This window comes from Lepidochelys olivacea, assembly GCF_965140295.1.
Source record: "Lepidochelys olivacea isolate rLepOli2 genome assembly, chromosome: 10".
Taxonomy (NCBI): domain Eukaryota; kingdom Metazoa; phylum Chordata; order Testudines; family Cheloniidae; genus Lepidochelys; species Lepidochelys olivacea.
Genome location: NC_140420.1, coordinates 51,004,714 through 51,130,560, shown reverse-complemented (window position 1 = coordinate 51,130,560; position 125,847 = coordinate 51,004,714). Strand labels below are relative to the sequence as shown.

The 125,847-nt window shown below is 42.8% G+C and overlaps 3 protein-coding genes across 6 annotated transcripts; all 3 read left to right on the top strand.

The window, feature by feature from the left end:
* Positions 1-21,714: 21,714 nt before the first annotated feature.
* Positions 21,715-63,811, top strand: IREB2 (iron responsive element binding protein 2; the record flags this gene model as incomplete). Its single annotated transcript, XM_084641331.1, has 22 exons — positions 21,715-21,820; positions 24,208-24,297; positions 29,782-29,947; positions 31,375-31,512; positions 34,609-34,830; positions 36,986-37,055; positions 41,818-42,001; positions 43,624-43,763; positions 46,253-46,424; positions 47,909-48,009; positions 48,877-48,993; positions 51,253-51,412; positions 52,271-52,406; positions 53,076-53,160; positions 54,000-54,156; positions 54,605-54,729; positions 55,028-55,132; positions 55,413-55,555; positions 57,607-57,754; positions 57,843-57,965; positions 59,496-59,681; positions 60,307-63,811. 22 exons carry the CDS (start codon positions 21,715-21,717, stop codon positions 60,415-60,417), a joined length of 2,985 nt encoding a protein of 994 aa, XP_084497457.1. The 3' UTR covers positions 60,418-63,811.
* A 15,739-nt stretch (positions 63,812-79,550) lies between these two features.
* On the top strand, positions 79,551-100,362 carry HYKK (hydroxylysine kinase). Of its 3 annotated transcripts, none has more exons than XM_084640560.1 (5): positions 79,551-79,907; positions 81,583-81,935; positions 84,373-84,515; positions 95,872-96,055; positions 98,551-100,362. In XM_084640560.1, the coding sequence occupies exons 1-5, from the start codon at positions 79,822-79,824 to the stop codon at positions 99,009-99,011; spliced, it is 1,227 nt and encodes a 408-aa protein (XP_084496686.1). In that variant the 5' UTR covers positions 79,551-79,821; the 3' UTR covers positions 99,012-100,362. The 3 variants fall into 3 exon arrangements, with proteins under 3 accessions (XP_084496686.1, XP_084496687.1, XP_084496688.1); XM_084640561.1 differs by having other exon boundaries at positions 79,553-79,720; XM_084640562.1 differs by lacking the exon at positions 79,551-79,907 and adding an exon at positions 80,402-80,554.
* Positions 100,363-104,548: 4,186 nt separating this feature from the next.
* Positions 104,549-115,572, top strand: PSMA4 (proteasome 20S subunit alpha 4; the record flags this gene model as incomplete). 2 transcript variants are annotated; one of them, XM_084642424.1, is made up of 9 exons in its annotated part: positions 104,549-104,700; positions 105,464-105,483; positions 105,944-105,986; positions 108,278-108,440; positions 110,354-110,431; positions 112,513-112,601; positions 113,518-113,648; positions 113,896-114,019; positions 115,160-115,572. In XM_084642424.1, the coding sequence occupies 8 exons, from the start codon at positions 105,481-105,483 to the stop codon at positions 115,312-115,314; spliced, it is 786 nt and encodes a 261-aa protein (XP_084498550.1). In that variant the 3' UTR covers positions 115,315-115,572. The 2 variants fall into 2 exon arrangements, with proteins under 2 accessions (XP_084498550.1, XP_084498549.1); XM_084642423.1 differs by lacking the exons at positions 104,549-104,700; positions 105,464-105,483 and having other exon boundaries at positions 105,929-105,986.
* Between the last annotated feature and the right edge of the window lie 10,275 nt (positions 115,573-125,847).

Genomic DNA, 125,847 nt, shown 5'->3' with positions numbered 1-125,847 from the left:
TGAGCTGTAGCTCACGAAAGCTTATGCTCAAATAAATTGGTTAGTCTCTAAGGTGCCAGAAGTACTCCTTTTCTTTTTATAATCTGAGGCTCTTTCTATATATGTTTTTTCCCCACCATATCATCATCAAGTAACCCAAAGGAAGAGACTAATGCATGTATCTTGTATTCTGCATGGTTGGTTTATTATTGACTATATGTCATTCCACACAGAATATGTGGTTGGATTGGCATATTGGTTAGCATAGTAAAACTGGGGTACATAGTAATTGCTGAGGCATGATTAACAATCTATGTAATGTTTTTGCAGGTATTTGTGATTTTTATTTTCTACTTGCAGGTTCAATATTTATGTTTTAAAATTCTGGAAATCTGGAAGAGCCATGTATACATCTATGGCTCTGCAGCCAGTGGCAGATATGATCTTGGAGAAAGAAAGGACCTATGAATATTATGGCTCATCTCCACGATTTCTGCCTTGCATATGAGTCTGTCTCTAAGAACAAGTAACTAGTTGTCTGTTCAAAGACAGACACACATGCAAGGCAGAAATAGAATCACTCATGCACAGATCAAGGAGCTGGGGGATGAGTGGAAACTAAGGTCAATCTGGCCACAGGTTAGGCTCTAGATTAGTTTCTGCTGAAATGTCATGAGAAACCATTTGCTAATAATATTATGGGAACACAATCTAGGTCACAGCCAGGGAGGGAGTCTATTTGAGGGAGAAACTGAAGGCAAAAGGGAATACATCAGACATGTTTGGAGAGAGAGTAGGGTTCACAGTCTAAGCATCAGGCTTGAAACACTTAGACTCCCTGGGAGTCTAAGTTTGTACTCCAGTAGAGCTGACTCAGCCCTTCATCATTCTTTGACTGATGAGTAACTGAGTTGAAGGAAAGGTGACCAGATAAACCCAAATGTGCATGTGTCTAAACAATAACCTTGCAGTTGCACAGATAAAATATGTGCTGGTACCAGAAGATCTACACTTCAGCTCATGCAGTTTCAATACTGGCAAATATCTGGAAAAATGAGACTCATACAACAACCAAAATAAAGTTTCACAATATTATTGAGATCCCCACTTTGTTAGATGCTTCTGAAACTTGGCCAATGCTAGACACCCATAATAGGAAATGTAACACACTAATGCTGATGCGTTAGGACTGGCCAACAGACTGTAGGGATAATTATCTGAAAAAGAAGGCTGAAGTCGTTTGGGCATTTTGTACGCATGTCAAAAAAGTATTCCTAGACAAGCCTTAACTGGGTATCAATTGGTGGAAAATGGAAAAGAGGACAACAGATGACACATAAGAAAACTATTGAGAGAGATGTCACTGTCATGTTCACAGACACAGTGGAGCAAGAAATGTGGCACTAGACAGAGGTGGAAAAACTGGGTTGCTTCATGTCACCAGGCAGGAGAGCATCTAATAAAAAGTGTATTGTAATTAGAGGTATGTGCTTTACTGAATATCATAGCTCACTCTTGTTTTTATGCTTTTTTTTTCCAGTTTCAACAGTGTGGAACATTTAACTCCTCCCTTCATTTGAAACAAGCAAAGATCCTCTGAAACCATGACTGTGAGCCAAAAGACGATACACAGTAATGCTATTAGAGTTTACAAATCTGGGAAAGTAGAATAATTCAGCACAATAAATACTTGGAGCTACATTTGCCTAAAAACCATTTGTTTGCTAGCTGTGACACAGATGCACTGGAAATAGAGTGAGCCATGAAGCTGCAAAAGAAAAAAAAAACTCACATCAGGGTAAACAGATTCAGAATCCTAATTCTACAAAGCTCCCAATGATATCAGATTGAACTGAGGGCTCTTGGCATTTCAGTAAATGAAAGGGTAGGCTCTGGATTTGCGTAAAGCCAAGTATTCATGTGGGAAGGTGCCTCAAAAACCCATGCATAAAAACAAGCACTTTAATGTACCTTCCAAAAATTATTCCAGATATGGCAGCAGATAAGAGCCAGACTCTTTCCAGAAAATGTCAAGAAAATAATGAAGAACCAAAAGAGCCTGAAAATGAACTAAGCCTAGAATTCATCTCAAATGTAGATGACGATTGCAACAAGGATAATAGCATAATAGGAGGCAGAAGTGCACAATATATACAGGGGCAAAGTCATTTAAGATTACTTTGCCATCCTTGTCTCTCTTGTACTTAGATCACAATCATAGTTGTAGTAGTGATAACACAAAGAGAATGTGCTGAGTTACTACAGGAAATTGGGACTTATTTTCCTTTGCATGCAGGGGGTGTGAGGGGCATCTTTAGTGCCCTCTCCAAAATGAGAGTTCTCTCCAACTAGCATTTGATGCAAAACAATATGAAGCTCAGTGTCTAAGCACAAGCTGCTACCCAAGCAGAGAGGAGAGCGGATTTGACATTTCCAGCAGAGAGATGTCAGTGCTGGGCAGTCTCAGAGTTGATCTCAACCTTTCCTGGAGTTCCTGGGACTGTCTTTCAATGTTCAGGAGTTTGGATCAATCCAATTCTTAGGAAGTGGGGATTGTGAAGCCTCTAAAGAAAAATGACCAAGGTGGAATTGTCCCTTGCTCTTTTATTTGAATTCATCAGAGTGAAATTTTATAATGGTATTTCCAGAGCCATGTGGTTCTTCCTTCTTACACAGAAGAGCAGTGCCACCTGCTGAAATGAGATGTGTATGTAATAATGACTTGTGACTCCAGAGACCAAACACTCAGGGCCTGATTCTCCACAGCCTTACACCTTGTACAATAGTGAGGGTGAAACACTACGAAATCAGAGTAATAGCACTTTACACCTCCACAAAGTGAGTGTAAGGGACAACCCAAAGTGCAGAGACTTACACCCTAGATTATTGTCCTATGAACAACAAGATCCCCACCCCCACCTCAGTGATCACCTTCAGAAGAGGATATATGTGCAGTTCATGATATCAAGACAGTTTGCCGCTGTCCCATTGTAGCTGACCCTGGGTTTTTATATAATTGAGATGGTCATTTAAGTTCTAGTTGAATTTATTAAAACTGGAGATGGGTCTGAATTACAAGGCTGAGACTGATTCAGCCTGTCCCACGCTCTTGTGTAGAGAGATGAAGGTTTGGCTACACACAGAACTGGGCAGCAAGATGTCTTCCTCCCCCAACCCCTCCATCAAAGGCTGATTAAAATTCAGTCATTGTAGAACCTTGGAATATAAGAAGCCCTCTTGAGAGAATGATCAATTTTGGTCTTGGTCCAACATCTCCCTGAAGGTTTCTCTACATAAACATGCTGGTTGAGAGTGGGACAGAAGGATTGCTTTGCCCTTTTCCATGATGGGGTCTTCTGCTACTGAGGAATGGGTCTCTGCCTTTAAGGTTTTCCAGAGATTTTTTCTGGTTTATTAATTACTCTTCTTTGGAAATTCTAGAATTCAGGGGTTCTCTCACTTTAGTATTTATAAATACCAGCCCCCCCAGATAAATTGCCTTCCCCACCTCACAGTCCCAAGAGTGCAGCAGTGATGTCATACTGGGGCTAACCCATTTACCTACCTTTGTCTTACACCTGAATGGAAGGCCAGAAAGCCTCTAGCTTGCCCTGTGCTTGCTAGGAGGTGGGGGTATGAGCGGTACTTGGTTGCTTTTGAGCAACCTGAGACATTTGGAAAGGTTTGCCAGATTCTCTTGTATATACAAAAATCTATCAATACTCTCTATAGTACTTGTAGTCTTCTAAACAGTCTAGTGCATCTGGACTGGCTACTGTTTTATTACTGACAATATCTGCATTGTTCCTTGTCATACTGACAAAGTGAGTGAAATTCTAAAACTATGGAGAGAGAGTGAAGGCATTTCATGTTAGTGATTAAATGTGAAACTTTCTTGAGAGGCTGTGTGAATCAGCTGGCATCCTCTCCAACAGGGGGCAGGGTAAGTGAAGCTGTGATCCCTTCTCTTCTGCTTCCTTGGCTTTCTCAGTTCTCCCTTTGCCCATCTCATACCTTCCTCCTTCCTGGCTGGTCTGTCGCCTTCCCCACTCCCTTGATGTTTTGTTACAATCTGTTGTGGAATGTCACTGCTCCAGAATGACTAGTTAAAAGGTGGTTGCATTTGCATGGAAGGCAAAAGATCCCACTGCCACAGAATCATGGACGTTGGAGATTTGGTCCATTTCCATGACATCTGGGCTGCAATGCAATGCAATTCTTTGTGGAATATTCTTGAGTATTTCATCCATTCTGAATGTAAATTCTGGACATCCTGTATCAGATTGTTCAGGCCCCTGCGGGTCCTCCAGGATGAAAGGTACCATATTTAAGGTACATGATAATTAAATGATAACACATGGCCTGAGCTCTTTGTATTTAACATGTTTGGGGGCCGGTTCCAGGGACCGTTCTTTTCTCTTACAAAAACATTTGGGATTAAAATTCAACATACCTAGTGCTGAGGGATTAATTTCTCCAGGAAGACCAAGTGGAGAACTAACCTCGTGTTGAGGCATCTTAGAGAGCTGAGGAGGGAGCTCAGGGGCTCCTTAGTTGAGATCAGCCAGGCCACTTCTGTATCCTGAGACGAGAGATTTAGAATGCCCCAAAATAAGTTCCACCTTCCAGAGAGGAAGGTGTCCTCTTCCTTGCTTTTGCTGCACTAAAGAACTCCCCTTCCACCTGGCAATGTTCCTCACTGAGACCCTGTGTCTTGGCTTCAGTCTTTCTGACCATGAATGGGAGCCATAGTCATCAGCAGTGGATATTTCATCTGCTTGTCCTTAAATGGCAGGGCTGATATTCTTCTTTACTAAGGTTTAACTCATAAAACTGTCATCTTCTACAGATTGACTGACTGCTGCTCTTGGCTGCCATTGTGTTGTTTGCTCTTGGCTTACTCCTAGGGAACATATTTGTCTGATCAGTAACACACTAATTACAGGTGAGAATTCATCTGGTTTTATCTTAATTCTGTAATGTAGTTGCCAACAGCCCCCATAATCTCCAGTATCCCAGAAGAGAACAGTCTCTCCATCCCAGCCAGCTTTGCTTTTATATGCTAACCCTTCCATTCTATGTTTTACAAAGACACCCATGTGTGCTGGGACAGTTTTAATACTGTCATCTCTAGCCTCTGTAAAATATCATGTACGCTTGCTGAACGAAGGGTCACCATCAGGACAGGGTAGAATATGCTTTACAGAATTTTCCTCCAAACAACACCTTGGATATTTTTGTTCAAAAAGATAACTAGAAAGGTTATTAGTAAACCAGGTACTAAACTTGAACCCAAAGCAATAAAGCCTGGAACAGATATCTGAGATAGAGGATGAGAAAGCTCTTGGGGCAGGGACCATCTTTTTATTCTGTTTGTATAGCACCCAGTGCAATGGAGTCCTGATCTATGACTAGGTCCCCAAGCACTATGTTAATAAAACTAATCAATAATAAGAACACTACAGAATTGTCATAAATGTTATTTCTAACTGGGGTCTTAATTCCCTCTTTTACATATTGGTTACAGGAAGAGGGACATCTAGATTCCAAGTGTTCTTTTCTCCTGGATATTACTTAGCAAACAGTTTTGAAGGGTCTGCTTGTGTTCATTTTAAACAAAATGTGATTTAGAAGGTACTTAAGCATAAAAAGCATGATGTGGCTCACCACCCTAGGAACATTCTAGAAAAGGCCAAAGGGAGGGGTTCAACATGTGGAGTGGAGAAGTATAAGCATGTGATGAACAAATCCTATATAGAAAGGTTAAATATGATTGGTTAGAGGTTTGTGTTATGTAACTTGTTATGCAACTGCCACATGCTATAAAATAGCAATGGGAGGGGCTGCTTGCTGGAGAGACTCTGGCTGATTTTTGTACCGGGGCTCTCCGTTTGTGCACATTGAATAAAGTCTTGTTGAATTGAATCGAAGACCCTTGATTCTGCTGAGCATCTGACTCATTTGGTTGTTATTGGGAACCACAAAATCCCAACAGTTTCAATATGCTTTTTCTTTCCAGAAACACATTTAGCCCCCTGTATCTTTCACTCCTGGCTAATCTTCCCCCCTCCCCCACAACAGAGAAAGAAAGCATGTGACAAGCTATACAACCTGGAGCAGGGGGGAAGGGCTCAAATCAACCTCTCTGAAGTCTTCCTGATGGCACTGGGAATGTTAAACCTGTGTAGCTGCCCTCACACTAGATAATACATACAATAGTGTCAAAGAGAACATTCATATTCATTTTCTTTAATTCTTCCTACTATTGTCCAATGACATGAGTCTTAAAACTCTTGATCATCTTACTGATGGCTAACTGTCACTGTCAAATCGGCTCTTCCTTCTTTTTTAAACTAGCATGTCTTTGAGCAATGTCTGTGTCATTGTTTCTCTAAACACACATTACTGGTCCTGCCTGTCTCTGTAGATTTGCTCATGTGCCTTAGATGGACCATTGCTAGATTAGACTGACCTTAATTTCTTACATAAATGTTCTACAGAAGGTTTTTAAAGCTGTGTCATCCTTTATTCTCAGACTTCACTTGTGAGTGGAAAAAAGGTCAGTTGCTTTATTTCTGTACTGTCGCTAAAGAATAGAAATAGAAGAGAGTGATTCGGTCCCATCTTGTCCTTATGCAGGGAACTATTGGCGGATAGGTTTCTATAGCATGTTCTCCAGTTCTTTGTCCAGTCTTGTTTTATGGGGCTCAAGCACTGGAGCTTTTGCCATTTCCCAAGAGTGACTATCGATAATCTTCTGGATACACAGATACTACTACTATTTGTATTTTCGTAGTGCCTAGAAACCCCACTCAGGGACCAGGACCCCACTGTGCTACATGGTTTCCTTTAAAATACAGCTCAACTTGAGGGAATCTTTCCCAATGTTTATTAGTAATACTTTGCACTTCCTACAGCACATTCCATTCATGGATCTCAAAACACTTAAACATGCTTGAAATACCTCTCCCAATGACCCCTGTGTGAATAATAATACTTACCTATTGCCCCCATTTTATAGATGAGGAAACTGAGGTACACAGAGATAAGGGCTCAATTCTGCAAGCACTCCACACTTAGATATCCCAGTGACTCAAATGGGATAGCTGTAAAAGGAGGGAGTGCTGGATTGGAGACCTAAGCACCCCAAGATCACACAAGGAGTCTCTGCAGTCCAGATTAGAACATGGACTTCAACTCACAGTCCTATGCTTTAAGCCCTAGGCCATGCTTTCTCTCAGAAGACTATAAGGGGAGGATGTGGTTTTATGGGGGGATTGGTTGGTAACACCATACTCTTTCATCAGCCAGAGCAAATAGGCAACAGTTAAAAAGTCTCACATACTGCCCTGCTGTCCCTTCCCCCGTTATTTACAGTGTAAGCTCTTTGGAGCAGAGACCTGAGGGCGTAATGTGGCCCAATCTTATCCAGTAATAACTGTGCTTCTTGTTTGGGACTTAGAAACTATGGTGAATGGTACTCTTAAAATCCCTTAGATTGATTTAGATACAGTAATAGCCTTACTCAGACTTTTGCACAAGCACCCTGGAGTGCCTGCCTTTGCTTTCTGTGTTTCACCGAGACACTTCAGTGGGCTTCTGTCAGTTCTGATTACAAAGCAGAAGCAACTGACCTTGTTTTTTCTTCATGGTAAACTCTCCCTTGAATTTAACTTCCTCTAGGATACTGGACTCTAGCTGGGAAGCTAGGAAGAACTCTGAAGGCAGCAAACCATGCTCAGACTGTTATACAGACATACTATAGGTATCCATTAATTTATTTCTAAGGTTCCTTTCAGATTCTGATAGAACCATTGAAAACCACAGGGCAGAACTACGGAATAGGAGGAAACTACTATGCAAACCAATAGAAAGGTTTTCAACCTGAGTTAACATCAAGAGCCCATACGCCTTATCCTGCCCAAACAGCTTGTTAAAAATGTGGATGTTTGTGGTTTTAAAAACTGCCTGTTTGTTTAGGTGATGGGTATTAGAAAACCAGAGGTCCTGTGACACTGGAAAAACATTTAAATAAGTGGCCTAAAAAGATTTAAAATAAACATATACAAATTCCTCTGACTCATTTTGCCTCATCCACCACAGCCAGCCTTCAGCCAACCGGAGATGATCACCAGAAGTCACGTTGACATTGTCCTTCTGGAGGCCCCTTAGGCCGCCTTCAGAAAAGAAAAACAAAACAAAAGGGTCAGCAAGAACCTCCTAGGAGTGAAAAGAAAAGGAGTGCTTGTGGCACCTTAGAGACTAACAAATTTATTTGAGCATAAGCTTTCGTGAGCTACAGCTCCCTTCATCGGATGCATCCGATGAAGGGAGATGTAGCTCACGAAAGCTTATGCTCAAATAAATTTGTTCGTCTGTAAGGTGCCACAAGTACTCCTTTTCTTTTTGTGAATACAGACTAACACGGCTGCTACTCTGAAACCTAGGAGTGAAAGGAAAGGATGTCTCTGAAGACACATCTCACCTGTCACTTAGAAAGAATGTCCGCAACTACCTCTGTAACATCCACCAGCCAAGCATTTACACAGCACTTCATCAACACTGGGATCTCCTTCTAGACACTTCCTGGAGCAAATTGCTTCTAGCTGGCATGTGTCACATTGCCCTGTGTGATGGAGGGAGCAGAAGGCGATAACCTACCCTCTGCCGCAGGTTATTTGGCTGCAGCACACAATGCTCGGAGGAGGCTTATTAGAAAAAGCTACCACAGTGAGCCAGTCAGTGTGAAGGCAATGGCCAGGACACTGCATACAGCCAATATATACAAAAAAGAGACATGGCTTTGACCAGTCTGACATGTGGGCAGCCTAGATCTCTCTGGGCACATCGACACAGGAATTAAAAAACCTGCGGCTGGCCCATGTCAGCTGACCTGGGATTGTGTTTGAGAGCAGGTTGGGAATGGTACCTGCTCACCTGAGCATTTTGCTGTAAGGTGTCAGTTTGAATCCTGCCCACAATTACAGTGATTGCAAATGGCTACTCTTAGGGGTTTGGAGGCCTTGGTGAAATGAATTTCTGGTCTCAATTCAGCTTCTCATGGGCAGGTGTCCATACTTCAAAAACCAGCATCACAACCAGCACTCTCAGCAGAGAATTGAAGAATGGCTCCTTCAAACCACAGTTGAGGCACATTGTTTCATCTACACTACCCTGTCAATCTTAAATGATATATAAACATTGCTGTAGGAGCAGCAGTGATCTGTATGCTCTGTATAACCTGTATGTTCAAAAGATCTGTTACACCTCCTCCCACCCCCCTTTTGTCTCCTCTCCCTCTTTGAATACCTGTGAAGTGGCTTTCCCCCTCCTTCCTGGAATGCTTGTGGAATGAATGGGCTGCTTGAGTAGCTGGAAGATCAGAAGAGCTCCCAGGTAGACCAGGTGTCTGGAACGCTAATTAGGCAGTGATCACACACCCAATGCATGGACACTGTCGGAGGTGGAGTGTGACCAACCTGATGCGGCCAAGTCATCTCTAGTTGCAGGCCATGAGGAGCAGGTCCTTAAAAGGGGAAGGGGCCATGTGCTCGGCAGTGCACTCACAAGACTGTACCTCCCGTGAAGGCCCTTCGCCCAGACTGCCTGGCCAGTGGTTTGTCGCATTGCATTCCATCGTGCCTCAGGAAGACTTACCTTCATTGCACCGTCCATCGCTGCGCTGTGGGACACTTACCTTGAAGGATCCTGACACCTCCAGTGCCATGCCTGTTCTGGGAGCACGAGTATATGAGTGTGACCCCTTCCCCCTTTCTTTTGAGCTTAGCTATCAGTATAATAAACATGCTGCTTTCTGCCAAACGCTGGTAGGTCATTAGATCTCCCTAAGCTTACTAGCTGGCCCAGTTTCAGGTAACAAACATAATGGTAAAATCCTGGCCTCAGTGAAGTCACTGGGAGTTATGCTATTGCCTTCAGTGGAGCCAGGATATCACCCAATATGTTTCAGAATATTCATTGATTGTCCAATAGAACTGATGACAAAAATAGATCCCTATATAATATATTATGTATGATAAACTTTCCCTCTTTGTACATGCTTAATTAATGACTTTCTTATACTTGGTTGTTCCTGTTTTGAGGACAAAAAAAGGTCATCAGTCTCAGGGCTGTCAGTACAGCATCTTCCACTGGAACTAAACTCACTTAAAAGATGTCAACAGCTCTGATGAATGATGAGGATGAGTGCAAATCTTTCTTCCCAACAGCAATGACACTAGAGGATGAACTGTGAAACATGCGATCTAACCATTTGTATAGCTAATGCTTACTCCGCATGCCCCCATTCTGAAAGCCACATCAGAAATTGTCTCTGAGGCTTTTTCAGCACTCTGCCTCCCAAAGAGGTTTGCCATTACATGACCCTCTCCCTAGATGCTATTGTTTACCAGTGAGAGCCATGGCGGTGACAATAGACAAGTGTAGAAAGAACACTGAGAATCACTGCATGCAGCACTGAAGGTAAGGGGAATTCCAGGGTGCTGTGCTAAAGGAGCCACACATTAGCTGGGCACTCTCACAGACAGGCTCTGGAGTGGTTTCTCTATGGGAAAGGGGTATACTTACTTCCATTTATTGTTTTGCTGGATTGGAGGAGTGGTGGTTTGGTTAACTAATGTAGGTTTGCTGGAAACACACTGGATATTTTTACCGCTCGTACTGTATACATGTCTAGAGACTGGATAAATCTCACCTCGGTGCAATTTTTAAACCCTATGTTAAGCACTTATGTATCGTAATCAGTCCTTATGATTGAATACAACCCAACTCTGACATTACATATAACAAACTAATTTCAAAGCTGTGCAAGTTTCTGGACAAAAATTTAGCCAGTTTTCTTTCCTTCTACTAGTGCTTTTATTTGAAGAAACATAAGAGAATCAATTATTTATGATTTCTGTACACATAGATATGAAGTTTCTTACGAACTAGAGAAAGCACTTTGAAGTCTCTGAAACTTAGCGATGTTTCAGCATTCATTTATGCTGGTCATTGTCTATTATTTGATCACTGTCAGTTTGCTTATAGAGACAAGGTGGGTGAGGTAAAATCTTTTATTGGACCAACTTAGAAGTTACCTTACCCAGCCTGTGTCTCTAAACGGCTACAACATCCCACCATCAACCTCAGCCGGGACCAGTCCACACAAGAGATCCACTTCCTGGACACTACAGTGCTAATAAGCGATGGTCATATAAACACCACCCTATACTGGAAACCTACTGACTGCTATACTTACCTACATGCCTCCAGCTTTCATCCAGACCACATCACATGATCCATTGTCTACAGCCAAGCTTTACAATACAACCGCATTTGCTCCAACCCCTCAGACAGAGACAAACACCTACAAGATCTCTATCAAGCATTCTTACAACTACAATACCCACCTGCTGAAGTGAAGAAACAGACTGACAGAGCCAGAAGAGTACCCAGAAGTTACCTACTACAGGACAGGCCCAACAAAGAAAATAACAGAACGCCACTAGCCATCACCTTCAGCCCCCAACTAAAACCGCTCAAGCGCATCATCAAGGATCTACAACCTATCCTGAAGGACGACCCATCACTCTCTCAGATCTTGGGAGACAGGCCAGTCCTTGCTTACAGACAACCCCCCAACCTGAAGCAAATACTCACCAGCAACCACACACCAAGCAACAAGAACACGAACCCAGGAACCTATCCTTGCAACAAAGCCCGTTGCCAACTGTGTCCACATATCTATTCAGGGGACACCATCATAGGGCCTAATCACATCAGCCAACTATCAGAGGCTCGTTCACCTGCACATCTACCAATGTGATATATGCTATCATGTGCCAGCAATGCCCCTCTGTCATGTACATTGGCCAAACCAGACTCTATGTAAAAGAATAAATGGACACAAATCAGATGTCAAGAATTATAACATTCAAAAACCAGTCAGAGAACACTTCAATCTCTCTGGTCACTCGATTTCAGACCTAAAGGTCGCAATATTACAACAAAAAGACTTCAGAACCAGACTCCAGCAAGAGACTACTGAATTGGAATTAATTTGCAAACTGGATACAATTAACTTAGCCTTGAATAGAGACTGGGAGTGGATGGGCCATTACACAAAGTAAAACTATTTCCCCATGTTTATTCTCCCTCCTCCCCCTCCCGCCCAGTGTTCCTCAGACGTTCTTGTCAACTGCTGGAAATGGCCCACCTTGATTATCACTACAAAAGGTTTTTTTCTCTCCTGCTGGTAATAGCTCACCTTACCTGATCACTCTCGTTATAGTGTGCATGGTAACACCCATTGGTTCATGTTCTCGGTGTATATAAAATCTCCCCACTGTATTTTCCACTGCATGCATTCGATGAAGTGAGCTGTAGCTCATGAAAGCTTATGCTCAAATAAATTTGTTAGTCTCTAAGGTGCCACTAGTACTCCTTTTCTTTTTGCGAATACAGACTAACACGGCTGTTACTCTGAAACCTAACATTACTTATATTCGCAAAAAGAAAAGGAGTACTTGTGGCACCTTAGAGACTAACCAATTTATTTGAGCATGAGCTTTCGTGAGCTACAGCTCACTTCATCAGATGCATGCCGTGGAAACTGCAGCAGACTTTATATATACACAGAGAAAAATTTTTCATATTCTCTGTGTATATATAAAGTCTGCTGCAGTTTCCACGGCATGCATCTGATGAAGTGAGCTGTAGCTCACGAAAGCTCATGCTCAAATAAATTGGTTAGTCTCTAAGGTGCCACAAGTACTCCTTTTCTTTTTGCGAATACAGACTAACACGGCTGCTACTCTGAAACCTGTCATTACTTATATTATAGTCACAGAACTCCCTCTTGTGGCCAGCTTAATACGGTTAGACCCTTACTAATTTACACTTTGCTACTCCACAAATCCTATAATTCAAGTAAAACCCTGCCACTTCAACAACCTTTCAGCAAAGATGGCTGAGCCAAGTGCTGTGCCTGTTCACGAGTATACTACAAAGTGCGTGCATAAAGAACAGAAACTATTGAATTTTCATGCCTTCTCGCTGCTTTTTGTCCATTTGATTTTCAACAGTCAGGGACAAGTATTACAGCCAGGGAGTCATCCTGAAACCATTTTCTAACAGATATTCTGCAAGGGTTATTGTAGTCCTGTGGGCTTACCATGGGGACAGAGGGAGACCAAGCCCAGCAGAGAACAACTCAAAGGAGCAGAATGCCTCCAGCACTTAGCACCTGTGGGTCCCACCGATGTGGAGAAGAAGAGCTCCTCTACAATTCCTTTGATCCTGGTGACAGATGGGCCACTTTTAATGAGTCAGGGAAATAACCAGTTTGCACAGGAGGAATTAATGTGCTCTTGTCAAGGTTCCTCCCCCACTCTGAACTCTAGGGTACAGATGTGGGGACCTGCATGAAAAACCTCCTAAGCTTATCTTTACCAGCTTAGGTCAAAACTTCCCCAAGGTACAAAATATTCCACCCGTTGTCCTTGGATTGGCCGCTACCACCACCAAACTAATACTGGTTACTGGGGAAGAGCTGTTTGGGCGCGTCTTTCCCCCCAAAATACTTCCCAAAACCTTGCACCCCACTTCCTGGACAAGGTTTGGTAAAAAGCCTCACCAATTTGCCTAGGTGACTACAGACCCAAACCCTTGGATCTGAGAACAATGAAAAAGCATTCAGTTTTCTTACAAGAAGACTTTTAATAAAAAAATAGAAGTAAATAGAAATAAAGAAATCCCCCCTGTAAAATCAGGATGGTAGATATCTTACAGGGTAATTAGATTCAAAAACATAGAGAACCCCTCTAGGCAAAACCTTAAGTTACAAAAAAGATACACAGACAGAAATAGTTATTCTATTCAACACAATTCTTTTCTCAGCCATTTAAAGAAATCATAATCTAACACATACCTAGCTAGATTACTTACTAAAAGTTCTAAGACTCCATTCCTGGTCTATCCCCAGCAGAAAACCCGCATATAGACAGACACACGGACCCTTTGTTTCTCTCCCTCCTCCCAGCTTTTGAAAGTATCTTGTCTCCTCATTGGTCATTTTGGTCAGGTGCCAGTGAGGTTACCTTTAGCTTCTTAACCCTTTACAGGTGAGAGGAGCTTTCCCCTGGCCAGGAGGGATTTCAAAGGGGTTTACCCTTCCCTTTATATTTATGACAGCTCTCTTCTCCTTTACAGGGTAAAAGCAGGCCAGTGTAGATACACCTACACATAGGCGCCAACTCCGTGGGTGCTCCAGGGGTGGAGCACCCATGGGGAAAAATTAGCGGGTGCTCCGCACCCACTGGCAGCCAAGCTCCCCCCTCCTTGCCTCCTTCTCTCCCCACCTTCCCCAAGTGTGCCATGTCCCCGCTCCTCCCCCTCCCCCCAGTGCTTCCCACAGCCTAACAGCTGTTTGGTGGTGCTTAGGACTTTCCGTGAGGGAGGGGGAGGAGCGGGGATGCAGCACGCTCAGGGGAGGAGGCAGAGAAGAGGCGAGGTGGGGACTTGGGGGAAGGGGGTGGAATGGGGTCAGGGACTTTGGGGAAGGGGTGGGGTGGGGTGAGGCAAGGGGGGTGCAGAGGCGGGGCCAGGAGATGGCTGGGGGAAAGTTGGCGCCTATGCACCTACATAGCTCCTAGCAGCAAGCCTCCCAGCCCGGGTCGATAGACTTGGGCTCACAAAGCTTATGCTACCATGCTAAAAATAGCTGTGTAGACTAGGGCTGTTGATTAATCACAGTTAACTCACGTGAGTAACTCAAAAAAATTAATCACGAGCATTGTTAAACAACAGAATACCAATTAAAATGTGTTAAATATTTTGGATGTTTTTCTATTTTTTCATATATATTGTATTCTGTGTTGTAATTGAAATCAAAGTGTATATTATTTTTATTACAAATATTTGCACTGTAAAAATGATAAAAGAAATAGTATTTTTCAATTCACCTCATACAAGTACTGTAGTTATTATTATTATATATAATAATATAACAATATTATTGTTTTAACAGTGCGATTAATCGCACAATCAATTTTTTAAATTGTTTGATAGCCCTAGTGTAGACCTATTGCAGCTCATGCTCTGAAATCTAGGGAGCCTTGACTTGGCTTCAGAGCCAGAGCTCCAGCCTGAGCCACAATTTTGAAGTGCTGTCAATACAACTATTTTTTGAGCACTAGCGTGAGTCCTACTAGCCCAAGTCTATCAACCTGGGCTGGAAGGCTCACTACCTCAGGTTGTGTAGAAATACTCAATAAGGCCCTAAGGGTATGTCTACACTACGAAATTAGGTTGATTTTATAGAAGTTGATTTTTAGAATTGGATTTTATACAGTCGATTGCGTATGTCCACACTAAGCACATTAAGTCAGCGGAGTGTGTCCTCACTACCATGGCTAGCCTCGACTTGCAGAGTGGTGCATTGTGGGTAGCTATCCCACAGTTCCCGCAGTCTCTGCTGCCCATGTAAATTTTGGGTTAAGCTCCCAATGCCTGATGGGGTAAAAACTTTGTCACGGGTGGTTTTGGGTACATGTCATCAGGCCCCCCTCCCTCCCTCCGTGAAAGCAACGGCAGACAAGCGTTTCGCGCCTTTTTTCCTGGGTCCCGTCTGCTGGCCCCACTCAGCCCACTGCCTGCCTGCTTACCTGGATGATTGGAACCCCAGGCAGGCAGCGGGCTGAGCGGGGCTGGCGGACGGAGCCCCAGACCGGCAGCGGGCTCCCGCTGCCAGTCTAGGGCTCCGTCTGCCAGCTCCTGCCAGCTCGGGTCCTGGCCACCGGCCCTGCTCAGCCTGCTGCCATGCTTGCCATACCACAGCAAGCATGGAGCCTGCTCAGCTCACCGTCGCCGTACGTCTCCTGGGTGCTGCTGGCAGACACGGTACTGCATTGCTACACAGCAGCAGCTCCTTGCCTTTGCAGAAGACAGTGCAGTAGGACTGATAGCCATCGTACGTCTCCTGGGTGCTCCTGGCAGACCTCGGTGAGGTCGATCAGAGGCGCCTGGACAGACATGGCTATCCTCCTCTTAGAGCACCGAGTGGGAGTGACTCCAGGTCATTCTCTTCTTTAAGTTTTGTCTTATGGAGATTCAGTCCTGCCTGGAATATCATGCAAGCTGGAGGCTTCTGCCTCAGGCTGCTCTCCCAGCCAGCAGCACTGTGTGGTCACACCTACCCCAGCCTGCCCCTTGCTCCCATGGCTCATGAAACCTGGACAGTAGTAAGGAGCAGTTCAACTTGTGGAAAGACAAATCCAGAATGAAGGATTGCACTCTATGGGCCACGTTAAGATTATTTTAGAGTCCTAGATAGCATTTAGTCCCTATAAAGGGCTTCATGAAAATTTCCCCCCACCCCTAACAAAAATGTTAATTTATCAGAGCAGCTGAAAGGGTAAGGAACCCGGGACTATAACTTAGAGAGAGCTTCCATATTATTTAACTCATAATTGATATAATTCAAAGTAAAATTTCACAGCGCGGTCTCTTTTAAGACTAAAAATGCAGGAGGGGAGTCAGAAAAAGGAACAGAGACCTGTTTCAAACCGGGAATCTTTCATGTGTTAGGTGAATGTGATAACCACTACACTACAGAAACCCAACTTGAATGTATCCCTCACGTGGTCCCTATTATACTTTATGTAACGTGTGGTTGTGTATTATTAATAGTTTGGTATGTCACAGGGCTTCTCTTTTTTTGCCACAGACTTTCCGACTGCACAGGAATGTTTTCTCTAGCTACAGAAGCTACCCAATGCAATGTCTATATCTATGGCCTTCCTGCTCGCAAAGTGGTCATGCCGCCACCCAAGGCTGACACAGCGTGGAGTGCACAGCGACACAGCGACCTGGCTCGGGCAGGATCACTAGTGAGGCATGATACTTTTGCTGTTAAGCAAACACAGCAATTCTTTCCTGGCCTCTGCCACTGAATGTCTCCATGCATTAAGCTGTGCCCTATCAGTGTGGGAGGACTGCATGAGCTCGGAAAACATGTCATCACGAGTGCGTTTTTTTCGCCTTCTAATCTGCGATAACCTCAGGGATGGAGATGACAGGAGGAGCGGAGAAACATTCTACGCTCTACGATTCTGGGGGGACTGCATGGTCACCTGTGCTGCGGAGTTTGCCAGGCTGACCAAACAGGAAATGAAATTCAAAAGTTCCCGGGGATTTTCCTGTGTACCTGGCTAGAGCATCGGAGTTCAAAGTGCTGTCCAGAGCAGTCACAATGGAGCACTCTGGTATAGCTCCCGGAGGCCAATACCGTCAAATTGTGTCCACACTACCCCAAATTCGACCCGGCGATGTTGATTTCAGTGCTAATCCCCTAGTCGGGGAGGAGTACAGAAATCAATTTTAAGAGCCCTTTAAGTCGACAAAAATGGCTTCGTCGTGTGGACGGGTGCCGGGTTAAATCGCTCTAACGCTGCTAAATTCGACCTAAACTCGTAGTGTAGACCAGGGCTAAGGCTGTATTTGCACTGGAATTTTCCATAAAGGCTACCACTGTTGCACTAACTGCTGCAACTCCACTGGTGCTAGAAGCAATGGTGGGAGGACTAGTGTAGACTGGCCACCAGCATTTTAACGCTCTGCGAGTGATCCAACGTTTAATGATGCTGGCGAATTCTAGACCCATATCTACACTAGTGCTCCCACCAGTGGGGCTGCTAGCACAGTGATGGGAGACTCTGGAAAAAATTGAGAATGCAGAGTTGTAAAAGTATGATCTCACTTATCTCCCACCAGTAGTCAGCCCTCCCAGCTACGTTCTATTCTGGTTAAACCTCTCCTTATTTGTCTGGATGCTTAGTGGACAAACACCGTCAGCCTTTGTGTTACCTTAGCACAGGTGACAGAATCTGGAACAGCCTGGGCTGTCACAAAAAATCTTTGTTAGGTGGAGGAATTGAGAGGCAATCAGAACAAGTGCCAAGACGAATTGTGTTAGAAAGCACAAACTAGCTGCATGGCTTTGAGTAAACTGATTCTTATACAAGTTTCTGCCAGAAACTTGTAACCAGTAGAGAGAACTTGTTTTTTCACACTTTGGGTCCAGGAATAAGAGATTTTCCAGGGTAACACTGCAAACTTCAAGTAGCAGTATGGATGAGAGGCCATGTTGCCCAATGGACAGAGCACTAGACTTGGATGCAGGAGACCAGGTTCTATTTCTGCCGCTGCCTTATGGGTGACCTTGGCAAGTCACTATGCCTTTCTGTGCCTTAGTTTCCCCCTCCGAAAAATGCAGGTAATGGTTTTGTCCTTTGAGATCCACTGATGAATAGCACTATATAAAATGTATGTAGGAGTATTTTATACTCATGACATTAGTTCCATTGTTCCCAACAGCTATTTAGGCCAGACTTTGAACTCCACTGAAATTATTCACATAAATTACTATTCACTAGTATAAATAAGGGGCTATACAAGTTATAAGAGCTATAAAAGCAGGACCCTTTTGTTTGGACCCCTTCTCCTGAACATAATTCCGCACTCTGCAAACTGTGTCAGACATTTCAGAAGGTGAGGGAGGAGGAGTTTAATGCATACAAACCTATCAACCAAGGGTAGATCTATTTTTAAAGTAGATTTTGTACTGAAAACAAAAGGTGGGAAAAAATTGTGAATAGAGGAGTCTGATTCCTATCTTGTATCCATATATTAACACCTGAAATAAAGATACAACCAAAAGTCATATTGTGTAATATGTTCAAAAAAGGGAGAGAAAATAAAAAATAAATCCCAATAGTCAAAATAAGGTGGAGGGGGGGAGAGGATGAGTTCCTAGTTGCAACACATTTTTGTCTGTGCTACTACAGCATATTTGCTGTTCTTCGGGAGCTAAAACTCCAAAATTACTCTGACCAAGAAGATTAAAAGGCAATGGTCATGTGTTTCTTCTGATAAGAAGCCAGTAATGGGATTTCAAGCCCGCAGCAAATCATCTGAGGTCCTAAAGATATAAAATGTCTAAAGACATGAATCTGAGTAGGGTGGAGATGGCAAAGTCTTTTAAGCAAGTGTCTGTTCATTTCATCAGGGTGCCCTACAACCCAGCAAACAAGGAACACAAGGAGTCATTTTTTTCAGCAGCCTAACAATGGAGTAGCTGGTACATAGTCTCCTGTGGGCCACCTTCCATAACTGCAGGTGCAAGGACTTCATTGACAAAAAGTTCACTGGGGAAGATTTCAATGGTGCAAAGAACCCACGCTCTTGCATACTCCAGAGGACCCAAAATGGCCAGGGGACAATGTTGGTCAGGGAGGATGTCCAAAAAATGGGCAACGTTGATTAGTAAGGGGCATAACTAGAGTAGCTAAGGGTGTATCCTAACTGCAGCACATGCTGCTAGGACTTCGGTAGGACCCTCAGTGAAAAGTAAGGAAACTTACATATACTGAGGGAAACCCCAACCAGTGCAAGTGACCTGCTCTCCTTTGCCTGAGTTTTGGCTGGGGCACAGTGGACAGGCAGTTGCATGGAAGTGTAATTTACATCTGCTATTCCAGGAAAAACAGATCTGTCCCAATCTTTTCTACCTAGAAGGTCAAATATTTGATTTTGGACATCGCGAAGCTGTGGGCATGACATGAATGATCAACTTTTTTTTAAAATGTCACTCTTTAGCCTGCACCTTAGAGACTAACAAATTTATTTGAGCATACGCTTTCGTAAGCTACAGCTCACTTCATCGGATAAAGTGAGTTGTAGCTCAAGAAAGCTTATGCTCAAATAAATTTGTTAGTCTCGAAGGTGCCACAAGTCCTCCTTTTCTTTTTGCGAATACAGACTAACACAGCTGCTACTCTGAAACTCTTCAGTCTGAATTTCAATTCTTACTGGCCTTACAAGTAACACCACCAACTACTTTAAATTTGTTTATTGATTTGATTTCAAGCTGTGTCCCTTTATTTAAAAAAACCTTCTCCTCTGCTGCATTACTAATCCACTTTATTAAATTACAGAATTAATGAAGCCTAATTTACTAATTATTATCTATTCTGATTACTTTTCGCAGTCAATTCAGCTTGGCCAATGAGAATGGACTAGTCAATTTCACTTGTATTTAGCATCAGCTCTGGATCTGGGATCTCAGGTGCTTGAACCACATTGCAATACTTTGTGCGTCACTCTTCAAGCAGATGACAGCAGGGCACAGAGCTCTTTGGTTTGCTAACATGCTCAGTGCTGGAGGAACAATAAAGCATCCAGTCAGAGGGACAAGGGAATCATAGAATCATAAGACTGGAAGAGACCTTGAGAGGTCATCTAGTCCAGCCCCCTGCGAACCTGCTCTTAAAAATTTCCAATGACGGAGATTCCACAACCTCCCTAGGCAATTTATTCCAGTGTTTAACCACCCTGACAATTAGGAAGTTTCTCCTAATGTCCAACCTAAACTGCCCTTGCTGCAATTCTCCAATTGCTTTTTTTCCCTATCCTCAGAGGTTAGGAAGAACAATTTTTCTCCATCTTCCTTGAAAGAACCTTTTATGTACTTGAAAACTGTTATCATGACCCCCTCAGTCTTCTCTTCTCCAGATTAAACAAAGTGTTTTCAATCTTCCTTCATAGGTCATATTTCCTAGACCTTTAATCATTTTTGTTGCTCTTCTCCAGTTTGTCCGCATCTTTCCTGAAATCTGGCACCCAGAACTGGGTAAACTATTCCAGTTGAGGCCTAATCAATGCAGAGTAGAGCAGAATTACTTCTTGTGTCTTGCTTATAACACTCCTGCTAAAACATCCCAGAATATTTGTGTTTTTTTTTTTGCAACAGTGTTACACTGTTGACTCATATTTAGCTTGTGATCCATTATGACCCCCACATCTCTTTCCAGTTCTCCTTCCTAGGCAGTCATTTCCCATTTTGTATGTGTGCAACTGATTGTGCTTTCCTAAATGGAGTATTTTGCATCTGTCCTTATTGAATGTCAGCCTACTTTCTTCAGACCATTTCTCCAGTTTGTACAGATCATTTTGAATTGTAATCCTGTCCTGCAAAGCACTTACAACCCCTCCCAGCTTGGTATCTGTCACAGACTTTGTGAGCGTACTCTCTATACCATTATCTAAATCATTGATGACGATATTGATCAGAACCGGACCGAAGGGGCACTAAAACGCAGTTTCCCCAGTGAAGCGTGAAATGCTTCACCATCTGAATCCCTGCCCCATCTGAATGGCCCAGCTAGATAGGACCTGGGTGCTGCCCACCGGGCCAGCCACCTCTTGTGCCCCAACTCTCCCAGCATGGGGCACAGCCTGGGGTGGCACGTAGCCCCTGCCCTGCGACGCCGAGCCTCGCAACCAGCGCCTGTGGGCCCCCCTGCGAGACAGTCCCAGTCACCCACAGCCTGCTCCCGCCCGCCTTTCTCCCGCGTAGCCCCGCACAACCACGGTCCGGCGGGGACCCCAGAGCACGGAACAAGAGAGTCGCCGGAAGCTGAGCTCACGCCCAGACTGAGGCTGACCCGACCTGGCACCCAGCGACTAGTAAAAACACTTCCCCCAAACACCCCACCCCACCCCCTCCTTTACTGAGTCTGGAACTGCCGCGAGAGCGGCCACACACACCACCCTCCCCCCAGCACGGCTGCTAATTCTCGCGAGATCCCCCCTATTTTTCCTTTATTGCCATGACCCAAGATCTCGCGAGAACTGTGTCTGCTAATCGGAAGGGCGGAGCTCATTTCTAGTCTCGCGATGTTAGGTGCTGGCTCCGCCCCCCCGGCCCCCTCCCCGAGTCTTCCTCGTCCCCCTCCCCACGTAGGGTTAATATGGTCGCCAGCGATGGACCCTGCAAGGCCAGGTCAGTGCGAGCCGGGCTTGGTAGGGGAGGGGCGATCCCGCTCCCGAAGGGCCCCGCTTCTGCCGACCCTCCCCCTTGCAGTTAGCGGCCTGGCTTGTACCTCGGCCCCGGCCCCCCTGGCCTGGGGCCGCGACAGGTGCCCCCGGAGTGATGGTTTATCTCCCCCACCCCCCCGCTGTCTTTATCGCCTCATCATCCCTCCCCCCGCGCCCCGGACCGGCTCCGCTTTCGAGCCGTCGCTTCCCCCCCTCCGCAGCCGCCTTCGCTGTCTGCCGTCCTTTGTTCAGCCCCTTTCCGGTATCACCGACTTGCACTGACATGTTCACAGCCCCTGGGCGGGGGGCTCGGCCGAGTCCGGGCGAATCCCTTGTCCGCTGGGCAGGGCCCAAGGCCGAGCCTAAGGCGGCGTGGAGAGCCGCCAGTGGGCACCACTGAGCGGCACGGAGAGCAGCTGCCCCCTCGCTCCTGGCACGCTCCGTATAGATCTAACGGTGCTGCGTAGCGGCTCCTGCTGCTGATGCCCCGCACCCCATCCCAGGGTAGCGCTCAGCCTTCACCCCCCCCGTGCCCCCCGTTGTCTGCACACCTTTCACCTGCCGGGTAGGGGACCCGGGGCTTCCAAGGGGGGGCCCCCGCCCCGCAGCAGCTGCCTCCCACAGCAAAATGGCCAAAAAACCTGTCCTGTGATTTGGGTGGAGGGGGGTGACAGCTATACCGGACCCTGAGCTGGGAAGGGCCTCAAAACACCTGTTATGTCTGTGTAGGTGAAGTGAAATGGGATGGTGGAGTCCCAGCGAACATGATGTAGTGGGCCCCAAATTTTCTCAGGACAGACCTTTCTGTGACCCAAGCCTCTCAATCTTTGGTAGGCTCTTTTCCAAGTCATGGATCAAAAATGGGTTGAAAACAATGGATCTCATACTTGTACTCTTCTTGGGTACCTTTTACAATAGATAGGCACAGGGCAGACAGGGCTTTGTTTTTTAACCTTTAATTCAAGAGCCCACCATGTACATAATTGAGCTTATGTAGTTCATTACTTCAGAAGGTTGAAGGGCATAGGTTCATGGTGTTACTATTTATTAAGCTGTCTCACTTTAAATATTTGTGAATAGATACCCTATCTCACTCAAAAAGAAAAGGAGTACTTGTGGCATCTTAGAGACTAACCAATTTATTTGAGCATAAGCTTTCGTGAGCTACAGTAGCTCATGAAAGCTTATGCTCAAATAAATTGGTTAGTCTCTAAGGTGCCACAAGTACTCCTTTTTGCGAATACAGACTAACACGGCTGTTACTCTGAAACCTATCTCACTCAGTATCTCACTCCCTTTTTTAAAACTAGTATCTCCAAATCTTTCAGTTATTTTTGTTGACTATTTCTGGTTCTTCTTTAAGTTTGTTAACCTGCGAACATTTAAGCACATGAGTAACATTATGCGCATAAATGGACTACTTGAGCATGTTTGCAGATTCAGGGCCTTACCATAAATGCAAAATAATTTGTAAAGTACCAATGATGCTGCATTTACATTACAATGAAAATGTAAACAAAGTAGGAGGTGAAAACAAGGCAACCTACTAAAAAAGATAAGCTTTTATTGCTGATACAGTCTTTTAAAATCAACAGAGGCCCTCTGCCTGCAAACACGCATATACTTAACTTTACTCACCTGAGTTGTTCCATTAATTTCATTGTAAATGTTTGTAGGACTGGGAGTGGGTGGTGTCACAGTTTTAACTTTTGTTTTAAACCAAATTTGAATTTCTTAAACATGCACTATATTGAGTTCTTTGGGCCTTCCTAAGAGATGTTACTGACATTGTTCATTTAGGTTAATAGTATTTGAGTGGCAATAAATATTCTTTTTGTAAATTCCATTACTTCAGAAAATAATTTCAAATTAATATGCAGTTCTTTTCTACAGATACTTTTAAAATAAGGTCTGTATTAAAGTGCATTTCTGTCTATTATCTTTAGGTACTTATATGGCCCCTGTTGCCATAGTACTTCACAATCTTTAATGTACTTATCCTCACAACTCCCCTGGGAGGTAGGGAACAACCATTTTGCAGATGTGGAACTGAGACTAGATGCCAGATTTTTAGTGGTATTTAGGTACCTCGTGGGACTTACAAAAGTTCCTGGGTGTCTAACTCCCATTGAGTGCCTGACTCCCTAAGAGGTTTTGAAAATCCCACTAGGTACCTATCTGCATCTTTAGGCACCTAAATATCTTTAAATATTTGGCCCTGAGTGATTTGTCCAAGGTCACACAGGGATATCTGTGGTGAAACAGGGACTAGAACTGCATTTGTTTGAGCCCCAGCCTGCTGCCTGAACCATCCTTTCTTTCCACTTAATATTTTGCTGCATTATTTTTCAGAATGCCCGTTCCAGTACTTAATTGAAACATTAAATGACAATCCAGAGAAGAAGTTCTACAATATCCCTAAACTTGGAGGCACTAAGTATGGTAATGCTACTTTTTAATAGCTTTTTAGTAGTATGGTTCCACTAGTAAATATGCACCAGTTATGTGATGCAGGACGAGTGACTACATTGTCTTTAGTAGGTTTGTATGAAAGCGTGTAATTTTACCCTAAACATGCTGTTTTATTAAGTTGATTAATAGCTTGCTCAAAGTGAGATTAAAGGAATGATGCTTAACCAAACTTTTCTACTAAAGGAAAAGTGAGGGATACTTCTTGGCCTTTTACAGGCATAGTAGTCAATATAGTAATAAAAAACATTTCCACTACAGAAAATCACCACTTCTGTTATGGAATTAACAAGCGGTGACAAAAACATAAACTCTGTGTTACCTTACATGTAAATAAATGTTTGTACTGAAATGAATTCATGGTGGTCACATAAATGCGGAAGAATTATGCATCATTGACTCATTTACTCTAATGACAATCTCATATTTCTTTGAGGGTTTCCTTGTGTCACAGTTTAGGGCCAAAAGCATCTGTATTTCTATGCATGGTCCAACAAGAGTACCTGCTGTCAGGCTTCTGGCTCCCTCGCTGTTGTCTTTCCTGGATGGAGACCCACCTCTCCCTCCTGACCGAGTATTTCCTGCCTGAAAAGTTCCTTGATTATACTGTGAATTCACCATCAAAGTCAGACTGCCTGCTTTGCCTTTTTCCTCAGAGATGGTTTACAGTGCAGTTGCCACAGTCATAAGTTATCAAACAGCACTTCCTATGCAAGAATATTTATTCTTTGGGTATAAACATTACAGAGAAAACATTAAAGAAATAAAAGAACCTACATGCATGCTAATAAGCTTACCAGAGATCAGCGCAGCTGTCTTTAGTATGGGCTCTGGCAAGTGAGTCCTTCAGCACCCCTCCAAAGAGGTTTCTTTTGTGGTCACAAGTTCATAACAGCCTTAGCTCAAAACTAGTGCACACGTGAAAAATTTAGGCCCTCTTTGTACAGTTTGGAGGTCTTTGTACTGAAGTTTTCAGGAGCAGGTAATCAGTAGACAATTGGTTTCTCTCCCCAGGGCTTAGCTTCAAAAGGATGGATTCATAGTGGGTCATTTGCATTCCTCTCACTCCCAAGTATTTCTTAGGAAATCCACTTCACATGTATTGTTCCAAAAAGTCCTTTGAAGTTCCTAATATCTCCCTGAGATTGCACTCATCCTTCCTTCTGCCTCCTAAAGAATTTCCATACAGTTCCACGCTAGTGCACAAACATTCGCATTTTCAATATAATGGATCCCAAAGGTGTTAAATGTAGTTCAGTAAGGTTTAATTCCCTAAGATTTGTCCATGATATTGCAGAATACGATCATAAGTGTCACATCTTGATTTTAATTTTTTGGGTGAACTTGGTGTTCATGAAAATGATGAAACTAGCTAGAGCCAGAGAGGCCTTATGAAAGTTTTCTTGTAGAGGTCTTCAAATACACCTTTGTCCTGACACACAGTTGACTTCTCTCCAGCTGTGGCTCACCGACCTGTTCATCTAATAAGTAGAAAACTACACATACATCAATTGGGTTTCATGTATTTTGTGGAGTGAACTTTGTCAGGGGCATGGGCTTAGTCCAATAGTCTTGGTTGCTGGCGACTTTCCTAAAGCCCAGTTCTATTCAGTAGGACTACTGCTGTTAGCCTTATCTCTTTTGCACTGTTTCTTGCTATCCCATATCTCTCCTCTTCAGGAATTCCAAACCATGGATAAATGCCCTGTTTACTACCTGTTGCTAGATAGGGCATAATTTCTATTGCAGTTGCTGCAGAGGGTTCAGTTGAACTGAACTGTATGGAAGTTTTTGTGAAGTAGACAAATATTTCATCTCAGCAGATAAATTACTGTATAAATATATTTATTTGTGTGTACTTTTAGATGTCTAAAATGAACCCATTAGGCCTGTCCCCCTTGAAGCATAATTAAATAAAAATACACTTACACAATGTAAATACAATACAGAATATTGTTGATCAGTGACAACTTGAAATAAACTTCCCCATAAAATTTAAGTAAAAGTTACCTCCATCATGATCTCCCCAGGCAAATCAAAATTCTGAGTAAATAGAGGAGTTTGAGGCTCTTTGGGACTTTTTTGGGAGGTGTGGGTTATACTTATATGCTCACTGGACCATTAATGCACTCCTTTGCCGCTGTTTCAAATGGATGTTTTATTTAAATCAATATACATGTTTGGGAGCAGTAAAGCAATTACTTTTCTTTGGTTTGAAGTTTATGTATAATATAGCTTCAGGGCTTGAAAAAAATTCACTTCCCTGTAGAGAGACATAGACCATCAACTTATGCAGTATTTAAACTTATGCTTTAAAAAAATATCTCTAGTTCGATTGGCAGCAAAGAGAATCTTCCAAATGTGAATGGCAGACAGACTGCTCCTCTGCCTCTACTCATAGCTCTTCAAGCAGCATCAGTAGAGTAGAATTAAGAAAACCAGTCAGTTTCACCTGTTCTCTTCAGAACCTTAAGGACAGCCGTGAAATTGAACATAATTATTTCACTTTCTGTCTGGATGCTTTGGAAAGCTATGAAGAGCAGCAGAAATCACTGGAGCTATTTAGGGCAAAAGACTGTGTAAATGGAGACTGTGGAGGAGTAGACTAATAGTGACTCCAACAGTCAGAGTGCTGGGTTGTGAGAGGGAGAAAACCCTCTCTTCCAGCAAATATGGATGCCTTCAAAGTTATCAAACATGCATTAAAACAGACAGAGATTGTTATGAAAGATAGAATTCCAAAGCAGGGCCCCGAGACAGCATTCTGATAGGAATCCTAGCCCCTGCATCTTTCCAGGTCATCCATCCTGGATCTCCTTTGTGACTCCTCTGTCCTGCAGTTTAAAGGTTCATTTGATTTCTTTGGTTCCAAATTGCTATAGAGAGTCTGATTGTCTTAATATTTAAAGTGGGAGCAGAGGTATTCAGTTATGAAAAAAATTGCAGCTAGGTGACTGAGACTGAAAGACCTTTTCTGGTCAGCGCTCTCTCTCTCTCTCTCTCTCTATATATATGTGTGTGTGTGTGTGTGTATATATATATATATATATATATATATATATATATATATATATATGTGGTAGTGCATTGGAATGACTTTATTCTTCATTAAAGGGAAGAACACAACTGACAGGGATATATGGTCATTTTGTTCTGGTAATTTGAATATTAAACACACTTAGTGCTGACATTACACCACATTTATTTTAATCAGATTTCTGTACAATTTGCTTTTTATATGAATCATCTAATTAGATAATTACAGTGACTGCCCTTTAAAATGTATCTCATGTAACAGAAGCCACCAAACCCTGAAGCAATAGTTTATAGGAAGACAAAGTCCATGGACTTGGTTGAAACTGCCAAACTCATCTGTTTGTTAACATTATTCAGATCTGAGCTTTGGTCTCCAGAGCTGAAACACTAGTACATGAACCTGTTTGACCAGTTACCTAGCACCCTTTATACTTGCCCCTATTACTGTACTCTCATCTGACCACCTGAATTATTGCTGAATGGAATGATGTTTGTGAGCGAATGAGTGCTCTTAATTTAGTACCTAAGAGCTCCTTTACTGCCTTCAGTGGTGACTGGCAGCCCTTTCTTTTTTTTAATCTATTCCCCCCCCCCACCCACACACACACACACGTTTTCCCTTCCTTGAGAGCTTCTCCCAATATTTGCTTTGCTGTTACTTTATATTAATCAGTTTAGGTCTAGATTTCTCCCACTTTTGGAGCCACGCTGAGATTATTTCTTGTCTTACTGTCACCTTCTGTGAACAAAGGGGAAACTGCACATAGTGATCCATATTCTGTCATTAAAGTCAGTTCTGACTTGATATCACAAAGTAATTAAATGGTCAAGTTTAGGCTTCTAAAAATTATCTGTATTAATAGTTAGCAGCATAGTCTCATTGTGTCACACCTTCTGCTTTGTCAATGATACCAGCTTTGGCACTCCCTACAGTTATTTCTGCTACCAGTCTCTCCATGCCTTCTCTTTCTTTCATCCTATACATGGGGTATCATTGCTTCTGTGTTCAATCAAGTCCTTATTCTCTTCCATTCAAATCCTTCTTAAAAACTCCTCTTCTCTAGTGCCTACAATAAGTGACTCACTATTCAGTGTTTGTTTTTATATATTTAAAACAAAATCCCCAACCCTCCCAGATGTGCTCACTCCTAATCATACTGCTGTAGCCCTCATCCTAACTGACTGTTTGTCACTGTCATAAATATAAAGGGAAGGGTAAACCCCTTTAAAATCCCTCCTGGCCAGAGGAAAAATCCTCTCACCTGTAAAGGGTTAAGAAGCTAAAGGTAACCTCGCTGGCACCTGACCAAAATGACCAAGTAGGAGACAAGATACTTTCAAAAGCTGGGAGGAGGAAGAGAAACAAAGGGTCTGTGTCTGTCTGTATGCTGCTTTTGCCGGGGATAGAACAGGAATGGAGTCTTAGAACTTTTAGTAAGTAATCTAGCTAGGTATGTGTTAGATTATGATTTCTTTAAATGGCTGAGAAAAGAACTGTGCTGAATAGAATGACTATTCCAGTCTGTGTGTCTTTTTTGTGACTTAAGGTTTTGCCTAGAGGGATTCTCTATGTTTTTGAACCTAATTACCCTGTAAGGTATCTACCATCCTGATTTTACAGAGGTGATACCTTTACTTCTATTAAAAGTCTTCTTGTAAGAAAACTGAATGCTTTTTCATTGTTCTAAGATCCAAGTTTGGGTCTGTGGTCACCTATGCAAATTGGTGAGGATTTTTACCAAACCTTCCCCAGGAAGTGGGGTGCAAGGGTTGGGAGGATTTTGGGGGGAAAGACGTGTCCAAACTACGTTTCCCAGTAAACCCAGTTAAAGTTTGGTGGTGGCAGTGGAAATCCAGGGGCAAAGGATAAAATTAATTTGTACCTTGGGGAAGTTTTAACCTAAGCTGGTGAAAGTAAGCTTAGGAGGTTTTCATGCAGGTCCCCACATCTGTACCCTAGAGTTCAGAGTGGGGAAGGAACCTTGACAGTCACTCTCACATATTTTGGTCCATCTATAATAATGTCCTGACCCTGCAATGAGCTCTGTATGATTGGACCTCAACACTTGGGTGGTATCCCTTTGACTTCAGTGGGGCTCTGCCTGGATTCACATATTCAAAGCTCATTGTACGATCAAGGCCATTTTTTTCAGAAGCTTTTATACTAAGGACCAGGTCCTCCTCTCTTCTGTGAAACACTGTTGCACCCTTCTGAATGCTATAAAATAATAATAGAGAGCAAATGCACATTGATTTAGTGTTTCCTTGTAACTTTATTGTATTCCTGTGCTCTTATGGGGTCGGAATGAATTTCCCTGCATAATTTGTCAAATATCTTTAGTATAGTAAGGTGCTATTAATTAAAACATGTATAGGCTAAAAGTGTTTCCTTGATTAATTCATTTACTTTCCCATAACCAGATACTCTGCCTTATTCCATACGGGTACTGTTGGAAACTGCTGTCCGTAACTGTGATGGCTTCTTAGTAAAAAAGGAAGATGTTATGAATATTTTAGACTGGAAAACAAAACAGAACAATGTTGAAGTGCCCTTCTATCCTGCCAGAGTTCTTCTTCAAGACTTTACGTAAGTGAGATACTTTCTTTTTTTTAATTACATTTTTCTAACAACGTTTTCAAAATCTGTCTTGGTTCACCGTGCTCAGTGAGGTTACCAATCTTTTATCAGGCCTGAAAGAAAACAAAGTGAGGTGGCCCTTGTGATGTTTAAGCATTCCATTAATGAATGGAAATCATAGTTTTTGTTTCTTAGTGCACCTTCAGTGATGTTTCTACATTGTAAATAAAGCCTCTGATCCTGCAAGTTGGTCCAAGAAGGCAGATGCCTGTGCCCACATGGAACTTCGCTAACTTCAGTGGGACTCCATGTGGGTGAAGGTTTCTGTCTGCATGGAGTAACTTGCAGAATAAGGGCCAAAGAACCAGCTTGGTGGCACTTTAACTGTAGTAGGATTGTGTGATGGTGCAATGAAATATTTAGAAATCTTACTTGTGATAACCTAAGGTCAAATCCTGCTTGTTTTACTTGTGCATATAAGCCTATTGAAGCCAATGGGACTACATTCATGAATAAGAAAAGCAGGATTTGTCCATTAGAATGTTACCTATGGATTATTGAGATTTGTGGCTGTGAGGCGGCTAAAAGGAATATTAAGCAGCTACAGAATATTAAACTAGGCACATTTAATTTTGCCAAGCTAGGCAATCATTTATTTGTCAAGTAGCCATGCAGAATAGAGAAGAACTCTGTAAATTCAAAAGCTCATCTCTCTGACAAACAGAAGCTGGTCCAGTAAAAGGTATTAGTTCACGCAACTTATCTCTCTAAGAAGTATCCTAGTTTTATAAAAATATATGGAAGTGATTTAAGTGCTTAGTTAACAAATCAAATCATAAGATTTTCATAACATTTCAGTTTATATCAGTATTCTTATTCTTTCCTTTGGTTTTGTATGTTGTCCTTAAAGAGTGTTTTTTATTTGTAAAATGGGGATAACAGTACTTTTAGATCCTGAAATGAATACTGTTATAATATAAGTGAAAAATACAAATTGAAAAGTAGTAGTAGAATAAGTAGCATACACGTTCATTTGTATAGCAAAGTGGTGGTATACAGTAGCATACGTCCAGAAGTGGGCATTATGCCAAGGTTTCCTCACATACCAAGACAAAAGGGTAAATACCAAATGTAATCAGTTGGCCAAGGATTTTGCATATTCCTAGTTGACACGGACTTTAAATGCGATGGTGGTTATGCTTGGGGTTAGGATGGCAGACAGTTTTTATTTAGATATATTTAAACAAACCCAGCACATGAATACTTAATATTCCTTAAAACATGTTAGACAAAGTAAAACAAGCATTATGAGATGGTATTCAAATAGGCTGCTATGGAGGGTGAATTAAAAACAAGCGTCTACAGTTAGCTTTATTTTAGAGAATTGTCAATGCATCATAATATATGTAAAGTGCTATTTCTTTGTTCTTTGTTAGTGGAATTCCTGCAATGGTGGATTTTGCCGCCATGAGGGAAGCAGTGAAAAATCTTGGAGGAGATCCTATGAAAGTCCATCCTGCCTGCCCAACTGATCTCACTGTTGACCATTCTTTGCAGATTGACTTCAGTAAATGGTATTTAATCTACAAAAGCCAGTTCTGTTTAATAATTAAATTTCAGGGGTGGTCAGTATTCTCCATTGTGCTTTGTTCACTGCTCCTTTGGTAGCATAGAGGTAGCCTATGTAACCGTCATGGAGTTACTATTTAATAATTCACGAATATCATATGTTCTACACATTTGATGAAAGAGGGTTTGCTATATGATTATAAAGTGAATTCAGACAGGGGTCAGTTGCATATATGTAGGAAAGAGGACAATAGCCTGAGATAGCCACCTATTTACCTACATTTGAGGGACAATATTAGACCCATTTGCTTCTAACCCCCCACTCAAACCCATATCGTGCTCCATGAACCAGTTTATTGGGTGGGTGGGGATCACAGATTGTAGATGCATGGAAACCTAAGACAAAGGGCTTCCTGGGGGACAAAAGACATTCTCAAGTGAGGAGGACAGTAGTTGTCAGGAGCTGTTCCGGAGCAAGAGGCTGACAGACATACCCTTAAGGAGGTCATCTGAAGCCATTGGACCTTTTTAGCTTCCAAGTGATGGTTAAGTTTAAACAGTACTTTGTTTTAAGAACATACAGACGGCCATACTGGGTCAGACCAATGGTCCATCTAGCCCAGTATCCTGTCTTCTGACAGTGGCCAATGCTCAGTGCTTCAGAGGGAATGAACAGAACAGGTAATCATCAAATGATCCATCCCCTGTCGCCCATTCCTGGCTTTTGGCAAACAGAGGCTAGGGACGCTTCAGAGCATGGTTTTGCATCCCTGCCCCATCCTGGCTAGTAGCCACTGATGACCCTATTCTCCATGAACTTACCTCATTTGTTTTTGAACCCTGTTATAGTCTTGGCCTTCACATCCTATGGCAAAGAGTTCCACAGATTGACTGTTCATTGTGTGAAGAAATACTGTCTGGTCCCTCAGAAAGCTGTCTGGTCCTGTATTGACTGGGGGTCGTACCTCCTGAAGGGCAGACTTGCAGGTGCCGAGCCCAGTTGGGCCTGCTGAAAAATCACGTTGGTATGCAGGGCTGTAGCCCAAGACCGGTATAAGATTGGCAGAATTCCAGCCCAGGCAGGTTGAGGGACAAGACCTCATACCTGAGGAGGTGCATGCAGAGAGACTAGAAAAGCGGTCCGAGGCAGTGATGTCATGAGATCAATTTGGGGCTCTCCTTTATGTCTGGAAGTTTTGACAGTGTGGAAAAGAAAATCTTTAAATTACACTTACCTTTTGCCTCACTCATGTAATGGTATGTTACACAGCAAAAGCTGTGCATGTGCTAGCCTACTCAGGCTAGCTTGAATCTAGCTAGCATGACTAACAATAGTGGGGAAGACATCACTGTGAAGGGTAGCAAGCAGAGTACGTACCATGGGGCCTTCCAGGCTTGTACTACCCATGCTGAAGTCTTCACTGCTTTTGCCACCCTGCTAGATGGACTGAAGCTAGCTTGGGTAAGCTAGCCCAAGCACAGATTTCGCTATGTAGACATACCCTAAGTGATTACAGCTCCTTTTCTTCTTTCAAAGCATGTAGCCTCCTAAAGGGCATATTGACTGGTCTAACATGTGGAATAGTGATTTCAGTCTCTGGAGAACTGAAAAAGTTCAGAACTGCTGTGAAAGACAGTCTTGTGTGCATATTTGGTATTTGCACGGACCTTTTAAATACATACACAACTCCAATTTTGGCAGTAGTAATTTAGAAGAATGAAAAACAAGAAAGTACAGTAGAACCCTGTTAACCGAGCCTCCATCATCCAGCTCTCCAGTATTAACCAAACCACCAGCCACCCTAGGCTGACAGTGGCAGGGACTCCTGCTGTCAGCCTGAGTCCCAGCCACCCATTCTCCGGTTTATCCAGTTTTTTGGTTATCCTGTCTGGCTGTGGGCCCAATTAGACTGGATAATCAGGGTTCCACTGTATAGCTGTGAAATGAAGATTATTTTGTGATACTGCTTCTCCAGCAGTCCAGTTCTTTTTTTACCCTTCCTCGTGTTTGAAGGGAAAAGCCCAAATTGTGATTAGTTAAGTCTGAAATTATCAGAAAGGCCAAATGTTGGCAAGAGATCTCAACATGCTGCTTTGTACTGATAGATCCAGTTCTGCTAGCTAACTGTTGGAAAGTCCACAGGAGTCTGTCAGCATCTGCTAAAGTGTGATATGAGGCCCTTCCCCAAGGTGCTGCATGTACTGCCTCTGCATAGCTTCCAAATCCCACTAGCTGAGGGATTGTGAACTGAGCTTCGATTCAGACAAAATACCCCGTGAGGTGGTATGGTATCCTGCCACTAGACAATGGAAATGTTTCTTTTTATTTTAGAGCAGCAGAAACATTGATAGCCGTATTTATCATTGTGGCAAATTACTGAATGTAACCATTAGAGGTAAAAAGTCAATCATCTTTCATAGTGGGTTTTTTTCAGTGTGTTCATGTTAAGGTTGAATGTAGTGTAAATAGAGTGTAGTATGGTAAACGTGTAGATGGTTTTAAAAATGTTTACCTACAGTGTTTTATGTATGTACTTACATTATTTTCTTGAGCCTGAAGTATAATAATTTTATATTTGTAGTAATAAAATGTGTTTATTGCTTGAGCCCTTATTTCAGAAACACAATTAAATATAAAATATCACAACTGCTGCTTTGAGTAAACTGTAGCAAGAGAGAATTCCCCAGGGATCTAACAAATGTCGACAGTGCTGCAGTAGAGAATAAAACCAAACACAATCCCCAGCCCTTCCCTGGGACAAGACTTTCCTCACATCCCTTCCCTTCAGACCTTAAGTAAACAGTGCAAGGACCATCTGTGTCCTGTTAATAAATGTGGTGTTTTGCAGACCAATCAGATGAGTGAGTAGTTTATATGGCAGATAATATAGTTCCTTTTAGAAAAGGTCAGTACAACTTCTTTTTGTGTGGTCACCGTGCTGTATTCTTTGATTAACTAAACTTACCCAGTGACACTTTACTTTCAGCAGGGTTGTAATAAAATGGTGACCTTTTAGATACAGTTGGTCATTTGCTGGGGGTGTTTTTTCAGTAGGAAAATGTTTTTATGCACTTGTTTTATTTTCTGTTTAAAATGACAGTGCAATACAGAATGCTCCGAATCCTGGAGGTGGTGACTTACAGAGGCCATTGGCAAAGGTTTCTCCACTTAAAGTGCAGCCTCGGAAGGTACCTTGCAGGGGCCAGACTGGCTGCAAAGGGCCATGTGATGCTGGAGAATCAAGTCGTAACTCAGGAAAATTTTCTGCGCAGATTGAGAATACCCCTATCCTCTGTCCATTTCATCTTCAACCAGTGCCTGAGTATGAAATGCTTTTATTGCTTAGCATTTAATTGTCAAATCCGTCTTTTGCTGGAGGGAATTATGGTTGTGTTTTACTGACTGGAATTCAGGCTCTTTCTGTGTGCTGTCTCCTAGTTCAGCACTTCCTTTTAGTTTGCAGTGCTTTTGGTTTAAATTTAAGGTGGAGCAGAACAATTGTACTATGCTATCAGATGATGCAGGCTTGTCTCCAGAGCAACAGTACAGCTTTTAAAGTGTTGGCCTGCCTTGTGAAAGCCTGTTGGCTAATTACAGCTAGCTTTCTGGAGTTAATTGTAAAATTTAAATGTTGCCTCCAAAATACAAAAAAGTGAGCTAGCTGTCTGTCGTCTGCAAAGCAGGCAATGCTCCTTAAGCTGCACTGAAGGGGCCTCTTGGTTGACATCCAGAATGTCTGCAACAGCTGACAGAGATGCTGCTCCATGCTATGTGTACCTCTCTGCATCTTCGTCCACTCCACCCAGAAACAGGCCGGAGCATTTAGGATGATGTCTAACACCACAGGTGTTTGAACTGATCTAAAACAGGAGAAGAACTTAGATAAAGTGTTCTGTAGAGGGTCATTTATCTGGTGGTTGATTGTCTTTTTAAATCTGAGCTGGAGACTTGCCTCATTTCCTTGTAAGGGCAGTGATACATAGGAACAGTGCTCTGTAAATTAGTTAATGTAATAAGGCACTGCTGAAACTTTGGTTTACATCTGAAAGTCTCTCTTGTTTTATATTTCATTTAAATGATTTACAGAAGGTTTAAACTCCTTTCTTTCCTGATAAGAATTGGACATCCCATACCAGCTAAGAAAGCAGTCTATGTATCATCCCCCAGGCCACAAATAACCTCTAATTCATCTGTCACTGAGTTGAAATGCAGCATTACATCTTGGCTGTATGTGACACCCCACAAAGGCCTCATCTGCTTGCCTTTTCCCAAGATTCATTTATTTATAGGTCCTTTTGCAGCACTCTATGACAATTACATGTAATAACCCTCATCTTTCAACTGCCACCTATCGTCTCTGATAGATTGACTAGATCTCTGTCTTTCTATGGCTGACATATCTAGAATTTCAGTGCTATATTGAAGAGGAGACCCACAACCATACAGTATTTTGATTGTGTTGCAAATTTTATTTTAAAAAAATTATTTCCATCCTCTTTTGCTTTTTCCACACAGAAATAGAAATGTTATGAGAAAAGCTAAATGTTTTCTGCAATCTGGATGTTGCTGATACCAGTACACCCTTTTCTACCAGCAGTGGCATTCATTAAGCTGCAATTTGAGTGTTGACTGTCCCTTAGAGCTTTGTAAAACAATACACCATATGATCTCTCTCTATTGCAGAAGAGAAAGGGGGAAAGGTCATGATGTAAAATGCAGCCCTAAAATATCATTTAGAGAAGGGCTTTTATTACTCTCTCTCACAAAAAAGCTCCTAGAGAAGCAGTAGCTATAAAAACACAATCCAGCAATGAATTTCACTCCTTTAATAAAATTATGTTTTTCATAACAAACACATATGAAAGTTAGTCATCTGCATTTATATTTAGACACTGTGGTGATGAACGCATATACATAAGTAAATGAATACAGTTCCTGGAAGATATTTACAAATAGATTATACAGTATCTTATTGGTGTTCTAGTCAGCAGTTAGAGGACCAGAGTTGAAAATGAGCAATTCTCTTGCCAGCAATAACATAAATCAGACACCTAATTTCTTTCTCAACGTCAAATTATTTGAGGTAAGCAACTCCTACAAATATCAGTTAGAAGAAATACCTTTCTTGTTTGACAGTGCAGTTATTGTAGTCCCTCACATGCTGGGAAGGTATCTTTTTCTGATCGGTGTTTTTTGAGGTTACTTGGTTCAGGCAAACTAGAGCTAAAAACTCTCATTTATGCTGTATGTGATGAGAAGACCAGTCCCTTTCTCTGCTGTTTTCAGAGGGTATCTTCTCCTTTCCTCACTTCCTTGTTTGCAAGAAATTGCCTCAGTCTTATCTAAAAGAATTTAAAAGAATTCTGCTATTTGCAGCAATGAATCAGCGTTCCAGCAAATAGAAGCAAAAACCAAATCTCATTGTTTATCATTCAAAACATGCCGTTGTTTATCAATTAATTTTAATTAATTTCTAGGCCTGAAACAGTGTTAAAAAACCAAGAGGTGGAATTTGGCAGAAATAGAGAGAGGCTTCAGTTTTTTAAGGTATGCCATTTTTTTTCTACAGCCCTCTTACTATATTTTTCATTTGATTTGATGTTTTGTCAATCTTTCAAATGGCCTTGGCAGTTCATGATGGTAGTGGGGGAGTTATTGTATCCCTTTCAAAATTTCAGGTTTTCAGGTCAGAATTTTTGAGTGTATATTAGTACAGCTGATTAGTGCATAACATGATGATACAATTTTTTGGAAGAATGCCCAAGTAATTAATGACTCTTAGGCATTGTAGAGCCCTAATTAAGGTGTGGGGGGTTTTTTAAAGGAGGAAGGGTACAAAATGTTAATAGAAATAGTAAATAAGCTAATATTAACTGAAACAGTGTATTTATTTGGATTTAAACATTTCCCAAGTGTTTGTAACCCAAATATCAATAGTATGGTGTTCCAACCTGAGAACCAGAAGTGATGCTAACTGGAAACAAAAGTGAAACTGACCAGACACTAAGGACTTGATACTTTGAGGTGCCAAACATCCTAAATTTCCATTGAAATGAAAGTGCGTTGAGAGCACTCAGCACCTCAGAATTATTATCTGTCTGCATCTCTGCAGGTTAACTGCTTCCTCAGTCCAAAACTGTTTTCATCTAAAGTGTCATAGGAATTTTTAGTAGGTAGACAATAGAGCCCATATACTTAAAAGTTGGTACTGTCTATTGAATCAACAATCCTCAGCCTTAAGAGGATTGGAAAGAGGTGCCATATATGAGAGATTTCAAAGCCTAAATACAGCTGAGTTTCGCACCAGCCTTATCCCTAGACAAAGCCCTGATCCTGCAAATCTTTGTTTAAGACAATAGTCCCATTTAAATCAGTGGGACCACTTCTGAATGGGATTTGCGTACAAGTCAATGCCACTCTGATTACCAGTTGGTAGTTTTGGGGTTGCTTCACTGATGTAAGTCATTTCTCCCTTCCTCTGATTCAGTGCGTTTCTGTAGTGCTTGCTGCTAGCCTAGGAATTTATGACCTGAACTCTGATCACTATAAGGCAGCATGATATGCTGCTATTCAATCAACAGACAGGATACCTAACTATGTATGTTGCTGATTGGCTAGGGCATTTTTCTTCTGTATTACCATTACATATAATAACAGTAAAAGCTGTTTTATCTGGCACTTCACCAACCGGAAAGCTCTATAAAATCTTCTTTGAAATTCTGGTTGAGAGTCTGGTTGGGCTGGGGCACAGGAGGGGGTGCGGAGGGTGAGCTTTGGGGGAGGGAGTTTGGGTGCAGGAGGAGTTCGGGGCAGCGGGTTGGCAGGCAGGGATGTCAGATCCGGGGGGCTGTCACCTTGGGCAGCTCCCTGCAAGTGGCGACCTGTCCCAGCTACTCCAGGTGGAGGCATGGCAGGCGGCTCCATGCTCTGCCCCTGCCCCACCCCAAGCACAAGCTCCACAGCTCCCGTTGTCTGGGAACCACCTGCGGACGGAGGCAGTGCGCAGAGCCTCCTACTGCACCTCCATCTAGGAGCAGCCAGGACAGGTCACTGCTTGCGGGGAGGTGACCGCCCCCCAGATCCAGCACCCTGCACCCCAACCTGCTGCCCCGAGCCCCCTCCCGCACCCAAATTCCCTCGCTCTTAGTTAACCCACATTTTTCACTTACCGGCACCCCCCATTTCCCCAACATGCTGGATAAAACCGCTTTTACTGTAATTTAACACAACCAACAAAGAAAGAAAGAAATTAACAATTAAAGTGCAGTTCTCCTCTGAAAAGTGACTCTGAAAATTGGGTTTCCATGTTTGTGATCTGAGTTTACAAGTAAAATATAAGGCTGTCGATTAATCTCAGTTAACTCACGCGATGAACTAAAAAAAAAAAAAATTGCAATTAAAAAAATTAATCACGATTAATTGCAGTTTTAATTGCACTGCTAAGCAATAGAATACCATTGAAATTTATTAAATATTTTGGATGTTTTTCTGCATTTTCAAATATATTGATTTAATTTACAACACAGAATACAAAGTATAAAGTGCTCACTTTATATTATTTTTATTACAAATATTTGCACTCCAAAAATGATAAACAAAAGAAATAGTATTTTTCAGTTCACCTCATGTAGTGCAATCTCTTTATCGTGAAAGTGCAACTTACAAATGTAGACTTTTTTGTTACATAACTGCACTCAAAAACAAAACAATGTAAAACTTTAGAGCCTACTAATCCACTTAGTCCTACTTCTTGTTCAGCCAATTGTGAAGACATACAAGTTTGTTTACATTTGCAGGAAATAATGCTGCTCGCTTCTTGTTTACAATGTCACCTGAAAGTGAGAATAGGTGTGCACACGACACTGTTGTAGCTGGCATCACAAGATATTTATGTACCAGATACGCTAAAGATTCATATGTCCCTTCACGCTGCAACCACCATTCCAGAGGACATGTGTCCATACTGATGACTGGTTCTACTCGATAACGATCCAAAACAGTGCAAACTGATGCGTGTTCGTTTTCATTATCTGAGTCAGATGCCACCAGCAGAAGGTTGATTTTCTTTTTTAATGTTTTGGGTTCTGTAGTTTCCGCATCAGAGTGGTGTTCTTTTAAGACTTCTGAAAGCATGCTCCACACCTTGTCCCTCTCAGATTTTGGAAGGCACTTCTGATTCTTAAACCTTGGGTTAAGTGTTGTAGCTTTCTTTAGAAATCTCAAATTGGTACTTTCTTTGCGTTTTGTCAAATCTGCTGTGAAAGTGTTCTTAAAATGAACAACATGCTGGGTCATCATCCAAGACTGCTATAACATGAAATGGCAGAATGAGGGTAAAAAACAGAGCAGGAGACAAACAGTTCTCCCCCCAAGGAGTTCAGTCATAAATTTAATTAACACATTTTTTTAATGGGCGTCATCAGCATGGAAGCATGTTCTCTGGAATGGTATCCAAAGCACGAAGGGGCATATGAAGGGATTGCTCTACAGCAGTGGTCTCCAAATTTTTTTGAGCGCGCATCCCTATCAGTAAAACTTTTTTGAGCACACCCCCCCAATATATGTATATTTATTTATGTATAAATTATATATCTGTCCTACTGTACTAATATATTGTGTAAATTATAAACCATACACAAAAAATAGAAATTAAAAAACAATGAGATAAAGATGATATATTTTTCAGATTTTTTTATTTTATTAACGGTACAAAAACCCTTTTTGCTCTCACTTTAAAAAATTTATTAATAATTTTAGTGAGAGCAATGTGATTGAATATGCTTTATTATTTTTGAAAATCTTGGTTTAACACTTTGTGATACAGCGGGCGCTCAGGGTGGGGTGCGGGGTCTGGGAGGGAGTTAGGGTGCGGGAGGAGGCTCAGGGCTGGGGCAGGCAGGAGGTGCAGAGCACTTACCTGGGACAGCTCCTGTTTGGTGCAGGGGGTGTGCAGGTGGCCCTGCGAAGCGCAGCACCACCCCCATGGCCGCGATTCTGGGAGCTGCCGCCCCACACCCCCCCACCCCCCCAGCAGGCAGGGCCACCCGGAACGCAAGGGCTTTAGGGGCTTCAAGGCCTTGGGCTAAGGGGGCCCCGGGGCCCTGGCCTGCAGCTCTAAAGCCCCTTTCGGAATGCGGCCCTGTGAGCACGAGCCGGAGGATTCAGGAGGAGCAGGGGCAGCCGTGCAACCAGCGGCCGGAGAGAAGTCGCACTTCCCCTTCAAAGCACCGCTTCTCTCCAGCCGGCTTTGAAGGGGAAAGTGCCACTTCTTTGCGGCTGCCCCTACTCCTCCACAGGCCGGAGGACTCGGGGCTGCCCCCCCTTCCCCCCCCTTCCGGCGGTGCTCCTCCTGCCACACCGCCCTTTTGCTCCGACGGTGCTCCTCCTGCTGTGCCCCCCAATCCATCGTCTTGTGCACCCCACTTTGGAGACCACTGCTCTACAGAACTTGAATTGAAAAATACTATTTCTTTAATTTATTATTTTTAGAGTGCAAATATTTGTGATAAATAATATAAAGTGAGCACTGTACACTTTGTATTCTGTGTTGTAATTGAAATCAATATATTATAGAACGTAGAAAACATCAAAAAATATTTAAATGGTATTCTGTTATTGTTTAACAGCGCAATTAATCATGATTAATTTTTTTAACCACTTGACAGCCCTAGTAAAAAGATGTTTTTCTAAGTGTCAGCTTTGCAATCTCAGCCAAGTTTGTGAGAATCAAGCTGTATTTTTTGCAATCTCATAAAACATAATCAGTACTGAAGGTTCTGCTGGCCAAGTATTACCCTTGGTTACACTTGTGCTTCTCTGTTGTCTCAGTTCAGTGACATCTGTGTGAGCCCGTTGCTTTCATTAGGTTTGTACATAGAAGTGATTAAGAATTTAGTAAATTTTGTTGATGAACAAGAAGGAATAGACTCCAACTGATTCTCTCATACCTGTGATGACTTTGCAGTACTAACAGAAGGAGTGAAAACCACAGCCAGGAATATCAGAAAATGTCTTTCTATACTCACAGGAAACAGATGTGTGGATTTTTACATAGTCACTTTTCAGAGTAGAACCATGTGTAAATGCTGAAATTGCATATTTCCCAATTTACTTGAACAGCCAATCATATCTGAAGAGCAAGTATGATGACGTTCATTTTTTTAATTCTTTATTATGTGTTCTTTAAAGTTATGTGGCTTTATGTCACTAAACACAGTTTAGCACACCTTCTGTACAAATGCAAAACACCCTGGTTGATTTAAATATAACGCAATAACCTTTTTTTTATTCTCTCTCAAAAAAAATTTAGTGGGGTTCAAAGGTTTTTAGGAATGTTGCTGTAATTCCACCTGGAACGGGAATGGCACACCAAATGAACTTGGAATATTTATCAAGAGTTGTTTTTGAAGTTAAAGATTTCCTATATCCCGACAGTGTAGTTGGCACAGATTCTCATACAACTATGGTAAATGGTTTGGGGATCTTGGGATGGGGTAAGTATTCTGTACATGACTTGATAATTTCAATTGTATTGTAAGGGTTTTTTTACTATATAAATGGAAAATAATTACTATTTAATACTTTCTTTATATTGGATATTTCTCTGTTTCAAGCCTAACAGCATTTCAGAACTTGAAATTTTATTTAGGGGAAACATATTTTGAAGATAATTTCATGACATACGAATAATGGACTGAAATTGTTTGCAGTTCTTCTAAAACAAGGGTGGGCAAACTTTCTGGGCCGAGGGCCACATCTGGGTGGGGAAACTGTATGCAGGGCAGAGGGTTGGGGGGCGTGCAAGGTGTGGGAGGGGGTGCGGTGTGCAGGAACGGGCTCAGGGCAAGGGATTGGGGCATAGGAGGGGTGTGCGGTTTATGGGGGGACTCAGGGAAGGGGGTTGGGGCGCAAGAGGGGTGCGGAGTGCAGGAGGGGGCTCGGCGGGTACAGGAGGGGTGCAGACTGCGGGAAGGGGCTCAGGGCAGGGGGTTTGGGTGCGGGGTGCCATGGGGCTCAGGGCAAGGATTGGGGTGCGAGGTGCAGGCAGGGGGCTTAGGGCAGGGAGTTGGGGGGGCGGGGTGCAGGAGGGGTTTGGGCTCTGGCCCGGCGCCACTTACCTAAATCGGCTCCGGGGTGGCAGCGGTGCGCACCGAGGCCAGGGCAGGCTACCTGTGTGCCTGCCCTGGCCCCATGCTGTGCCGCTCCGGGAAGCTGCCGGAACCACGTCCTTGCGCGGCCTCTGGGGGAGAGGGGGCACAGGGCTCCGTGCGTTGCCCTTGCCACGCCTCCAGGTACCTCCCCCGAACCTCCCATTGGCCACGGTTCCCCGTTCCTGGCCAATGGGAGCTGTGGGGGGTGGTGCCTGGAGGCAAGGGCAATGCACTGAGCCCTCTGCCCCCCGGGGACATGGTGCAGGCCGCTTCTGAGGGCGGCGTGGAGCCTCCGTCACCACAGGAAAATCCTGCAGGCCGGATCCAAAGCCCCGAGGGGCCAGATCCGGCCCGCGGGCCGTAGTTTGCCCACCCCTGTTCTAAAAGAAACTAGAGAGATTCCATATAGTAAGGCCAGTTTCATTCCCAGGATAATAGTGATTCACAGCCTAAATGGTGGGGTTTTTAAGACATTTATATAATGCATAGATGAGTGTTTTGATGTTGTCATTGGAAATCAGTCAAGAACTGTGTATCCTGAGAAGGGATTTGAAGGAAATCATAATATTGCAAAGCTCTTGTTACTGTAGTTCGATGCACATTGGCATGGCAGTGTGAGGAAGTTTCCATGCTGCATGTGTTCTCTGGATGAATAGAAAATTTCTATCTAACACCTTTATATAAAATCAGTAGTAGATATGGTACACCAGTAGGATTAAAATGTGATAATTTGAGCAGTAGTTTTGCAAGATTCTTTCATGTCCGTCTTTTTATTAGAAGACACGTGTATTGAACATATTGTCTTTCAGTTGGAGTCAGATACAAATAAGGATGTGTTATTGTACAGATTATTATGGCCTTTAGCTTCAATAGCAGGAACTTCATTAGACTTTAATATGCACTTCAAAATGTTTGTTATGTTAATTACTTAGCACAATAAAAACAGTTTAATATTCTACCTCCAGGTGTTGGCGGTATTGAAACAGAAGCAGTAATGCTGGGAATGCCAGTTGCACTCACTTTGCCTGAGGTAGTTGGGTGTGAGCTGACAGGCTTAGCCAGCCCACTTGCTACATCCATAGATGTTGTTCTAAGCATTACTAAGGTAATTCAGAATTCTGTTTATCCTAAATCAAGCAGACTTTGTTATGGTGGGAGTTCTACCAGAGATGCTTAGGAAGTGAAATAAAAGCTGGATATGAGTCAACAGTGTGCCCTTGTTCCCAAGAAAGCTAATGGCATTTTGGGCTGTATAAGTAGGGGCATTGCCAGCAGATCGAGGGACGTGATCATTCCCCTCTATTCGACATTGGTGGGGCCTCATCTGGAGTACTGTGTCCAGTTTTGGGCCCCACACTACAAGAAGGATGTGGAAAAATTGGAAAGCAACCAGCGGAGGGCAACAAAAATGATTAGGGGACTGGAACGCATGACTTATGAGGAGAGGCTGAGGGAACTGGGATTGTTTAGTCTGCAGAAGAGAAGAATGAGGGGGGATTTGATAGCTGCTTTCAACTACCTGAAAGGGGGTTCCAAAGAGGATGGATCTAGACTGTTCTCTGTGGTAGCAGATGACAGAACAAGGAGTAATGGTCTCAAGCTGCAGTGCAGGAGGTTTGGGTTGGATATTAGGAAAAACTTTTTCACTGGGAGGGTGGTGAAGCACTGAAATGGGTTACCTAGGGAGGTGGTGGAATCTCCTTCCTTTGAGGTTTTTAAGGTCAGGCTTGACAAAGCCCTGGCTGGGATGATTTAGTTGGGGATTGGTCCTGCTTTGAGCAGGGGGTTGGACTAGATGACCTCCTGAGGTCCTTTCCAACCCTGATATTCTATGACACTCGCAGTCTCTGATGCGGCATCATTAACTGTAGCTATATGAAACAGCAACATCTCTATTAACCGCCTAAGTACGCAACTGCTCATTTAAGTCCTATTTATTTTCTTTTTACCAATGGTCCCTTAGAGGCCTTACATATAGCTATGTATTTACAGACATTTTATAAATGTAATTAATGTCAGTGTTCCCTAGTGAGAGCACTTACAGTCTCTGCAGTGGAAAAACCCTCCTGTTTGACTCTTTGCTCCAAAGTGTTCCTGCAAAACCCTGCTTTTGCTCTCAACCTGGGGTAAATCAGGAGTAACTTTACTGAAGTCAGTAGTTACAGTAGTGTAACAGAAATGTAGTGAGAGGATATCTGTCTCTCTGGATCTCCACTCCTGGGCCTCTGGTAAATGGTGTCAGAGTGATTTGTGTCAGTATGGTGAATGCTTCCTTCCTTTCAGACCCTTAGCAAGATTTAATCAGTTTCTATTTTTCAGTTTTTCACTGCACTTGGAGTTTTGTCCTTATAAAACAGAAGGTGTAAGAGGGGGTAAATGTCAATGAATCCCTACTCTCTAAGCCCGGTGAACTAGTTACAGTGGATTGCACAATCGCACAGAAAAGTCTTGTTAGATTTCTGTTCCCAGTTTCTTGCTTGGCTCCAAGAGATGAGAGTGTAATTTTTCACACTGTTTACCAGCAGCTACGCTAGCCTAAGGAGGACAGGTGCAGGCATCCTGGAAGGATCAGTGGGGCAGTGTACACTGCCTCAGAATGTATGGGGGTTTTCCAGGGAAATTGGGGGACCATCAGGGATAAAGCAGCACTTAGGTTTCAGTGACCACACCCAACAAACCAGTAGTGTCGCTTTGCTTAACTGTCTGTTAATTCCAGTATGGTGGTTTTATTTTCAAAAGTTGTTCCAGTGACATATGTTACTGCTTAGATATTTATTTGTCTTCTTATCCTGACCTCTACAAATATCTTTTCCTTCAAGTAGTTATCCCTTTCTTTTCATTGCCATCCGCTGTTCTCTAAAATTTCACTGACTTCACAGCTAGGGTACCTTGAGGAACAAGAGAGAGGGAATAGTGTCTAACTAGGCTTTCCTTGTGATAGTACAAAGCACCCTCACTAGCTCACTGGGCTTAGAGTAGAGCTTTAAATTCCTTCCTTTGAGTCTTTGTCACCTTGATTACCAAATGAAAAGCCACACGTTGCCTTGTGAATTCCTGACTCCTCCTAGCAACACTTTAAAAGGCATGTTTCAGAGTAACAGCCGTGTTAGTCTGTATTCGCAAAAAGCAAAGGAGTACTTGGGGCACCTTAGAGACTAACCAATTTATTTGAGCATAAGCTTTCGTGAGCTACAGCTCACTTCATCGGATGCATACAGTATGCATCCGATGAAGTGAGCTGTAGCTCACGAAAGCTTATGCTCAAATAAATTGGTTAGTCTCTAAGGTGCCACAAGTACTCCTTTTTCTTTTTTTAAAAAGCATGGTACAGTCACTGCTTGAAAATATGCAGAACTGAGTGGGTGGGGAGACATATCTTGAGGGTTTTTACCTCTGTCAGAGTCCAGTTTAAGTGTTAAAGTTTTGACGTTTGAAGTTTGTGGACATGATTTAGATATAAAGAAGTTTTGCACTGTATTTCATTTTGTAAAATTAGTAATTGTTACTAATTTCAAACTGTTGCACCAAACATTCCTTGTAGTATATCTTCTTATATTCCGGATGTTTTATAGTTCTGTATTTCATTTTTAATAGCAACTCAGGCAAGCAGGAGTGGCTGGAAAATTTGTTGAGTTTTTTGGAACTGGCGTTTCCCAGCTGTCTGTAGCTGACCGAACCACAATAGCAAATATGTGTCCTGAATATGGTGCTATTTTGAGCTTTTTCCCTGTTGATAATGTGACGCTAAAGCACTTAAAGCATACAGGTAAGGATGAAATTAAGGTGTAACACACATGATTCAGCATATTAGCATTTTAAAGTCACATGGAAAGTATTTTTTATCTAAAATTGCATCATGCGTTACATTTGGACAGTATTTTTCTTCAGGATTATAACCTGCTTGATGGAGATAATGTAATGAGTTCTGCTGGCAATAATGTTCTGTGTCATGGGGAGCTACTTTGCAGATCCCGCCCATGAATAGCCTCATGGACACAATGGAATTTTAAATTTAATAAAAATTATATTGCTTTAATGAATATCAGCTACCTTTTTCTGTGGAAGTGGCCATTGGGCCGTGGAGCTTATTAGCATGTAAATTTCCTTATGGCACTACATTTCATTAATTACTGTTTTTCTAGTTAAGCTAGGAAATAATTTTTTTAAATAAATCTTGACAGATGGATAGCTGGCGTGCCTCTGAAGCTTGTACCAAATCTGTACAAGCTTTATATTATGTTTGCTGTGATCAGTCTGATCATTGCCATCACTGTTCAGGGTCAGCTTATTCTTGAGCATGCAGAGGTCTTCTTTGTCAAGACAGACCATTTTCCGCCCCCCATGAGTTATTCTATAAGGCCAGGAATGGCAACATGGTAAAGTGGTTCCTCTTGACAATTAATGAAATCTTCTTTTTATATTATGGGAAAAAAATTGTGAGCATATATTTTAAAGTGGTTTCTGCCAGGATGGGTTAAACGTGATTTGCCTGGTAACTACGGACCTCACAAACCATTACTTCATCTAACCAGTGTTTTAAACAGTGTTAGAGAACCATGTTTAAAATGGTTTATCACAATTTGAAGACAAGTTCAGACAGAGTTTGGTGGCTGCTGGGAATGGTCTTCTGCAGGATTATTTTGGTGCATCTCAGCTTCTTTGGTTTTTGAGTTACCTTTTGGTTTTTGCCTTTTCACCTCCTACGAAAGTGAGATTCAGTCGCTCCTCTTGCCTAATTTGGCTCAGAGGATCAAGAAGTTTCTGCTGTTGCTCCCCATAGATCAGGTCATAATGAGAAGGGTACCTGCTGAATGGATGTTCCTTTTCTGAGTTCCATCTTAGACTGCAGTGAGGTGATCAGATGAAAATGAAAAAAGCTCTTAATTATGAACTAATAGTACATATGCTTTCAGCAAGCTATTCAGTTTGTGTAGCTTGTCAGTCCTTGTTTCAAAGATTGAAGTATATCACTTTTAGATTTTGTGGGGGTTCAACAAACTGCTAATAGGACAGAGGTAGAATGTGTAGGGACGATTATATGGCAAGAAGACTGATATTCAGGGCAGTTATTAAAGTGCAAAGTCAGATTTGTCATGCACATCAATAGTGCTTGATTCATGGAATCCATGGGGCGGCACACAGATTGTGTGAATTTGTCACAATATTTATTTCTGAGAACCCTAGTTACAAGTAAGTTATGCTCTTTTTCAGTAGCATACCTTTTCCCATGTCTGGAAATTTTTTCCATAGGCTTTGACAAGGCCAAGCTTGAGTTCATGGAAGCATATCTTAAAGCTGTGAAGTTATTTCGAAATGATCAGATTTCTTCAGAGGAACCTGAATATACCCAGGTATTTATAGAATGACTTTTACTTTTTCAACTATTTGTATTCATTATTCATAACTTATTTTTTATCATTGTAATTGTTGCCACTTTTTAATTGACATTTGTACATGAATATCTTAACTCATAGCTTTGGATAGTTAGATACGTTACGAAAAAACCCAACAACCTTCGGTAGTGTAGCTAGGGTGGGGAGCGAGACAGCGGCCGCTCTCCCACTGAGCAGAAGTGGTGCCTTTTTAATTTTTACTCACCTGGTGGCTCTCCGGATCTTCGGCAGCGGATCAGGCGGCGCTCCGGGTCTTCAGCGGCACTTCAGCGTCAGGTTCTTCATTCGCTCCGGGTTCTCCGGTGGCAGAGGGTCCTTCAGTGCCGCCAAAGACCGGAGCAAGTGAAGGACCCAATGCCGAAGTGCCACCGAAGACCTGGAGTGAGTGAAGGACCCGACACCGAAGACCCGGAGCACTGCCAGGTGAGTACAAGCGGGCGGTGCCTTTTTTAATCTCCGCTCCCCCTGTTTTCTCCACCTGGCTATGCCACTGACAACCTTAAGTACTATAATAAGTGTAGGAGTGTAGGAACGGCTGATGAATCCCTTTCGTCAACCAACTCTTTCAGGGTATCTCATAAGTCTGACTTCATGAGAAATTTTGGCAGCTGGCGTCAAAGCTCATGGATTGTTCATGATAAAGCATTGTTAGTAATACTCCATCTTGAAAATGAAAGCCTGACTTTTTAATGGAAAAACACCACAGACTATTCAGATTACTAAACTGGATGGGCCCAGTTGCCTTGAAAAACTAGGGCTAAATGTGCTCTTACCTATTGGGCAATGTTTCCTAGCATGTGTTACTGGGTTTTTTTCCTTTTCCAGATAATACAAATAGATCTGAGTTCTATAACGCCATATGTCAGTGGCCCAAAGAGACCACAGGATAGAGTGGCTATTACTAATATGAAGAGTGATTTCCAAGCCTGCTTAAATGAGAAGGTTTGTACAACTTTACTTTTAGTGGTTTGGTAGATAGATGTATTGTAACTCATTTTTTGGCTTTCATACTGAACACAATAGTTTATAAAGTCATAATCCATAATCTGAAGCATTTATTTTACAAATACTCGCTACCTCAATGAGTGTCCCTTGGGCATAGCTCTGTATGCTAACCATCACAGGAATGTTACTGGGCCTCAAACAGTAGAAAATTTGAATAAAAATTGCAAAAAGCCTCAATTCATATTATGGACCTAAGAATCTACTAAGCAGAAAAGTGAAAAAGTTAAGCAATCAGATGTTCCAAACTTCTACAGTTTGTCCATTTAAGTCATTTTTAAAATTGCTAAATTGGTTAGGCACATGAGTGGGTGGGTTTTTTTGAGAATTTCTATTTTAAAACAACAGTGGGGCAAAAATGATTGTACAGTGCCATTTCTTATGAGTGAGTTAAAAATCCCTCCAAATCAGCGTCATTGTTTGAAATTGAAACGATGATTCTCCGTGTTGTTGGGAGGTAAATTCAGTTTAGTCCAGCTTAATATAACCGTTGATTTTAATCAATTGTTAAATTATCCAAAACTTAAAAAAAAAAACAACAGAATGTGCCTTAACAACCATGAGCCTCCAATTTCCAATGCTTTTGAATGGGAGCTGAATTTTCAATCCTAACATGTACTGTTAAGTTCAGTGATCAAGAAGAGCTGTTTACAGCACCGAGTCAGAAGTAGAATTGCAAGTAGCATAGAGTCTGATTCAAAGGCCATTGAAATCTCTGAGTCTTCTGCTTCAGTGGGCTTTGGATAAGACCCATAGTGTGTAGCAGTCAGCTGTGGTAGGCTTGCCTTATGTGGGAGAAAAATCAAAGACTCGGTAGTGAAAAAAAGAGATGTTTGTGGGGAAGCTGGGTGGGCCATGAAGACTTCTGGGAGATTAAATCCAGATCCAGACCGTGTTTATCTTTAATCCTTTCCCAGTCAAACTTGGTTTGACAGCTTCCTGTTTGATTAGCTCATCTTTATTATATTTCAGACAGTTATAAAATAGTGCTGAAGAAATATATGTAATTAATTAGGTTTAGTGCAGGGATGGGCAAACTTTTTGGCCCAAGGGCCACATCAGGGAATAGAAATTCTATGGCAGGCCATGAATGCTCTCGGGTTCAGGGTGTGAGCTCTGGGGTAGGGCTTGGGATGAGGAGTTTGGGGTGTAACAGGGTGCTCTGGGCTGGGACCGATGGGATCAGAGGGCAGGATAGGGATCAGGGCTGGGGCAGGGGTGCAGGAAGGGGTGCAGGTTCCAGCTGGGGATGAGAGGTTTGGGGTGCAGGAGGGTGCTCCGAGCTGGGATCGAGGGGTTTGGAGAGGAGGAGGGGCATCAGGGCTGGGGCAGGAGTGTGGGGAGAGGCTAAGGGGTGCAGGCTTCAAGCGGTGATTACCTCAGGCGGCTTCTGGAAGCAGTGGCATGTCCCTTCTCCGGCTCCTACGTGGAGGCGTGGCCAGGTGGCTCTGCACACTGCCTCATCTGCAGGCACTGTCCCTGCAGCTCCCATTGGCATGCCAGAGGGGGTATTAGAGTGCGTAGGAGCTGGAACGGGGCCGAGCCCTGACCCAGCGCCCCGGCTGGAGTGGGGCCAAGCTGCGTGGTCCAGCCGGAGTGGGGCCAAAACGCTGCTCCCCAGCGGGAGCTCACGGGCTGGCTTAAAGTGGCTCCAGCCCGTGGTCCATAGTTTGCCCACCCCTGATAGTGAGTAGAATATCTTGTATGTGATGCTGGAGGAGTTGTTTTTAATGGACCAGTTATGGTTTATATTAAAAGTCTTGAGCCTTGCCACATGATACACACATTTCTAATTTTGCAAACTACATATACCTGAATGAATGCCTATTCCTTTAAATAAGGGAATTCACCTAAAAGAAGGGAGAAAATACTCTAGGGATTTGATCCTGCTTTTGATGCATAGGCACTTATTGCCACACATTTTGTACTATTAACAATGGCAGTTATAAAGGTATATGGATGAGCGCATCACTGTTCATTTGAGGGCAATGAGTCCTTGCACGCATCTCTGAAGACTTCTTTGAAAACCTATTATATTTCAATGTACTCATATGACTGATAAGCACTTTCATGGAGTACATGAGTCTTAAGTGAAGGTTCACATAATCATGCTATGATGAGGTACATATCTGTTTTAAGTGTGATCTATAGTTGTTGAATTGTCTCTGTTCTTGACTTGTTATATATTTTGTCATCTAGATTGGCTTTAAAGGGTTTCAGATTGCTGTTGAGAAACAAAATGACATTGTGCCTGTTGAGTATGAAGGAAATGAGTACAGATTGTCTCATGGATCTGTTGTCATTGCTGCAGTAATCAGTTGTACAAATAACTGCAATCCATCTGTCATGCTTGCCGCAGGTATGTTGTGACTGGTGACAACTAACTTTGGTTTACTATTGCAATCTGGTGTTTACATGGTCTTTGTCAATTTTGGTCCAATTCTGCAAATGCTCAGTGCAGGGAATTCCCAGTGTCCAGACCTTTTAACTCAGTTAGACTGTTCATTGTACTTTTAGGCCTGAATTCCTGTTATATGTATTGAGAACTGTGTTAATGAGAAGTGGCCTTTATTGTACATAGTCCTGTATAATTTCAAAGTTTCGGTGGCCTTATCAGACATCTATAAAAACTAGATGCCTATGAAGGTAGGTCTAATAAGTTTGTGTTTGTTTACTTTATGATCCGACATTACCAGTCTGTTTAGAGCTCCTTTCAAAAGGCTATGGATATCAACATAACCATTGATAGTGTCAGGAGGTTTTGATCCCTGAATGAAAGGGTGAAATTTAGCCTTTAATCAGATGCTAGCTGAGCTTTAACAGCAGGAATTGAAAAGTCAGTGACAGAACTTGAAATAAAACCCAGACCAGACCACCCTTCCATGCTCTGACTACTAGACCATCCATTAAAACACAGAGAAGAGATTTTCTGTCAGGTAAGGGGAAGAAAATGGATATGTTTGATCTGAATAAGAAAACAAATATGACTTCTTATTATTGATAAAGCAACTTTGTTATATTACTTGTCTAAGGAATATTACAAATATATACTCCTTTTAAAACAGTTTCCTTAAGAGACAGTAAATGGTGATTTCCCTTATTTTCCCCTCGTCACAGTAATTTACCTACCTGACACCATCTTGGTAGTTATAAATTCAGTTGCTCTTCCAATAAATATGCACAAGTCTTATTTAACTATTGTTTTGTTTTTCTTTAGGTCTTTTGGCCAGAAAAGCTGTCGAAGCTGGACTGATGGTTAAACCTTATATAAGAACAAGTTTATCTCCGGGTAGTGGGATGGTTACACATTACCTCAGTTCAAGTGGAGTGTTACCATACCTCAGTAAACTTGGGTAAGTTTAACGTCTTTATTCATGCTGACGGAGGGAAAAGTGGTGCATGTGTAAGTGGATTTATGTATAGTCCTTAGATATGGCCCCAGTTCAGCAAGGGTCCTAACTTTAAGCATGTGAATAGTCCCACTGACTTTGGGACAACTTGCATGCTTAAAATTAATCATACACATAAGTGTATGTTGGATCAGGTCTTGGCCCTTGCACATACAATTTACAAGGTGCAGGTGATCTCCTGTGCCTGAGCAGAAGCCTGTTTTCTTTAACAGAGCTCCACAGGACTGGTGGCTTGGATTGTAAATTTTTCAGGACAAGAACCAGACCCTGTCTTGCTTGTCTGAGACACCTACTGTACTTTTGACTGCTCAGTAGCAATAATAATCATAATCAAATCACACTATGTATTAGCTTTGTTTTATGCATGAACTTTATTGTCCTTGCTTACGTTTCACTAAGTAATGGCAATACATCAGGAGATATTCTGGAGACCTGACTTATTTTTTGTAATTCACCAAGACAAGTGAGAAGTAATGAGATTATTATCTCTTTTCAGTGTACTCAGTATAAAAAATGCCCAGTTAGCAAAACAAATTCCCTCAGCTTCAAATATTTCACCAACACTCATTTTAAATAATTGAATGTGCTACTTACTCCAGTTTTTCAATGCAGGTTTGAGGTTGTTGGATATGGATGTTCAACATGTGTTGGAAACACTGCTCCCTTGCCAGAAGCCATTCGGAATGCGATAAAACAGGTACAGCTTAAAGATTCTGACAGTGCATATACAATGTAGCAGATTCTTTTCTACTCAAATGGTCAGGAAATAAAAGAATCTGTATAAAATAATATACTTTGTCCTTGGCTGGAATTTTGCAGTGCATTTAGAGATGCATCTTTGCATGCCACATGGAGTATATAAAGTGACTAATTTGGTGTCTGAAATAATAATAAAGTCATAGTGAATACAACTTTATACTACACAAATCTCAGCTGTAAGATGAAGTTTGTGTATTCTTGCAAGAGTTAGTCATATTGTGTATGATATATACATATGCTAACCTGAGTTTCTGCTATTTTCTTGTCATTGGCAAAATAAGGTTAATGATACAGAAATGAGCCAATGGTTGATACTTTCTTTATTGTATATCTAGTAAGTCTGTAAAGCACAAATGTATTTTGGAATATTAAAAAAAAATCACGAGAGTGAGCAGTTTTAGACAGCTAAATGATAAGCTGCCTTTAGCCTTATCAGTGCTAAAAGCAGCTCAATCCTCAAGGCTGCTGTTAGCAATGAGGGAGTAATAGAGGCATCAGCCTGGGAAAAGGTGATGGAGAAGTAGGAGAAAAAAGGAGGGGAGAACTAATCCAGCTGACTAAGAGGAGACATGAGGGAGTTCTGTGACTGGGGAGACAGAGTGGGAATAGTAGTGGTAGAGAGCAAATGACCTTTCATTTTAGGGGCTTCTATAAGTACTTACGGTGCCTTTAGCTTTTTTTTTTTTTTTAAGACAACAGAAATCTAAGCAAACTGTCATTAATGCACCTATAAGTTCGTAAGGAGTGCTGAGAAATGTATTTGTTTCTACCTTTCAGGGTGATTTAGTTGCTTGTGGAGTTTTGTCGGGAAACAAAAACTTTGAAGGCCGTCTCTGTGATTGTGTCCGTGCCAACTACCTTGCTTCTCCACCTTTAGTAGTTGCTTATGCTATAGCAGGCACTGTTAATATAGATTTCCAGACTGAGCCTTTAGGTAACTATTTTTTTATATCTCATATTTCAGAATAGTACCAGGTTTTCTTTGGGTGCTTTGGCTTAAAATGTCTGCCTGTTAAATGGCAGCAACTTTTGCATTTTCTGTTTTGAAACAGGACGATCAGCCTTAGACCACTTCATCTCTTCTTTTATTTATACTCAGATATTTTGTCTCATGAGAGAAGGTGGAAATTACATATTTCCTCAGTTTTTCACAACGTTTGTTTCATTTAACTGGCATTTAAGCATGCAGAGAGCATTACATTATTACAGCACTAGACAAAGAATGACCATGCTTTTCATTCCTAACAGCAAAGAAATAAAAAATCACTTAGCCGATTACTTTTTTGGAATCGGCTGTAGCATCTTTGAATAAAGTCTCAACATATATGGGGGGGTTTTGTTCGTTTGTTTTTGTTTTTGCTTACAAAAAACCTTTTACATAGGCATTGATCCTAATGGCAAAAATATCTACCTGCATGATGTTTGGCCTACTCGAGAAGAACTTCAGCAAGTTGAGGAGGAGTATGTGATATCATCCATGTTTAAAGAACTGAAAGAAAAAATTGAGGTAAGATAGGTCTGTCATTTTAAATAGTTTAGAAGACAGTGCATTTCTGTATAGCTTTGCTGTATCTTCTGGTTGAAACAGCAGCCGTTTTGGAGGGTTCTGATACCGTGACTAAGATTAAGTGATGAAGATATGGCCACCTGTATTCTGTTATACTGGGGTTCTTAAACAGTGTACGTTACGATGGTATCTCCCACAGTATATTACAACCTCAGAAAAAAAACTTTAAGACTGTATAAGATAATTGTAAATCAGTTTCCCTGATAGTCTAATTGGCTAATATACTCTCCTTTTGTAGAAAGGCAATAAGCGATGGAATTTTCTGGAAGCACCAGAGTCAGTTTTGTTTCCATGGGATTTGAAGTCCACATATATCCGATGTCCTTCTTTTTTTGATAAGCTTGTAAGTACAGTGATTCCATCTAAAATAATATTTTGGGAAGTGCTGAATACTAAAGTAAGGGGAAAGTTGCGTTTCAGTAAGATTTGGTTGTATCTGATTAAGTTGTGTAGCATTAACCATGTCTAACTGTCTCTAACTGGTGTTCACACCATTGGAATGATTGGAGCTCATGGATGGATGCTCCATTTTTGACGTGAACAAACCTGTTTAAATAAGATTTGTGCTAGGAATCCTGGGGGGAAAGTATGTATTTTTTTTTTCTTTTTTTCCCCCTTAATAGGCTAAAGAGCCAATTTCACTACAACCAATTGAAAATGCCCATGTCTTGCTATATTTGGGAGATTCTGTAACTACAGATCACATATCACCTGCTGGAAGCATTGCAAGGAATAGCGCCGCTGCGAAGTATCTGACAAACAAAGGGTATGGATCGTAACGTATATTTAAGCCCCTTCATTTTCATTTTTTTAACTGATTTTTACCAAAAATTCCCCAGGTTTTACAAAAAGTATTATTCATTTTTTTTCTGATTTTCATCCTACTTTTGTATCCTTCAAATATATTTTAAAACCCTTGTTTTATTAGGAAAATACAATACCTTGCATGAGATATATGTATTACAATAATACATTAGTTTGTATATACATGCAAAGCTGACTGAAGTAAGGCTGTGTATTAGTCTACTCTAGAAGATACACATAATAAACAAACAGGCACACATGCAAGCTCTGAAGTGTGTGTGCATCTGAATGTACTGATGAGTCTCACGCCCACCACGTACACATTTCAAGCTGTTAGCAGATAATGGTTTAAAGATTTGACACACTAAAATGGGAAGAAAACAAAAATCTGTCAGAATACATTTCAGAACACAAGGAAGTATTCAAAAGGAGAAAAGAAGTCGAGTGTGTGCGCTGCAAATGGTGTGGCCCAGTTATCAAATGTAAATATTTATAGGTAATAGTTCTAACTCTACAAAAGTAAACTGTTGATTCAAATGAAAAGTTGTATTTGGGGATAAGAGATGTATTATTTTCTTAAACTCAGAGGTGAAGTTGTGTTTTGAGTTCTGTTCTAGTTCTGCAGCAAACCACACTGATGAACGGAATTCAAAGAATTATTCTGCTGAATACTTTTTCCCTGTCTTTCTGTCCAACAAAATAAACCCCTATATTTACCCAGAAAAATAATATTTTTGCACTGATTTTTCACCTGTTTTTTTGTTGTGGTGGTAATAAACATTGATAAATTCCCAGGAAAAATTAAATAAAAACAAAAGCTGAAAACAAAGGGCCTTACGTATATTTTATGAAGCAAATGAATCTGCTTTAGTTTTTGTCTCAGTGGGGAACTTAATTTACCAAATAAACAACTGATCATCAAAAATTGTTTTGTTCTGTAAATGCCATTATGCATTAGAGAAATTAATTGTGTATGTCCTGGCTAACATGTAAACTGTCACTACTGTGATTGTAGGTCATCACCAGAAATGTATTTGAAATCTCTTTTGCCTTGTGAACAGCTGAAATCTATTTTAAAAGATCACATCAATGAGATAGACCATTGTAAAAAGATAATGGTCTGCTGCCAAATCCATCTCAAAACAAAGATACATTGTTAATTTACAAAGCAGATAGCACTCATCTTGTGCTAATGGTCTATTCTATGTCCATTGATTTTACATAAGAAATGATAATGTTGCTTTCACTTCATTTGATGGGTGTTGAACACAGTATAGGGATAATTGCTTACTCCACTGCTGTTGCAAAATTATTGTTCTTGGCAAAGAGAGCAGACTGGCAAATAGATGCACAGAACACATCAGAGACCAGCTTGTTCATAACACGCCTCGTTTAAAGACTGAATTGCCGCTGTATGAATGTGAATTTGGCTGAAGGTTTGATGTAGATTTATTTGAGAGATGAATCAACAATTCTGGACCCAATATAATGAGATGTTAAACACCCTTAACCCCCAGTGAAGTCTGAGGGTACCCAGCTTTTCACAGGAGGTGCAGAGCTCCTCACAGAATCAGACCTTCCATTTGGTAGCACTTTACACGGACTAATTGTACGGTACTGCACCAACAAACCCCAGTTTATCAGCCGAATATCTCAAAATAATGGCTTCCGGTGCCCACTGTTTACCCATGACTATCTCCCTCAGTCTAAATTAAGGGTACTTTCTAGAAGTAAAAATGAATTGACCCTCACTGCCAGCTCAGCTATCTCACTCATGAGACTAGAACTTGTAGATACTACTCATGTTGATTTTTTCTACAGACTGCTTAACCAACATTTGTTAGAAAATTAGTCCTCCTAGATTGTCACCAAAAAGCCACTTAAAACTTCAGTTCAGCTACAGTTGTAATGTTCATTAGCTAGTGCTCTATACCACCTAATGGTAAAAACCCTCCAAAACAATATCAGTAGACTTTCTGTTGAATAGTAAATACTGTCTTATGATATTTGTAGCCTCACACCTCGTGAATTCAACTCTTATGGAGCTCGAAGAGGTAATGATGCTGTGATGACCAGAGGTACCTTTGCAAATATGAAGCTTTTGAATAAATTCATAGGAAAACCAGCTCCAAAAACAGTTCATTTCCCATCAGGACAAATGGTGAGCATGTATTTGTTCAAATGACTCTATTAGCTAAGAGCTATGGATTAGAGCTTGTCTAATGATTTCACTTTCTTTTTTCCTGCAGCTAGATGTGTTTGAAGCAGCAGAGTTGTACCAGAAAGAAGGCATTCCTTTGGTTATTTTAGCAGGGAAGAAGTATGGACTGGGTAACTCAAGAGACTGGACTGCAAAGGGGCCTTTTTTACTGGTACTGTTATATTCTCATGAAGTTAGTTTCAAATGTATTGTTTTAAGAAGATGTCTTTAAGCATCAATTCATGTTGAACTGCCTTCAGTTTAAATTTAAATATTTGCAAAATACTGTTTGCTTGAAAATGTATAATCTGTAGTTTTCCTTGGTAGAATCTGCATAGAAGAGAACAGGTGGTTACAGGGCCAGTTTATTAAATTTCAGAAATGTATAATTTATCAAGTTTGGCCCACAAAATGGGGATCCAACATAAGAGGTTCTAGACTTAGCTAGATAAATGACATACACTATTGGTCTAGGGCCCCAGTCCTGTGGGGGTGCTCTGTATACCCCCCAGCTCCTATAGGGGTTAGGGGGAATGAAGGGCAGGCTTTGTAGTAGCTAAGGTAAGTGCCAGTCAGTTATTTTTGTGTGCTTGCTTTGGCTGCAGTATAAGTAACTAGGGTAAAAAGTATGTTGAAGTTGGCTAGCCTACTAATTATTCCTTTACCTTTGTAGTTTCTTAAATTTAGTTTTAAAAGTTTCATTCTCTCCCGTCACTTCCCCAGAATCATTGCTCTCCCATTTTAGTCTCTGTTAAAGTTTTTTAAGCAAAAAGAGGAACTTGCTGCCTTTTTTTCCCCCCCTGGAAGCTTTATTTAAAAATTATGTTCATATTTTTTAAATGTTTGATTTTCAATTTTCAATTCAATCCACATTTCGCAGTCTTGTGAGTGGAAAAGCTGCACACCATTATTTGGGGTTGAATTTTTCACTAGTGAGCTAGATCACTGCCAATTTTCAGCTGAGTATTGTAAAACTGCAACTCTTCCTCAAGAAAGGAAAACATCCAGACAAACTAATATCTCTCGTTACCAATGCTCTGCATTTTTGATGAAGGTTTTCTCTGTTTAGTTTGTGCATGTGGTGGTGAAGCCATTGGATACATTGCAGACTATTCTGATAAACTGCATTTATCATATACCTCTGTCTGTCACTTGCTCCCTGTCCATCTATACTCTCCATCTCTCTGGGAAAGCATCTAGCATTCCATGCCACCTCAGCAGCTTCAGATAAACATTTTTTTAAAACTCTCAGAGAAGTGTTTCCTTTTGCCTTCAAACGTCAAAAGATCCCCCTAACTACTACAAAACAACAACAGACTCTGAAGCCCTCGGTGGACAGTGTTCGGTCCTGCATTGCTAATAGATTTCAGTTTCAGAAATGTTCTGAAAAATAACTAAAAATGACACCACCTTATTGCACTGGTCTGCTTCCTTGGTTTATTCACTGCCATCTGCTTGTTTTATTGCCAAAAATAAGTTGTTACTGCATTTTACCCCTGCTAACACTGCAGAGCCAATAACGAGGCATGTCCAATAAACCAGACTTCCACCAGCTTAAGATACAGGAGTCTGGAGGTCACTGCCTCTGTGTTGATCAGAAAAATATTTGGTGTTAGTTTTTATGGTTATTTTCATTAAACTTCATTATTATGCAGACTGCTGGCTGAAATCGGAAACCAATTATTTTATTTACATTTTATAGGGTGTTAAGGCAGTTATAGCTGAAAGCTACGAAAAGATTCATAAAGGTCATTTGATTGGAATTGGCATAGCTCCACTTCAGTTTCTTCCGGGGGAAAATGCAAACGTTTTGGGCCTCACTGGCAAAGAACAGTTTTCTATATCTTTTCCTCAAGAGCTGTTTCCAGGAATCACATTGGATATTAAGGTATTTCTAAAATATATCATCTCTATTTCAAGGTGCAGACCATTGGAATTATGAAGTAATATGCTGATTTACTTGAAAAAGCAAACATAGTCTTGCCTTGTGCTTAAACTGCTAGTGAACATAATTTGCCAGAATATCTTGAAAGTACATATAATTTTAGTTGCCTTCTTGTTCCGTTATTTGTCTGCATGTGCAGCCCCTAATCACTTCAGTTTTCCCCCAACACAGAAACTTTGTTAAAAGCCAGTTAAAGTTTAATCAAATCCCACTCACATAACTTGCCATTTCCTTGTTTCTAAGGGATTAAAGCAACAGTCTGCATGATTCCTTTCCACCTAGACATCGCATTCAATGCCAACTATGACACAGTTTGCACATCCACAGGGAAATCACTCCTACTTCCAGCAGAGAATGCAGCACAATATGCTCCCCAAAATTATCTAAAATTGTGCACTAATATAAAACGTAATCGTGGTCTTAGCAATGTGAACATCTGGAATGGTTGGCATATGCAGTTTGAGTTTTTGTCTGTCTCATTTATTGTTTGTGGGTAGAGTATGAGTTCAAAAATTGGAGACAAGTTTTTAAAAGTAATTAACACTAATTGTTCTTTTTTATTTTGAAGACTAACACTGGCAAAGTGTTCAGGGTGATTGCCTCGTTTGAAAATGATGTGGAAACAACAATATATAAACATGGTGGAATTCTAAACTATGTGGCTCGAAGATTCTTATAGTAGCTACTGACTATATGGATACCTTGCATAACTGGTAATTCTGAAAATGCCTTGTGTGAACCCAGGAATCCATGCTATGGAACTGCAACAGTCCCAGTCCGCTCAAAGTTATTTCGTCCATGGATGTAGAAGATTGTGAATCATTGTAGTGACCGCAACAAGATCCTTCCTGATTTTAAATAATATTCAAATGGTGCTATTAACATTGCTAAAATCGACATACGTGTTTTGTGGCAGAAAGCTGTAAGTATGGGGGGGGGGGATATTTTATCACACCATTTTGTAGATAAAGGATGTGAAATCCAAAACTGAATTGTGCTGAAGATTATTCTTTAAGACGACTCCTCCTGCAGTTGTTTTCACTTAGTTTTGCACCTGTAAATCTGTGTACTGCTATTTGTTGGTTTAAAGGTAGCAGATGATATGGAATGTTAGAGGCAAGAGAGATGGATTCTTCCATGGTAGTAGCTAAGAATCCAGATCCGAAGGTTTGAATTCATTATGCTTTAAATTGGGGGTTGACCAAAAGAAGGTCCACACGAAGCCCAAAGAGTTCTGTAAACATAGGCCGTGGCTTTCTTTACCTTCACTGTGGAGATGGTGTGCTCTGTCTGATCCAGATCAAACATCACTCAGAGTAAGATGAAATATTGTATGCTGGTGATATGAAGTCTCCATGGGCCACACCTCTGTATTTAAAATGAGGATGGCTGCAATAAATTCTATTTCATGGAAGATGCAGCTCTGAAACTTGGGGCAAGTTCCTGTGTCCCTCAAGTGGGCAGCTTGCCCATCTTTGCTGTAACTGGAGCAGCATGGTTGTCCCCCTTGTGTCACCCTGGGAGTTAATGTGTACTGTTTGCAATGTCGCTAACCAAAGTACTGACAAGCTGAGTTGTGAAAACCTACTTTTAAAAAATGTACTAGACTTTTAGATTTTCTTCTTTGCTTTTAAGTGTGGCCTACGATTACTGTGTTTTCTTTCTCTTAAATTACATTGTAACGCATTACAAGGCTGAGATAACCATATTGTCTCTTAAAACTTCTAATGTGTTCTCTGAATACTCTTCTCATGACACTAGAACTCTGCTTAAGATCCCAGTTTTCTAACCAAAGCTAGCTGTTACTGCATTGCCTTTTGAGCTGCTGTAGTTTTGGTTGTGTCAGCACTTCCATGATAAAAGCCTGTTTTCCATGAGTTTACAATTGGAAATCTACTGTCTCAGCACAGGAACTTATTTGGTTTCATTAGTTTAAAACACCATTTTACAACTAATGATTTTTAAATTACTTGTATAAATCAATTTCTGATTTTTTTTTTCCTCTTGAAGCTCTTTTCAAAGTACATTTTAAAAATCGGCTTGTGATTATCTATTATATGTTTATAGTTCCCTTTGGGAGAGAGATAACATTTATTACCATTAAATATTAGCTAGTCCTCTGCACATGCCCAGTAAATTATTTCCATAATTATGCGTTAGGATTTCTACTGCAAATAACATGTATATCAAAACTCTTGAGAGAACAATTTCAGCTTTATTGCATGATGGGGGGTTGGATTTTAATATAAATTACTAACTTATACTCAGGCAATAGACTGTAGTGGTCTTTCAGTCAAAAAATATAGGGCATAAAAATACTTTTCAAGTTTTTACATGAAAATGTAATTTTTAAAAAATCCTGTTTTAAACCATGTTACAGTTTTGACAAAGTCCTGAAAAGACATGGTTAAAACTGGCAAATTTATAGCACTTTCAGGTGGTGGTAATAATTTTCATGATGTGAGATAACATAGCTGTCAAACTGAACTTTGAATTCCTTGGCTACTTCATTTTATGTCACAACCCTAGTGACATTTAAACATCTTTGTGTGTAATATGCTTTTTGAAGAAGGAAAGTTTTTCTACACAAATTCCAAAATCCTGTGTAATCTTTTCCTACATTTTACCAGCTGAGCTGTGCTTTCTTTTAGCAAAGATAAAAACCATTGACAATTGCCGCTGCTCAGTAAATTAATTTAATACATTTAAGACAAAAACTACTCAGCTGTATGACTGCTGTGTGAATTAAGCATTCAAAGATCCATTTCTATCTTGGATGTTTGTAATGACAGTTGTGATTGAGGAGCCAATCTTGTTTATTGTATAAAACTGGCCTATCTTAATCTCACTCTGTTTTTCAGCTGAGTGGTATATTCTCTCTGGGTTCAAGTAAAGGGGAATGTGTGTTCATTATTGGGGAGCAAACAGTTATGCTAACTGATAAAGATGTCCCCCCCCAGCCGATTACTGTAAGTGGAAATCCTGTTATTTGGCACGAAAGAGTTTAGTTTAAACATCTCTCTTGTCCGACTACCATTGCTTGAGTTCAGCACACAACCTCCCAACTTCTGCAGTCTTGCAATAAAACACTTGTTGCTGCAACAGTAAAATACTCAAGAGAAGTTATATAAGACACATCAGAAGTAAATCAATATTGTGAGAGAAAATGCAATTTAACAAGACATTTATCAACCTACAATTTTTCCAACATTAAAACCAGTAAATTCTGTTGAGGCATTCCGATGTCTCTCCTGTAGTGATTACTTTAATTCTGCTGCTCTTATGCTTCAAAATCACTGAAAGAATATTATGAACACCTCAAAGTAAGCTTCTGTTTTCATAGTTGAGGTCCTGTCATTGCTATTTCACATGGGCTGATCCAAAGCCCATTGAAGTCAATGGGAATCTTTTCCTAGACTTCAGTTGACTTTGGATCAGGTCCCCAGTGCCCACAAGTTTGAAGCATGGTGAATGCTGAGGAAAATGGCACCTATCTGTTTTGCTTGTCACAAGTTAGCAAACTGCTGTAGAAATGAAGGAACGTGCTTGGCTGTCTTCCCCTGTCCCCCCGTCACGTGCATGTGATCACAGGCATTACATAACCCCCTCTCAACACAGCAGCAGGGGAAACAAATTAATTTTGACATAGTGCTAGGATCTAGTAGTTTGAGATGCGATAGCCTGATTAAATGACATCCATCTCAAAGCAGTGGCAGGATACAGTCCAATTAAAGGACTGCTTTCACCATATAAAATACAATGTTCAATAAGCTCTCTTTCCTGTATTTTAAAGCATAAGAGGAAAAAAATAAAGTGACTCTCCAAGTGTTAGACATATTTAACTTATAATTTTTTCCCCCAGAACTTTGGGATAGTGTTGATTTTACACATACATATAGGGACATGAAACAAAATGTATATTAAACACATTTAAGCAACTGCAAATCAGTGTCTGCTGTTTAAAGCCAACAAAACAGTATAACAGTTTTAAGTTCAATAATGTTAAGTATTGTATAGAAATATTATCTTGAGACAAAGGTCATTTGCTGACAACTGTGCATAAAATGTTACTGATGTTGTAAATTATTTTTAATAAAGAAAATTGTATCACACTACTTGTATGCAACAATCTGTTTTAAAACAAATCACATAAAATGTGTTTAAAATGCCAGCATAATTCTTTATAAAAAGGAGGCAAGGATATGTCTCTCAAAATTTGGGAACCATTATACATTAAATCACTGGAAATGCAAACTGCAACTGTCATGTATGGAGTACTCTGTCTGCAGTGAACTGAACAGCTCAGAAGTAGTAAAAAATAAACAAAGGACTTCTTCCCTCCCTCTCTTATGGCAAATGCCTCTGAGATTCATCTTTCATCATATTTATTTTCTCTTTTTACCTGCTAATACAAGTGGTAATGATGTATCAAATGTAACAATCTGCTTGTTACATAGACCCTCAATTACTGAGCACGTGATAAGAAAGAAAAAAAAAAAGTTAGCCATAGTGCTGCTTATCACCTCATAGTAGTGGGGCTGGTTTATCTGCCTACCCTCTTAGTTAGCTTCTGGCTTGTTCGGGTTACTCAGCAAAATGCTCTGTATTCTGCCTAACATTTTTAGAAACTTGGGCCTCAAGTAGGCTCAAGATTACTGGCAAGTACCGTATTATTAATCACTTAAGTCCATATTCTATGCTGTCAACATCACAACTGGCTGGTTTTAGCGTACACTCAACATGCCTCAGGTCGCACATGACCAGGACTCATCACTGAATTTGGTCCGCTGGTTGGATCATTAGCTTCCTCGGCCTGAGCTGGGTACTGACAGGGAGTGCGATGTGAATGCTGATCTGTGCCCCCAACTGGCTGGTGAAAGATAATTAAGGAAACAGACGTTTGAGTCCCCAGAGTCTTCAGTCAGTTTAGAAAAAGGGATGAACCTGTAAGTGCCTCAGTCTGGCTGTTAGGTATGTAGCCCCGTTACTGTACTATCGTGATCTTTAATGTAGTTGTCCTCCTAATGCCCCTGGGTGGTAGGAAAGTGCTGTTATTCCCATTGTACAGAACAGAAACAGGCAGAGAGAGACTTAAGTAGCTTGCCCGAGGTTCTGTTACAAGTAGTCTGTAGGGGCTTAGGAAACCCTATCTCCCAAATCCCCTGGATTCAACACAGGGTATTTGATCTCCATAAACCCATACTTCCTGCCTGTATGTTAACATCCAGGAAATGAACTCAGAGCCTTTCAGGAATCAGATAACTGACAAAATTAGGAAACTCCATACCCATGATGAACTACTCATGTATGATGTCTGTGAGGGGGGTCTTAGTGGGGAGCTAGCTCTGGTCACTCAATAGGGTGAACTGCAAAGAATGGGGCAGACAATCCCCTTAAAGCTGGTGGATATTCCAATACTTAGATTTACCAAGCCAGCATAAAACAGCTTCTTTATTATTTTACTGGTTACTCAGAAGTTCCCTTAAAGTGATCCAGCCTCAGGCCTCCATCCAGGTACCCACATCAAGTATGATGACAATTTCTGTAAATCTTATTTCATCATATAAAATAAAAGATTCTACCAATCCCAAAGGATCGGACACATTACCTCCCAGGTTATTAAATATTTCAGATCTTCACCAAATATGCACTACAGGCAGTTCTTATTAACTAAGCTAAAATTAATTAAAAAACAAGAGAGTATGGTTAAAAGATCAATATACTGTGGCAAATTGCCGGCACTACTATGATGGGTCTTGCGCTTTCTCCTCTTGTGCGGGGGGGTCAGGGCACTGTTTCTTGCCCCTGAACTGGGGTATTAACTGCCCCACTAGTGTCCTAGAGGAGGGGAGTGGAGAGGGAGGGACCCGGGCCCGCCCTCTACTCTGGGTCCCAGCCTAGGGGCCCTAGGGATAGCATTGAACTAGTGGTTCCTTCCTCTGGGCTACTTCCCTCTCCTGCCCTTCAGCTTGTGGGGCTTCCTGCCCCTCCCTCTGCACAAACCAGCTGTCCCTTTACCTAGGGTCTTGGTTTTCTTAGCCCACTGCAGCACTTCTCCAAACTCTCCTCTGCTTCCCTCCAAACTGCTCTCTGCTCCAACACCAACCCACTCTGTTTCAACTCCTCCAAATTGCTCTTTGCTCCAACACCAATCCACTCTGCTTCAACTCCTCCTCCTGTCTGATTGAAGCAGGGGGTTTTTACCGGGTGACAGGCTTCAGGTGCTTTAATTAATCTATAGCAAACTTTCTTCCCTCTCCAGGGAAGAAGGCTCCCTTCTTACACTCTCCTGCCCTGCCCTCTCCTGCTGCTGGCCTGGGCTTTCCTTGCTTTTTGCCCCTGCTTCAGTCCCCCGCCCCCGCGACCGGGCCAGACGCTTTTTCTTCGTTTTGTTTTTTTTTGCTGTTTTCTTTTTTTTTTGCTGCCGTTCGAGTGCTGGTTGGCTGCCAGCTCGCCTGCCAGCCCCCCCACGCCTGCCCTCGGACGCTGCTATTGCTTCAGCTGCAACCCCTGGAGAAGGGGGGGGAGGACTGCCGACCCGCTCCCCGGAGGAGGGGAGTGGACGCCCCCAGACCCAACCGTTTTGCTGTTTGTTTGTGGACCCGCACTTAATCATCTTCTTATCTTTGCTTGGCATTTTTGGAATGCTCCACAAAGACCGGGAGAGAAGACAGCTGATGGAGACATCGCCCAGGGAAGCTACAAATCATTGTGGAGGGGGCCGTAAGACTGAGTACTTTTGAACTGTACTCTCGTGTGGGGGGAGGTTGACTGTGTCTTAACTGCGTTTGTAGGGGCACAGGGGGTGTGGCACGGCAATGGTGGGATCTAGGGAAGGTGCGCGCCAAGCTCTTCTGCCATGACTACACCCGGGGCACCAGCCGACGGAGAAATGCAACAATAGAGCAGTTGGAATGGGAGGTCTTAGAGATGGAGAGGCGTCTGGCCGCCAGCCCCGAGGACCCGTTCCTCTGCGGAGTGTGCTGGGAGAAGCGGGAGGAGCTCCGGGCCCTCGAGGACCATCGGGCCCGAGGTGCTTTTGTTTGATCCCGCATCCGCCTCCTTTGGGAGATGGATCGCGGCTCCTGTTTCTTCTACACCCTGGAGAAAACGAGGGGGGCCAATAAACACGTCACCTGCCTTCTAGCAGAAGACGGCGCCCCCCTCATGGATCCGGTGGAGATGTGTGGGAGGGCCCGTGACTTCTACACAAGCCTTTTCTCCCCGGATCCGACCGATCCTGGCACTTGCAGGATGCTCTGGGAGGAACTTCCCACGGTCAGCGTGAGCGACCGAGACCGGCTAGAGCTGCCTCTCACCCTGGCCGAGTTCTCGGAAGCCTTCTGTCGCATGCCCACCAATAAATCTCCGGGCATGGACGGGCTGACCGTGGAGTTCTACCGCGCGTTCTGGGACATCCTTGGCCCAGACCTTGCCACTGTCTGGGCTGAGTCTTTGCAGGACGGGGTCCTCCCCCTTTCGTGCTGAAGAAGGGGGAGCGACACGATTTATGAAACTGGTGTCCCGTCTCGCTCCTTAGCACGGATTACAAAATCATAGCGAAAGCAATCTTGCTGCGGCTAAGGTCCGTGATGGCGGACGTGATCCACCCAGACCAGACCTATACTGTCCCGGGTCACAGCATTTTTGACAACCTATTTCTAGTCCGAGATCTTTTGGAACTCGGGCGTAGAGACGGTTTGTCGTTCGCCCTCCTGTCTCTTGATCAGGAGAAGGTGTTCGATAGAGTAGACCATGGGTACCTCCTGGGCACTCTGCAGGCGTTTGGATTCGGACCTCAGTTTGAGTTTTCTCCAGGTGCTGTACGTTTCCGCAGAGTGTCTGGTTAGGCTCAACTGGACCCTGACCGAACCGGTCAGCTTTGGGCGAGGAGTACAGCAGGGGTGCTCCCCCCTCGGGCCAGCTGTACGCTCTGGCAATCGAGCCCTTCCTCTGTCTCCTCCGCAGGAGGTTGACGGGGTTGGTGCTGAGGGAGCCGGAGCTGCGGCTGGTCCTGTCAGTGTACGCCGATGATGTGCTCCTCATGGTCCAGGACCCGGGGGACTTGGCGCGGGTGGAGACTTGCCAGGCCATCTATTTGGCAGCTTCCTCCACCCGCGTCAACTGGGTCAAGAGCTCTGGCTTGGCGGTGGGGGACTGGCGGCAGGTGAGCTCCCTCCCTCCCGCGCTTCAGACCATCTGGTGGAGCGCGGGCCCACTGCTCTACCTAGGCGTTTACCTTTCTGCCATGCACCCTTCTCTGCCGGAGAATTGGCAAAATTTAGAAGGCGGGGTGATAGAGTGGCTCCGGAAATGGACAAGGCAACTCCAATGTCTCCCCCTCCGAGGGAGAGCACTGGTGCTTAACCAACTAGTCCTATCCACACTCTGGTAACGGCTCAACACCCTGGTCCCAGCCCCAGGTTTCCTGACCGACCTCCAGACATCGATTCTACAGTTCTTTGGTCAGGAATGCACTGGGCCCCTGTTGGGGTTCTTCATCTACCCCTGAAGGAAGGAGGGCAGGGCCTGAAGTGTCTGCACACTCAGGTCCGTGTCTTCCGCCTCCAGGCCCTGCAGAGGCTCCTTTATAGTGCAGGTAGTTCGACGTGGAGCATATTGGCGCACGCCTTCCTGCGCCGCTTCCAAGGGCTCCGATACGACCGGCAGCTTTTTTATCTTTGTCTGAGAGGTTTTCTGCGAGACCTCTCCGGGCTGCCGGTCTTCTACCAGGACCTCCTCCGGGCCTGGAAACTGTTTTCAACGGCCAGGTCCGTGGCGGCCACCGTGGGAGCAGATCTTCTCGTGGAGCCCCTGCTACACAACCCCCAGCTCCGTGTGCAGGCGGCAGAGTCCCGCTTGGTGCGCCAGAGTTTGGTCCTGGCGGAAGTCACGAGAGTCGGAGACCTCCTGGACTATGACCAGGGAGACTGGCTGGATCCCGTGATGCTCGCTCGGCGCATGGGGCTCTCCAGACCTCGTACCCCCAGGCGAGTACTTCAGGAGGTGAAGGCCACCTTGACACCCGCTGCTCAGGCTTATCTCAACCGAGTCCTGCGCAAGGGCGCACCCCACCCACCCTCTACCCCAGGCCCGCCGGACCTTTCAATTGGGCCCCTACCCCGTAGATCCCAACAAACCCCTCACCCTTTCACTGAGAGCCGGCTGCATGAACTGCAGCTGGTCAGCTTCCAAATCGCACCACGGAAATATCTATACACACTCACGCTTCACACCCTTCACGCCCACACCCTGGTGTCCCGCCCCGATACAAAGTGACGGGACCTCCTGCCACCTTTAGAGGGTGAGCAACCCCGGTGGGCCAGCCTGTATTCCACCTTGGTCCCGAGGCCCGTCGGGGACATTAGTTGGTGGCTCCTTCACGGAGCTGTGAGCATGGGCGTGTTTTTGAAACGGTTCACCCCCATCCCGGATACTTGCCCATTTTGCAATGTGAGGGAAACCCTGGCGCACGTATATTTGGAGTGTGCCAGGCTGCAGCCCCTTTTCCGGCTCCTCACGAATATTTTATTACGCTTTTGGCTACACTTTTCCCCTCACCTCTTTATCTACACACTCCCCATCCGTGGCCCCACAAAATCGTGAGATCTCCTGGTTAACCTCCTCCTAGCCCTAGCTAAAACAGCCATTTATGAAACCAGAGAGAGGAGGTTGGCTAATGAAGTGTCCTGCGATTGTAGGGCCATTTTCCGATCCTCAGTACATTCACGTATCCGGGCGGAGTTCCTCTGGGCGGCGTCCACCGACTCCCTTGACACCTTCGAGGAGCAGTGGGCGCTGTCCGAGGTTCTCTGCTCAGTGACCCCATCCGGTTCTCTCCGTCTGACCCTTTGATTGAGGGGAAGAGCGAGAGACCCCAGCCCCAGCCGTTGCCGCTGTGGATACCATCATCACTGTCACCTAGGAGGGGTCCTATCACACGTGGTGTACGTCCCCCCCACCTCCAAACTGCCCACCCTGAAGCCGTGCCCATCTTGTCGGGCACTCTCAGGAGAGGGATAATCGGTGACACTGGGCGTAGCACTAGGTAACTCGAGGCAGTGGAAGACCATGAGTGTCGAGGAAGCCCTCCCACTCTAGGCCACCAGGTAACTTAGGACGGTGGAAGACCACGAGTGTCGAGAAAGCCCCCCCGCTTGGGCCCAGGCTAGCCTGAACACTTCTCCCTCCTGAAGGCTGCTGTGTTATACCTTGTGTTTGCTTTTGTTTTGTTGCATAGTTTTGCTTTATCCTTTTTGGTGATTTCTTGTAAGTGTTACACAAATAAAATTCTTTTCTGCTTTAAAAAAAAACAAAAAACAAAAAAAAAACCACTCTCCTGCTGCCCTCTGGCCATACTGTATCACAATACATATAGACATGAGTTCAATTCATGTAGGTGCAGGTTCATAGCAGAAATGGCGAGCTTTGGAGTTGCAAAGAGTTCTTTCAGAAATAGTTCATAGGTTATAGTCCAATGTCCAAATATATTCAGGGCGTACCAGCATAACTGGGACCTCAGTTTTGTGACTCAGACTTCCCCTAATGAAGTCTAAGCAGATCTGAGATGACAGAATCAGGACCCAAGGATCTTTTATACAGTTTCATGTCTTTTGACAAGTTGGAGTTCCTCAGGGAATAAAAAGGTAATTAGGATGACTCTGAAGGAGGTACTTAGCTATATGAATTAACTAGGCTGTCAATTAATCGCAGTTAACTCACACGATTAACTAAAAAAAATTAATCACAATTAAAAAAATTAATCATGATTAATCGCACTTAATAGAATACCAATTGAAATTTATTAAATATTTTTGGATGTTTTTCTACATTTTCAATATTGATTTCAATTACAACACAGAATACAAAATTCACAGTGCTCACTTTATATTATTTTTATTACAAATATATGCACTGTAAAAATGATAAAAGAAATAGTATTTTTCAATTCACCTCATACAAATACTGAAGTGCAATCTCTTGATCCTGAAAGTGTAACTTACAAATGCAGATTTTTTTTTTTGTTACATAACTGCACTCAGAAACAGTGTAAAACTTTAGAGCCTACAAATCCACGCAGTCCTGCTTCTTATTCTGCCAGTTGCTAAACCAATCAAGTTTGTTTACATTGACAGAAAATACTGCTGCCTGCTTCTTATTTACAATGTCACCAGAAAGTGAGAACAGGTGTTCATAAGGCACTTTTGTAACCAGCTTTGCAAGGTATTTACATGCCAGGTATGCTAAACATTCGTATGCCCCTTCATGCTTCGGCCACCATTCCAGAGAACATGCTTCCATGCTGATAATGCTCATTAAAAAAATAATGTGACTATTAAATTTCTGACTGTACTCCTTGGGGGGAGAATTGTATGTCTCCTGCTCTGTTTTACCTGCATTCTGCATATATTCCATGTTATAGCAGTCTCAGATGATGACCCAGCACATGTTCGTTTTAAGAACACTTTCACAGCAGATTTGACAAAACGCAAAGCAGGTACGACTTCTAAAAATAGCTACAGCACTCAACCCAAAATTTAATAATCTGAAGTGCCGTCCAAAATCTGAGAGGGACGAGGTGTGGAGCATGCTTTTAGAAGTCTTAAAAGAGCAACACTCTGATGCAGAAACTACAGAACCCAAACCAACAAAAAAGACCAATCTTCTGCTGGTGGCATCTGACTCAGATAATGAAAATGAACATGCGTCGGTCCGCACTGTTTTGGATTGTTATTGAAAAGAATCCATCATCAGCATGGACATATGTTCTCTGGAATGGTGGTTGAAGCATGAAGGAACATATGAATCTTTAGTTCATCTGGCACGTAAATATCTTGCAACGCCAGCTACAACAGTGCCATGCAAATGCCTGTTTTCAGGTGACATTGTAAACAAGAAGCAGGCAGCGTTATGTCCTGCAAATTGTAACCAAACTTGTTTGAGTGATTGGCTGACCAAGTAGCAGCACTGAGTGGACTTGTAGGCTCTAAAGTTTTACATTGTTTTATTTTTGAATGCAGGTTGTTTGGGTTTTTTTTACATAATTCTACACTTGTGAGTTCAACTTTCATGGTAGAGAGATTGCACTACAGTACTTGTATGAAATGAATTGAAAAATACAATTTTGTTTGTTTTTTACAGTGCAAATATTTGTAATCAAAAATAAATATAAAGTGAGCATTGTACACTTTGTATTCTGTGTTGTACCTGAAATTAATATATTTGAAAATGTAGTAAACATCCAAAAATACTTAAAATAAATGATATTCTATTTTTTAACAGTGCGATTAATCATGATTATTTTAATCGCTTGACAGCCCTAGAATTAACATAAAGCCATTTGCTTGTTCCTTCACCGTTCACAGCACATTTCAAAGAGAGATGAATACTGAGATATCCCATGTTTCAGAGTAGCAGCCGTGTTAGTCTGTATCCGCAAAAAGAACAGGAGTACTTGTGGCACCTTAGAGACTAACAAATTTGAGCATAAGCTTTCGTGAGCTACAGCTCACTTCATCGGATGAAGTGAGCTGTAGCTCACGAAAGCTTATGCTCAAATAAATTTGTTAGTCTCTGAGATATCCCATGTTTCAATTCATTTAAATGATTGGATGTTCTTTTGACCTCTGAATTATCAGAATACAGCATAGACAGGGACTGTTGATTACATTGTGGACCCTACTCATACATATGTAAATACACAAAAACACAAACATTATCTCCCCACATGTCTTTTGAGGGTTATTTATTTTGCAGGATGTTTAACCCTTTCTAGCCATGCATCACAATGTCACTGAGTAGAAAAGACACTGACTGACTGTGTGTGTTAGAGAACTACTGACACATGGGCCAGGACAACCTAGATCTTCCTTAACTGATTTGTATTGCAATAGTACCTAGAGAGGCTTCAGTTACATTGTGCTAGGAGCTGTAAAAACAGGTAAGTGTGAGTCCTTCTCCAAAGAACTCAAAATCCACCTAGACAATGCACAAGAAAGGATTATTATCTCCATTTTATAGGTGGAAACTGAGCCACAGCCTGATTGTTACCTGCCCCCAATCAAACAGAAAATCAGCAGTAGAGCCAGGAACTGAAGCCAGATCTCCTGAGTCCCACTCCACTGCCTTAATCATAAGATCATCCTGCCTCTACTTGGGAGCTCAGTTCAAGGCTGGCTTAGCATTTGAACAGGAACCAGTACTATCCACCTCCACTACTTTCAAGACGACTGCTTCCCTGTGGCCATAAACTGCCTTTGGAATGTTTGTCACAGGGCATTGCAATAGCACAGGCAGCTGTCCCCCACCGACAGCTCCAGCAAATAATAGCAATACCTCTAAGGCCTTGCACCCGCACCTTTACAACCAATGAGCTCCATGGGCCCGTGGTGCCTGGTCTCCCCCTCGGCCCTGCCTTCCGCCCCGAGGCGCTCCCCCCAGCGTGTCCCCAGGGTGATTTAAAATGGCCCCGGGGGCCCCACCCACCACCGACAGCACAGCGGAGCTGAGCCGCTTGCTGCCTGCTCACTCCACGTGGCTGCCGGTGTAGCGTAGTAAACTGTTCTCCACAGAAATGTGCTACTTATATCTGCTGAAGCCACTGCCCTTCACCGTGCCCTTATTATCCCTAAGATTCTGCGGACGGCTTTTGACAGAGGTTAAAACGTGGCAAAGGGGGTGTCATAAATATAAAGGGAAGGGTAAACCCCTTTAAAATCCCTCCTGGCCAGAGGAAAAACCCTTTCACCTGTAAAGGGTTAAGAAGCTAGGATAACCTCGCTGGCACCTGCCCACAATGACCAATGAGGAGATAAGATACTTTCAAAAGCTGTGGGGAGGGAGAAACAAAGCCCCTCTCTCTGTCTGTGTGATGCTTTTGCCGGGGACAGAACAGGAATGGAGTCTTAGAACTTAGTAAGTAATCTAGCTAGAGATGCATTAAATTCTGATTCCTTTAAATGGCTGAGAAAATAGGCTGTGCTGAATGGAATGTAGATTCCTATTTTTGTGTCTTTCTGTAACTTAAGGTTTTGCCTAGAGGGATTCTCTATGTTTTGAATCTAATTACCCTGTAAGGTATTTACCATCCTGATTTTACAGAGGTGATTCTTTTTACTTTTTCTTCTATTAAAATTCTTCTTCTAAGAATCTGATTGCTTTTTCATTGTTCTTAAGATCCAAGGGTTTGGGTCTGTGTTCACCTATGCAAATTGGTGAGGATTTTTAATCAAGCCTTCCCCAGGAAAGGGGGTGTAAGGGTTGGGAGGATTTTGGGGGGGAAAGATGTTTCCAAATGGGCTCTTTCCCGATTATATACCTGTTAGACGTATGGTGGTGGCAGCGATAAAGTCCAAGGGCAAAAGGTAAAATAGTTTGTACGTTGGGGAAGTTTCAACCTAAGCTGGTAAAAGTAAGCTTAGGAGGTTTTCATGCAGGTCCCCACATCTGTACCCTAGAGTTCAGAGTGGGGAAGGAACCTGGACAGGGGGGCGAATCTGAGCAGGAGGGTGGCCAGGGTCTGAGCAGGGGGTGGAAATTTACTAGTCGGGGGCATCAAGCAGCTGGAGGCAGCATTAGGAGAGGGGCTAAAGGGCAAAATCAGGAATGAGGTGGAGTTAAGCCCAGGAGTGGGGCGGTGTCAGAGGGCAAAACCCGGCACAGACAGGGGCACAGGGGGTAGCAGTTACCCCAGTGGGACTGAGACACCAGTGCTTTGCAAAATAGTTTGGGGGGTGAGGCTTTTTTTATTTGAGCAAAGTGTCTTTTTTGTATGGTCACCCGAACTGAGCATGCTCAGTAACATCTGCTGAACCCACAGCCCTTCACCCTGGCCTTATTAGCCGTAAAATTCTGCTGACTGCTATTTACAGGGGTTAAAAGGGGACAAAGGGGGCAAATCGGAGCAGGGGAGTGGCCAGGGTCTGAACAGGTGGCGGAAATTGACTGGTCGGGGGGTCAAGCAGCTGGAGGCAGGATAAGGAGAGGGGCTAAAGGGCAAAATCAGCGCTGTGGGGGAGGAGCAGGAGTTAAGCTCGGTGCGAGGTGCTGACAGAGGGCAAAACCTGGCACAGGCAGGGCACAGGGGGTAACAGGTACCCCAGTGGGACTGAGACACCAGCGTTTGCCAAAATGGTGGGAGGCAAAGGGGCTTTTTTTATTTTCCCTCTCACAGACAGCACCTCTCAGCATCGGCTTCCCAGGGCTGGATTCTTCAATGCAGCTGCTCTTTGTCTTACCTAACCGACTGAGGCTATGTTTGGAGTACAAAGTTCAAAGTGCTGCTGTGGGTGCCAGTGCTCCTGGTAATCCACCTCGACAAGGGGATTAGCTCTGAGCAGTGGGAGCCGAGCCAGTCCACACTAGCAAAGCACTCAAACTTGTTGCATTCTGGGGGGGGGTTCACACCCCTGAGCCAGCAAGTTAAAGCGCTTTAATTTGCCGCTATAAATAATCCCTGAGACTTAATTCAGTGAAACATTTTACATCTATCCCCTCAGAAACAAAGAATCCCTTATCACTGTATCTGATTGCATAGAGTCTCCTAGCAGTTTCCCAAGTTGTCTTATCTGCTGCTGGGATTCCCTGAATTTTTAAATTTAATTTTTTTCTTCTCATTTTAGAGCTGACTGAATTTCTGGCCTAGTGTCAAAACTTAGTTTTGAGTCAATCCACCAGTGGGGATTGCATTTTTACAACTGTTATTTTGCTTCTCAGTCTAGCCCTTAGTGTTTTTCTGCATGCCATTGCATACAACTTGATTCTCAAATATTCAATAAAGGCAGTATACTATCTCCTATAACATCTGTCTCCCTGGAAAAAATCTATTCTAATTTTTGAAGAAAATTAGAACTGCCATCGTTGGTCAGACCAATAGTCTGCCTAATCTAGTATCCTGTCTTGTGATAGTGGTCAATGCCAGGTGCTTCTAAGGGCATGATCAGACCAGGCAATGACGAAGTGAACCATCCCATTGTCCACTTCCAGCATCTGGCAGTCAAAGGTCAGTTTAGGGACATGCAGAGCATGGGCCTGCATCCCTGATTATCTTGGCTAATAGACAATGTACTTATCCTGAGGGCCTGATCTAATTTTGTTCAATCCATTCACAGTTTAGCCTTTCAAAATATAATGAACGCATATCTATAACCCCAAGATACCTTTACAACCACAAGGATTCTAAAATCATGAGTTATACACCCTCAAGTCAAGAAATTTTAATAATTTTTTTTATGTACTTCTTTGTTCCTGAGCCTGTAGGGTGCAGTAAGGCTAGTTCCAATGCCTTGAGCTTAAACACCTAAATGAATCTTAGTCCACCCTCATATTGTTCCTGTTACCTCTCCCAAACATTTAAAAAACCTAAGGCCATATCTACACTTTAAGTGCGTGTTAACTCAAGTTATGTCAGCATAGAGTCACTACGGTTACTATGTCTACCCCCCAACCCTCTAAACCCACCTTGCCTCAGTGGCTACTGCCAGTCATCATTTAGCCCCGGCTCACTGGGGCAGACTGCAGTCTGTCATGGTCATTCATCATTTGCAAGGGGTTAGGACCTGCTGCCTTTACCTATTCCCAGGCTGCCCCTCTGCAGCCCCAGTACCTTTTCATAAGCCTTCATCAAGACCTGCAGCCTGGGGGGTTTACCAGGCTGGAGCTCCCCAGTTCCCCTTGCCCTTCCCCAGCACTGCTCCACTTCAGGGCTAGAGTGAGACTTCTCCAGCTTCTGGCCCACAGCCCTCTTATCAGGGCCAGCTGGGCCCTAATTGAGCTGGCCACAGCTGTGGCTGCTTCCCTCAATTAGCCTACCTTGCCTGCTTTTAATTCCCTGCTTATCAGAGTGGGGAAGCTGCCCCACTACAGGCACAGACAAAACTTTTTTTGTATAGTGATGTGCCCCGTGAGGGTTAATGTGTTTACATTAGGTATGTTGGCAACAAGAAGAAAGTCAAGGAAGTGTGGGCCCCTTACTGAATGAGGGAGGCAACCTAGTGACAGAATATGTGAAAAAAGCTAATGTACTCAATGCTTTTTTGTCTCTGTCTTCATGAACAAGGTCAGCTCCCAGACTACTGCACTGGGCAGCACAGCATGGGGAGGAGGTGACCAGCCCTCTGTGGAGAAAGAAGTGGTTCGGGACTATTTAGAAAAGCTGGACGAGCACAAGTCCATGGGGCTGGATGCGCTACATCCGAGTGTGCTAAAGGAATTGGCGGCTGTGATTGCAGAGCCATTGGCCATTATCTTTGAAAACTCATGGCGATCGGGGGAGGTCCCGGATGACTGGCAAAAGGCTAATGTAGTGCCCATCTTTAAAAAAGGGAAGAAGAAGGATCTGGGGAACTACAGGCCAGTCAGCCTCACCTCAGCCCCTGGAAAAATCATGGAGTGGATCCTCAAAGAAACAATTCTGAAGCAATTAGAGGAGAGGAAAGTGATCAGGAACAGTCAGCATGGATTCATCAAGGGCAAGTCATGCCTGACTAAACTAATTGCCTTCTATGATGAGATAACTGGCTCTGTGTATGAGGGGAAAGCAGCGGATGTGTTATTCCTTGACTTTAGCAAAGCATTTGATACTGTCTCCCACAGTATTCTTGCCAGCAAGTTGAAGAAGTATGGACTGGATGAATGGACAATAAGGTGGATAGAAAGCTGGCTAGATCATCCAGCTCAACGGGTAGTGATCCATGGCTCCATGTCTAATTGGCAGCCAGTATCAAGCGGAGTGCCCCAAGGGTCGGTCCTGGGGCTGGTTTTGTTCAATATCTTCATTAATGATCTGGAGGATGGCGTGGATTGCACCCTCAGCAAGTTTGCAGATGACACTAAACTGGGAGGAGTGGTAGATACGCTGAAGGGTTGGGATAGGATACAGAGGGCCCTAGACAAATTAGAGGATTGGGCCAAAAGAAATCTGATGAGGTTCGACAAGGACAAGTGAAGAATCCCATGCACTGCTACAGACTAGGGACCGAATAGTGAGGCAGCAGTTCTGCAGAAAAGGACCTAGGGGTTACAGTGGATGAGAAGCTGGATATGAGTCAACAGTGTGCCTTTGTTGCCAAGAAGGCCAATGGCATTTTGGGCTGTATAAGTAGGGGCATTGCCAGCAGATTGAGGGACGTGATCGTTCCCCTCTATTCGACATTGGTGTGGCCTCATCTGGAGTACTGTGTCCAGTCTGGGGCCCCACACTACAAGAGGATGTGGAAAAATTGGAAAGAGTCCAGCGGAGGGCAACAAAAATTATTAGGGGGCTGGAGCACATGACTTATGAGGAGAGGCTGAGGGAACTGGGATTGATTAGTCTGCAGAAGAGAAGAATGAGAGGGGATTTGAGAGCTGCATTCAACTACCTGAAAGGGGGTTCCAAAGAGGATGGATCTAGACTGTTCTCTGTGGTAGCAGATGACAGAACAAGGAGTAAAGGTCTCAAGTTGCAGTGGGGGAGGTTTACGTTGGATATTAGGAAAAACTTTTTCACTAGGAGGGTGGTGAAGCACTGGAATGTGTTACCTAGGGAGTTGGTGGAATCTCCTTCCTTTGAGATTTTTAAGGTCAGGCTTGACAAAGCCCTGGCTGGAATGATTTAGTTGGGGATTGGTCCTGCTTTGAGCAGGGGGTTGGACTAGATGACCTCCTGAGGTCCCTTCCAACCCTGATATTCTATGATTCTATTATTAGATTCCAGGGCCCTGTACTATCCAGAAACATATGCAGCAGTGACAGGTCCTACTTTGCTAAAAAAAGGCCATCTGATGTAGCTCATTGCTACAGATAGCAGTCTCACATACCCACGGTGTGAGAAACTGTTATCTGTAGGTATTAGTTTCATCAGATTGCAGTGTTACAGGCAGCACATCCCTACAGATTGCAGTTTCTTACACGAGTGTGTGTGAAAACGCTGTCTGTAGGACTGGGCTACCTGCAGCAGTGACAGGTCCTACTTTGCTAAAAAAGGTCATCTGATGTAGCTAATTCAAGCAGTCTCACATGTAAAACCAAACTGATAGCCTTCTTTAACAGTGTAACAAGCCTTGTGGTTGTGGGGAAGTGGCTGACATGATCTACCTTGCCTTTAGTAAGACTTTTGATACGGTCTCCCATGACCGTCTCATAAACAAACTATGGAAATGCAACCTAGATGGAGCTAAAATAAGATGAGTGCAAAACTAGTTGGAAAACGGTTCCCACAGCAGTTATCAGTGATCCACAGGCTGAAAGGGCTGAGTCAGGCTGGAAGGGCATAACCAGTGGGGTTCTCCAGGGATCAGTTCTGGATAAGTTTCTATTCAAAATCTTAAGTCAATGATTGAGATAATGGCATAGAGAGTACAATTATAAAGTTTGTGAATGATAACAAGCTGCACGCATACAAAATGGAAAATGACTTCCTAGGAAGGAGTACTGAGGAAAGGGATCTAGGAGTCCTAGTGGACCACAAGCTGAGTATGAGCGAACAGTGTAACGCTGCCGCAGAAAACCAGAACATCACTCTGGGATGTCTGCTCTACTCTGCGCTGATTAGGCCTCAGCTGGAGTATTGTGTCCAGTTATGGGCGCCACATTTCAGGAAAGATGTGGACAAACCGGAGAGAGTCCAGAGAAGAGAGAAAAAATTTAAGGTCTAGAAAACATGACCTATGAGGGAGGTACCATCTTTTTACAAAAGCTGTTTCTTACAATCAATGCGTATAAATAACTGCTACAGATAGCACATTTCTACGTGTCGCAATTTCAGGTATACAACAGTGCCAGAAACTTGCCATGTAGGACGTCTCAGTAACCGCTACCCTTAGCACATCCCTACGCAGAGCAGTTGAATACACGATACCTAACGCACCCAGCAGCCAATCAGACATTTCCTCACACTCCGCCAGCGGCGACGAGCCGGGGAGCTGACCGCTTCTGGTCTGAGAGGAGGAACTTGTCCGGTTCCAAGCGTCCGAGGTGCCCAGCGAGGCCGAGCGCCGTGTGCGGTATGGAACCGTTCCCCCGGGGAAATCGGAGCCAGTCCGCTTTGCGCCGGCGGTGCGGGGTGGATGCGCTGTGAGAGGACACGGGACGCTTTGCGCGCGTAATGGGCCAGGATCAGAAGAGACGCCACGTCCTGGCCAGCGTGTCTGATTCTTTCGGATCTGCTCCCGCGCAGTCTGCTGCTAGGAGGTTGGGACCCTGCTGTAACTTAGGCTGGTTCTTGTTCCCCGTTGCATTGTCTAAGATCTCTGAGGACGCGTTTGGGAAGCGTGGGGCACTCTGCTGTCGGAGGCTGTGCTCTGAGCTGGGGCTGCCTAGCTGCTGTGAAAGCTGCATGCCCTGCGGGGCAGCGGTCGCGGATTTCCCCCCAGGGGAGCGCGGCGAAAGAACCCGTTTGAGAGGCGGAGCGAGCAGAAGCCTGGGCGTTAGCCGGAGTAAGAACAAGGGGGTCTCGAGCCCGTGTAGGTTATAGGAGACAGGCCAGGGCTGTGGCACAGGTCAGGAATGGAGCTAAAACGGCGTTTGGCTCTGTCTATTACACGAGACCAAACTGGTTTACACCAGGATTGGGCCGCCAATACGATTGTACATGGGGAGCATAGTTCGGTTGTTGTGGCTGGGCCCTTGAGACGCACTCACTCCCCTGTCCCTCCCCCGTACCCAGGTGGGGCGGAGCTGCCCCATCCCACACCAGATGGGGCTGCTGGCTTCAGCAGAGTCCAAGGTTGCGGCAAGGCTCGGCTGAGGTTGTGAGGAGAACTGTTGGTTTAGCACTTTCAGCAGAAAAACTGACATCTGGCCTCGGGGGAAAACGGAAAGGATCCTTTGGGGCAGAGGTGGGCAAACTACGGCGCGCGGGACCATCCTGCCCAGCCCCTACATTCCCGGCCCATCCCCCGCTCTCCCGCCTTCCCTGGGCTTTCCAATAAGCCAGTCCTGCCGCTCTGAGCGGCATGGTGGGGGGGCGGGGGGCAGGAGGTCCGGGGGCCAGTCAGGGGACAAGGGGCGGTTGGATGGGGCGGAGGTTCGGGGGCGGTCAGGAAGCTGGGGGGGGGGGGCGTTGGATACGGGGTGGAGTCCCAGAGGCGTGGTTAGGGGTTGGGAAGGGGGGGGGCAGATGGGGGCGGGGGCCAGGCTGTTTAAGGAGGCACATCCTTCCCTACCCGGCCCTCCGTACCCTTTAGCAACCCCGCTGTGGCCCTTGGGCCAAAAAGTTTGCCCACCCCTGATTTTGGGAATGGATTAGATTTTTTTTTAATGGTATTGCTGTTTTGAATGTATTGTTGACTTATTGGCACTGAATATTTCTTGATATTTTGTTGAATTTTGAATGATAGCATCTGGCAGAAGGATTACACTTACTTTTTACACGTTAACATTGGTTGAAAGGGTTATCTGATCCTGGATCTGAATTTAAGAGCCATGGATAGCATTTTGATCCCTTTCTTTCTTAGGAAATTCTTGGTATATTAGCAATATGACTGGTGACCTTAACATTGACTGGCGATATTTTATATTTCGTGCTTATGAATTTTGTTAGCTAGCATCCACTAAATTGTTCATTTTTATGTTTTATTTCTCAACTAAAATTGTGTATGTGTGTGTATATATTTAAATTAGGCCTTATACTGGAAACTGCAGCAAAGGTTGAAGTGGGTTTACAAACAAGAAGCTGGTGAAGAAAGAGAGAATGCACATGGAGAATCCTGAATAGTTAAATTTTCATTAAACAGGGAAGCTTTTTTCCCCCTTGCTAATAAATGTATAACGCCTTCTACCCAAGAGTCTGTTTTGTTACACTAACTTATGCCCATATTAAATGGCAGAATACAATTGAAATATTCTCATCTCTGTTTTCTTCTAGATACACAATGTCTTCTGGAAACATCCATGGATCCCAGACATTAATTAAACCAACATTCAGTGAAAAAGAAGCCACTGAATTAGTTGAAAGGGTATTTGGATTAAAAGTATCTGTGATCAGATCACTCCCCAGCTATACTGATCAGAATTTTCATGTGCACGTTTCAAGAAGTGAGGGAACAGCAGACTGTGCTGACAAGTATGTTCTCAAAATCACCAACTGCGAAGACAGCCAGAATCCTGAACTCATTGAAGTGCAGACCCAGATCATGATATTTTTGAATGTTGAAGGGTTTCCTTCAGCTACGCCCCATCTTACTAAAGACGGTAACATAATGTCTCTAGAATCATTAGGTGAGAGATTACAAAATCCTTCAAAAAATTACTTTCTGCTTTATCATTCTCGTGTCAAAACATTCTACCACTGAGTATCCCAGTTTGTCCCAGTGATTGCAATTGGGCCACATTCTGCTCTGTTACACTTGTATAAATCTGGAGTAATGCCACTGAAATCCACACCAGCATGAGTGACCTAGAGTAGTTGCAACAGTGCAGAATATCTGCAACAGTTGCCCTTGTTCAGGTGCTCAGCTTGCACATACAGCATTTTCTGAACTGTTGCAGTAGTAGTGTGGTGTAGGTACCTGTCCTACAGGTCCAGACACTGCTTCCAATCCACTGCCCCATTGAATTTTCTATTTCTAAAATATAAGCACTTAAACTTTATAGGTGAAATATCACCTCTGCTCTGGAGAGGAGAACCTTGACCAGAAAGCTCACTGCCAGCATATCAGGTGCACTGTAGAACTGTGCTAGGAAGACCAGTTGCACCTATGCAAGTGAAATGCCAGTGCTTTCTGTCCTACACTGGCACTACCATGGTGCAGGGAGTCACAGGGCAGGAGGCAACTTAGGTGAGTCTTGCTCAGAATCAGTGCAATTGCAAAAGCACTGATAAAATGCTTGTGCACCACTACAAGCACTTTTGTGTGTAAGCATGTGAAGTGTATTAAAAGAGACGTTCAGGTAATTAGGCTAAAATTCTCTTTGGTAGTTCTAGCAGGGTGTGACAAGGTGCTGGACAACATCAGTTGTACCAGCCCTCTGATCTCTGAATCACCAGTTAAATTGCCCTGGAGTAAACTTGAGGGACAAAGCTGTGTGTAATTGATAGTTTGGGATTGGCTGAGGAAAGCCCAGAAGACATTAGCCCGTTAGCCCAGAAAGAAAAAGGCATGGGAATGAAGTGCCCAGGCCAGGGGGAAGAGACAGGCTGGCAGGCTTGAAAGAGCTAGAGCCAGAGCCAGGAGAGATCTCTCAGGGGAAAGATATCTTCTGTTACTTGGCTGAGTGAGCTAAGGTTTGTATGCTTGTAAATACAGAGTTGCATGACTTTGTAAAGATGGTGGGGGAGAATGCAGTAAATAGATGGCACAAGGTATTTGACCAGAAGAAGGTCTCTGAGCATAGGTGCTGGAACTAGGGGTTCAGGGGAGGCTGCTGCACCCCCTGGCTTAAAGTAGTAATAACAACCCAAATACATGCTTTCCATCTTCAGCACCCCCACAATAAAAATTGTTCCAGCATCACTGTCTCTGAGCAGTTTGTCTAGAGAAAAGACAGGAGTGGAATGATGCCTTGTCACACAGGGTCATGGCATGGTTCATCAGAAAACTGTGAATTCTCCAAAGGACTTTCTGCACATATTAATTCTAATTTTTCAGTTAACTTGTTTTGACCATGTCATGGCCATTTTTGTATTTGCTTTCTGCAAATGTTCTAATGTATTTCTGGCAGGACTGTTTGTAGAAACAGCAAATAACTGCAGTGAAAGAATCACCAACAAGGAATTTGGAATTCAGAATCATGAGTATTCATACCAGAAAATTAAGCCTATGGGCCCCCAACCCCACACATGGCTTTACTGTTTAAGAGCATGTCTGCCCATTATTTTACCTTATACATTAGGGGAGGTGTGATGCTCTTGTGGTTAAAGCACACAACTAGGATTTTAAAGATTGGGGTTCTATTCCCAGCTTTGCCACAGACTTACTCGTCCATTAAGGGAACAGAAACATGCCATGTGAACTATGTGACAAGTCAAAATAGCTTGAATTTCAAATAGTGAATGCATCAAACTGCTCACAAATAGAAACAGAACAGAAAAAGACTTAGCCATAAAAATTATTCAGAAAATACATTCAAATTAATAGATGTGAGAAAACGCTGATCTGCTTGCAGGCAAATCACAAACAAAAAAAGGCAAACTTCATTAAATAAATCTTATTACAAATTATTTCCCCAGCTCCATGGTTTGGGGATGTAGTTTCAAACGCAGTTCAGACCCATCTACAATGCAAGAACATGCATGGTGGGAGAATACTGTGTTGAACCTGGTTTCCTCAACACTGTAATTTCAATAGGATAACCAGGGCCATTGAGACTCATCACTCTGATAAAGAAACCTATTATTTTAGGTTCTCTTTAGGCCCACTGCAATCAATGCAAAGACTGCCATTGGTGTTGGATCAGGCCCTTTGTGCACATGAAAGGGGAACCTTCCCAAGGTGTGTCGCTCTCCTACGTAAAGGCAAGGAGTTGCACTTACACTCCACATGTGCTGAGCGTTGGCCTTTCCTAATGTCATCTAGTAAATCTGTTCTTTGAATTGTCTTTTTTATGATCTGAGTTTGATTTCTTTTATGATGGGAGAAACCTCCTTATCCTTACACACAATGACCTTTAATGGAGTGTATTGAAATGATTCACAGTGTATCTCTTTGCCTATTAGGTACTGGCTCTGTGACAAAAAAGTACATGGTGAGACTGCTGACCTACCTCCCAGGCATGACGGTGGCAACAATCTCTACAAATCCTCACATTTTATACGAGATTGGGAAACTAGCTGCCAGATTGGATAAAACTCTCACAGAGGTAGGACTTTTTGTTCTCAGCATGCAAGTGGGAGTGATTCGTAGTATTTTATACATTTCATAACACGTATAACTAGTGGCATCTCACAGTAACATCAGAGACATTCCTGCAGTTTCAGAGCTACCTGCAAACACCGCCTGAACACTGTAGACATAGAGTGCTCAACACACGACAGTGCTCTTCTGTGTGGCTCTGTAGTACGTAACTATGCCCTAGCCATGGCTTCCCTTATTCTTTCGAGGTTTGAAAGGAGAACACAACCACTTTGTTAAGTACTACAAATTTGTGGTCACTTAGGACTCCACGTTTGTCACTATGTTGCATATCGTGACCAACTGGAATGCCTCAGTGAGCCAGGGTTAGAACATGGATCCCTCCTGCTCTGACTGAACTGTCTCCTCTGCCAGCTGCTGGATTTGTGCTGGAAATGGCCCACCTTGATTATCATACACATTGTAAGGAGAGTGATCATTTTACAAAAGCTATTACCAGCAGGAGAGTGGGGTGGGGGGAGAGAAAACCTTTTGTAGTGATAAACACCCATTTTTTCATGTTTTGTGTGTATAAAAACAAACATCTTCTGTATTTTCCACAGTATGCATCCAATGAAGGGAGCTGTAGCTCACGAAAGCTTATGCTCAAATAAATTGGTTAGTCTCTAAGGTGCCACAAGTACTCCTTTTCTTTTTTCTCAAATAGCTTGTGGTTCCTATGGCTGCTCTGTTTTATGCCAGAACTGACGCAGTGCAGACCAGCCCAGAGAACAGGGGAGTTGTATCTAGCTTCCCCCAGTCCTGTGTTGAATGGATCTCAAATGCAAGATTGAATGTCCTTGGCCTTCAGCCATGTTTCTCAGCGAACATAATAGTGGATGATGTTAGACAAGGTCCCCAAGCCCACCTGTGGCTTTACTGTTTAAGAGCATGTCTGCCCATTATTTTACTGTATACATTAGGGGAGGTGCGATGCTCTTGTGGTTAAAGCACACAACTGGGAGTCTAAAGATTGGGGTTCTATTCCCAGCTCTGCCACAGACTTACTGTGATCTTGGTCAAGTTACTTCACTTCCCTAACCCTCTCAGTAAAATGGAGAGAATGCTTCTTTCTTACCTGTTGCACACAAGACCTCTGAAGCTGAATATATAAATGTGTGTAAAGTTCTTTGGGATCCTTGAATGGAAGGCAATATAGAAATGCAGAAGACTTCATAACGATGCACACAAACAATACAAGTGAGATTCTCCCCTCCATTCTGGCCCCTTTACATACAGTTAAAGGGCCAGAGCACCATTAATGGGTCCTGAATTCTGGCTAGGGGATGATTCCCCTCGCAAAATCACTGCTGCAGGCAGTGTGAAGGCTGCTTGTGAGACCCCCTTGCAAGCCCTGGCATGTAGTATGGTGGGAGAGGGGGGGTGCTTCAGAATGCAGTAGTGTGGAGACTCTGGGCAATGCTGCATCCTACAGGGAACTGCTGTCTGCCTTATTCCAGGGCCTCTACAACTCCTGCAATCCAGGAACAGGACAGAGGATACAAAGGTGGCTTAAAGCTACCATAGACCCCTACTGCATGGGCTGCACATATTAGGCTGTGCCTCAGAATCTTGTCCTATGTGTCTTTCTTACTTATAGAGACACAAGATGGGTGAGGTAATATTGTTTATTAGACCAGCTTCTGTTAGTGAGAGAGACTAGCTTTCGATCCACACAGAGCTCTTCTTAGCCCTATTCACAGAAGTTGGTCCAATAAAAGCCATTACCTCACCCACTTTGACTCGCTAATATCCTAGGACTGACACGGCTGCAACTACACTTTCTTACTTATAGTTATTTGCCTTCTCCCTCTGGCTACATTCTGTAACTTTGTTGATGGTTTAAAGGAAATGTGTGCATTCCCAGTTTTAGATGTACTTTTATGACAGGGAGTCACTGTATTTTGAAGCACATTTCACTGTGTATTCAGAGTGAGGGGCATTTTTCTCTTTGAATTTTCAAAGTGCTGAACAGAACAAAAGTGATGGTGTCTGCTCTTTAATATGATTCCAGCAGCTCAGCTATTTTCAATTTTGATATATCCTGAATTAGCAGTGGAGAGGGGATTAGGTAGGAGTGATTCATGTCTAATGTGTGACACAGTGGCTCAGGGAGCAGTCATTTTGCGACACCGCATGAAAAATTCACTTCACCTCCAAATAAACTTCCCTTTCCTTCTCCACCCCCTTAACCTCCTCTCCTTCACTTAAACTAAAAATTGTTCCTTCTCTTCTTTCCTCCCAGTGGAGAGATGTTCAGGCAAAATCACTTATGGCCAGCTAATGAGAACATCCTTACTTTGCTCCTGTTCGTCAATTTAATTTGGCTTTCAGCTGAAAAATACCTACGAGAATTCTCAAATATGACCGTTATTGTTAAATGATTCCCCCTGGCAGCGAGCCCAGACTGGTGGGTCAGATTATGAGTGTGAATGTGAAGGTGTGTCTGCACTACAATCAGGAGGTGTGATAGCTGCACATGTAGGCAGACCCAAGCGTGTCTCCACCCTGCAATTTCACTGCCTTTTTTAGCAAGCTAGGTGAATCAAAGCTAGCTTGCAGAAGCAGTGCTGCCCCATTGGGGTCCCTAAGCAGGAATATTATGGGGGACCCCCACAGATAACAGATAATAAAAAGCAAAGAGGGAGCCCTCCTTGAGCTGCTCGGGGCTCTAAGCAATCGCTTAGTCTGCTTATGCCTAGTGCCGGCTCTGCTAGCGTAGGTATGTCTACATGAACTGCAGTCAGACCTCCCGATTGTGACATAGATGTACCCTAACTGGCCACATGCCAGCATGATGGAGTCTATACATTTCTTCAGCAACACACCTTCCTACTTATGACTTTGTCCAATTCCCCTTAACTACACCAAAGAATCATTAACCATAACTACAGCTGGCAATAAGAACAAAAGGGAATCCCCCTTATTCTTTAAAATGCCTTTTAAATTGAGTATGTCCGCTGATGATTAGTGCACTGTTCTATGGAGTTCTTCGCAGCTTTGGAGGCCAAAAAGCTTTCAGACCCAGTGTGCCCCCCGGTTGTCCTGGGCCTTTTTCAGATAGGGCAGATAAAAACTCTGATCTAAATGCCTCTGGACTTTGTGAGAGTTTAGATCTGAGTCCAAACTTTGCAGCTCATGAGCCAGCCATCCTTAGGGATTTTAGCAGCTAGTGGCTGGGACTATGTACACTTGCAGCCTGAAAATTACTTTCACTTATTATTACAACTATATCAGGAGCTGCCCAGTGCATGAGAGATGATTTGAGAGATGGTTTCTGAAGACATCGGAACAGAGGCATGTTCTTTTTGTGAGTAAATAAAGCTAACAAACAGGACAATATTGTTAGTGAGGAAGGATGGTGCAGTGAATAGGACACCAGGAGACCCGAGTTCAGTTCCTCGCTCTGGCACAGACTTCCTGTGTGACTTTGAGCAAGCCACTTTTATTCTCTCTCTGCCTCTGTTCCCCATCCGCAAGATGAGGGTAATAGCACTTCCTTACCTCACAAAGGTTTTATAAGGATTAAATATATTAAAGATGGTGAGGTTCTCAGATACTCATTACAGGAGCCATAAAAGTACCTAAGATAGGTAGATTTAGATGCATATATATATATAAATATATATATATATAGAGAGAGAGAGAGACACACACACACACCCCTAAGGAAAATTGGACAGAATCAACCTACTGTGACTGTCTGCAGCTCCTTCCTCTATTAGTGAGAGCCTCCCACTGATTGTCTTCAGAGTCCAGCCATGGGGTCTTTTGCCATGCCCATAATTAGCATAACCCTTCCTGTAGGAAGAGCTTCTTCTATTAATAGACTGTTCTCCATAATAGAATTGCTGCTTGACCTTAACTTCTGTGTGGCTCATCTGCAAAATGGAAATACTATTGCCTACTAATGGGTGTTTTGAGGCTGATTTCATTAATATTCATACTGTGCTTTGAGATCCTCACAGGGAAGGTGCTAAAGAAGGACAAGGCAGTATTATTATTTATTTATTATGTGAAGTAAACATCCCAGAGGCTCAGCTGGCTAAATTTTTTGAAAATTCATTTTGACCTGACTCTTTTTCTAGTAACCATTTGAACCATGACCAGTTAACACTGGTACAGATTGGTACACTTGTAACAGAACAGTGGGGCTTAATATGGAGACATTTATGACAATTCCCTCAATGTGCTGCTTCCAGTTAAATACCTTTTAAACAGCATGGAATGCAAAGTAAGGTCTGCCTTTCATCTTTGATTAGATGAAGCAACAAAGTCCAATAAATCAGCTAGTAATCGAGTTTGTTACATAAAAGAACTTTGCATTGTGTAGTACTTTTCATTAACCTCTGTTTCTCATTTTCTGTGCTACAGACTTCAGATAATTGTACTCCTCAATTGTGCTAGTGTTACTGCCCATGTTTTTAAATGTTAAGAGCATTTATCAGTGTGGGAAAGGTAATTTAGTGTTACCAGAGTCCATGGTGTTAAAATGCAATATGGTTGAAACCATTTAAATAGACAAGCTGCTCTCAGAATATGAATGTTACATTATCTGAAGAGAGAAGTAGAGGATTAATTTTAATGGAGAATGGGGAAAAATCCATATGCCCCATATAACTTCAGTTATTCCTTTTAACTAAAGGAAATTTGTATAACTTTCTTCTTGTCACTCAAGAGACTCACAAAATCTAAGATTACTTTAGCTGACAGATGATAGAGAAAAATAATTCCCTTTTTTCCCCCCAGTTAGTTTCCTTGTACACTTGACAGCACTTTGTGTATAGTAAGTTTCACTGTTTCCCCATTAGATTCTCGTTTGCCTGTGTGGCTCTTACAGAGCCACAGGGGAGAGAAATATTTAAAATAGCAACATGTTATTGTAAAACCATAAACATTAGCAGCTGATACTCATAGGAAGTTATAGGAACCTGAGTAATGTGTAACTTGTATTTTAAAACAGATTAGGTTTCATATTGATGGTGTCCCTCTCTCCTGAACAGAGGACATTGCCTGTTATAGAAGGTTAAAATTGCAATGTTTGATCACCAAGTGGCATTGTTCTTACTAGTGCAGTGCATCTTACTGCAGAGTAGTATGTAAGTACTATAGTAGTATGTAATCAAGTTTTAGTTGAGGCAATATCCTGTTCATTATCATATCTGATTTTCATCCATACTTCTGTTTTCAGCTGTCCCAAACCAAATCAACTATACCAAACCAACCTGGGGCTAGATTTGCCACTGCAGCATGCTTTTGCACTGCACCACTGGCAGAATCTGCCCCTAAAGCCAGTTTAGCCAAGCCACCCCACAAAGATTGTACCAATATAAGAGAGTGGCAAAAGTTAAGAAAGGCACTTTGTAGTGAGGTGACGCTTCACCAATTTGGTGCCTCCTGCTGGTCATCTTGGAAATTAGCTCTTTCCAGCCCAGAGCACCCTCTGCAGGCCCATGTCTCACCTGCTGCTGGCCCCCATATCCCTCCTGGACCCCAGTGCCCCTTTACCTCAGGGTTCTGCCCCAGCAGTACCCCCCACACTCTGGGTCTCCCCTCCCAGGGGAACCCCCAACCCTCTAAACCCACCTTGCCTCAGTGGCTACTGCCAGTCATCATCTAGCCCCCACTCACTGGGGCAGACTGCAGTGTAATAGCCACTCATCATTGGCAAGGGGGTAGGACCTGCTGCCTTTGCCTATTCCCAGGCTGCCCCTCTGCAACCCCAGTATCTTTCTGGGCCTTTACCAAGGCCTGCAGCCTGGGGGTTTACCAGGCTGGAGCTCCCGAGCTGCCTTTGCCCCTGCCCACACCCACTCCAGGGCTAGAGTGAGACTTCTCCAGCTTCTGGCCCACAGCCCTCTTATAAGGGCCTGCTGGGCCCAGATTAAGCTGGCCACAGCTGTGGCTGCTACTCCAATCAGCCTAGCTTGGGTGTTTTAACTCTTTTTCCCCAGCTGCAGCCCCTTCAGGGCCGGAGCGGGGTGACAACCCCGCTACACAGTGGTCTGCCATCCCTCCTCTATACTGCTTTCAGAAATTCCCTGCACATCTGCAAGAGAGAGAATGGCTTCATGACCTAAAGATTAAGTTTGACAATACCTAGATTCCCTGGATACACAGGGTCAAATCAGAGTACCATTGACTTGGTTGTTCATTTTTTCCAAGTAAATAAATGAGATGCAGTTAGTTTACTGCATGCAGACCTTATGGGTGAGTGTCTGCCTGTGTTGAATGGACATTAAAAGTCCCGTGACACTTTTTATAAGGCTAGAGCTTTGCTCCATTATTATTGGCCAAAACTTCCTATCCCTTGCACTGTTGTGCAGTATGCTGAGAGCCAGCTGGTTGGCAGTCTCTATCCCAGAAGTGGCTGCATTTAAATGGTCAGATTGTATCCATTTTTGGCAAGTACCTTCAGGTTCTGTCTCTTTTACACTTTGGCAGCAGTTGTATGTAAAGCTTGTTGTGCCCAAGAAGTGTTATTGGATGTATGCAATTTGAGAAGCACTGTGGAATTCTTACGGATTAAAGTTTCTACATGTATGGAAGATATTATCATCACTAGCACTTCTATAATATTTTAAAGAATGATGAATTGCTTAAATTAATCTTTCTTACTAAAAGATGTGGGTGGATATCAATGTACTGAAACTAACTATCTTCCAGGACACCGCTGGTATTGTTTCCCTGAGCTGCTAGTCAAATTTTGGGCTGCTGGGGATGTTCCTGGTGAAAGTAGAAATTGATGGAGTCTGGTATTTTCTTTGATGCAATCTTGTATATTTACAAGGAATGTACCAAGTCCTGCTTCTCCAAATGCAGGAGGAACCAAAAGCAAAAGGAGCAGTTTCTTAGCTTACTGCCCAAGCCTCTTTATCCAAAAGCCTTCTCTCTAGCTTTTTTATTGACACTGTGCTCAGATGCTACTGCTCGGCTTTTTTGCTTTTTGCCTCTGTCCCTCTCTCTGTTCTTGTCTGTCCTCAGTTTCTGTGTTCTCTGCTTCTCTCTCTAATGCGTGCTCACACACACACACACAGAGCCCTGGTCTACACTAGGACTTTAGGTCTAATTTAGCAGCGTTAAATCGATGTAAACCTGCACCCGTCCACACAATGAAGCCCTTTATTTCGACTTAAAGGGCTCTTAAAAATCGATTTCCTTACTCCACCCCTGACAAGTGGATTAGTGCTTAAATCGACGTTGCTGGCTCGAATTTGGGGTACTGTGGACACAATTCGATGGTATTGGCCTCTGGGAGCTATCCCAGAGTGCTCCATTGTGACCGCTCTGGACAGCACTCTCAACTCAGATGCACTGGCCAGGTAGACAGGAAAAGAACCGCGAACTTTTGAATCTCATTTCCTGTTTGGCCAGCGTGGCAAGCTGCAGGTGACCATGCAGAGCTCATCAGCACAGGTGACCATGATGGAGTCCCAGAATCACAAAAGAGCTCCAGCATGGACCGAACGGGAGGTACGGGATCTGATCGCTGTTTGGGGAGAGGAATCCGTGCTATCAGAACTCCGTTCCAGTTTTCGAAATGCCAAAACCTTTGTGAAAATCTCCCAGGGCATGAAGGACAGAGGCCATAACAGGGACCTGAAGCAGTGCCGCGTGAAACTGAAGGAGCTGAGGCAAGCCTACCAGAAAACCAGAGAGGCAAACAGCCGCTCTGGGTCAGAGCCCCAAACATGCCGCTTCTATGATGAGCTGCATGCCATTTTAGGGGTTCAGCCACCACTACCCCAGCCGTGTTGTTTGACTCCTTCAATGGAGATGGAGGCAATACGGAAGCAGGTTTTGGGGACGAAGAAGATGATGAGGAGGAGGAGGTTGTAGATAGCTCACAACAAGCAAGCGGAGAAACCGGTTTTCCCAACAGCCAGGAACTGTTTCTCACCCTGGACCTGGAGCCAGTACCCCCCGAACCCACCCAAGGCTGCCTCCTGGACCCAGCAGGCGGAGAAGGGACCTCTGGTGAGTGTACCTTTTAAAATACTATACATGGTTTAAAAGCAAGCATGTGAAAGGATTACTTTGCCCTGGCATTTGCGGTTCTCCTAGATGTAGTCCTAAAGCCTTTGCAAAAGGTTTCTGGGGAGGGCAGCCTTATTGCGTCCTTCATTGTAGGACACTTTACCACTCCAGGCCAGTAACACGTACTCGGGAATCATTGTAGAACAAAACATTGCAGTGTATGTTTGCTGGCATTCAAACAACATCCGTTCTTTATCTCTCTGTGTTATCCTCAGGAGAGTGAGATATAATTCATGGTCACCTGGTTGAAATAGAGTGCTTTTCTTCAGGGGACACTCAGAGGAGCCCATTCCTGCTGGGCTGTTTGCCTGTGGCCTATTTGTGTGATGAATGAATAAAGAATGCATGAATGTGAAGCAACAATGACTTTATTGCCTCTGCAAGCGGTGATTGAAGGGAGGAGGGGCGGGTGCTTAGCTTACAGGGAAGTAGAGTGAACCAAGGGGCGGGGGGCTTCATCAAGGAGAAACAAACAGAACTTTCACACCGTAGCCTGGCCAGTCATGAAACTGGTTTTCAAAGCTTCTCTGATGCGTACCGCGCCCTCCTGTGCTCTTCTAACCGCCCTGGTGTCTGGCTGCGCGTAACGAGCAGCCAGGCGATTTGCCTCAACCTCCCACCCCGCCATAAACGTCTCCCCCTTACTCTCACAGATATTGTGGAGCACACAGCAAGCAGTAATAACAGTGGGAATATTGGTTTCGCTGAGGTCTAAGCGAGTCAGTAAACTGCGCCAGCGCGCCTTTAAACGTCCAAATGCACATTCTACCACCATTCTGCACTTGCTCAGCCTGTAGTTGAACAGCTCCTGACTACTGTCCAGGCCGCCTGTGTACGGCTTCATGAGCCATGGCATTAAGGGGTAGGCTGGGTCCCCAAGGATACATATAGGCATTTCAACATCCCCAACAGTTATTTTCTGGTCTGGGAATAAAGTCCCTTCCTGCAGCTTTTGAAACAGACCAGAGTTCCTGAAGATGCGAGCATCATGCACCTTTCCCGGCCATCCCACGTTGATGTTGGTGAAACGTCCCTTGTGATCCACCAGAGCTTGCAGCACTATCGAAAAGTACCCCTTGCAGTTTATGTACTCGGCGGCTTGGTGCTCCGGTGCCAAGATAGGGATATGGGTTCCGTCTATGGCCCCACCACAGTGTAGGGAATCCCATTGCAGCAAAGCCATCCACTATGACCTGCACATTTCCCAGGGTCACTACCCTTGATATCAGCAGATCTTTGATTGCGTGGGCTACTTGCATCACAGCAGCCCCCACAGTAGATTTGCCCACTCCAAATTGATTCCCAACTGACCGGTAGCTGTCTGGCGTTGCAAGCTTTCACAGGGCTATCGCCACTCGCTTCTCAGCTGTGAGGGCTGCTCTCATCTTGGTATTCATGCGCCTCAGGGCAGGGGAAAGCAAGTCACAAAGTTCCATGAAAGTGCCCTAAAGCATGCGAAAGTTTCGCAGCCACTGGGAATCGTCCCAGACCTGCAACACTGTGCGGTCCCACCAGTCTGTGCTTGTTTCCCGAGCCCAGAATCGGCGTTCCACAGCATGAACCTGCCCCATTAGCACCATGATGCATGCATTGGCAGGGCCCATGCTTTCAGAGAAATCTGTGTCCATGTCCTGATCACTCACGTGACCGCGCTGACGTCGCCTCCTCGCCCGGTATCGCTTTGCCAGGTTCCGGTGCTGCATATACTGCTGGATAATGCGTGTGGTGTTTAATGTGCTCCTAATTGCCAAAGTGAGCTGAGCGGCCTCCATGCTTGCCTTGGTATGGCGTCCGCACAGAAAAAAGGCGCGGAACGATTGTCTGCCGTTGCTCCGACGGAGGGAGGGGCGACTGACGACACGGCTTACAGGGTTGGCTTCAGGGAGCTAAAATCAACAAAGGGGGTGTCTTTACATCAAGGAGTATTTCAGGCAGGACTTCACAGAGGGTTCCAATAAGAAATGGTGCACCTAAGTTATCGTTCTTATTGGAACAAGGAGGTTAGCCTGGCCTCTGATTGATACATGGCTAGATTTACCTCGCTGCACCTTCTCTGTGAGTGACTGCAGTGTGACCTAGAGGAATGAGTCCCCTAGACAGGGGAGGAGGCAAATGAGTACAAAACAAATCTGGTCTATTTCTTGTTTTGACCCACTCCATCTATCTTTTACATCTTTGGCTGGCAGCAGACGGTGCAGAAGGACTGCATGCCATCCACATCTCATGGCTGCTCGGCAGAAGATGGTACAGTACGACTGCTAGCAGTCCGTATCGCCTGCCTGCTCACCATAAGATGGTTCAATAGGACTGACTGCAGGACTAAAGAGAATGACCTGGTCAAGTCACTCCAAATTTAGTCCCTGCGCCCATGTCTGTCCAGGCGCTCCCAGCCGACATGGCCAGGAGCACCTCGGACATGACAATGACGGCTACCAGTCGTACTGTACTGTCTGCTACCACAAGGCAAGGGGTTGCTGCTACTGTGTAGCAATGCCGTACCACGTCTGCCAGCACCCAGGAGTCATAGGGTGACGGTTACCTGAGCGGGCTCCATGCTTGCCGTGGTATGGCGTCTGCACAGGTAACTCAGGAAAAAAGGCGCGAAACGATTGTCTGCCCTTGCTTTCACGGAGGGAGGGAGGGAACGGGGGCCTGACGATATGTACCCAGAACCACCCGCGACAATGTTTTAGCCCCATCAGGCATTGGGATCTCAACCCAGAATTCCAATGGGCAGCGGAGACTGCGGGAACTGTGGGATAGCTACCCACAGTGCAACGCTCCGGAAGTCGACTCTAGCCTCGGTACTGTGGAAGCGCTCCGCCGAGTTAATGCACTTAGAGCATTTTCTGTGGGGACACACACACTCGAATATATAAAACCGATTTCTAAAAAAACGACTTCTATAAATTCGACCTTATTCCATAGTGTAGACATACCCAGAGTCACAATGGGTGCGGAACCTCTCACCTACATAGTGTTAGTTTCTGGAGAGATTATATTAGGCCTTGTTTTTAGGTGTGGCCCTTAAGTGTTTCTTACAACTGTCTTAAGGGAAGGATTTTCACACATCAGCTTGAATGAGGTTTTAATTTCAGACAATCACAAGGTTTCACATGGTATGAAATGACTGTCAAAGCAAAGCCCCCTCTCTATGGACTTGATCCAAAGCCCATTAAAGTCAATGCATTCCAACTGACTTCATTGGGCATTGGATCAGGCCACGTCTTCATTGAGGCAGAGCTGTTGTATACAGTCTTTTTTTTCTTTCTTGTGTTTTTCTTAAGAAATTCCATCATCCATCAATAAAAAGTCTGCATCGAGGGAAGTTCATTTGGAATTTGGCAAATGTTCCTCTTCTAGAGCAGTATATTCATGCCTTGGGCCAGAACAGTTATCGTGAAGTTGTGGAGCAACTTATTCAGCAGTTCAAAGATAAAATAGTACCCAAGCTAAGGAATTTTCGAGCCTGTGAGTATTTTTAATACAATTATACTGTAATGTGATCTAATAAATTTTTAAAAGGGAATGTGAGTCCTTGTAAGAGGTGGCAGATTCAAGGCACTGTAGGCAGAAATTATTTACTTTATCCACAGGACATGTACAAATTTCCCCACAATGCACCATGAGCATGCCTCAGAAACAGGACTGGGAGGGAATCATCTCAAAGAATGAAAGGGGAGTTCAGTGTCAGGGCTTGTCTACACTGGCACTTTACCGTGCTACAACTTTCTCACTCAGGGGTGTGAAAAAAAAACCCTGAGCACTGCAAGTTGCAGCACTATAACGTGCCAGTTTAGACAACGCTAGTAGCTACACCCCTCGTGAAGGTAATTTTTTTTTTTAAGACCACTGGGAGAGCTCGCTGTGCCATGACTACACAAGCCACGTTAAATCATAGAATATCAGGGTTGGAAGGGACCTCAGGAGGTCATCTAGTCCAATCCTCTGCTCAAAGCAGGACCAATCCCCAACTAAATCATCCCAGCCAGGGCTTTATCAAGCCTGACCTTAAAAATCTCAAAGGAAGGCGATTCCACCATCTCCCTAGGTAACATATTCCAGTGCTTCACCACGCTCTTAGTGAAAAAGGTTTTCCTAATATCCAACCTAAACCTCCCCCAATGCAACTGGAGACCATTACTTCTTGTTCTGTCATCTGCTACCACAGAGAACAGTCTAGATCCATCCTCTTTGGAACCCCCTTTCAGGTAGTTGAAAGCAGCTATCAAATCCCCCCATATTCTTCTCTTCCGCAGACTAAACAATCACAGTTCCCTCAGCCTCTCCTCATAAGTCATGTGTTCCCGTCCCCTAATCATTTTTGTTGCCCTCCGCTGGACGCTTTCCAATTTTATTCACATCCTTCTTGTAGTGTGGGGCCCAAAACTGAACACAGTACTCCAGATGAGGCCTCACCAGTATCCAGTAGAGGGGAACGATCTCGTCCCTCGATCTGCTGACAATGCCCCTAAATATACAGCCCAAAATGCCGTTAGCCTTTTTGGCAACAAGGGCACACTGTTGACTCATATCCAGCTTCTTGTCCACTGTAACCCCTAGGTCCTTTTCTGCAGAACTGATGCCTAGCCATTCGATCCCTAGTCTGTAGCGGTGCATGCGATTCTTCTGTCCTAAGTGCAGGACTCTGCACTTGTCCTTGTTGAACCTCATCAGATTTCTTTTGGCCCAATCCTCTAATTTGTCTAGGGGCCTCTGTATCCCATCCCTATCCTCCAGCATATTTACCTCTCCTCCCAGTTTAGTGTCATCTGTAAACTTGCTGAGGGTGCAATCCACGCCATCCTCCAGATCATTAATGAAGATATTGAACAAAACCGGCCCTAGGGCCGACCCTTGGGGCACTCCGCTTGATACCGGCTGTCAACTAGACATGGAACCATTGATCACTACCTGTTGAGCCGGACGATCTAGCCAGCTTTCTATCCACCTTATAGTCCATTCATCCAGCCCATACTTCTTCAACTTGCTGGCAAGAATAGTATGGGAGACCGTATCAAAAGCTTTGCTAAAGTCAAGGAATAACACGTCCACTGCTTTCCCCTCATCCACAGAGCCAGTTATCTCATCATAGAAGGCAATTAGATCAGTCAGGCATGACTTGCCCTTGGTGAATCCATGCTAACTGTTCCTGATCACTTTCCTCTCCTTCAAGTACTTCAGAATTGATTCCTTGAGGACCTGCTCCATGATTTTTCCAGGGACTGAGGTGAGGCTGACTGGCCTGTAGTTCCCCAGATCCTCCTTCTTCCCTTTTTTAAAGATGGGCACTATGTTAGCCTTTTTCCAGTCGTCCGGGACCTCCCCCGATCACCATGAATTTTCAAAGATAATGGCCAATGGCTCTACAATCAAATCCACCAATTTCTTTAGCACTCTCGGATACAGCGCATCCAGCCCCATGGACTTGTGCTCGTTCAGCTTTTCTAAATAGTCCCGAACCACTTCTTTAACACTGCCAGTGTTAAAGACCAAAGATGGCAGCGCTTTTACATTGCCAGTGTAGACGAGCCCTCACTCTGCTGAGACTGCCACCTACGATGTAGGTTTTCATTATGTAGACACCAAATGGTAGAAATAAGGAAGAGAATACTAACTCGTTTAATATAGGCCACCAGACCGCTATCAGATAGCAATGTCTTTGAAGCTCTCTGTGCAATCCCTTGCATTTGGAATGCACTTAGCATATTGTGGGTATTACAACAAGCTAAATAATAAATCATCCCAATCCCATTGCCAGTTGCCATCTAGTCAGCTATTATATAGGATTAATGAAGCTAAGGTTCTTATGAGGAAGCAGTGAGACCTGGCAAGGCATGATGGCTTATAGGAATATTATCATGCCTTAGTTCTGAGATAGATCAGTGTATGTGTCCGTTTACACTCTGAGGAAAGTTTCTTCTATTATTTATTCATAATACTGTTTTCATTTTTTCTGCATTTAGGTATCAATCATGGGGACCTTAATGATCATAATATCTTATTAGATTCCAACACTGCTTCACCAGAGAATCCACAATATAGAGTGTCCGGTATTTTGGACTTTAGTGACATGAGCTATGGTTACTATGTATTTGAATTAGCAATAACTATCATGTACATGATGATTGAGAGCAAGGATCCTCTCAGTGTGGGAGGGCATATTCTTGCAGGGTTTGAAAGCATTGTACCATTGACAACAGAGGAGAGAGACGCCCTGTTTCTCTTGGTGAGTGGTAGATTTTCTCAGTCACTTGTAATAGCCTCATACACTTCCCTCTTGTATCCTGAGAACAAAGAATACCTAATGATCACAGCAAAAACTGGATGGAAGCACTTATTAAGAATGTTTGACATGGGCCAAGAAGCTGTAGAGAAGATTTGGTTTGAGACTGCAAAAGCATATATGAACAATGAACCCATGTAGCTTTCATACCTTTATTACAGACACAAATGTTCATATACTTACAAGTAAAGATGCACCTCACAATTTATGTAATTGTACAATTTGTATTCACTACATTTTTTTAAAGTAATTTTCATATAAAATAATGCATTGAGAATGTTTTCATAGATGCATCAATGGCTCTTAAGACCATGATTTTTTAAAAAAAACTACAAGTTGTCTGCTCATGTTCAGTTACCAGCGTGGTGGATGCACACTGAATACTTACATACCCGAACAGCCAGTCATGTATATGCCTAAAGACAGTCACTTGGTTTGCTAAATGTGCATTGAAATTGTACATTTTTTCACAGGTAATTGTCCATGTACTGTTTAGAAAATTGGGCTCAACATTGTTACCTGGCAGTTGTGTGTTCTTGGGGAACCAGGGCGCAGTACCCAGCCTGTCTGACTCACGAAAGACCTTTCCTTCGTTGCCCCCCATGTGCTTGAACCAAAACCAATCAGAAGAAAGACTTACAAAAAGCAATGAAAAAGCAGTGTGGGACACACCTAAGCCCCTGGGATAAGGGTGACAGGATTAAGGAAACTCCCCTCGCCTCATTTACAGTGAAGATAGGACAAGGAGGCATCTCCATTAGCATATAGAATGGAGAACAGAGATTCCAAGGCAAGAACCACAGGGAACTCTGGGACCAGAAAAGCAGAGAAACACTGCATGACAGGGGATCTCTGCTCCAGATGTTAATGAACCCACGCCTGCACACACTCGGCTCAGTAGTTATCAGACTAATTCTAGTAATAAATCCTTTATTGGTATCCAAAATAGTGAAGCTCCCTAATTGCATTGTGAGCTCCCTCCAAGGACCATTACCCATAGCCAGGAATGATCAGCTCCCGTTGTATAGCCTTAACAAAACAACTTTGGTATACTCCCTTGAGCCATCAGTTTACACATAAATCTAGAGTTCTCCCTTGAACCATTGTTGTTTCTCTACAAAAACCCACCCATGCCCAAGTAAGCGTTCTGATGCCTGGATCCAAAATCTGAATCAGTTCCGTTGGGACTTCACCGTCTCCTGACTGATCGTGTTGGGGCCTCTGCCTATCTCCAGTACTCCAGACCCTCAACTACCACCACCTTCTGGGACCCCTGATCGATTCAAGCTTCACGGAGTGCTGAGAACCCATCTCTCTCTTTCTCTCTCTCTTGGTCTAGGTATAGCCTTCTGACCCTGACTTGTGTGATTAGTTATCATTTTCTAAACCTGACTTTTATAATCAAATTTAAGTTAGATTTAATATTATAACTCTTTTGTTTGTTTGGCTCCCCTATGGTTATTACCTGGCAATAAATAACTTTAATGATTAAGCTGGTTGCTTCTCTCTCTCTCCCCCTATTGGGTGTTTTTTGGTTTCCTCATTCATTTTGCAGCAACACCCCTCGTACCTAAACTAAAAGATCACTGCAGTGCCCAAAAATCCTGTGGGGTTTGCTCATCAAATGGGTTACTACCAGAACAAGTGTAACGTGAAAGTGGGGATAGGGATGTGCTGAACCTGGGACATATGAAGGTGGGAGCTTGGAAGTGCTGCTTGATCCAGTCTGCTGAATCCAGGGGCAGTTGAGGGTGGCAGGTTGAAAGTGCTGCTCGACTCAGCCTGCTCACACGTGCTCTATTCCAGTGCGGTGCCTATGGCATAGGAGGGTGACAGCTTGGAGTGCTGTTTGATCCAGCCAACTGAATCCAAGGGCCTATGAGGGTGACAGCTTGAAAATGCTGCTCAACCCAGCCTACTGAGTCCAGGGACATATAAGGGGTCAGCTTGGGAGGTAACCCGGTCCTCTTGGATGTGCTCTGTTAATGTGTGTGTGTTCGTCTGATTCTGGGGCTGGAAGAACCCAGCACTGGGGAACCTAGGTCCTGCAGGATAGGTCCATTAGGAGGGAACTTGCAGCAGGGAGAAGTAGAGCTCCATATGAGAACACAAGTGACACAAGCAATACACTGATAGATACACTGATGATGATGATACACTGACACCACCCTTGCCCCCAGAAGAATAATCCTAATAAATGAGCATACCCCAAAGTAACGTTGGTAACATGTCTCTACTCCAGTTTTGGCCCCCCACTACAGAAAGGATGTGGACGAATTAGAGAGAGTCCAACGGAGGACAATGAAAATGATCAAGGGGCTGGGGCACACGACTTACAAGGAGAGGCTGAGGGAACTGGGCTTGTTTAGTCTGCAGAAAAGTAAGGGTGGATTTGATAGCAGCCTTCAACTACCTGAACAGGAGTGTCAAGGCTGAATCCCCACTCTGTCACTCCGAGTGCAGAAAGTGGGGGCCTGCAAGGATTTTAAAAATTAATACTTGCCACTCCAAGGTTACAGCTTTTCTCTAACTTTGGCTTGGTAAATGCTGCCACCACCAAAATGCAAAAAAACCCCAACCCTTTGAACCCAGGAAGGAGCACTTGGGAATTCCTCCCCGTGGGGTACCCTCAAGCCCTTTCACCCTCCCTCCGGGAAAGAGCGGAGAAAGAAAACAAAGGAAATTAGCTGTGGCTACCAGCTAATCAAACAACATGCACAAACCTCTTTGGACACCAAAAATCCATCCCTGTTCTTAGAAAAGGTAAATTTTATTTAAAGTTACATCTGGAATTCAGGCTTTTGCTAGAGTTTAAAAGAGCAATTCCAAAAATCAAACATCCAAAATAGCTTTCTTGGGGGTTCAGCTTAAAGGTTACAAGCAAACAAAAGCATCTAGGGTTAGCATAGAGGAGATCCACAAACCAAAATAAAAAATAAACCTGATTGTGTCGAACTAAACATTCCCTATCCAAATAATTTCTTCTACGTATAGAAGATGAATTTTCATACCTGGATCAAGCCTTACACAGCATTGCTGCTCCGTCCTTGCAGCCCAGAGAACAACAAAGAGAAAGTTTCTTTTTCCCAATTTTTAAAAGTTCTACCTTCCCATTGGCTCTTTTGGTCAGGTGCCCACTCTTTTACTTTTACCTGTGGGCTTGTTAACCCTTTACAGGTAAAGCAAACAGAGAACAGACCAAGAGGGATTTTACAGCCAACTGGCTGGCTGAGTGTCCATCGAAGGGAGCTACTCCCTCCCCACACTTCATGTATCACAGGGGGTTCGAAAGAGGATGGAGCTCGGCTGTTCTCAGTGATGGCAGATGATAGAACAAGGAGCAATGATCTCAAGTTGCAGTGGGGGAGGTCAAGGTTGGATATTAGGAAATACTATTTCACTTGGAGGGTGGTGAAGCACTGGAATGGGTTATCTAGGGAGGTGGTGGAATCTCCATCCTTAGAGGTTTTTAAGGCCCAGCTTGACAAAGCCCTGGCTGGGATGATTTAGTTGGTGTTGGTCCTGCTTTGAGCAGGGGGTTGGTTTAGATGACCTCCTGAGGTCTCTTCCAACCCTAATCTTCTATGATTCTATGATACTCTCTAAGTCTAGCCAAAGGCCATTGAAATCAATTGAAATATTCTCCTAAATTTCAGTGAACTTTGGATCTAGTTCTTAATCCTACTTGTCCATCTTTGCCTGATCACATAAAGTGTATTTTCAGATGAATTCCCCATGTTTAATTTTGGCATAATACACAGACTTTATTTTATCCTTTTAATCTTTGCCAGTTGAGATTTTATTTCATATGGACTTTTTTACAATGTCTGGTGAAGAATTCAAATGTAGTGCAAGGACACAGCAGTAATTCCACCTGGATACACCCAAAATTAAGTGGTATCAAGGTGCCAGTCCTTCACACTAATACCGTGGTTGCTGGCATAACCTTGCTGGACATAACAGCCACACTGGGTCAGACAAAAGATCCATCTAGCCCAGCATCCTGTCTTCCAACAGTGGCCAATACCAGGTGCCTCAGAGGGAATGAACAGAATAGGTAATCATCAAGTGATCCATCCCGTCACCCATTCCCAGCTTTTTGCAACAGAGGCTAGGGCAGGGGTGGACAAACTATGGCCCGTGGGCCGGATCCAGCCCACGGGATTGCCACCCCTGTGGCGCTGTGAGCCCCGCACCACTCCCGGAAGCGGCCAGCACCACATCCCTGAGGTTCCTGTGGGAGTGGGTGGGGCAGAGGGCTCCTCACGCTGCCCTCAGCTGCCAGCACCGCCCCCCGCAGCTCCCATTGGCCGGAAACAGGGAACCGTGGCTAATGGGAGCTTTGGGGGAGGTACCTGCAGGTGAGGGCAGCACATGGAGCCCTCTGCCCCCACGCCCTACCCCAGGGACGTGGTGCCAGCCACTTCTGGGAGTAGCGTGGGTCCAGAGTAGACAGGGAACCTGTCTTAGCCCCGCTGTGTGCCGCTGCCACTCCAGAGCTGCTCAAGGTAAGTGGTGCCAGGCTGAAGCCCACACCCCAAACCTCTCCTGCATCCAACCCCCTGCCCTGAGCCCCCTCCTGCCCTCCGCACCCCAACCCCCTGCCCTGAGCCCCCTTGTATACTCCACACCCCTCCTCAGCCCCAACCCCTTGCCCTCAACACCATGATTTTATAGACCTCTATCATATCCCCCCCTTAGTCATCGCTTTTCCAAGCTGAAAAGTCCCAGTCTTATTAATCTCTCCTCATATGGCAGCCTTTCCATATCCCTAATCATTTTCTGAACCTTTTCCAATTCCAATATATCTTGAGATGGGACGATCGCATCTGCATGCAGTATTCAAGATGTGGGCGTACCAGGGATTTATATAGAGGCAATAGGATATTTTCTGTCCTTTTATCTTACCCTTTCTTAATGATTCTCAACACTCTGTTCGCTTTTTTGACTGACACTGCACAGTGAGCAGATGTTTTCAGAGAACTATCCACCATGACTTCAGGATCTTTCTTGAGTGGTAACAGATAATTTAGACTCCACCTTTTCATATGTATAGTTGGGATTATGTTTTCCAATGTGCATTACTGTGCATTTATCAACATGGAATTTCATCTGCCATTTTGTTGCCAAGTCACCCAGTTTTGAGAGATGCTGTTGTAGCTCTTCGCTCTCTGCCTGGGACTTAACTATCTTGAGTAGCTTTGTATTATCTGCAAACTTTGCCACCGCACTGTTTACCCCTTTTTCCAGATCACCGATGAATATACTGAACAGGACTGCGCCCAGGTCAGGCCCCGGGGGGACACCACTATTTCTCTCTCTCTCTCTCTCTCCAATCTGGTTACTGAAGAAGAGCGGAGGAGCCTGAAGCGCCATGGCGCCAGGCCGAGGTGGCCGAGCAGATTCAAGGCCTCCCCAGGGTTGGCGCGTTGTCAGGGACAAGTCGGTTTAGCGAGGCAGTTCCGGAGCTGCTGAAATGAGGGACACATTGAAGAGGCTGGAGCCCAGCCGTTGCCGGTGAGACAGCGCGCTCCCTGCTCCAGCTCGGAGGCGCCTGGCCCGGGGACCTGCGAGGAGAGCGAGAGGCCTGGGCTGGGAGCGGAGCGGTCCCCCACCGGGCCCTACCTCCCTAGGCAGCGAGCCGCCCGCCCCGCCTCTCCTCGCCCCCGGCAGCGCGTCGCTGAGCCGGGATTCGGGAGTGCCCCGGCCAGCGGGCCAGGCCACGCTATCGCGCGTGCGCGGCGGCCATTTTGGCGAGCGGTGCGACGTTGAGTCAGTTGCCGGTGGCAGGACAGTCTCTTCCCGGCGGCCGAGACCCCGTAGTGCGGCGGTGAGTGCGGGGCGGCCGGCCGAGGGGCAGGGCTGGCCCGGCCCGGCGACAGTAGCAGCCCCCGGTGTGAAGTGGGCGGCGGTGAGGCCTTCCCGTGCTGCGGGGGAGGGGGATGACTCTGCAGAGCAGCCGCCTGCGAACTGGGCTTCAGCCGGCCTCCCTGGGCTGGGGAACCCCATAGCCTCTCTCACGGGACTGTGGCTGTCCCCAGCCCCTCTCGATAGGTCGGGGCGTAAGGGGGCTGGGCAGGGCCTGCTTCTCTTCCCCCCGCCCTCTCAGTGAGCCGGGGTGTAAGGGGGAGGTGGTGGGGACTTAGCTCCCAAGTTCCTCTCGTGTGGGGGATGAGCTCTTCTCTGTCCCAAGATTTCTCTCTCTGGGAATAGGGACTTTGCAAGGAGAATGAGGGGGAGAAACCTGTCCCAGCCTCAACACTTGCCCAGTAGGTAGAGGCATTGATCTGCTCCATTACGACGACTTCTGCTTTGATAGAATTCATTAAAAGGGACCTTTTTAATCAGGTTTACTTATCACCTGTCAAGGTGATTCCTACGACCCCCTTTTAATGATCTCATCAGTGAGATTCATGTATATTAAAAACTTAATTACAACATTTAAAAAAAACCCCTTCTATTATTGAGGGTTAATTACTGTAATTAGTACTTTTGTACATCATTTTTCAATGTCTAAGTGATATGTGTAGTTATGTTCTATGAACCTATTCTTTGTATTGATTAGGTTTTTTTTGTTTGTTTTGTTTTTACAGTGTAAAATACAAGCAAGATGGTGAGTTACTATGCATGAAATATATCCCTTTTGGTGCCTGAGTTCAGCAGTATCATTAAGCTCTCTGCAGCTAAATTATTTTAAATAACAGAGGCCCCAGTCTTGAAAATACCTATACATGTGTTTAACTTTACCCACCTTAAATTGGGATTTTTTACGTAAATTAAGCATGTGCAGAAGTGTTTACAGCATTAGTTGTAAAGCTTTTTGAGGAATACAATGATTGGGATAGGGATAAGAGGAAAAAGCGTTGAAGTAAATTAAGCACTCATCCCTTGACTAGTAACAAAAGGTAACTAATACAATAATGGTAACAAAACTACCTGTAATGCTATACACCTCACAGATATTAAACTGAAATCACTATGTTACTGCTGAACATGATTGCCAATATTACTGAATAAAGTTTGTTCTGTTTAAAGGGAAAAAAATAACGAGTTCTGTTATGTTTTTGTTACAGTCTCGAAGATATGATTCCAGAACTACTATATTTTCTCCAGAAGGTATTGTTCTGTAAATGGGAACCACATGACCAATCAACTTCTATCCTTATGCCTCCCCAAGAATTTTAAATAGCAACTGAAATATGTAGAGGTCTTGAGTGTTGACAATTTGCCTGAGTTCATCTGTGACACAGAAATCAGATCTTCACATTAAGAGGAACATCCAAAACTATAAGGGATTTCATGACCATAGTGGAGATATGCTTTTAATTTTAATGCAAATTGAGATAATTTTAAGAATAAAGTATAAAAGTTTTTCTATCTAAGTGAGATCTGCTTCTTTACATTTCTTTTTGAATGCTCTCCAGCTTAATTTATATATGGTTCTTGCCTATTCCATTGGCAGTGAATTACATGCTTGTGCCCAGAGGGGCTGACTGCCACCACCCTTTTGGTAGTAAGTTTGAGTACGTTTTTTCAGTCCTGCTTTTGGAAAAATTCAGTGAGATTTTGCAGTAAACTTTGTCAGCTGGAGAGTTGCTTGTGCGAGCCTGGATACATCCCCAGTTTCCAGAAAGACAACTGCATTCATCCTTATAGCTACGGAAACAATGCACAAAAGTATGAATTGCAAAAGCATAAGAATTTTCATGTAGAAACAGACCCAAAGGTTTATCTACTCAGTATACTGTTTCCTTTTGTCAACAGTGTTTAATGCTGAATGCATCAGAGGAAGGTGTTAACCTTCCAAAATTCAAACCATTCTTCAGTACTATTTTTTATATATATATTTGGTTATTTTTTATTCCGTACTCAAAGTACACTGACCTGTGGGCCCCCCCCCCCCCCAAAGGTACCTGTTCAAGAATCCAGCCTGAAATACTCTAATTGAACAACGCTGCACAGACATTTAACAAAATGCTTTATTTAAACTGGAAAATTTGTGTTTAAAAAAAGATTGTACATCCTAGGCAATGGAATAATACAAGGAAAACATCTCTTGGCTATTGGCTAAGCCCTAACACATGAGTATTAATAGCCCATACAATAGTATCCTACCTAATGTAACATTTGATGCTACTTATTCATGGACGTGTCTAAAACTCCTTTTTGAATCTTGAAGAATCCATGTTTTTTGTCTCAGTTTCTGCTTCAGTTAGTTTTGTAGATCAGGGTTTCTCAACCCTTTTTTTTCTGAGGCCCCCCACACCATACTATAAAAACTCCAGGGCCCAGTGCGGAGAGGAGGGGGCTCTGGGCAGGGGGGCTCGAGCCAGCTCCGCACAGTAGGGTCTGGAGAGGGAGCACCACCACCACGCTCTGACGCAGGTCAGCAGGCCACCCACCTGCCTGTGTGGATTGTGGGGAGGGAGGCGCAACCAAAAATTATAACTCAGTGGTGGGGGCTCAGCTCCAAACGTTTGAAAACCACTCATGGTGCAGGGAGGTAGTAGATAGGGGCTGTGTGCGGGCAGAGGGGTAGCTCAGGGTGTAGGGAGGGGGGTAGCTAGGGGTTGTGTGCCAGGAGGCCTTTCTTGCGGTCTCTGTTCCCCGAGGGCTCTGCCAGCTATGGAGCCAGGTCCCCCAGCCCAGGCAGCTCTGACCGGCTGTGTGAGCAAAGGGGGCTGGGAGCTGAGAAGCAGCTTCAACCCCCTGCACCAGTAGCAGCAGGAGATGAGGGAGCACTGCAGCTGCCTGCTCCATGGCACCAGCCAGAGCAACAGCTGTCCTGCATTGCCTGGCTCTGGCTTCCCACCTCCTACCTGGCCAGGGAGCAGCAGGAGGGGGGTGTTGCTGCCCCAGGAGTGCCCTGCTCTTGCACTGTAGTTTCAGGGGGGCAACACCCCTGTGTCCCTCCAACTCTGCCCATGGGCTCAGGGCTTCTGCCCCTCTGGAATGCAGCCCTGCTGCTCCAGGCTTCAGCCCTGTGGGGGGTGCTGAGGATCGGGACTTCAATCCAGCAGCTCCTGGCTTCAGCCCTGCAGGAGGTGCTGGGGCTCGGGCTCTGGATTTTATCCGTGGGGCCCTGCAGACCCCTGAAAGTGTTTGTGGACCCCCAATTGAGAACCACTGTTGTAGATAACTTGCATTTAAAATTCTCTGTAAGGGCAATGCTTATTTCTATCTGAACCTGCCACTGTGTGTGTTCATTGGATTTCCTACTTGATTCTGACCAATTAACTTGCCATCAGTGACAGACCTAGAACCTGATCCTGTGATGATGTGATTACAGTGAGAGTTGGTTGAGTTATGCTTTCTTAGTATGTTGAATGAGGTGCTCAACCCCTTGTAGGATTGCCCCTCTTCAGAGTTAAATGGTTGAATTTACCAATTGAAACCTCTTTTCCTAGGTCGTTTGTATCAAGTTGAATATGCTATGGAAGCAATTGGACATGCAGGCACTTGCCTGGGAATTTTAGCAAATGATGGTGTATTGTTAGCAGCAGAACGGCGCAACATCCACAAGCTTCTTGATGAAGTCTTTTTTTCAGAGAAAATATACAAGCTTAATGAGTAAGTTGAGATGTTGGTGAAAGATGTTTACTGCTGTTATAATTGCTAATAGGGTATTTAATTACCTCTGTCATTCAAACAACATAATTAAAACTGATTTTCTTTGTTACTTGAGGAGTTTTGAGTTCTTGAGTGAAATTATTTTATCAGTGTTAGCTTTAATAGCTTTCAAAAATTATGGTTAAAGCGAAACCTTTTTCTTTTTTAGACAGAGTAACCCATATGTTAAAGCTAATATGGGAATGTTTTTTGTAATGGGAGCTCGTATTTCCCAATACAAGGTGCTATCACTGCATTAGCATTTATGTGATAATGCCCAGTCTTACCAAGTACTATGAAAAAGCAAAAAGTCTTGCAAAAAAATCCCCTAATCTTTTAATCAAGAGCAGTGCTCTCTGATTCCCTCATTTCTCCTAATTTTCAGATTCGCTCTTGAACAAATTTATCCGTTGCTTCTATTGCTGATAGGTTTTCATATTTCAGTGATGTGCACTCTGTTGCATACATTACCTTCCACTTCCATTGTTTTTCTTCATTTGCTCTGTTCTATTTTAAAACTGAACAATTCTGCGCATTATTTCTGCAATAGCATTGGTCCCTGCTTTGTTCAAATGTAATCTTTAGTTTGTATAGGCTGTAAGTCACATTTCAAATCGTGCATTTGTTCTATCTTTTGTATTTTCTGTGGATATGAGTAAAGCATGCATTAATATTCTATGACATAACTCTAATAGAGATGATCCATATCTCCATTTCTCAATCTCTTTTTTTCTAATTATTCAGATTTTTTTTTACCAGTGTTATCAACAAGAATCATACTGTGGATTGTTTTCCACTCTGCCCAATGAAGGTCTGGATACTCATGTTCACTGGAGTTTTGCTCGTTGCATGTGAGGCATAAGTGACTTTGTCCTCTTTCTCCCTCCCTTTCTTTCCCAACCCTGGGGGCAGCCAGGGGCTTATTTAGCAGAGGGAAAGAACTGGGTTATTCAGGAATCCTGTTACCTACAATCAAAGGAGTGATTACTTGTGTCTGCTCCTACTTTTTTTCTCTAAATCCACTACCTGGATTATTTTTCTACTTTTGTATTTGATCCTGTCTGCTTGAGCAGTGGATATTTTATAGCCATCTCAAATTCTGCAGGAGAAACACTAAATTTAAGCTACTTGGCACAGTTAAGGTTATGCAATATTTTTTGTTAAAAATAAATACAGCTAAGAAAATTCTCATCTGAATCAGCTGTTTCTCTCAAATTGTTTTTCCAGTAACAATTAACCAGATTGTAAGTTGTGCACACACTGAATATCTTCTAGAACAGTGGTGTCCAATATGTTCGCCACTAGCCACATGTGGCTAATAGGCTACTGAATTGTGTCTAATGCATGTGGCTTTTTTATAATGTGGCTAATAAGAAAAATTCAAAACCACAAGTGTGGCTAGCATCGAATTTCTATTGGACACCGCTGCTGTAGAATCTCCATTAATAAGAATTTAAAGTTTTGTTTTAGTTGGTCATTGCACCGTATGTTTGACCCGAATAAAAGGTTATGTCAGAATGTTAAAGGTGGCCTGCAAAATGGTAATGTATATATGTTTCCTCTAGACACGTCCAGAGTGTATTGTCAGTATCTGGAATTTAATAATCCGTGGACTAATCCTCATGTTTGTAGAATCATATGTAAATGTATAACTTAATGAACCATTTCAAGATTGCTGTTGTACTGTTATGGGAGTGGTTACAACATGTATCTGACAAATGCAGTGGCAAGAGCTTATGGTCTTTTTTATTTTACAGTGTGTGGGTTTGATCGTAGGTATGAAACTGTGTTCTTCCTCTGAAATGTTGCATAATGATACAGCTATTGCTCAGGAATGAATAACAACCCAATGAACTTGTGTATTTATATTTCAGGGATATGGCTTGCAGTGTTGCAGGGATAACTTCAGATGCTAATGTTCTAACAAATGAACTGAGACTTATTGCACAAAGGTATGGTTACAGATATTCTTGTAGCTTTACTTAAAAGCTGTAACGTGTGATAATAAGGATTTAAGACTAACCCTGACTTCAAATTCAGTCCTCTAACAAGGAAAGTGTTTCTCTTTTTTTGTTCTCTGTATATGTATTAAAGATTAATCAAACAAAAGGAATAAATGTTCTACATTTTAGCCCCTGCCCATATTAAGTTTTGCTTTTACTTTCATGTATGGTTTTGCTTATGTGAACTAAAAGGAGTAGGTCTAAAAGAGCTTTAACATTTACCAGAACCTTACCAATGGTTTTAATGAATACTTGATACCAGTCAACAAATTGAACTCTGGATCTGCTTATTTTATAATTCTTGTTTACTATTCTGGTCCAATTGTATAAATGTCATAAAATGTAATGCCTTGCATGTGAGCCTCCTTTTTGTGGCCTATATATATGGAGCGTATATCCAACTTTAACACTATTCAGATAATTAAATATACTAGCAGAAGATAAATTTGTTCAGTTTTAGACGATTTGGCAAACCAGGCCAAGAAAATGGAAAATAACAATCTGTCAAACTGCATTTTACATTATCTTGTTATGTATTCCAGACAGCTCCAGTTTATAGCTGAATCTCTAGTCATTTAGAGCAATAAAGGAAATAATATCATTTCCCCCGTTCGTTTACATTGGATAAAATAGATAACCAAAATGCTTGGATTACATCCACTAAGAATTTAGCCTGTTTCAGTGAAATGCTAATCAATTTATTTCAGAGTAACAGCCGTGTTAGTCTGTATTCGCAAAAAGAAAAGGAGTACTTGTGGCACCTTAGAGACTAACCAATTTATTTGAGCATAAGCTTTGAGCTGTAGCTCACGAAAGCTTATGCTCAAATAAATTGGTTAGTCTCTAAGGTGCCACAATCAATTTATTGTTAATGTGTTAGAGGTAGTTTGTGTACTTTACTTCGGAAATGTCCTTTTTAAAAAATGAAACACCTTTAACTACTGGAAAGCTAGGTAAAGACCTAATAAACGTGTGCAGCTTCAAGGTTGTCTGATTCTTTAAATAAGGAAATAATATGTAATCACAGAAAGTGTTCTCAAATATAAATTTGGTTTCTGTTAAAGAAACATTTTATTTACCATATCACCTCATGGAGTACAAAGCCATTCATATATTTTAAACTACGTTTGCATACTATCACCCAGAACTGTGAAAGGGTACACTTTCATTATACCCAGGGATCTGGTCCATTTCTTTAATACTTTTTTCTTAATTTATTATTATTATTATATCTGTAGTCTTATAGTAAATTTACAGACATTGTGATGGTAATGTCACAAGTAATACATTTTTTTGTTGAAAATTAAAGTTACAGGCATGTGTACTCTTTACTAAATTGCTAACCTCAATCCTTTTTGGATAACTGATTACTTGTTATTCCATTCTTTGTAAGATTCATGCTGCATTTATTTTTTAATTTTTACAATACACCTGTCTTGCCAACGTGTTTTCTCTCCTAATTTATCCTGCTCCAAAAAGATTGTTCCAGATTCATTGGTCTGTGATCACGGGCCATCATCAGGTAGTATACTGAGTCCACTCACTCTTGTGACAAATGTACAACCTAATCATTGTGGACAAATTCAAAGTGATTTGTTTTTTATTAAGTCTTGTGAAACAACTTTAACAAACATTTTCCGTTCATAAAGTTTAGTAATAAAGACACCAGTGCCAGGGATTTTGTTCAGTGACTTGTTTTATATTACCTTCTGCTCATTCTAATCCTTCCATTAGCTAATTTTACTTTTCATTCCCCTCTTGCAAAAAAGTAGTTTCCATGGAGGTTGCTATCACAGCCACATTGCAAATTGGCTGATAAGAATTACTAAATAATAGGGGGGCATAGTACTTTATGCTGTGGTACCAGCTGTGTGTGTTTTGGGATTTCCATTCTCATTCTGATAAAACTGTGAATCAAAGTAATATCTTATGCATTGCTGTGCTGAGCTCTGTACCTGAATCATGGAGCTGACAAACGAAAGGAGTATTTTGAAAAAAATATTATTTTTGATATTTCTTTTGAATATTAGGTATCTATTGCAGTATCAAGAACCAATTCCTTGTGAGCAGTTGGTAACAGCACTGTGTGATATCAAGCAAGCTTATACACAGTTTGGAGGTAATAAATGAAACATATTTGAACTTTTAAATTTCTAAAGAATGATTTTATGAAGTTATTTACAATACTTGGTTACTGACCTGTAAAATTGCTAAGTGCAAATGACCCCTGAAAAATTGCCGAGGGAATTAACTTTTGTTTCCAAATGATGACACTGCAATGATTATAAATTTATAGATACTAAATTTGCTGATATAGACACAGCCATTAATCACTGTTGAAAAGTTGGTGGCTGAGATGTAGGGCTTTTTGAGCACAGGAACGCCCTGAATCCCAACAGGAGGAAATTAGTTTTGTGTATTTTATTCATTTATTAAATCTAGGACTCATATTGTACCAGTGTAACTATGTACCAGCAGCTGTGGCTAGGGGCATCAGTCTTCCAACACTTTTTTTTAATTATTAGTGTAGATGAGACAACATGGTTCTGTGACTGTTAGACGACAATGTTATGGGCTAGGGAGTGTTTCCAAATACACAGAACGGTGATGTTTCCACAAACACAGAAGACCCTAGCTGACTGATAACCTCCATTATATTTGTAGTGTGACTTGACCATTAATGTACTTCTGGTTTCTGGAGCTCTTATGCTATAAATTTAAGGATGGTCATTGAAGATTTGTTTTAAGATACTAAGGTGATAAATTCCAGTTTGTTTACATGGAAATAAATTGCTAGTAGGGTAAGAGATTGAAATAAGACACTAGCAGCATTCTTTTCTTAGTCACATCTTAGAAGGAAACAATAAAAGGATTTATAGTAGAGCTTATCTAAAATACCAGAAGTACAGAGCAGTCTATTAAATCCTAGCTCCGAGGAAAGGATTTAACATTTTCCTTGACTCTTTTTTTAAAGCAGCATTCAGGACCAATCTTGTTACTAAATTTAGATGACTAATACCCTTGTATTTTAACAGGAAAACGTCCTTTTGGTGTTTCATTGCTGTACATTGGCTGGGATAAGCATTATGGATTTCAGCTGTATCAGAGTGATCCTAGTGGAAACTATGGAGGATGGAAAGCTACATGCATTGGGAATAATAGTGCTGTAAGATATTTTTTCTTAATAAAACAAAATAAATGAACTTGTCCATGGATAAATAGTTTACAGTTGGACTGTACTAACCACAATTCCATATTCATTACTACTACAAGCAGAAATAGTTGTAAAACGTTTCCTACAGTAATGTTAATGCCAGCAGTATTCATGATCTCTGATATCTGACACAACAGAACTTTAAATTGCCTGTATGCATTGCTTTGCATTAAATAAATTTCCATTCTTTGTCTTACAGGCAGCTGTGTCAATGTTAAAACAAGACTATAAAGAAGGAGCAATGACCTTGAAATCTGCACTTGCTTTAGCCATTAAAGTGCTAAACAAAACCATGGACGTTAGCAAACTTTCTGCAGAGAAAGGTAAGCAATATTGCTCTCCCATATTTAAAGGTGAACTTCTTTTAACTCCTTGCTGCTGAAAAACCCAAATACTTGCTGTAAAAAGATTACAATAAACTGGATGTTTTTCAAACAATTGCTTTTTAGTCAAAAATAAGTCTGTGATAATGGAGTTTTAGAGAACAAACTAGTGTATTATATTGCCACACAGGGTAGTTGTAGCTGTGTCAATCCCAGGATATTAGAGAGACAAGGTGGGAGAGGTAATATCTTTTATTAGACCAAATTCTTTTGGTGAGAGAGACATGCTTTTGAGCCACACAGAGCTCTCTAGCCTCTCTCACCAACAGAAATTGGTCCAATAAAAGATATTACCTCTCCCACATTCTCTCTATTATATTGCCACTCAGTTTCAACAGTATAATAGAGACGGTGGACGATGGCGAGTTGTGCAGATGCAGGAATTACTTACTCTCAACCTTGAGCCTGTGAACAAGAACGTGCTTAACTTTGTTTATATGAGCAGAGCCATCCCTAGGGTATGGTGAATCGGGGTTACTGCTGCAGGCCCTGTGCTTTGGGGGGCCCTTTGCTTCATGGCAGGGGGGCAAGGAGGAGCCCTGCTATCAACCTTCTCCTCCTCCCAGTGTCTCTGGCCTGCCAGCGGGCCCTGCCAATCAGTGCTTCCTATTCCCTCCCAATGCGGTCGATCAGCTGTTTCCCAGTGTCTGGAGGTGCTGGGGGGAAGGGGAGAGGAGCGAGGGCACAGTGAGCTCGAGGAAGGGGGCAGAACTGGGTGGGAAGGGGCAGGGGGGGAAGAGGTGGGGTGGGGGTGGGGCCTTGGGGAAGGGGCAGGGGGAGCACCCCCCAGCAGATAGAAACTTTGTGCCTGTGTCCCAGGACCTGCACGCCTCCAGGGACAGCCCTGTATATGAGAGTAGTCCATTTATTTTTTTTACTACTCACATGAGTGAGTAACAATGTACAAAAGTGTTGACAGAATCAAGGCCTTAGGCTGAGATTTTCAAAGGAGACTATTTTGAGTTTGGTGCCTAAATCCCTCGGGCTCCTTTGACAATCATAACCCTAAAGAACCTTGGCTATTAAATATTACTGATTTTAGGTAAAAGTGACAATGCAAATATTTTCCGTCTGTTTCAGTTGAAATTGCAACATTGACAAGAGAGAATGGAAAGACAACAATTAGAGTACTAAAGCAAAAAGAGGTGGAACAGTTGATAAAAAAACATGAGGAGGAAGAAGCAAAATCTGAGCGTGAAAAGAAAGAAAAAGAACAAAAAGAAAAAGATAAATAGAACTTGAAATCAGGAATTTTATAGATTACATAGGACCTGCTTCAATGAAAGATTTGGATTTCCACTTCATGAAAGCCTGCAAATCTGATGCAGTGGAAAAGCCAGAAATACTATTTATTGAGCCAGGCCCGTCAGTCATTATAAAATTTAATACTTGATTTACCACTTCTTGCATTGAATTACTATTACTTTAATTCTGGAATTCATTTATTTCTTACATCTTTTTGTTTTGTATTAAAGAATAAAATGTGAAAAGAATGGTAATGGGTATTTTATTTCATCAGTAACATCTAAATACACTGATTCTTGAGGGAAGTTAAATATTTTAAACCAGTCTAGAGCCTAGATGTGGCTACTTGGTAAATAACAGAGTTATGACACTACTGTGAAAAATAAAGCCATTCAGAAACTTAGAACACGTTTATAGAACATTTCCTATTTAAAATTCTAATACTGAATGAAAGTATACTTGTCACACAAGATTATCTATAATTTTTTGGCATATTAAATTTTATAATATTGATTAAGGCTGCTCCACTAATATTCCTGTAAGCAGCAAGAGTACTTCTAATTAGTAGTAAATACTGTTAGTTTAACCTTCCAGAAAAGTATACACTTTCAAATAAACTAATTGCCCAAGTTTAAATGACCAAGATATCAAAATAAGCTATTTTCTCACAAGAAAGGAACATGGCCCTCCCTAAGGAAGGTATTTGTAAGAAAAAGTAAACTATCTTTAAATCAACCACTTCCACAGAACTTAAGCTGTTTGACTGTTTTTTGTATTCCAAGGGCATTAAACACTTCTGTCTTGTTTTCATGCCCTGGCTTGATGCTAATGGATTTTCTGACATTGCAGTGAAGTATTAAACCGCTCCCAACAGCTGTGTCCATTTGCTTTAAAATGTTATGAAAATACTTTTAAAAAATCTGAATAAGCTTAAATCAATGTGCAGTGCTCCTCTTTAATACTCCTCACTAAGTACTGATAAACCAGACAAATTATTGGGAGAGGTAGAAAACCAAAACCAAAAAAACTAGCCCAAACTTAAAGTTCTACACACTAAGTATGAAATAAAAATCCATATGGAACAAATATTATACAATGAAGTCCTACAACTTAGAACAACTAACTTTTCCTTCAGTGCTAAAGGGATTTCATCTAGGGTAAACAGCCAAATAGGTATTGTATAGGTGGTGATGTGCCTTTTTACTGTCCTTTCTATTCAATAGTCTCAATTCTCTGACACATCCCAGAATTTTTAAAATATTTAATAAATATTTAAAAAATATTTAAAATTGTTCCTTAACTGAGGGGCTTTAACTGATGCATTTCAAGCTGGTCGTTGGGCCTTCATTGGTCGTTGGGCCTTTAGTTTAATATTCACTCTCTCTTATTGTTCCTCTAAAGGAAACCAGGTTCACAGGATTGAATTTGATCTGAAAAAAGATAAGTTCAGTTTCATGTGTCATTTTATTTTGTATAATCTATCCCAGATAGTTTTGACTGGTTAAGTACCTCTTCCAAATGTGGCCAGAAACAACCCACAGTCTGAACAAAAGTAAGTTTATATAGCCTGTTGCCTCAAAGAAACATTAGAATTCTGTCAGATTGTTTCCAAACATCCTGCATTAAAAGTTTAAATGATTTGGGGATCATAACTATAATTTATTTTAAGATGAGGCATTTGTGTCTATCTAATAGATAGCATTCTTCTTGTTTGTTTTTTAAGACTTATCTAGTTGATACCTGCACATTATACTGAATTCGTTCAACTTTTAGTAGCACATTATATATCAAAGTGGACTTAAAAATATTTTAATCCCAAGGTTTTACATTAATTGGATTTATGTACTGATTTACTATTAATTATAACTAAGTGTAGTTAGAGTAGGAGGAATTTTTGACATTCTGTTTCAGCTTTAACCATAAGAGCAAGTTTGCTGAAAAAATTAAATCCTGACTAAAACTGTTCATTATATGTAGACTAATGCAAAGAATTAAATTCCCTTCATTATATATGGGCATCATAAAAATGAAGCTTAAACTCTTGTACATAATGGAGTTGCTCCTGGTGCATTAATCTAGACTAATGTAGAAATTCCAGAAGTTTTGAGCCTTTTCACTTTTTAAGTTCACAGAAGCACACATATTACAGTAATGGGGCCCATATAAGTACCTAGTTCCCAATAGTGATCGTTCCAAAAGTAATGGATTATTTTTGAAGATGTTAACACCATCTGAAAAAGATTGGGTATGCACAGTAAGTATTCTCTCTAGCTTCTGGGAATCTTATGCAGCAGTTGGCTTGTGTGCGTGCTCTATAAATGATGTACACACAACTATCGCCTAAGCATATATATAGTAGTCTGTGGAGGGGCTGTCACAGTTGAAGTTAAGGGCACCCCACTTAAGGTTTCAGGTGTCAAGTCTAGCTCACACCTTTCTCAGGCTGGGATCCCACGAAATGTCTGTCTCCATCCAAGGGTTTTAGGCTCCAGACTCCTGCAGTTCATTGTGATCACCTCAGCAGGTGTGACTTCAGCAGCTGCAATTCTTGTCTCTCCGGGCAATAACAGGGTTATTCAGTGACCAGACTACGTTCATGAAGAAAAGTACTATTTATTTAGAACCAAAGCATTTAAGAGAAAACATCTTACAAACAATAAACAGCTGTTCTGCGTGCCTGGCTTACCAGCTAGTGTTAAGGACCATATACTAAGGTCAGGGCTGATATTTTATACAGTTTCAAGTTCTTTGTTGTCTTAGTCATCTTAAACCAGGTCAAACTAGTCTATTCAGCACAGGGTCCAGAATGTCGGGGCAATTTGTTCCTGCAAGCACCACCATGTTGGTGTGGGAGTAGAACCCATCCATTTCGACCAGCAGCTGGTTCAGGGTGTTTTCCTGCTTGCTCTGCCCCCCCGAAGTTCCCCCAGCCCCTCTTCCGGCTGACGGCGTCGATCTCATCGATGAACAGGATGCAGGGGGCATGTTTGCGGGCCAAGGCAAACATGTCCCGAACCCGGGCAGGCCCCACGCCCACAAGATATGCTTCAGGGGGTGTAGCGTCAAAAGACTTACTCTGCGTTGTTTCAGTATTGGGAATTTGCATTATTTACCCCCAAGTGTCTTTAGGTCCATTAGCTCACCCACTGATCCAGGAATACAATCACTAACAAGCCTATAAATATGCCTATAACATTTTATAAGGTTGATTAAGTCTTTGGCCCAGATTTTTAAAAGTATTTGGGCATTACTGCTCTCAGCATTGCAATGCCTTGCTGATTTAAGAGCCTAAATCTCATTCCAAAAGAGGTTTAGGCACTTAGTAGCCTAACTCCCATTGACCAAATGTCTACTTTTTTCCCTTGCACTCTCATCTGTTAGTATTCATATATTGTCTCATGTCTTATAACTAGATTGTAAGATCTTTGGGCTATCTTTTTGTTCTGTGTTTGTGCAGCACCTTAGCAGAATGAGGTCCTGGTTCATGACTGGGGCTCCTAGGCACTATAGTAGTGCAAATAATTAGAATAAAATGATGAGTAATACTACATTTTTAAAAGTTCTGGTTTTTTTATTTGAACTGTTATAGTAACAGAGAAGGCCAATATTCCATTAATGTCCCTTAAAACTTTGAAATGGATGCAGGCCTGCAGCATTACCAAGATGATGTTCAATAACTAGCAGTCCTATAACATCTGAAATATACAGAAAAGTTATAAGAAAAGGAGTACTTGGGGCACCTTAGAGACTAACCAATTTATTTGATGCATCCGATGAAGTGAGCTGTAGCTCATGAAAGCTTATGCTCAAATAAATTGGTTAGTCTCTAAGCTGCCCCAAGTACTCCTTTTCTTTTTGCGGCTACAGACTAACATGGCTGCTACTCTAAAACCTGTTAGAAAAGTTATAGTACGCTTGAGTCAATTTCCTCCCAATTTCTGGCTGTATTTTGATCAGAAGTAGAAAGGTATATTCAACACTAAATGTATGCCAGAGAACCTTGTAGAGGTATATTAACACTATGCCCAGACTCTTATCTGCTTTTCCCAGAAGTATATCTAATATTTGACTATGCTAAACCTACCGTCTACATTCCTTAGCCTTGCAAGAATGTATTTCTTGTGCCCACCACAGTATCTGTGCCTCTTTCAGAGCTAAATTAGGAATGGGTTATGTCATAAATATAAAGGAAAGGGTAACTACCTTTCTGTATACAGTGCTCTAAAATCCCTCCTGGCCAGAGGCAAAACCCTTTCACCTGTAAAGGGTTAAGAAGCTAATGTAACCTAGCTGGCACCTGACCCAAAATGACCAATGAGAGGACAAGATACTTTCAAATCTGGAGGGGGGAACAAAGTGTTGGTCTGTCTGTGCTGAGGTCTGTCTGTGTGATGCTTTTGCCAGGAACAGATCAGGATTACAACTCCTGTAAAGTTAATAAGTAATCTAGCTAGAAATGCGTTAGATTTCCTTTTGTTTAATGGCTGGTAAAATAAGCTGTGCTGGATGGAATCTATATTCCTGTTTTTGTGTCTTTTTGTAACTTAAGGTTTTGCCTAGAGGGACGCTCTATGTTTTGAATCTGATTACCCTGTAAGGTGTTTACCATCCTGATTTTACAGAGGTGATTCTTTTACCTTTTCTTTAATTAAAATTCTTCTTTCAAGAACCTGATTGATTTTTCATTGTTCTTAAGATCCAAGGGTTTGGGTCTGTTTTCACCTGTAGAAATTGGTGAGGATTCTTACCAAGCCTTCCCCAGGAAAAGGGGTGTAGGGCTTGGGGGGATATTTTGAAGGAAGTCGTCTCCAAGTGGGCTCTTTCCCTGTTCTTTGTTTAAAACGCTTGCTGGTGGCAGCATACGGTTCAAGGACAAGGCAAAGTTTTCACCTTGAGGAAGTTTTTAACCTAAGCTGGTAAGAATAAGCTTAGGGGGTATTTCATGCAGGTCCCCACATCTGTACCCTAGATTTCAGAGTGGGGAAGGAATCTTGACAGGTTATAAATACCAAAAACAGATTTTAACAATATGTTATGTCAGGTTTAATAATCCGCACTGTCTTTCTACCTATTTACATATTTATTTTTAGTGCACAAAGTAGGAACTGTTTACAATATACTAGTACCTAAGTATTCTATTTAGCTGTCCCTCTAAATTTAGTGTTATTTTCCTACATGTAAGTTCATGTGGTGTTGTCTACTAAGGTTCATGTTTCAAATGAACATATTCCCTCTCCAGAAATGTTTGCATTAGATGATGATGCTGAACAATATATAAAAATAGAATGGAGCCTAGTTCTCATTTCAGTGGATGCTGGAACTCGTTAAAGCCAGTATTCACTAAGGAATTGTTAGAAATCTGGGGATCCTTTTGTAATCACAAAAGTTATTTAAATTCTTTAGTAGCAAATTAGGACTAACTATAATCAATATATCATCTGCATAAAATGCAACCTTTTCCCATTTTCCTTGTAATCATTCCTAAAATATCTCTACTGTCTTTGGCCTCTACAGAAACAGTACCATAATAATTACAAAAAATAATTACAAAAATGCCAAGGGCTCAGTAAACTTGTTCTCCAGATTATTATGCTCTCTTTATTTTTTATGCTCTATTCACCTTTATGGACGTTCTTTTTCTGACCTACTGTATTTTGCCTGTGTATAGCAATGTATCCTAGGTAGACGACCCAGAGCTTCTTTCAGATATACTCTTTTGGTCCAATCAAATATCTATTTGGTATCTAATTATAAAAGCATACAAATTAAGAAGGCCACCCAAGCAACTTATATAAATATGTAAAGTCATGTATATCATAATGCTATATAAATAATGAAAATAACATTGTCCATTATTTGACTTATTCTTATTAATCATGTTTGATCCCTTTGACACTGGGGAAGTACGTATCCCCTGTCAAGGCCAAAACTATTCAAAATCAATAGGTATTTGCATTAAGGAAGAGAGGCAAAGTACAGAAATCATGTGGTGGTATAAGTTACACATAAGTAAGTGGGGGTAAGGAGTTTAAATGACTGCAGAGCAATCTACGTTGGTGTAACTTACATGCTGAACAAATGTCAGAAAGTTAAATTTAAGTGGAAGAGAAGAACTACTTGAAAGTATCCTACTGTTTTAGTTTCTTTACTGCTGCACTTCTCCCTTTTTGCCACTTAATGTATGAGTTACACCAGTTAAGTCCCGATCTTGCAGGCTGATCTGTGCAGATGATCTTTTATTACCTGTATGGAGACCCATTGATTATAATGGAGCTCTGCATGGTACAGGGATCTACCTGCACAGAACCCCACTGACCTCATTGGCTCTCTATACAGATGCAAGGGACCATCTGCACTGATTATCTTGCAGAATTAGAGCTTTAGTGTCAGACTAAGGAGAGGAATGATGGTCCAGTTGTTATGGCACTAGTCTGGGACTCAGGAGCACCAGGTTGAATTTCCTGCTTTGCCACAAACTTCCTGTCTGACCTCGGGTAAGTGATTAAGTCTGATGCTACCTCATTTCCCCATCTGTAAAATGGGAATAATAATACTTGTTTGCCTCACAAGGGTGTGCTATGAAGACAAATACATTAAAGCTCATGAGGCACACAGATAATATGGTAATGGAGACTATGCAAGTACCTAAATAGAGAGACGATAAACTCCCTTACACCTACAGACAAGTGAGTAGTATATATAACCTTGGCGCAATGAGATTATGCTTCCAGATAATTGTAGTACAAATATTCTCTCTTTCTTATAGTCTCAGACAAGACTTCTAATTAAAAAATGTCATCCAAACATTTTCCCAATTTCTTTCAAAAACTTAAAATACTCTCCATCAGGACTTTCGAACTCTAAAGACCTCTGCTTTTCAAGTTTTAATTGCTTCATTCACTTCTATTATAACAGATTTTTCAGACAGGGCTTTTTAATTAGCATTTTAAAAGGATTGATTTTAGTATCCCATTTGCTAATTTCCTACTACTTTGCTTTAGTCTGAAAAAAAAATGCACTTCACAGAATTTTGTGAAAAACATCTTATTTTACTAATAGAACTGAGCAGTTTGCTATTTTTATCTGTAATTAACTTCCAATTTACTTTTTGCATTACTGGTTCTGATGGATGATTCATAGGAGTCACTTTAGTAGGGACTTTTAGAATCTCCATTTCTGGTTAAGTGGACCCTATTAAAGATACCAGAAATCAAAGTATTATTTATGCAGTTATTTTGATATACACAATTATATGCTTAATGCTAGCTATTGCAATATTAACATTTTGTTCAAGTTCAAAACACCCAGTGGAAAATTAGTTTCTTTATTTATATATGTTATTTACTACCATAAAAATATTTACACATTCACCAGATCCAGGAGTGGATTTACAATGAAACAAACCATGTGGTGGCACAGAGCCCCCAATGACACGGGGGCCTCCAAAATGCAGGCCAAATATCTGACAACCTGCCCCCAAGTCCCGGCTGGTGGTGCAGCAGAGCTCAGGAAGGCAGGCTGCCTGCAGGCCGTGGCCAGTGGTCCCACAGCGGCCAGCTGCTGGCATGTGTCTGCGTGCCCCTGGCGGGTGAGGGAGTTGGCTCCACATGCTGCTCCTGCCCCAGGCAGCTCACGGAGACCTGCTGCCCCCTCCCCACAAGGGGCATGCAGAGATGTGCCAGCAGCAGGGCTAAGGCAGCTCCCTGCCTGCTCTGCCTCTCTCCCTCCTCGCCACTTCGCTCCTGGAAGCGGCCAGCATGTCCCTGTGGTCCCTGGGTGTATGTGTGTGTCTGCGCGCTGCCCCTGCCCCAAGCGCTGACTCCGCAACTCCCATTGGCCAGGAACTGTGGCCAATGGGAGCTGCAGGGGCGGAGCCTGCAGGCAGCAGTGCACAGAGACGCCCTGCCTCGCTGCCCGCCCCCCGCCTAGGAGCCGCTGCTGGAGGGGTGTGTGTGCAGGTTGCTTTGGGAGCCGTGCTGCCCAAGTTAAGCGCCACCCCTCTGCCCCCTTCCCACACCCCAATCCCTTGCCCCAGCCCAGAGCCTGCACCTCTCACCCAAACTTCCTCCCAGAGCCCTCACACCTTACCCTTTCCCACACCCCAACCCCGTCCCAGTCCAGAACCTGCACCCAAACTTCCTCTCAGAGCCCGCACCCCTTCCCCCTCTTCCCACACCCCAGCCCAGAGACTGCACCGAGCACCCAAACTTCCTCCCAGAGCCTGCCCTCCATACCCCCTCCTGCACCCCAACCCCCTGTCCCAGTCAAGGTACCTCACTTTATTTTCATTTATTTCCCATTACTTATAGGAGGAGGATGAAGAAAAAAAGAATAAAAAATGGGGGAGATAAGAGAGAATGTTCTTTTTCTTAGCTGGTCCCGAGGGGGGGCCCCTGAAAATGAAGCTGCACAGAAGGCCCCACTAACTCTAAATCCGCCACTGATCAGATGACCCTCGATATATTTAGCATAATGATGGGCACGTACCTTGACTTTAATCCTTTTCAATCTTGCAACATCTATTTTACCCAAATGGCACCCATTTGCAAGCAAATTCATGGGTATGAATTAAAAATAATTTATCTTTTATGTGCTGGAAAGTCAATAAACTACATCCAATACCTTTAACCAGAAACTACCATAATAAAATACCTTTCATGCAATTCCTACATAAGGTTAGTATATATATAGCTCTTAAGAAGCAAATTTGATTTAGGAATACAGACAGTGCAATGTGGTCAAAGATCAATCGCAGCCAGAACCTTAAATTTGTGATAAACAATAGAAATGTTGCTGACTGATTTTTGGAGTGCTCAGAAAATTGCTTGCTCCAAATTTATATTAATGATATTAAACATGAGAACAGCACATATTTTCATGACACATTAGGCCAAAATGGCTAATTTTATAATCTTATGCTGAAACCTGCATGTAAACTACAAATTGCAAACTAAGGATTAAATCCTACATCTTGAACACCTAAAATTAATGGAAGTTCTGGTGTGCAGTGGATGCAGAATCAATCACTCAGTGTATGTAAAGTAAGAAATTGTCAAGACTAAACAAGAAGATATATGTTCCCAATGTATGAAATGTCATTTTTTACTGCAGAGCATTCTAATCCATATAACAGGCCACTGGACGACTACACTGGAAAAACTACCATGTAAGCAATCGCTCCTTGGATGGCTTATGCTGACTGCATTATGCCTTCTGCAGACATGAATAATCTCAATATGACATTCAGCATATTAAAACAAAGAGCATACAGGAAAAAAATAATATAAAAGTGTTAAAGTATTGATTTTCATTAAGGTAAACAATTTTCATTAAGGTCTGACATGATGAAGTACTGTTTAATATTTTGCATCCGATGAAGTGGGCTGTAGCCCATGAAAGCTTACGCGCTAATAAATTTGTTAGTCTAAGGTGCCACAAGTACTCCTGTTCTTTTTGCAGATACAGACTAACACGGCTGCTACTCTGAAACCAAACATGTTATGATGTATACAAATAGGCAGACTAATCTGTTCTGTAAAACAAATAATTGATATAAAATATAGTTTTGATCATTGACAATATGTATAACAATGAAATCCCAAACACATATAATAACCATATTGAAAAGGAGATAAAGAATTGCTAAAAATGATATGAGTTGAAAATGTTCTTCATTTTCTGAGAATAGAGTCTCTGGAGACACAAATACACACAGTAGATACACCTCACACTAGTACCCAAAACATCTTTTAACATAAGGTTAATAAACATTGTGGCTAATAAATATTGTGTTAAAGTCATTTAACCTATTTTTTTCTCTCCTTCTCTCTACAAACTGAAAAGTATTATCAGGTAATACCTCAAATCAGAAATATATTGTTTGAGTATGTCAGTTACTTCTATTTTCTGTTTTCTTATGTACCTTTTTAAAAGTATATATTATGTTAATAAAGGAAAAATCAATAAAGCATTTAAAAATCAGTTTTACTGCTAAGCCCCCACTCAGGGCTGGGAGGAGAGTGAGGCCCACTGGAGTTGCAGGAGCATCAGATGTGTGGATGGAATTAGTGGGTTGTTTAGGGAGCAGAACTGATGTGGGGGCTGGGGAGACAGGATTGATCTTGGGTTGTGGGGGCAGAATTAATTGCTGGGCAGGCAGATGGACAGATGTGAGAGCGACAGCTGCTGCAGTGGGGGCCAAAATCAATACATCTGGGAGAGACAGCCACATTAATTCTCACACACATACACTGGAGGAGCAGGGGGAATTAAAAAAATAGAAGACAGACCAAAAAGCAAAACTCATAGTAGTATGTTTTTAAAGAACTCATGGCTTTGGAGGGTCTAACTCAAGGGTGGGCAAACTTTTTGGCCCAAGGGCCACATCGGTGTTGCAAAAGTGTATGGAGGGCCGGGTAAGAAAGGCTGTGCCTCCTGCAAGAGCCTGGCCCCTGCCCCCTATCTGCCCCTCCCACTTCCCCCCCCCCCATCAGAACCCCAGACCCATCCAATGCTCCTTGTCC

Coding starts and splice junctions, on each gene's coding strand:
- HYKK (XM_084640560.1), top strand. CDS start 79,822: ATGGGCCAGGATCAGAAGAGACGCCACGTCCTGGCCAGCGTGTCTGAT. Junction 81,936..84,372: donor AATGTCTCTAGAATCATTAG/GTGAGAGATTAC, acceptor TTTGCCTATTAG/GTACTGGCTCTGTGACAAAA. Junction 84,516..95,871: donor TGGATAAAACTCTCACAGAG/GTAGGACTTTTT, acceptor GTTTTTCTTAAG/AAATTCCATCATCCATCAAT.